The 107,768-nt window shown below is 41.0% G+C and overlaps 3 protein-coding genes across 3 annotated transcripts in view; 1 reads left to right on the top strand and 2 right to left on the bottom strand.

Moving 5' to 3' along the window:
• Positions 1-14,335: 14,335 nt before the first annotated feature.
• panx1 (pannexin 1) lies at positions 14,336-37,956 on the bottom strand. Its single transcript, XM_003219318.4, has 5 exons — positions 37,540-37,956; positions 25,611-25,750; positions 21,618-21,841; positions 18,569-19,239; positions 14,336-16,532 (listed from the first exon to the last, which is right to left on the bottom strand). Exons 1-5 carry the CDS (start codon positions 37,718-37,720, stop codon positions 16,441-16,443), a joined length of 1,308 nt encoding a protein of 435 aa, XP_003219366.2. The 5' UTR covers positions 37,721-37,956; the 3' UTR covers positions 14,336-16,440.
• Positions 37,957-40,813: 2,857 nt separating this feature from the next.
• hephl1 (hephaestin like 1) lies at positions 40,814-88,292 on the bottom strand. Its single transcript, XM_062974548.1, has 20 exons — positions 87,958-88,292; positions 84,390-84,634; positions 79,452-79,664; positions 76,709-76,888; positions 72,607-72,861; positions 70,141-70,309; positions 68,392-68,531; positions 66,827-66,958; positions 65,598-65,809; positions 64,745-64,895; positions 59,327-59,539; positions 57,618-57,819; positions 57,231-57,370; positions 55,694-55,831; positions 55,321-55,427; positions 47,158-47,380; positions 46,030-46,169; positions 44,618-44,777; positions 43,240-43,302; positions 40,814-42,440 (listed from the first exon to the last, which is right to left on the bottom strand). The coding sequence occupies exons 1-20, from the start codon at positions 88,125-88,127 to the stop codon at positions 42,235-42,237; spliced, it is 3,459 nt and encodes a 1,152-aa protein (XP_062830618.1). The 5' UTR covers positions 88,128-88,292; the 3' UTR covers positions 40,814-42,234.
• Positions 88,293-105,534: 17,242 nt separating this feature from the next.
• Positions 105,535-107,768, top strand: part of LOC100558732 (transmembrane 4 L6 family member 1) — a 12,117-nt gene continuing 9,883 nt past the window's right edge. Inside the window, exon 1 of the mRNA XM_016992684.2 lies at positions 105,535-105,902. Within this exon, the coding sequence (XP_016848173.2) occupies positions 105,714-105,902 (189 nt within the window). The 5' untranslated portion in view covers positions 105,535-105,713. The remainder of the gene's footprint in view (positions 105,903-107,768) is intronic.

The following is a 107,768-nucleotide window of genomic DNA, read 5'->3' as shown; positions in this document are numbered from 1 at the left end:
ATCCACATTGTAGAATTAATGTAGTTTAAAACCACTTTAACTTCCATAGTTGAAATGCTATGGAATCCTGTGATTTGGTGAAGTGCCAGCAGTCTTTCTCAGAGAAGGCTTTAGGCTTTGTGAAACAACAACTCCCATGATTCCATCAGATTGAACTGTGGAAATTAAAGTTTCAAACTACATTATTTCTACAATGTAGATCCACCCCTTATCTTATGTCAATTATTGTATTTTGCTTGTTTTTAGATGTTATTGTAATGGCTAAAGGAACAGAATATGTTCTGGAAAGTCTCACTTCAGAGTCACTTTGTTCTTCAGTCCATTCTGTATTCACTTAGTCACAAATAAGCCCCATTCAGTGGTACTTAAATCTAAGACAAATATATAAAAATGGCACTAGTCATTTCATCAAATTATTTTTAAATTTAAATCAAAAGCAAGCCCATCAGTCCGCCAGCTGGAGTAGAAGCATCGTAGGACACTTCCCTAGGTAAATGTGATGAGGTAGTAAGTGTTTGTGCAGTTTGAGCTGTTTCAAAGTGCTTCTAATAAGACACACCCCAGTCTCGGACAATACGGATTTGCAATGATGGAATCCGTTTTAGGAGCCTTGTGTGACAATGTCCTTGATCAAGCACCTCATATATTGCCTATTTGTTGTTCTGTCTTAGGAAGTGAAATGTTTTGGATTAGCCCTGACATTGTTGTATTAAGAACCAAAGCCTTTCTAGATTTTGCTGGTAGAGGACAACAAATAACAGTCTAATCTATTAGCACAGCAGCAAAATTAACCCTGGGTTACCTCCCATTGACTTACTTGAGAAGGAAATCTGTGAAACAGTGTGAATGCAAGAGATGAAAGTAATAAACTCTGCAGGCAGGGCCTAGACATATTTGCTCAGAATAAATTCCCATTATCTTTAAAGAGGCTTTCTTTCAAAAATGTGTGTACTATATAGAATTCTAATGATGTGTTGTCGAAGGCTTTCATGGCCGGGATCACAGGGTTGTATGTCTTTCGGGCTGTGTGGCCATGTTCCAGAAGTATTCTCTCCTGACGTTTCGCCCACATCTATGGCAGGCATCCTCAGAGGCCTCCCATGCAACACAGCCTCTGAGGATGCCTGCCATAGATGTGGGCGAAACGTCAGGAGAGAATACTTCTGGAACATGGCCACACAGCCTGAAAGACATACAACAACCCTGAATTCTAATGATGTTGTGAAGTCTGGATCCCATCTAGCAAACACTAATAGAGTTTGTATTTTGTTTACCTCAAAAAGAAACCCAGCCAAACCTCGTTTCTTGGCTGTGGAACTAGTTTTAATTTGCATGAAATTGATCCTAAGGTTTGCATTTCCAAGTGTGCTTCCGTGCTTGTTGAAGTGAAGGGTTATTGTGATTTTCATGCATGTCTGAGTCATTTGGCGTTAACCTAGTCAGGTGCTTTCAGTGGAGAACTGGTTGGGCTTTGGGTGCAAATACACTCTATAATTAATGCAGTTTGACACCACTTTACCTGTCATGGCTCAATGCTATGGAATTATGGGATTTGTAGTTTGGTGAAGCACCAACACCCATTGGTAGAGAAGTCTAAAGACCTTGTAACTACAGTTTCCATGATTCCATACCATGGATCCATGGCAGCTAAAGTAGCTAAAGTGGCACCTTTAGTGATGGCAATTACAAAATCGTTGCAAATGTCTCGAACCCGGTACATCAATATAGGTTCAACTTCAGACCAGCAGCCTCTCCTTTGCTACTCACCCTGGCCCCTCAGACTGTGACTAAATGATTGACCAAGAAGCAGCTTACTATAGTGAAGAAATCTTGAGGGATAAAATGGAGCATTATGATAGAGGGGTTGGCCAACTGACTAAAACTATGAACAGAATCAGTCTCCATTCTGAACTCCAAGTTAATATTTTCCCTAGGCTTTTGTGGAATCAGTGGGTGTATCTATACTGTAGAATTAATGCAGTTTGACACCACTTTATCTGTCATGGCTCAGTGCTATGGAATTTATTAATGACCTACTATTCTGTGATGGTCAGAAGTCTCCCCCGCCCCCAGCAGCATATTGGCCTTCTAACCAAATCTCCTTCAAGTTTTGAAATCATCATAGTTGTCCAAAAAAAGGTAAAGGTTTTTGTCTAGTTGTGTGCTACTCTGGGGATTGGTGTTCATCTCCATTACATTATTTTGTACAATACAAAATAAAACCACTTGTATATAAAACAATCACTAGTATATAAAACAACAATTTGAACTCAGAACAGCTTCTACTGCCTTTCTGGAAGATGTACCTGAATGATACCTTTCAGCAGCTAGCTACATAGTCGAATCCATTGACCTCTATCTCATACTATCACAAAGATTCTGATCTCTCGCTGCTAACTGTTTTGGGTTACTTTCTTGTGTGTCCTGATAGAGCTACTGAGTTTTTATACCTCATATGTTTCTGTGGAAACTGGTAAATAAAAAGATACTACTTCAGGTTTTGAATAAACTTCCACCTTTATTGAACTTTTGTATTATTTTATTTGTTAAAAAAACCTTTTAGTACTGAACAGCATGAATGAATCACTGGGTGGAGCTTGCTGTGTTCTGCTCTGCGGAGACCAGTTTGTTGTCTTTCATCTTCTCAGTCCTTTTGTCAGATATCCCTGCTTTCTGTAATGTTTTGTTCAAGCTTTGGCCTCCTGTGGGGAAGATAGATTAACCAATGTTTTTATATAGCAACTTGTTCATTCATGCATACAATCCAATGGTTGTCATTGATAGTCATTACTGGGCACCTGTTGTGCTTTCTGTCTAGGTTGCAAATTTGCAATTTGGTGCTCTATAAATGGATGATTCTTGTATTCTGGTGTCACGACTCCCTCTACCTGATTTTGGATTTTTGCTAGTCACTTAGTTGTGTGATTCACAGAGACCACGAAGAAGAAGGACAGGTTGCTTACCTGTAACTGTGTTTCTTTGAGTGATCATCTGTGAACTCACATAATCCCACCCATCCTTCCCAATGTGTCTTGCCAATCTTGGTCTTGGGGGCTGCAGTCCTGTCCTTGAAACTGAGACGTTGGCAGCAACAGGCTCCTTTATAACCTTGGGAGAGTGGACAGGGTTACCACCAAAATGTTTCTGCCTAGTGATTCTAGAACAGTGGTTCTCAGCCTGTGGGTCCTCAGATGTTTTGGCCTTCGACTCCCAGAAATCCTAACAGCTGGTAAACTGGCTGGGATGTCTGGGAGTTATAGGCCAAAACACATGGGGACCCACAGGTTAAGAACCATTGTTCTACAAGGTTCCCAAGAGGCTCTCTGCAGGTGAGATCAACCCAGTTGTGTGAATTCACAGATGACTACTCGAAGAAACACAGTTACAGGTAAGCAACCTTTCCTTTCGGCTATAACCATAAAGTGTACTAGTTTAAAATTAAAGTCATTCGTTTGTTTGCTTGGTCATCCCAATAAAAATAAAGATGGACCTAAGCCCACTTTAGTTTTGAAAATCTCTTACAGTGAATCCCAAATCAGATTCTAATCAGCTTCCAAAAAAACAGCAAGAGAGATATAAAGATGGACTTAAAGCTAAACTAAATTAATGTGGCATAAACACAGAACTGGGAATCTCTGGCCCTTGAGCCTTCTAGCTAGAGGTCAGCTGCTACCAACAGTGCTATGGATTTTGAAGAAGCATGAATAGAAGGAGAATGAGAGAAACGTGCCAAGAGAAAGGTATATCAAGCCAGCCCTTGTCGGGACTGCCTTCCATCTGGAAATGTATGTCCTCACTGCAAAAGACCATGTGGATCCAGAATAGGTCTCCACAGTCACCTAAGGACCCACGAGCAAGACTCTATGCTTGGAAAACAATCATATATGGCCATGAGGGATCACCTATGATTATTTTTTTTGGTGTAGGGAGTGACTTGAAAAACTGCAATTTCTCAAGTCACTGACACCAAAAAAAAAATAATCATAGGTGATCCCTCATGGTCAAATAGGATTGTTTTCCAAGGATAGAATTGGCTGTCTCCAAGGATATTGCCCAGGGGATGCCTGAATGTTGTTATGTTTTATCCTTGTGGGAGGCTTCTCTCATGTCCCCGCATAGAGCTGGAGCTGACAGAGGGAGCTCATCTGCACTCCAGGTTGGATTCAAATTGGTAACCTTCAGGTAAGCAACCCAACCTTCAGGTCAGCAGTCCTGCCAGCACAAGGCTTTAACCCATTGCATCACCAAGGGCTCCTCACCTATGATGATGATATTGTGTAACATTTCTTGATGCCCTTTATCTCTAACAGAAATCTTTTGAAGGGGATGGGAGTGCTGTGCACCTCTTCATGCTCCGCATAGAGCTTGGTTTCCAGACCTTTGATCCTTTCGGTCGCCCTTCTCTGGACACGTTCCATCTTGTCCATATCTTTCTTGGATTGTGGTGTCTGGAACTAGACAGTGTTATTCCAGGTGAGGTCTGACCAAATTGAGTGGGACTATGACTTCCCTCAATCTCAACACTATAGTTCAACAGGAGCTTAGAATCACATTGGCTTTTTTAGCTGCTACCTGACATTGTTGACTCATGTTCAATTTATGGTCTACTAAGACTCTGAATCACTTTCATATAAACTGCTGTCAAGCTCTTGGGAGAGACTGGTGACAATTCAGCTCTGTGTCCTTGGAAGCAGCATAATCTCTGGACTCGTTCAATTCAGTTTGAGGCTTGGGCCCTGAAAAGGCATCTGGTTGCCGGATTTATTGAGGCAGCGGGACTAAAACACTGTTGAATTGGCTAGATCTGTTAGAAGCATTAAGAAGTAAACAGTGCTGCTTTACTGGATAATCTCATCTGGTTGGATGTAAACAGCACTTAGCTGTCTGAAGCATCAAATAATGAAGGATACTATAAGCTTTTAAATTTAAAGCACAAAATTAGTCCATAGCTTTCAACTTAATTTTGTTTCATTTTTTGTTATAATGAAAAGATAATGTTGAAGCCTAGGAAATAAGGTGCATCCACAGTTCACATTTAAAAAATTAAAAACAAATGCTTTATCTTCAATATTCCTGACAGGAGGAATATGTGTACTGCTGATAGATTTTCCTCTGCTAATAATTTCCCACCCTGCCAAAGACCCACAAATAGAGCAGATACTGTCATCGCAAAAATATGTTTATTCACACAGATGTTATATATTGGCTGCCAAGTCAATTCAACAAACATTGCATATAATAAACTAGTAACAACTCTTTTTAATGTTGTCAGTCTCTGAAAATATGAGCCTAAAATAAAAGATGGGGAATTGTAGAATACATTATTTTCCAGTCGGCTACCTTTTTGATACAATTTCTATAAGCCTCATCTAGTGTTGCCAGATCGTCAATACAGTAATAAAGGATTGTTGAAAGGCAGGGTTGAAAAGTAGGAGGCAGCTATGAAGAAGGCAGTATTCTACCTAAATAGCTCATGAAACAGTGATTTAGCCACATTTCTCCAAAAAAAATTAACGTATTGTCCAGATTCTTAAATTACAACGTACACATCTGTCTTTACGAAGGGTCCACACATCCCAAATATAGGATTTTTGTGCCCTCTTCAATCTACATAAAAAGGAGAGCTTTCCAACCCTAAAATAAGGAATATTCCTTATAATAAGATAGATTAGCCAATGCTATAAGGAAGTTTTTTTCAGGTTATTAGATATAAGGACCGTGTTGGTCCAAGAACCACTGTTTTGAGTAATACTGCTTTAAGATAAGATTTAAGGTTTCCAACCCTTAAATAGAGTTCATTCTGTATAATAAAGACGACCTGGCAACTCTAGCATGTGAGAGTGTGGGAGTGACAGTCCAAAACATATTAAGAGCAGCTGGTATATTAACTCTTACTCCCCAGAATCTTGGCCGGAAAGTGGTTCAGGAACAGCTCTTTTGGTTCGCGGCATAATACTGTAAATAGTGTTCTGGGCAGTCCCAAGATTTAATGAAAAGCTTATTAGAGTTTCCTACATAACAGCTACACAACTTAGTCATGACAGGGGCACACTACTAAAAGACAAGACAATTTACTAACTCAGACTTTTCCTGCAAAGCACTGACAAAGTGGAGTGTTTCATACTTGGACCTGAGCTTAAGAAAATTACTTTCCTAAACTACAGCTCCAAGAATCCCCTAATGGCCATGCTGACAGGGAAACTATGGGAATTGTAGTCCAAATAGAAATGTTTTCAAGCTCTGGATTGGACTAACAAGAGATCTGACTGTATGTTGGGTGAACTGAGGCTGTGTCAAGTTCACAGATCTCTGTGGCAGTTATATAAGGGGCTGCTTAACAGAGAAATAGAAAACGTAGGGAACATAGAAAGTCACCTTTGTATTAGTTAGACCAGTGTTGTTCATTTTTATTGGAAGCAATGTTCTGAGTCTCCAGGACAGAGGGCTTTCCCATCACCTGCTCCTTGATTCTTTTGACCTGTGATGCCATAGAGTGAACCAGCCGCTGCTGCATGGAAAGCATGTGCTCTAAGACCTGCATTCTCCATAAAGTGTGCCATAACTGCATGGGTTTATTGAGGAACTGATTATCCAAGATCTACTGCCCTTAAAAGCAATAAGCCACACTCCCAGAGGTTAGATGAGCCAGTTCTCTCCAGATATTTCGGACTCTGATCTCTGGCCAGGCTTGCTGGAGCTGATAGTAGTTGTACATCTAAAGAAGACACCAGTTTAACAACTGTCGCACCCTTGACAAATGGAACAAGACTTTCTGCTTTGTTCTGACAAAACCCTCAATGTATTTTTCCAAGGTAAAAAAAATCTGAAAACAAGAATCACAAAACGAGTAAACCCGACAGGATTTATACCATAACATGTTCACAAGCTAATATCTACTATTGTCACATTGCACTATTGAGACAGTTTATTACAACATAATCACAGTAATACTTCAAGTGGTCAGCATCTTACACAATTTGCCTCTTCTCACTCCTGCAATGATACCATACATTTCTAAAATGCTACATGAATGTGTCTCTGAGTCAGACGAGCTTGGATCAACACTCAGTGTTTACAAGTATTGAGTCAGAGCATTGTTTCTTCCCATTCAGGCTTGCTGACTTGAATTGGCAGTTACTTTCTTCTATCTCATGTAACCATTGTTTTTCAGAACCTGAGATATTTTACAGAAGATACAGGTGGTTTGAACCTAGGACCTACACATATGCTCTACTGCTGAATTTCAGTCCTTCCTTATATCAAATAAAGGTAAAGGTTTTTCCTGAAATTAAGTCTAGTCGTGTCCGACTCTGGGGGTTGGTGCTCATCTCCATTTCTAAGCCAAAGAAGAGCCGGCATTGTCCGTAGACACTTCCAAGGTCATGTGGACTGCATGGAGCACCATTACCTTCCCGCTGGAGCAGTACCTATTGATCTACTCACATTTGCATGTTTTCGAACTGCTAGGTTGGCAGAAGCTGGAGCTAACAGTGGGCGCTGACCCTACTCCCCGGATTCCAATCTCCAACGTTTTGGTCACCAAATTTAATAGCTCAGCAGTTTAACCCACTGCGCCACCGGAGGTTCCCCCTTATATCATATAATAAGGAAAATATTCAAGGATCTTAAAAAATCCCTTCCAACAATAAATACTTACTTGCTGTTTATGTAAATTACCATCATCACAGAATACTGAATGCAACAACTGGTAGTGTTAAGGCTGATTTTAACCATACCATGGATGTTCTCCAAACCTCCAAAGCTCAAAGGAAGGGATATCAAGTGTTAGGGCACAGAATCTTTCCATCCAAAGAACCTTATAGGAATCAAGACATAGGAGAAGTGTAGCCAGTGCCAGTATGGCATTCTTTCTCATATTTGAGCCAAAACATTTGAATTGTATGACAAAGTTTGAAGGAGCTGATCTCTCCATGGCCCTGTAGTCTGCAACAGGAAAACAGGACCCATGGATTGTCCATCTCTGGTTTTGTTGAACCTCCTTTTGTTGCAGGCAAATCCCTACTGTGTCCCCGTGCTACAATATGCAGCCTGTTTCTGAAAGCTCTAATGGAGGTGGTAATTGTGTAGCCCTACAATCTGTTGTTGAACTGAAACCGCCACACCTGAAAGTATGGATGTTGGCAACTGCAGCTCCAACATCTGAAAGGCCAAATGGTTCCCGATCTGTTATAATAACAATGCCATCACACCCTGGGGAATTCTCCCTGATTGTTAAGCCAATTCCTCTTAATCAAAATCCCTTCTAATTTGAACCTACTGGTTTAAGTCTTACTGTATGAAATGAACTACTACAAAATTTGCTCCATCATCAATGTGTAAGTCTTTTATTAGACCATGAATATCATAATTCTTTTTTTGCAGTCTCCAATCTAATCCTACTCAGCTTTTATTTATTTATTTATTTATTTATTTTTCAAACTTATATGCCGCCACTCCCCTAGGGCTCGGAGCGGCTTACAAGAACCGGCTAAAATCAACAATTTAAAAAACATTTTAAAAACATCATTTAAAAAAAAATCTTTAAAACATCCTAAAAGCACCTTTTAAAACATCAGCAACAGAACTCAAAAGCCTGCCGAAACAGGTGTGTCTTACATGCCCTGCGGAAGGCCAACAAGTCCCGCAAGGCACGAACTTCAGGTGGCAAGGTGTTCCACAGAGATGGCGCCACTACTGAAAAGGCTCTGCATCTAGTTGCAGTTAGACGCAAGGTCTTAAAACTGGGGACTTCCAGCAGGTCTTGGTCCTCAGAACGGAGGGATCTCTGGGGTTTGTAAGGGGTGAGGCGGTCCCTCAGGTACATCGGCCCTGGACCATGTAAGGCCTTGAAGGTAAGCACCATCACTTTGAAAGTGATCCGGTGCTCAATTGGTAACCAGTGCAGCTGCCGTAAGATTGGTGTTATGTGGCATCTTATGGGGACTCCTGCAAGGAGCCGGGCAGCTGCATTTTGCACCAATTTGAGCTTCCGGATCACCGACACAGGAAGGCCAATGTAAAGGGCATTACAGTAATCCAGTCTCGAGATGACTGTAGCCTGGATCACTGTAGCCAGGTTGTCCCTAGATAGATAGGGGGCTAGCCGTCTAGCCTGCCGAAGATGAAAAAAGGCAGTTTTGGTAACGGTGGAGACCTGGGCCTGCATCGTCAGTGAAGGGTCCAAGAGGACTCCCAGACTCTTTACTAGTGAAGACGGGCGTAGCACTTCACCATCCAGGGTTGGCAACTGGATATCCCCACTGCCCGGTCGGCCCAGCCATAGGAACTCCGTCTTTGCTGGATTCACCCTCAAACTACTGGAACGCAACCATCCAATAATGGCCTCGAGGCACTGGTGAAAACTGTCGGGTACAGACTCCGGTTGGCCTTCCATCTTTAACACAAGCTGAGTGTCGTCAGCATATTGATAACACTCGAGCCCGAAATCTCGGACCAGCTGAGCAAGTGGTTGCATATAGATGTTAAACAACAGAGGGGAGAGAATGGCCCCCTGAGGAACCCCACAATGTAGAGGGGACCTCTCAGAGACCAGGCCCCCCCTCTCCACTCGCTGTCCACGGTTGTGAAGAAAGGAGGCCAGCCAATTTAAAGCTGTCCCCCTAACTCCAGCAACGGCAAGGCGGTGGGTCAGAAGATTGTGATCGACTGTGTCAAATGCTGCTGTGAGATCCAATAACACAAGCAACACCGACCCGCCCCGGTCAAGCTGGCATCGGAGATGATCTGTGATGGAAACCAATACAGTCTCTGTCCCATGCCCCGCACGGAAGCCAGACTGGAAAGGATCCAGTCCGGCTGTGTCGTCTAGGAACTGCTGCAGCTGCACCGCTACTGCCCTCTCAATCACCTTGCCCAGAAATGAAAGATTCGAAACTGGGCGGTAGCTGGAGGGAACCAAACGATCTAAATCTGGTTTTTTCAGCAGAGGAGAGACCACTGCCTCTTTTAATCCCTCTGGAAAGACTCCTTGCTCAAGGGAGCTGTTTATTATCTTCAGCAGCGGGTCACGTAATCCCTCCAAGCAGGATTTTACTAACCAAGAGGGACACGGGTCAAGGGAGCAAGTGGTCGGTCTAGCTGCAGCTATGAGCCTATCGAGACCCTCTGCGTCCAGTGGGATGAACTGGTCGAGGGTGGGCCCAGCAAGTGGCCACGGAGTCTCAAGTTCTCTCATTGTATCAGTTGTGGCGGGGAGGTCCCGGCGTAGTAGTGAGATCTTGTCAGCAAAATAGCTTTGAAAAGCCTCGGCTGAAGGGGTCTGATCATCACTTTTTGGGTTGGTAGGAACCGTCGTTAGAGATCTAATTATTTTGAACAATTTTGCCGGGCGTGAGCTGGCGGACTCTATCAAAGAGGCATAGTATACTCTCTTTGCTTCGATGGTAGCATGCTCATAGGACTCCATAAATGCCCTGTAAGCTGATCTCGAAGCTCTGTCATGAAGTTCTCGCCACACGCCCTCTAGCCGTCTCTTTTCCCGCTTCATTGATCGAAGTTCCTCGGTGAACCAAGGAGACCGATTTCGGCGGGGTTGGAGAGGGCGTCTAGGGGCGATCTCGTCGAGTGCATTGGACAGCCTGATGTTCCACATGTCCACCTGCACATCGATTGAGTCGCTGACAGGCTCCAGATCCTTCAGAGCATTCTGGAACCTACTAGGTTCCATAAGTCTTCTTGGGCGAGCCCAAATCGGCTCGGCGCCCTTGCCAGGTGGGTAGGCATGCTCCAGCCTGACTCTCAGGGCACAGTGATCCGACCATGGAACCTCTAAAATAGAGGCTTGGGTCACTTGAATTCCTGCGCTGAAGATCAAGTCTAGCGTATGTCCTGCTTGATGCGTGGGCCCAGTACTGCAGAGCAAGAGTCCTAGTGTCTCCATGGTAGACACTAGGTCCATAGCCGCTGCTGAGCAAGAGTCCGTATCAGCGTGGACATTGAAGTCCCCCAGGACAACAAGTCTGGGGAACCTCAAGGACCACTCCGACACAGTCTCGAGCAGCTGGGATAGGCTGTCTGCTGGTGCACTAGGCGCACGGTACACGAGCAGAAAGGCCATGCTCTCAGGGGAATCCCACACCAGACCAACACATTCAGTGCCAGAGATGTCCACAACAGGAACTGCCCTAAGAGAAAAGCTTTCTCGGGAGAGCATAGCCACCCCACCCCCCCGCCTCCCACTCCGCATCTGGTGGGTGATTACATAACCTGGAGATGTTATTTCCTGGAGTAGGATCTCGTCCCCCTCTTGGATCCAGGTTTCAGTGATACACACTAGGTCAGCTCCCTGGTCAGTAAGAAAATCTCTGATAGTAGCAGTTTTATTCCTTATGGACCTAGCATTCACCAACACCAGGGTAGGAGGGGAGGAAACTGGTCGCCTGTCATAGGTGCACTTGGGGATAGGCCGCAGGTCAGAGGGGGGCCGAGTCTTCCGTCGACTCAGCCTCCCTCTAATATTCGGCCTGAGCCTACCGTCATATCTCCCCCTCCCAGAGATCGTAGGAATTCCCATACACAGACCTACTTCTCTTGGGGGCTCTACAGCAGAAACTAGGTGCCCAATGTTCGACTGGCCCCCTGAAAAGGAGGTGGGGCATGGCCAATTGCCAAGTGGTCATAAATAGAGCCCTCAAAGTAATGAGGGGCAGGTGTAAAGGCCAGAACACCCGGCCAGCATTGTGGGTGGGGGGGTGATCTAGGGGACGTCAAGTCTAGGTTCCCTCGAGAGTGTTGGGATAAGTTCTTAACTCCACCACACCGGGAGGTCACTCTCTCTTTTATGTCCACAGTTCTGATACTCGAATCCCAGGTACTAGTGTTTTGGGGGCGTGCTCCCTTCTCCATATTAACAGATCTAGAACCACTTGGTGGAACATTGGCCAATTTGTGGGAGAAGGGAGTAGTTGCAGGTCTTGTCCGGTTACCGAATCCTACTCCCCAGAAGATTCTAGTCTTAAATTTCTTTTGATGACAGCCACGTCTCTGAGACCTACGATTTGGAGGCTTACCGGTTCCCATCATTGTATATTTGTCCATGTCTGGGTCTTCAGGTTCTCCAGAGTCTGTGGTCAGACCATCTTGGCCCGCTGCCAATCCAGCACTCTGCAAAGTGCCAGGAACTCCCTCTGCTAGAAAAATAATTTGTTCTGGCTTCTCACCAGAAGTCCGGCGCATATCATGGCAGCGTTTCTGTCTCCAGTCGGTGGGACCCGCACGCCTGTGCCGAAGCTTTTTGGGGTTTGGAGAAGAAGGCATGAGCTCACCGATGGCGTCCCCAAGGTCAGCCGCCATCTTTGGTGCTTGCCTCTTTGACAGGGAGAGGCAGCGACGTCGTTGGGGGCTTCCACAAAAGGGGGGCACTGAAGGAGAGACAGGCACCCGTCCAAGGATCTCTGTCACATCCAATGCGTCCATTTCAGGCAGAGAGGGCCAGTCCTTTTCCTGTCTGGTGGTCCCAGGGGGTCCCTGCCCAGACCAGGGACATGGGTTGGTCGGCCCAAGATCAAGAGGGCATAGACCACCAAACAAGCAGCCATGGGAAGCTGACTCTAAAATCTCCCCCTTCGGCATCGAGAGCGCATCCTGGCTCATCATGGGACTCTCAAATGGCTCTCCAGTTTCCAGCGAAGCTCTTCGCAGAATTGAAGAAGGCTCCATGGGGTGGTCCCGGTTTTGAGCCCAAGCTAGGTCTCTGGCATTCTGAGGGTCAGGATCCAATGAATTCCATATGGTTCTCCCTTGTGTGTAATCTAGGGATTGAGCTGATGGGTGGTTCAGTAGGCAAAGCAATCTCCCAAACCGATTAAGCTGATCGGCCAGTTGGTTGAATTCTGCAAACAGCCGACTCACCAATCTTGAATCTGATCTTCCACCATCTTGACCAGGTCTCTGATCATCCGAACAGTTTGAGCGGTCTGGCCCCTTCAGATTTTCTTCCAGGGGTTTCGGCTTTGACATTTCCACATCACATTTGTTCTTCGGGTCCTTGCCATATTTGCCTCTTTGCTCTTACGACAAAGTTTAAAACGCCAGGAGAAGAATACAAATGTACTCTACTTATATTCCTATGTTGCTTAGATTCTTGCATGTACTTATACATTTAAAGATTAATGACTATTTCTTCAAACTAGGTGCTCTCAAAAGCAGCCACTGTGTTGGCAGTATGTTTACAGATTGCTAACACTGTCCTCAAATTTTTAAAAATGGCTTTTTGAGTGATGGCTGCATCTTTTACAGAATGTACCTTGGCACCTGAATTCTGATTCAAGGACATAATCAATAAACCCAGACATACATAAATCTAAGTCTTAACTGTCACAGAACCTTCCACAAAAAAATAGCAAAAAAAATAATCATGACTTCATGGATCACTTACATCTACTAATATCGTGACCATAAAACCATTAACAAAAGCAGGTAGATTGCAAATATAACTGGAGGATAGTTAATAGTGAAATCAGAATCTCGTTCATGTTCACAGTACTTCAAACCTCTATGTCATCACTAAGGTACTAAGGATATATTGGAACATGCAGCAAGTATATCTTTAGTAGGTGCATATATGTTTCAACAAGGAATTATAGAAAGATAACACGTTTTCAAGTGGATTTTGCAATTATCATAATGTAGTGAAACAATTACAAAACAGCTTATCCATGTGTGAGTGGGTCTGTCCATCTCAACAATCCCACTCTAGCACTTTGTTCTGCATGCATTGATCTGAGCTATTGGAAAGATTATAATTTCAATCACATAAAGGCACTATATGCTGGCATAGCTACAGCTGTGTGGCAGGAAGGAACAAGACCACAAATGCAGTGGTCATGCAGGAAGTAAAGCACTAGAGAAACAGTCTGCTTGAATTTTACCTGCCTTCCCTTACCACTGCTGTCTGGTTTTGGAAAAAAGTTCAACCATCAGTTTAATGCACCAACAAGAATCCATGCAAAGTGTTCAAAGTGTTCTAAGTACCTTGCAATTAAATGCAAAAAAAGTCAAGCTGGACAGACACATGAGAACCATACCTCCGGCTGCACCGTTTCACCCCACAACTGTGGATTGCATAGGACCATCAGCCTTGAAGAACACTGGAACATGGGTGCTAAGAAGAGAGACACTGAGTAACATCAATCTCTTCTTGTGCATGTGCTGGACTTGAACAAAAAGTGATAAATTTAAGCTCCCTAAAAGCTATGGAGATCAACAGAGAAGACCTAGGCTTGAAGCAGAAAGAGGTTGCCACAAAGGTGGCTGATTACCAAGCAGTGCGGTTAATTGCGGAGAGCTTCATGTTGCTTTTATGAAATGAGGCATGTTAGGTAAAGTATTTTTATTCCCATGCCAGGCAGTATTGTTATTTCTGTTTAGTTTTAAACATTGATTCAATCGGTTTCCTTGCATGCTTTTACATGTAGCTGTATAGACCAATTGTTGCTCTACTTATGTTTTTGCCTATTCATGTTCTGGGTATTGGTAATCATTTATTTATAATTGGGTTTTAAAAATTGTTTTATTTCAAGATGCTCATTTTGATATATCATGAGCCATTTGGGACCACAATCTTTATGCAAATAAGAACACAAATAATTGGATAACCATTTTGATTATGGTGCTCCATGGCCAGTAGTCACAATGGAGATACATCATCGTTAATACTAGGTTCAGTAAGCAATAGGATTTTGTTGCTTCCAAGTCCTGACTGTGGTCCTTTCATAGATGTCAATGGAACTATCTGAAATAGTTTCCTGAAACACGTTGAACTAGTCTCCCCCCCCCCTTTTTTTTTATGATGAAGGAACCTGCACTTTCCATGCTATCTTTGACTTTGGTACCAAATTTTCCAAATGCCTAGGAACTCATTCACTTTGTGAAATGAGATGGCATGTGCCTTAATTACTGAAAAACTGAACAATGAAGGTGGCTGACAAAAGAGAACCAACTCCTTTGAAATGAAGTTCTGGAGGCAATACATTTCAACAGATACTATGGAAATCAAGCCCAAATTCTCTCCCTAGAAGTCAAGGTGATGATGCTGAAACTGCCATACCATGGACATATCACAAGATAGGACTCTTTAAAAAAAGAGAAAAATACTTAATGAGGCAGTAGGAAGAGAAGAAGTCTGCATGACCAGTGGGAGAGAGTCAATCAAGGAAGCCATGCCTGCCCCGAGTTTTAAAGAGCTAAGTCACACTGTTGGTAACAGGGTAACTTACAGGGTAGCTCTCATTCACAAGCTCACCATAAGTAAAAGCCAGCTTGATGACAATTAACAAAAAAGTTAGCTTTTTCTCCATAGTCCTCTCTCTGTAATAAATCACTTTCTTACTACAATGCCTTTAAAGCAGTGGTTCCCAATCATTTTTTGACCTGGGACCACTTTGACCAAAGATCACTTTGACCAGGGACCACTCTCCAACATTAGTACCAAAAGGGTTACAAATCAGTTTTCGGTCAACTTTAGATTCGGTTTGGTTATTTGGGGTGCTGATTCAGAAAATTGCATTGAAAAGACCACATCAGGTCTAGTTTCTGATACAGAACATCTGCTCGCCAACAGAAAACCATATTTAATAATCTAGAGCTGATTTTCCCCGCACATCTCGCAGACCTTATTTTAGGTCTTGCAGTCCACCAGTGTACCCATGAGTTGGGAATCCTCTTAGGCCCTCAAGAACATTTCTGAGGTCCTTGATTGCCCCTCATCCCCAAAATTAAGAAAGAAAATTTTGCTTTGCATTTGTAAAATCCCAAATTCACCCATATCTCTAGGGAGCATGAAGGCAATTATGGCACAGCACGTGCCGCCTTAGTAAACACAAGTAAATCTGGGTGTGAGCCAGAATGCTGTAGTGGTTTGAGTATTAGACTACAACTCTTGAGCGCCTGCTCAGCCATGGAAACCCACTGGTTGACCTTATTAGGCAGGTCACACTCTCCAAGCCTCAGAGAAAGATAAAGGTAGACCTCCTCTGAGCAACTCTTGACAAGAAAGCCCCATGATAGGTTCATCTGATGTTTGCCATAAGTCGGAAGCAACTTGAAGGCACACAACAAAATGACATGTAAAAAAGCCCAGGAATTGTGAAAGGTAGTGCTATGCCCCTTAGAGACTTCAAGGGGTGGGACAGTCTATTTTAAAAAAATACAAATAAAAATAAGGAGGTGGAGAGTGCATTAGGAGAGTAGTCCCCTGAGGTCCAGAGAGTAGCATTTTGTCCCCACATTTTGGGTACTTATTTGTACCTGCTTTAATGACGGGAGCGTGGACAGGTATGTAAACACAGGTCTATAAAAAGCTTGTAAACAATAATTAACTTATGTCTAGTTCTTGTTTATGCAAGATGAAAGCCATCAAAGTGATCACTATGGCTTATGTGGGAAGAACTCTCCTAATCAATACAACTCCAAAGGTGTCCATTAGCAAGAAGAATCTAGGAGCCTCTGACGAAGCTTGCCATCATCTTTACTTTTTTTCCCTCCGTCTGCTGGTGTTGTCGTCCCGCTCACATCTGAAGATGGAGAAACAATAGAACATCCTGTTATCCTTTTTTTACATATATACTAATGAGTATCCTTATTGCTCTGAAACATGAAACATCCAGTGGGATGAGCAATATCACTGATCTCTCTACTCCATGGAGAAGAATTCTCCACTGCTCAGTTTACAGGCCTAAAGCACAGTGTTCAAAGATCTTTTGTCTTTTTGGACTGGTGTTTCCAGCCACCTAAAATATAACCACAAGAATATACCCACAAGAATCCCAACCTAGTGGGACATAATACAAAGAATTGAGTAAATAAATAAATAAATTTGAGAAGAGAGGGGAAAAAGACACATGTGAATGGGACCAATATGGCACCCACCATGCTCCATACCAGAGTTAGTATTTAAAATGAAAAGGAGCTGGGTAGGATCCAACCTTAGGATCATCTACACCAGGCAGGTGAGCCCCGTGCAAAAGTGCACACAGCAACTCGCTATCTCCCCTCCTTCTTGCTGGTCACATTGGCAACTCTGCTAAGTCAAAATGGGTTATCCACATGACAAGCAAGAAGGAGGGGAGATTGCCTACTCCTTCATGATGGCTGTGCAAGTGCCCTGTTCCGATATTAGCAGAGGTGCCCATGATAGCCTAGGGCTTCATGTCTAGCTACCCTGTTTCCCCTAAAATAAGACATCCCCAGAAAATAAGACCTAGTAGAGGTTTTGCTAAATTGCTAAATATAAGGCCTCCCCTGAAAGTAAGACTTAGCAAAGTTTTTGTTTGGAAGCATGCCCGCCGAACAGAACACCAGAGCATGCAGGATCGGTAAATGTATGTACCATAAAGTGTTATACATGGAAATATTGGTAGCAACAAGAAATTCTTGATAGGATTCACAGTTTGTCTGGTTATGCTGGTTTATGATGACAACTACTGTACAGTATATAATAAATGTTCATTTTTTGTTCAACAATAAATGTGAATTCTTCTTCATGGAAAAATAAGACATCCCCTGAAAATAGGACCTAGAGCATCTTTGGGAGCAAAAATTAATATAAGACACTGTCTTATTTTTGGGGAAACATGGTAGGAGCAGCAGTGACATGGCCAAAATCCATTCTGTTATCTACAATGATGTGCACAGGGAGTGTGTTGGCACCAGTGTTTTGTCTGGACAGTGGATCAGGCCAAAACAGATCAGAACCAGCTGTCTAGATTGTCCTAAAGCTCTGGGATACTTCAGAGCTTCCAGCAAACTCTGGAGTATTCCCTGACTTTGTCCAAAAAGAAGCAAAGTTGGTTAAAACCTCCAAATTCATGGGAAGTAGCCGTACATCGTGAAGACTCCCAACCTTCTATTCAAGGCAAGTCTGGGTTTTTTTTAGCCAGTACAGGCAAGCCTTTAGTCCTAATTTGGAAAACTCACTGAACTCAATGGTATCTAATTCAGTCATTAACAAATTGCTTGGGCCTGAATCCTTTTATTACTCCCAACTCTAGGAAACGCATTAAATTCACATAATTCAATGGGTCTACTCTAGTTGGAATTAAACAAGTGGATTTAGACCCAAGTTGAATCCATTGCTTCAAGGTTGCAATTCTTTGAACATTTCCTTGAGGAGAACTCCATTGAACACAGTGGAAGCTACTTCCCAATGTTTCTACAAAATCATTCTGCTGATATTTGCACAGATTTGTGCAAATGATTTTGTTCACGTGAAGGACTTCAATTCCCAATACACTGTCTTAAGGAAGATGCAGAAGTTTGCATTGATTTTGTGTGTTGCTGCTGTAATGCTTTTTGTTACTGGTTTGTTTGCTTGAGTGGGTTTTTGTTGTTGTTGCTTTTGCTGTGATTAGTATAGTATTGTAAAACTTTGCAAACTGCTATCATCTGTTTTATAACAGTATGCAAATAACTGTGCAGTTAAGCAAACTAAAAACTTATTTACAGGTTTAACCTTTGTGGATTTGATTATTCATGGAATTGATTATTAGGGTCTTGTGTCCATGACTCCCACAGAAGTGGAAGGTCTACTGTAAAATAGATGCAACCTTACCCTGTAACTGTGTTACATTCTTTTCTTTTTCTTCTTCAACTTTCTTTCCATCAATGCTTTTGGTGGAAGGTGCCTTGCGATCTACGGTGTCTGTTTTAATTGAGCCAAGGTTCACCAGGAGTTGCATGGCATCAAACTTTTCTCCATTGCCTTTCAGGTTCTCCAGAACTTTGAGGCACTTGTAAGATTTCAGTTCACTGACATTCTCCTCCAGGAAGAGAAGGTAGAGGCTTAAGTCGTTGTAGCTCTTTGTTTTGAATTTGAGAACATCAAATGTTGGCAGAAGCTCATATACTTGGAGGATGTCTGTACTTTGCCTCAATGGCACCAACAGTGCATAGATCACCAGCGGCAAGAGGAGGATGTAGACAAAGAAGTTGATATAACTGAGCACCTGGAAGACGCCGACAGCAACCATTTTGCATTGAAACTTTTCTGGAACAGTTGTATCATTCTTTAAGATCCCACGTTTGATGTTGCAGATGAATTCATCAGTCACTGAGGAAAGACTGATATAGTAACCCAGATAGGCGCAAGCCAGGAGAATAATTGTCAGTGTAAGCAAACGACAAAATATATACTTGATGATTAAGGTCTTGGTGCCCCTCTTTGTCTTCAGGTATTGCTCCACAATGGGATACTTAAAGCAGCTGTCAGATATCTCCCAGAAGCTGGATTTGGAAAAAGCAAACATCCAAAGCTATTATATGAGGATTTAATTTATCTAAAAAAAATATAAAAACACACTTAGGAAATGGGTCTCACTCAAATTTCCAAAACAATGTCATACTTTTAGCTAAATTCTGGAAGAGCTTGTCTTTAGCAAAAACCAAGATCAGTGTGAAGAGATGGAGTAAAAGTTCAACCAGTTGGATCTCAGCTCCATTTCGTCTCCTGTAAGTCTCACATTCCACCTATATCTCTCCAATATAGTCATTCTCTGGGACTTCTGGAGAACCCAAAAAGATCCCAAAGAAAGTTTTTATCATTATGTATCCAGAGATAGGAATACAGTTGGGAGACTTCTTGGTCACTCCCTGGCTCCCTACCAGCACTTCCCAAACTGGGTTCCCTAACTGCAAGAGCATTGTAGGGGTCCACAAAAAAAGGCCAGAGTGTGAAGATCTTACTGAAATTAAATGTCTTCTTTAAAATGACATTTGAATCTGTGCCACTGAATGACTATTGGGTAAGACTGATAGCCATATAACTATCAGTAGCCGGAAAGGTTATCTGAACAATGCTCCCCTTCATGTCCACCTATCAATGAGAATCAGACTTTTCAGCTTTTGCTTTCACCAAAAACAAATTTAGGAGGAAGCTGGATGCTGTCTCAGATTTACATATTCAGCTGTCAGATATGAAGCTCAATTTCAAAACTATTTTTCATACAATAATGAAACAATTTCATTTATCACTTGACATGTGAATCCAGTATTTTCCTGTACCAAAGTAAATGTTTATTATATCCAATCTTTTATTGTGCCAAAATGAAGGTTTGTGGTTATGTTTGAAATATTTTCTATCAATTTCCAATCTTACTACATTATACAAAACAAACAAAACACTCAGACAAAAGGAATAAATAAAAGAAGGAAGAACTTCATGGATTCACAATGCTTAGGGGCAGAATTATTATTTATTATTATTTATTTACAGTATTTATATTCCGCCCTTCTCACCCCGAAGGGGACTCAGGGCGGATTACAATGAACACATATATAGCAAACATTCAATGCCAACAGACAAACAACATATATAGACAGACACAGAGGCATTTAACATTTTTTTCCAGCTTCACGATTCCGGCCACAGGGGGAGCTGTTGCTTCACTGTCCACTAGTGGCTGTACTTCCTCATTCCTTTCCTCGTGTTTTGCTGGCAGTTTTATGATGTTGTAAATTAGTTAAATTAGCCTCCTGCATAAAGCGTACCTAAATTTCCCTACTTGACAGATGCAACTGTCTTTCGGGGCTGCATAGGTCAACAGCAAGCCAGGCTATTTAATGGCTGGGGGCTTAACCTGACCCGGGCTTCGAACTCATGACCTCTCGGTCAGTAGTGATTTATTGCAGCTGGTTACTAGCCAGCTGCGCCACAGCCCGAATTAAGTTTCTGTGAGAAAATCAGGGCTCTGTGTTAGGGTTCTGCAATAGGAAAAGGGTCTTTTGAAGGGTTCCATGACTGAAAAGGTTTGTGAACCGTTGCTCTACATGAGTGTTTTGGAGGGTACTAAAAGAAGGTGAGCCTTAAAATGAGCGGAATTATCACACAATGACCATAAAAAGACATACACAAATATTAGGTATGAAGTCAATGTATATCAAGAACAAGGTGCCAGATAATAACCACACTTTTATAGTGCCACACATTTTGGCAGGGTTAGCTACTTCATTTAATAATTATAAATATACTGTCTAGTCACAATTGCAACTGCTAGTTCTAACTAGAGAAACTTCCATAAATCAATGGGATTTATATCACACTGAATTATTATTATACGTGACAAACTGGAATTATAATTCAAACAGTTTTTTTAAAACTGTGCTTGTGCATTTATTGCTTTGGGCCAGCAGAAACCTTCTAACACTGTTTAGATCAGCAAGGATCATTGGGGCTTTGGTGTCCAGATGTATAGCAATTAAGTGCTGAAAACTGAAATATGGACATGCATGTGAGAATGAGATCCCACTAATTAATTCAGTTTTGTTTTATCTCACTCCATCCTCCAATCTGATGGTACAACATGTGGATGAAAAGTCACATTTATATCTTTCCCTTGGAATAGTTATTTTTATACATAAGAAAACTATTCAAATCCTCAGAATTGCAATCCAACTCCCTCTCCTCTTCCAAACTCTGCTATTCATATTACAGGATTTTTTCTTAAACAAACACTGGGAAACAAAAAGTTTATGCTTCTTCTTAACTATCCCTCCATCATTTTGTAATCTGGAAATGGGCACTAGACATATTTCTCAGTGATGTGTATTAAAAACAAATCTATAAACTGGGATGGGGAGAGAACCAGCAAGGTGTGTGTTGTTACCTCTGGGGAACGTTCTCATTTGGGGTTGGCATGGAGCAAGAAGCATCCTTTGAATCACCATTAGAGCAGCTGTTTGCAGCTTTGATTGCTCTGTTATAGGCCTTGTCAAGCTCTTCCATAATAAATTTCAGGTCTGAGAAGAGGTGGGGTGCTGCCATGAAACGCCAGAAGAGATATGGCAGGTACAGCAAGATTGCGAGCAGCAGAAGGATGTAGGGGAAAAACTGAAAGAAAGAAAGAAAACCATCAAGATGTGGAGTTAGGTCACATCAGATCTATCTACGACACAACTGCTATGAAATTTAACAAAATGAAATGTATGCGGCAACTGACGTAGGGCTCACTTTTGGAAAGCAGACTGGAGAAATACAAAAATGGTAGGTTGCAACCCTGTGCACAGTTAGAATGGGATTACATTCTGATTGTGCTATTAAGGGTAAGTCTGAAATTTTAACACAGCAGGTTGAGGGAGCAACTGGTTCTTGGACTGCAACACTGATTGTTAGCTCCTACCAGGATTTAAAAAAAATCTCTAAAATCAGAACAGTAAATAAAGAACAACACTCTAAAAACAGAGGAATTACAGACATGACTCAATCGGGACAGCTAACACCTCAGAATAAAGGATTGAAGCTTGCAAGGCCATTAATGCTAATCAAGGTGATTAAATACAACACTTACACTGGCCTCCAACAAACAAGAGTTCTTTCTCCCACCCTGGACCTTCCACAAGTATATAAACCTCCCTTGCTTAGTTTTCCAAATATATCTCACAACCTCTGAGGATGCCTGCCATAGATGTGGGCGAAATGTCAGGAGAGAATGCTTCTGGAACACAGCCATACAGCCTGGAAAATGCACAACAACCCTGTAAGTGTCAAACCCTGTAAGGGTTTACATGACATTTCCACTGCTTTGGGATGTCAGAGATACTGCGATAAAGGACAAGGCTGTAAAACCAAGCACAAATGTGAAGTGCCAATTCAATAATCAGCTGTGATTTGATGATTGAAAGTTCCCTGCTATGCTTGAGAAGTGAAACATTAGACGGACAGCACTGCAGCAATATGGGAAAGCACCACAGAAGAGGAAAGGCCAGCTTAAAGTACTTTGGCAGGCTCATCCACAGATTCTGAATTCCTCCGATAAATGAGCCTGCATCTGGGAAATGAGCTGAGCAATCTGTGCAGGATCCAGGAAATGAAAGCAGTCTCAAATTGCACATACCATGTCTGAAAACTAAAACAGCAGACTGAGAAGGAGCCCTATATAAACTCAATCTTTTTCTAAGTCTAGAGGTGTTTTAGATTCTAAACCCCACTTGTGTAATTTTTATACCTATTTCCTTTAACAATATATGTATTTTTTTCTATATTAGAATTTTTTACTTCACTATTTTGAATCAATGCTGACATGGGCCAGTATTTTGTGTTGCCTTCTGTCCATGCTCCGACTGCCAGCAAAAAGTATCTCTTTCTCTCCAGGCAATTGATGCCTTATGAAATAGGCTGAAGAGGAATTATGATGGTGAAAACAATATTGCACTTTTGGAAAGGCACGACCTTTTAGAGATCATAACCTTTTGGAAAACCAGGAATTTCCATAGCCTTTTGGAAGCGTGACCCTTTTGGAGATTAATTGGCATTCACACTATTTGGAATCATCATAACCTGTTTGTAAAGTATGATCTTCCTGAGAAGAGTTAAAATACTTGTTTGAGTGAATCTTCTCCTTTAGTGGTAAATATCAACTAGTATTCATGCAAGGCAAATTAGGCTTCTCAGTTGTTAGACTGATATACCTGGTTTTCTCTCTGAACTGTTAGAAACAAAGATATGCCAATGCACAAAATATAAAGCAGATCTTCAGAAGTGTTATTTCAGTTGCCCAAAAAAATCTACTCTCCCATAAAATATACTTCTTTTAAATCATGCTCTCAAGACACCAATAGTAACATAGTTAATTTACTTACAAACTTCATGTATTCAGCATACAGGTACATTTCTTATTGGTCGAGAGTTTAAACAGTAAGTTCTCTAAAGCATTCTGTTTCAGTCTCTTTGTTGCATACAGACTCTCTTCAGTCTGATATATTACTGAATATTGACTCAATACAGACTGACTATTCACTACAGCATACTCACACTGACTTAACGCTAACACTGACAATTGCATACTGTAATGATTGACTTCTAAATTGTACTGTCTCTGATGTAAACTGGCTTTTAAAATGGAGTCTCAGTCCCAAATCTGGTCACATGGTCTGTAGTTCCTCCCACAACCTCAAACAACATAGAGTTAAGAGAAAACTGCATATCAATATATGCATACAATATAGTAAGCAATCACAATTATATATGTAACAAATGACTAGTATAGGAGGCTTGTAGAAGGTTGCTATTTCCAACATGTTCAACATCTTTATCCACAGGATACAGGATCTAATATCCCTCATAGATACCTAAAACCATGGATAATAGCAAACCCTGCATTTTGACCGTATTTGGCCTGGAGGCATAATAGAGAATACCACTGGAGGGCTTAGAGAAGCCCACAAACACTTCCAGAGGAAATATTTTTGGAGCATGTGTAAGTGAAACAGTGTCTATTGAACTGGCAGATAAGGAGGTCATTTATTTATTTATTTATTTACAGTATTTATATTCCACCCTTCTCACCCCAAAGGGGACTCAGGGTGGATCACATTACACATATAAGGCAAACATTCAATGCCTTAACATAGGACAAAGACAAGACAAAAGGAGGCTCCGAGCTAGCCTTGAACTCATGACCTCTAGGTCAGAGTGATTTGTTGCAGCTGGCTGCAGCTGGTTGCTCAACAGCCTGCGCCACAACCTGGCTAAATAGTAATCATTAATATAAAACAGTTAAGGATGAGTAAATCTAAACTACTCTTCTATATACATAATTGTTACTTAATTAAGTATGAGGATAAAAGGATTCATATTCACTGATTGGATCATGAGAAAACATATTTACTATCATGAGGAACCAGTTAACTTAGAATGTACAGTGTTCCCTCACTACTTCGCAGTTCACTTTTTGCAAATTCGCTGTTTTGCAGTTTTTCAATAAACTCTAAAATACTATTATAAATCACAAAAAATTACAATTTTCAGCCAAAGGAAGAGAGGAAGGAAAAGCCAAAAGGAGAGAAAAGGAGCCCAAGCGGCAACGGGAGGAGGAGGAGGCGATTTATCAACACACAATTGGTTGATAAAGACTTAAAATAGTGTATAACTACTAAAATAATGTATAAATATTAAAATAGTATCCCTACTTTACGGATTTTCACTTATTGCAGGTGGTCCTGGAACCTAACCCCCGCGATAAGTGAGGGAACACTGTATAGGAAGGCGGGAGAAAATCTTTGTAAGTAATTGACACTGTTGCAATCAGAGCTTGCAAAAGTTACATTTTGAGTCAAAACCTCTATAATACCCATGTTAGCTAGGGGATTCTGTCCATTGTAGTTCAAAAAAGCAATTTTTCTTAGTGCCACTTAAGTCTGCAAAAATGCCTACAATACAACTCATGTATTAAAACTTAATACGCATCCACACAGGAAATAACAAGTTAACGTCCAGTATTCTCTAGCAGCTATTCAGTATCCTTATTTAGGTAGCATCTCTGGGGGAGAAGAGCGGTATATAAATTAAATAAATAAAATAAAATAAATAAAATCTCCTAGCTCAAGCCTCCCAAATTTGACATAAATGTCATATTTTATGAGTCTTACTTTCCCACTTCCCTAAAGTGCTTCTGACAAGCAAATTCTGTATAAGGGTGAGGTTTAGCAATACAGGAACCTTCTTTGTCGACATTAGGACAGACTCCTTGTTTACCATGGCCAATATGCTTTACTGAAAGTTTCCATATTTTACACTTCTAGATGAATCAAACTACAACAATTAAGTGGAGAAAAGTAATTGTAAAAAGAAATAATAAGGACCATAAACTAATTATACAAACTTTGTGAAGCCAGAGTGGAAGATGTCCCGAGTCGCTCTGGGAAAGCTGTCTTTCCTGTACGGCTGCCCAGCAGAAAGAGTCCACGTAAGCAGCTTGGCGCCAAGAAAACGAGGTCGGAGAAAAACAGCTCATCTGTGTACCTAGGAGATAAGACAAGAATGTATTGCCAAAAAGAAAGAAGACCATCTATATCTATATATCTATCTATACACATAATAAATGTGAAAATCTGTATGTGTGTATGTGGCACGGGTGTCCATTCTCCCACAAACAGCTACAACTCCCAGTGCTAAGGAGCCACCAATGGCCTTCCCTTCAAGGAACATTGCAGGTTATAGTGAACACCATGAATATGTCCAAGAGCCCTGCCAATGTCCTCCACAAACACCATCCTGCCCACCACCCAAGTGAAGGCTTTCATTCAGGGACAATTTCATCCTAGATTTTCTGTTTTTACTCTACCAAAGACACTTTCCAATATTCCTTTCTCTCCCCATTGCTGTGGAATTTGCATGACCCTGCCGACTGCCTCTCCCTTAACCCATTTCTACCCTTTCCTATGGCACACAGCAAACAGAGTGGAATTGATCAGCAACTGAAGAACTAAACATACAGGAGGGGTTTGGGGCATTGACTCAACATGATGGAAGTTGTAGTTCACCCTGCATCAAGACACAGCACTGTGACCGCCACCAACAATGGACCTGGACCACATTTGGCATGCAGAACCCCATGATGAACAGAAAACAGTGGAGAGATTTGGGAGGAATTGGCCTTAACATTTGGAAATTGTAGGTACTGGGATTTATAGTTCACCTGCAATCAAAGAACACTCTGATCCCCACCAACGATGGAACTGGACCTACCTTGGCACACAGAACCCCCATGACCAACTGAACCTACTGGAGGGAATTGAGGGAGAGCATGGTGGGAGCTGTAGTTTACCCTACAGCCAAAAAGCACACTGAACTCCACCGAGAGCAAACTTGCCCAACATGACAAACTTTAACCACTGATGGAGTTTTAGGGGCTATACCTGGCATGATGCGAGTTGTAGTTCACCCACAACCTCATGCATTTTGGACAATAAAAAATGACTTTTTCAAATAACCCTGGCAATGTCAGGTACCCAAGGTAGTAATATTTATATATTTATTTATTTTACAGTATTTATATTCCGCCCTTCTCACCCCGAAGGGGACTCAAGGCGGATCACATTACACATATAAGGCAAACATTCAATGCCTTAACATAGAACAAAGACAGAGACAAATGCAGGCTCCGAGCTGGCCTCGAACTCATGACCTCTTGGTCAGAGTGATTTGTTGCAGCTGGCTGCAGCCGGCTGCTCACCAGCCTGCGCCACAGCCCAGGCCCTAATACATATAGGACACAATGCTGTGATGGGTGACTTAACAACCGGTGTTTATATGTATCAGTATGAGGTAGAAATGTTTTTCATGGGCTGCATTTTTCATGCTCCAGATCCACTGAAGTTGAACTCACATGTACATCTGCACTTTTTAATACTCCATGTTTGGCCCTTTCATATTACACAGTTACAGCCCTATGATTCCACTTTAACTGCCATTGTTTCGTCCTATGGCTTCCTGGGATTTGCAGTTCTGGAAGGAGCATTTAGAATTGCTGGCCAGAGGGCTCTAGTGCCTCCCGAAACTACAATTCCACAAGAAGCAAAGGTTAAAGTGGAATCATACCGCCATAACAGTGTAGTTTGAAATGGTCTCATAAGTATAACCTGCAGAAAGAAAACCAGGAAACTTTCCTGTCTTCCTAACATACTATTTTATTGGAGAGTTTAGTATTGTTAATCATTGTTAAGACTAATCCAGGTGTAAAACATGCTACAACCCATAATTCGCCCGAAGCTGTAGTTTCCTATATTTTCACTAGAATTTGCTGTTGTATCCTGCATGGTATTCCTCAGCTCTACAGCAACAAACATATCATTAGTTGTGCCAACACCAATCCAAACCTATCTATATACAAGAGACCTTTCGAAGGTGAACTGTAATATTAATTTGAACCCACTTTAGCTGCCATGGGGCAGTTTTACAAGGTCTTTCATCTGCAAAAAGTGCGGGTGCCTCACTAAACTACAACTTCCAGGACTTCAGAGTATTGAGCCATGGCAGTCAAATAGGGGTTCGCTCTTATCCAAGATTTCCTGTTTTTATGGCAAGCTCAGCAATGTATGACCCATGGATAAGAGGGCTGTACTATACACTGCAAAACACAATACCATCCAGCACCTTGTGAATAGTAACTTCCACATGTACATGCTGTCAGTCTGAAATAGTTTTGTTGACAACGTAGATAAAGAAATTGAGTGTGAGTCATGCCAGTCATTCATTAGAAAGGCAGTTGTCATACTATACCCAAACTGGTCACAGGACTCGCTTATGAAAACAGTGTCTCTTTCATTAGAGTTACAGTGGAATAAAAACTAGATCTAGATAAATTGGCGCGAACCCCAACAGTTCCTTTCTTTCCAAATGTCTGCAGAGAGATGGACAGAGAAAAGGGGCTTTCCAAAGATCTGATACAAAAGGTCTGCTGTTAACCAAGGCATCAGCACAAGAACTTAGTGCTCTTCATTGCCAAATGTCCAGATGTTCTCTTGGTATGTCAGTCAGTAGTATCCAAAATCAGAAGAATTTATATTGCAAACCCGCAATCTTTGGGCCAACATGAAAATAGGTTCCCTTCATTTTTTAGGTTGCAATCTTATACTCATTTGCTGGGAAATAAGATTCATTGAATTCAGTGGCACTTATTTCTTTTATCGATTGGCAAAGTGGATTCAGGGCTTAGAGAAGTTACTTTTTGGACTGCAGTCCACACTTTTCAAAGCTGATTGGGCTTTTATTATTATAGAGAGTTGACATTTTTAAAAAAAGATTTAAAAGTAATCTTTTAAAATGCTCTCTCATTCCTTGGCCTTTCTCCCTTAGATTAATGGATTTAGGTTTGAACCACTAATATTTCCCTTCTTCCTATTTAGGCTATTTAAATACCAAGAGATAGGTCTTTAAAAAACCATTTAAATACTTATTTCTTTCTGCCTACCCAGCCAGTTTTAATCATGAATTTTAAACTTGTGTCCATGTTTTAATTTCTGTTTTGTGTATTTTAATATGTATTTCATAAAAATATGTTTTAATATGTATATTTTCTAGAAATAGATTTTAATATGTGTATTTACAGAATCTTTACAATGTTTATGTGTTTTAATTATGCTTTAACCCATCTCAAGCCACGAGGAGGCAGGTAAGAAATAAATTATTATTATTATTATTATTATTATTACTACTATTATTATTATTATTATTGAATACTAACAAATGCAGCACAGAGAAAATACATACAATAAACATATTAGGAAGGAAATCTCCCTTTCATAACTAAAAATCCAGCCAACTGATTGGGCGAACAACAGCTCTTTTCTATTTTGTTTATCACTAAAATCAATACAACACAGATGCAAAAAAAGCAGATGTAGGAAGGACTTTTTTCAATAAGAGGAGTAAGAGTAGTTTTATCAATAAGAGTAGTACTTCTTTATAAAATAATGAGATGTCATTTGCAAATAATTGACTTCTATCCACAAAGAAAGATCATTGATCTTATTCCAATATTTTTTTCCAGTATCACAATACAGGCAGTCTCCAAACAATATAGGTTCTGTAGTTTTGCTATTAAGTTGAATTTTATGTAAGTTAGAACAGGTACATTTTTGAAATGCAACTCCAGCCATACAGATAGATAGATAGATAGATAGATAGATAGATAGATAGATAGATAGATAGATAGAGATATATATAGGTCCCTCTGTCTCTGTCTCTCTCTCTCTCTATATATATATACTGTATATGGTGTTTGTTTTGTTCTCTGTGCCCCTGTTTAGAAGATTTCAGCTCACTTTCTATCTTTGTGATAATTGGATTTTGAAACATTTGGCTTGCTGTGTACCTATTGATCTACTCACATTTGCATATCTTCGAACTGCTAGGTTTGCAGAAGCTGGGGCTAACAGCAGGAGCTCACCCTGCTCCCCAGATTTGAACCTGCGACCTTTTGGTCCACAAGTTCAGCAGCTCAGCGCTTTAATATAGATTGCCAGAAAAATCAGGTTGACTGGGCGACTGTCATACTACACTGTTATATATACATTCCACATTAATTGTTATGGCAACATCCTAAATGCTGTAACAGTGTAGCAAGGTATGGAAACAAGAAAGAAAAGCGGCTTTGATTGACTGGAGGATTGGAAAATGTGGCTGCTATCAAATGCTGCAGCACTTAAGTGCAATGAAGAGTTTTGTTTTGCAACTTTTTCCATCTGGAGGATCACCCTCCCCTTTAGAAACATAATCTCTGGCAGCTGTGGAGTCCCGTCATTCCACATCCATGGAAAGCCCCAATGCTTACAGTTACCAGTGTTTAAAATAACAGTTGCAACGAAGACCAAAAAAGGGATTTCAAAAATCAATTGGGCATTCCAGTGTCACAGATTTATATAAGCCCCAACGGACAAAACCATTTTTTGGAAGAGATAAGTGCATTTTCACTTTGACAGCTGGAAGAGCATGTTGTAAAACTTGTCTGAGCAAGTCTGCCTTGCACCCAGCAGACTCATCTAAAAATAAAATTATTCCAATTTGTTTATGCAATGAGGATCATAATACTGCATAGTTTGGTATTCAGGACAGTAGAGTCAAGCTTCCACATTTGTAGGTGTGCAGATGTGATTATTCACAGATTTTATAGGAATATCTAGGTCTTCCAGTGCAACTCTCTGGGCTGATAGATCTAGGATGCATAGACTCTGCCAAAAGATTTGACATGAAGCTATTTCCCAGATGTGCCAAGTTGACATGAAGTGGTTTCCCAGATGTGCCATTCAGATATATGCATCTACACATAGTTTCCATTATCTACAACCAAGATATATAGCAAAATAAACCTCCACGGAGCATTGTAAATATAGCAGCTCACAACCAGGTTTGCTTTCTTTTTTATTGTAAAAGCAACATAATTCACTTACTAAGGGTGACGCTGTGCTATGCTTTTGTGTTTTTAATGTGAACTTTGAAGCCAGTTATTAAGTAATTAATTTTTTTAAAAGAAAAACAGCACAGTTTCATTGAAAAAAACAAATAATGAGTTATAAAAGCAGCTGATGGAAGTGGCCCAGAATGAGATAAATATTTTCACTCTGCAAGTTTCGATATATTATTTATATTCAAGGAACACAACAAAATGTGGCATGAGATGTGTCTCATCTCCAAGATATCTAATTATGTACTTATGTGAAAATGCAGGTGTTGCAAAATCCAAAACACTTCTGGTTCCAAGAATTGTGGATAAGGGATACTCAATTTATACTTCATTCCTTGATTCCTTCACTCTTAATGTTCCATTATTGTTGATATGTTCTTGTTGTTCTGCTATTGTTTTCTACTTAAATTCAATACCTGGCAGGATGCATTTGTGATTTGCAGACGGCATGTAGATAAACCCACTTTTTGAGAAGTGATGATTGACATCCAGATGAGAAATTTATCTACAAATTAAACCAGAAGACTTCAGTCCCATCTACACAGCCATATAAAATCCAGATTGTCTGATTTGAACTGGATTATATTAATCTACAGTGCCATATAATCCTGATCAAAGCAGATAATCTGGATTGTATATGGGGCCTTTGATTTAATGATATTCACAGCAATCCTATGAGTGAATTTTGAATGCAAAAAGTGTGGGAAGTAGGATTGTTCTCTTGTTGGATAAACTCCCAGTTATCAAAACGTGTTAATTAAGAATAACATTCAGAAAACAGGGGAATTCCAGGCATGAAACAATCAAAGCCAGCTAACACCTCCTAACAAAGGATTCCCAAGACAGGAAGCAGCCAGGCTTTGAAACTGCAAGGGCATTCAGTGCTAATCAAGGTGGCCAATTGCAACATTCACACTTGTCTCAAGCAAAGAGTTATTTCTCCCACCCTCTGAAGCTAAGATGGTGTGGCCTGCTCAAAGTCACCTTATGGGTTTACATGACTGAGCAGGGATTCAACAAAACAACAATGTATGTGCATATACACTCCTGCAAAAATCCCATGAAGTGCAATACAAATCAGGTTTCCACAACTCTACATCAAAGTAATTCTCTTCAAACTATATTGCACATAATGCAATTTATTGAAATGCATCATGAATCTACACTGACCATATAATGCAGTTTGAAACTGCATTATATGGCAGTGTAGATGGGGCCATAGTTCAGTGCTCAAACTTTGACCCATGCAAGCTCTTGATTGAAATGTTGCAAAGAGGGTTGTAGCATATTACCGTTGTTTCAAACTACTACTTATCCTCCTCCTGTTCTTCAACGATTAGCTGTTCTGCTGCTAAGCAAGACAAATAATTAAAACAAATAATTAACAGTGGGCTGCTGTAAGTTTTCCTGGCTGTATGGCCATATCTCAAAAGCATTATCTCCTGACATTTCATCCACATCTATGGCAGGCATCCTCTGAGGTTGTGAGGTCTATTGGAAACTGGGCAAGTGGGCTTTATTGATCTGTGGAATTATATGGTCAGTGTAGATTCATATAATTGCATTATATGGGACTACACTAACCATATAATGTAGTTTCAAAATTCATTATATGGCAATGTAGGTAGGGTCTGGGAGACCTGGGTTTGAATCCCTGCTCAGTCTTGTAAACCCACCAGGTGACTTTGAGTAGGCCACGCCATCTTAGCCTCAGATGGTTAAAACTCTTGAACAAATCTTGCCAGAAAAACTGCGAGATATGTTCATCTTTGGGTCACCACAAGTCAGAAATGACTTGAAAGAATGTAACAACAATAACTGCTAAACATGTGGAAGGGAGGCAGAGAGGTAAAGCAAAAAATAGCAATTTATTCTCCAAAAGCTGGTAAGCTGGAGTCAGGATGGTTTCCTGTTTGTACAAAAACAGGTAAAAATAAGTTATGGAGGCACATTTACCAACTTGGTCTGTCATTAGAGGGCATGTTGAGGAGGAGGAGGTAGCACTGCATAGCCTATGGGAAGGTAAAAATTGCCTCCAATCATTTTAAAGTTGCCCATCCTTGTTTACCGACTCATGAATACAAGATATATACATTCATATACATGGCCCAAACTGGCCATGATATTCAATAAGTTTTTCCCCTCTATTCCTATCCCATGTCTTCCAAATTGAGTCTTCATTTCTCAAGTTAAACATAGTAGAGACCAAGCTGAATTAGTAGAAAGACTATGAGCATCCTGCCAGGGCTGGATTTGTTTGATACTTTACCATCCTTGTGGGAGGCTTCTCTCATGTCCCCACATTGGGAACTGGAGCTGACAGAGGGAGCTCACCTGCTCTCCCTAGATTCAAACCGCCCAACCTTAAAAGCATATTTAATCTATGTGTCTGACTGTTTAGTGAGGTCTTCGGTCTTCCACCCTGCACAATAATAGCATTATGGTTTCACTTTGACTGCCCTGACCACATCCTACGAAACCCAAACAGTATAAGACACTACAGATGCCTGGTTGAGAGTTCAAAGCACCCTTCACTAAACTTCAGAACTTCAGATTCCATACGATGAAACGATGGCTCCTTCTACACTGCCATATAAAATCCAGATTATCTGCTTTGAACTGGATTATGTGGCAGTATAGAAGGGGCCTATTGTAGTTAAAGTGGAACCACAGTGCTATACAACAGGCCAACATATACATGGATTCTGTATCCATAGATTTAACCATCCACGTCTTGAAAATATTCCAAAAAGCAAACCTTGATTTTTCCCATTTTACTGTGCCAAAGTATATGAGACTTGAGCACTCATGGGTTTCGTATCCAGGAGGGTGGGATATTGAAACAAAATCCCACCAGATATCAAGGGCCCACCATAATTTAATACTATGGAATGCCCTTTGCTACTTGGGAGCAACTTCAGGATTGCAGCTTGTTGCAGCTGCCAAACATAACTACGCCCTTTCCTTTTGAAACTGGATCAGAGACCTGGTCTTACTCAATACATTGATTAGCTGTCGCAAGCATTAGAAAAAGAGAAGAGGAGCACCAGAATCATTAATGCAGGTTGAGTATCCCTCCTCCAAAATGCTTGGTACCAGAAGTGTTCTGTATTTTGGATTATTTCCATAAAAATGGGATATCTTGGAGATGGGATCCAAGCCCAAACATGACTCATTTCTGTTTCATACACATCACCCAAAAGTAATTTTATACACAATGTTTTAACAATTTTGTGAAACAAGGTTCGTGTGCACCAAATGATAGGAAAGCAAGGTGTCTGTCTCTATCTCAACCACCTGTGTGGACAATTCTGGATTTCTGGAAAAGGGATATTCAACCTGTAATAGGTGCCATCACGGCACAGTGGTTTGAGTGTTGAGCTGGAACACTAGAAGAATGTGATTTGAATTCCTGCTTAGCTGTAGAAATCCACTTGGAGATCTTGGTCAAGTCACGCTTTCTCAGCCCCAGAGGAAGACAAATCTTGCTAAGGAAACCCTGTGGTTGTGGGTGCGCCTACACCTGGCATGGGCAAACTTTGGCCCTCCAGCTGTTTTGGACTTCAACCCCCACCATTTCTAACAGCCTACCATCAATCTTTGTTTGTCAAAGAGGGCTGATACATCACCAAGCTACAACTCCAAGGATTCCACAGCATTGAATCATGACCATTAAGGTGGTGCCAAACTGCATTAATAATACAGTGCATATGCAACTTTGGACACTGGTTATTGGAAATAACTGCACCCTCTAGGCACATATCTCTTTGGAAATAAATGGCAATAATAAATGGCAAACCTTTTCATTACTGAAAAGGAAAATGATGTCATATCCTTTTGGCAAATCTCCATGAATATGTGGAGACCACCTTTATAAAACCACTAATCCAGAAAAGCATGACCTTGTTTGAAGTCAACCCTTTGAACAAGTGATTTTCATAAGCATTCATGTAATGGCACACAGGTAACTCAGCAGTTAAACTGAAGAACTTAACAGCAACATGCATCCAACTCCACTGACGTCTGATGCAGACATGAGATCATGACTCGGCGTTTTAGATGGTTTTAATCTGTTTATATGTTCACTTATATGTTTAGATTGTTTATATTTTGATGAGCTGTGTTTTATTGCTTACCTGTGTGGCACTGAATTTTGGCTAGATTTGTAAGGCGCCTTGAGTCCTCTCTGGGATCGAGAAAGATAGGGTTGAAATGAAGTAAATAAATAATAAATAAATGCATCCACCTCCACGGAGGTTTAGAACAGAAATGAATACAAAATGGAGTCCTGAGTCTGTACAGGCTGAGAACAATCACATGTCTATAACCCCTCTCACACCAAAGAGGTACAGTCAAACTGGCAAATCAACATGCACATAGAATACAGGTTAGCAAACATACATCAACAGATAAATAGTGAAACACTTGGGGGGTTGCTATTTCAAACACTGGTAAACCAAAGGTCAGCTATGGGACCCACTAGATAAACTTGGCCAAACTGCTCTCTCTCTCTGCCTCAGAGGAAGACAGACCTTGCCTTGGGATAGGCTCACTATGGCTCTGAAACAACTTGAAGGCACTCAAGGATAGCAACTGTATCACTAGTGGGTTGCTGCGAGTCTTCTGGGCTGTATGGCCATGTTCCAGAAGCTTTCTTTCCTGACGTTTCGCCCACATCTGTGGCAGGCATCCTCAGAGGTTGTGAGGATGCCTGTCACAGATGTGGGCAAAACTTCAGGTGAGAAAGCTTCTGGAACATGGCCATACAGCCCAAAATACTCACAGCAACCCAGTGATTCTGGCCATGAAAGCCTTCAACAATGCATACATCACTAGCCTTTTTTCTGAAAAGCGGTAAAGTCCTCCCATGGCTGTAGAACAGTGGATTCCAACCTTTAGTCCTCCAGATGTTTTGGACTTCAGGTCCCATAATTCCTAACAGCTGTTTTTTTTCGTGTCAGGAACAACCGAAGTTGCTTCTGAAGTGATAGAATTGGCCGTCTGCAAGGACGCCCGGATGTTTTGATGTTTTACCATCCTTGTGGGAGTCTTCTCTCAGATCCCCGCATGGAGCTGGAGCTGATAGAGGAAGCTCATCCGCGCTCTCCCTGAGTGGGATTCGAACCTGGCAGCCTTCAGGTCAGCAACCCAACCTTCAAGTCACAAGGCTTTTATCCCCTAGGCCACCAGAGGGTCCTCTAACAGCTGGTAATATGGCTGGGCTTTCTGGGTGTTGAAGTCCAAAACACCAAGGACCCTTCTACACAGCCCTATATCCCAGAATATCAAGGCAGAAAATCCCACATTATCTGAGTGTGGACTCCTAAGTATACGTGAGTGTGGACTCCTAAGTACACCTTAGGCTGAAGCATAATAGTGTGTGGTGTTGTGGTTTGAGCATCGGACCACAACTCAAGGTACAGTACAGTCTCACTTATCCAAGCTAAACGGACCAGCAGAAGGTTGGATAAGCGAATATCTTGGATAATAAGGAGGGATTAAGGAAAAGCCTATTAAACATCAAATTAGGTTATGATTTTACAAATTAAGCACCAAAACATCATGCTTTACAACAAATTTGACAGAAAAAGCAGTTCAATACACAGTAATGTACGCCAGAACTCAATTGACAGACCCAGTCTTTTGAACTTAAACACGCCCATTTGCATTTTAGAATTTTTTTATGAATGTTGATGTAAGTTAATAATTTTTAATCTGATTTATAGTGTACTAGCTGTGCCCGGCCACGCATTGCTGTGGCTTGTCTGGTGGTGTTGGTGAGAACTTGTTGAGGTAGTGGTGGTACTGAATGTCTGTTGTATGGTTGTCTTTATGTTTAGTATGCATTTGGTTGTTTGTGTACTGTGAAAGTGGTGAGGGTAGAGGGGGTCTATGTCCCTGTGTATTGTATAGTATTTATACGTTGTCCATGTGTTGTGAATGCTTGGATTGTGTCCTGCTGCATAGTAGAAAGGGTTGGGTTGGATGGCCCTTAGGAGTCTCTCCAAACTCTTGTGCCTGAGTAGGTTGCTAGGAGACCAAGTGGACGGAACTTAGCCTTGTAACTGGCAGCAATTGGATAAAAACAATTATTCCTCTCCCTCTAATTAGGACTTTATTTTTCTTTTCTTTTTGTTGTATCAACCTAGAGCCGTGGATGATGGGTTGTATTGTCAATTTCGAGGTTGGGGGGCCTGTAGTTTTGTTGTTTTGTCCACTGCCCTGATGCCATCACTCTTTTATATATATAGATTGTATAGTTTTTATATGTGTGTTTATTGTAAGCTGCCCTGAGTCCCCTCTTGGGTGAGAAGGGCGGGATATAAATGTTGTAATAAATAAATAAATAATGTTATGTTGTAATTACTGTATTTACGAATTTAGCACCAAAATATCATACTATATTGAAAACATTGACTACAAAAATGGCTTGGATAAACGAGGCTTGGATAAGTGAGACTCTACTGTAATAGGATTCTAACCCCTGGTCAAAACAGTTCAAAGCAGATATTGTGGGATTTTCTGCCTTGATATCCTGGGATATAGGGCTGTGTGGAAGGCCAATAGAGGACCAATGGTTGGGGTCCACTGCTGTTGAATGAAGCTGGACACTACTGCCATGGCTCAATCCTAGGGGAGATGACCTCAGAGGAGACTCAAGACCTGACCAAGCATCAACCCCAGGGGAGATGGAGAGATGTCCTTTGAGGAACATCTCAAGACCTCATCAAGCAAGAACCCCAAGGCCTTCAAAGTGGGGCCAGGCTGCACTGAAGCTACAGGGCTTTGTGATGGCACATGGCAAGTGGTGCCCAAGTGGTGCCCAAGTGGAGGCTGAAGGGCTTACCTATGGAGATCTCCTGGGCGAAGGCCAGCGAGATGAGGAGGAGAGGCAGCCCGACGGAGATCCAGGTGACCAGCTTGTCCACGGCCAGCTCCAGCCGCAGCCCCTTGAACTTGGACTCCGCGGTGTCCTTCAGGAGGAAGTCCGAGAAGACGTACTCGGTGGCGATGTGGGCGATGGCCATGGCGGAGGAGGACGAGGAGGAGGCTCAGGCCAACAAAAGGTCTTCCTTCCTCAGGAGGGGGCTCTTCTTCCCTCCCGCCCGCCCTGGAGCTCCACCAGCCCCATCCCACCTGCAGCCAACCCCTTGGAAAAGGCCGAGAAAGGACCTTCTCCCCAAAGTAGAGGAGGAGGAGGAGGAGGAAAGAGACCCTCCTGGCGCCCGGCCTCCCTTTGTTTGGCTCCTTCTTCCAAGCCTGCCTCCTTCCCTCCCCTTTTAAGAGGCGGGGACATAAGCAAAGGGCGGGGAATTCCCTCTGAGGATGCCTGCTATAGATATGGGCGAAACATCAGGAGGGAATGCTTCTGGAACATAGCCATACAACTCGGAAAACTCACAGCAGCCTTAATTTGTTTATTAACTACTAGCTGTGCCCGGTCACGCTGTGGCGTTCTAATAAGTGGGTTTTTTGTTTGTGGAAACAAGTATGAATGTTGTAATTACTCACCTTGATTAGCACTGACTGAGCTTGCAGCTTCAAAGCGTGGTTGTTCTCTCTCTCTGGGGGAATCCTTTATTGGGAGGTGTTAGCTGGCTCTGGTTGCTTCCTGTCTGGAATACCCTTATTTTCAGAGTGTTGTTCTTTATTTACTGTCCCAATTGTACAGTTTTTTTTAAAGCTGGCTGTAAGGTTTTGCTCATTTTGATGGTTCCCAGGAACCCAATAATAATAACAATAATAACAACAACAACAATAATAATAATAATAATAATAATAATAATACCACCTCCCTGCAGTAAAGATCTGGTGGGATCACAAACCAGCAAAGAAAATGGAAAATGAGCATGCAAAGATACTATGGGATTTCCGAATCCAGACTGACAAAGTTCTGGAACACAACACACCAGACATCACAGTTGTGGAGAAGAAAAAGATTTGGATCATTGATGTTGCCATCCCAGGTGACAGTCGCATTGACGGAAAAACAACAGGAAAAACTCAGCTGCTATCAGGACCTCAAGACTGAACTTCAAAGACCCTGGCAGAAACCAGTGCAGGTGGTCCCGGTGGTGATGGGCACACTGGGTGCCGTGCCAAAAGATCATAGCCGGCATTTGGAAACAATAGACATTGACAAAATTACGATCTGCCAACTGCAAAAGGCCACCCTACTGGGATCTGCACGCATCATCCGAAAATACATCACACAGTCCTAGACACTTGGGAAGTGTTCGACTTGTGATTTTGTGATACAAAATCCAGCATATCTATCTTGTTTGCCGTGTCATACAATAATAATAATAATAATAATAATAATAATAATAATAATAATAATAATAATAATAATAATATTGGGGCCGGGCTGTGGTGCAGGTTGGTTAGCAGCCAGCTGCAATAAATCATTCTGACCAAGAGGTCATGAGTTCAAGGCCAGCCCATGTCAGGGTGAGCACCCGACAATTAAAAAATAAAATATAGCTCCTACTCTTACTGACCTATGCAACTCAACAGATAGTTGCATCTATCAAGTAGGAAATTTGGGTACCACTTATGTGTGGGGAGGTTAATTTACAACACCATAAAAATCATCCAGCCGCCGTTGGAATGAGGAAGTGCCGTCGCAGTGGATGATGAAGCAGCTGCTCCCCTTGTGGCCGGAATCAAGCATACCCGCTGGAAGCTGGAGAAGGTTTAAATTGCCTCTGCGTCTGTCTCTGTTCTATGGTATATAGCATTGAATGTTTGCCTTATATGTGTACAATGTGATCCGCCCTGAGTCCTCTTCGGAGTGAGAAGGGCGGAATATAAATACTGTAAATAAGTAAATAAATAATGATTCTGAGGGGGAATCCTTTGTTGGGAGGTGTTATCTGACTCTGGTTGTTTCCTATCTGGAATATGTCTAGCTGTGCTTGGTCACACATTGAAACCCCTCCCACCTGGCTAACATCACCAGGTTTCGGGGGGGGGGGGGGCTCTGCACATGCGTGATTTGTAATTTTTAGTTTGGGGGGGGTTTCTGTAATTTGGACCCAATTTTATAGGGTTCTTTGATGGAAAGATATATATTGGATGACTATGTCTTTTGTGGCCAAATGTGGTGTGATTTTGTCCAGTAGTTTTGTTGTTTACTCCATGGGAATTATGCACATTACATTTTATAGACAGATAGATGAAGCCAGAACATACAACAATTAGGAGTTTGGCTGTAGTTGGAAATGTGGTTAGTTCAAAAATTAAACCAAAAGCTTCCAGATTCCTCATTTGCATGAAGATTGACCAATCTGAAACTTGTTTAAACTCATTCCGGTAACAAATAACAAACCATGGCTTGCTGTTGTGTATTTATTTATACCCCATCCTTTTCACCCTGAAGGGGACTCAGAGTGGCTTACAGAACACACATACGGCAAACATTCAGTGTTAATTGTATAATTAAGAAGGACAAGCAACACCATCAGAGATAAAGGCAATTTTTCCATCTTAATTCTGGCATCTTGGAGGCTGTGCTCAACTCCGGCCATGGGGGGTGGGGGTGCTGTCACTCCATCTTCCATGCCGAGGAGCTTTCCTCAAATCAGTGTCCTTAAAGACGCCTTTATTACCTCCCCGCTAAAAGCAGTACCTATTTATCTACTCGCATTTCTGCTTTCGACCCGCTAGGTGGGCGGATGAGCTGGGGCTGATGGCGGATGCTCAACCCCAACCTGGGCTCGAACTGCTGACCTTTTGTTGTGTGTTTTCCGGGCTGTATGGCCATGTTCCAGAAGCATTCTCTCCTGACATTACACCCACATCTATGGCAGGCATCCCCAGAGGCTGTGAGGTATATTGAGGATGAGGACCTCTGAGGATGCCTGCCATAGATATGAGAGAAACATCAGGAGAGAATGCTTCTGGAACATGGCCATACAGCCTGGAAAACACACAACAACCCTGTGATTCCGGCCATGAAAGCCTTCAACAACACATGCTGACCTTTTGATTGGCAGAATTTTTTAATTTTTTTGCAGCGCAGTGGTTTAGCCTGCTTTGCTAAGCCCGGGCCCAGTGTATGAATTGACCCAGTGTTTCCGTGAATCAAATTAGACTAAAATAATTGACAGAGACAGATATTAAAACAAGAAATAATTATATTGATAAAAATTCATTTCCTTTGCTCCTTCAGTAATCTAACTAGCGCCGAATTCCTTTATTTGGCACATTTGTATTCTGCGCTTTGTCTGAGGAACTACAGACATTATGCGCACAAAGGCTGAGCAAATGCCAGAACGTTTTGTGCCAGAAGAAGACAACAACCTCCTTGGTCCAAGTCAAAGATGCTACCCGTAATCATCACTTAAAACGCTCATACTATGCAATAAATAAGCAAGACAAAACATCTGTCAATGCAGCCTTATGTAGTCCTAAATAAGTAGGCAATTCAGTGCAACCTGAGGAAGCTCATCATCATTCTATGTTGAAGTTTGAAACCTGTCCTAATATTGTAAGGTGCATTTTTGATACTTTCTCTGGGGAATTTAGGATGGGGTTAGTTGGTTTTAGACCAGGCATGGGCAAACTTTGGCCCTCCCTCCGGGTGTTTTGGACTTCAACTCCCACCATTCCTAACAGCCTCAGGTCTCAGAAGCATTCCCTCCTGACGTTTCACCCACATCTATGTCAGGCATCCTCAGAGGTTGTGAGGTCTGTTGGAAACTAGGCAACTAGGCAATCTGTGGAATGTCCAGGGTGGGAGAAAGTACTCTTGTCTGTTGGAGGCAAGTGTGAATATTGCAATTGAAAAGCCTTGCAGCTTCAAAGCCTGGCTGCTTCCTGCCTGGGAGAATCCTTTGTTAGGAGGTGCTAGCTGGCCCTGATTGTTTCTTGTCTGGAATTCCCCTGTCTTCTGAGTGTCTTGTCTGGAATTTCGCTGTTTTCCCCCATGTAGAAAGCAGTCAGTCTTTGAAGCTGCAAGGCTTTTCAATGCTAATCAAGGTGGCCAATTGCAACATTCACACTTGCCTCCAACAGACAAGAGTTCTTTCTCCCACCCTGGACATTATTCCACAGATATATAAACCCCACTTGCCAAGTTTCCAACAGTAGTCACAACCTCTGCCATAGATGTGGGTGAAATGTCAGGAGAGAATGCTTCTGGAACATGGCCATTCAGCCCGGAAAACTCACAGCCACCCAGTGAATGTGGCCATGAAAACCTTTAGCAACACATAAATGCATTTCATGTTTAGAGTTGGATCCCATTTCCACAGTATCTCATCATGTACATATATATACATATACAAATGTTCCAAAAAGCAATAATAATCAAAAACACTTCTAGTGCCAATAAATGAGGTAGATGCGCAATGTGTATATCAATGGGGAGATGTACATCAAATCAGCTGAATGAGCCTCTATGATTTATCCTGACAATAACAATTCTTTAAAATATTTCATATAGTCAATGATAGTATATCATTTTGCATAGACATATTTCATGGGAGGTATGCTGTCAGTCTCATGTCAAGGTGTTATCAACATCACTGAAGGCATATTAGAGGGACACCATTGGAAGATCACGCTTCGGACCAATGTAACTGTAACGGACTCTTTTCTTCTGGGAAATCAGAATAAGGATAAGGACCAAAACGGCCACCAAAAGCACAAGTCCAATGAGCAAAAGGGCTTTGAGGACTGAGCTTGCTTCTCCCAGTTGTAGCTTGTTGCCAAAGAAGTCTATTCCTTGTCTGTGATTATCTCCTGAAAGAGAAGGATATTTGATGAGAAATGCATTCAGTTCCATAGGACATGCTGTTTAAAAACAAACTGGAAACATTCCAAACAGTTTACAAATATTTCTTTTGGAAAATGTTTTATGGCTAACATGCTTTACATGTACATCTACAGATACATTTCAATCCAGCCCTGTATTAGGGAAATACATATACCTCACAACCTCTGAGGATGCCTGCCATAGATGTAGGAAAAACTTTAGGAGAGAATGCTTCTGGAACATGGACATACAGCCCGGAAAATTCACAACAACCCAGTGATTCCGGCCATGAAAGCCTTCGACAACACATCAAAATATATATTAATTTGTTGAATGTACTGTTTTGCAAACCGTGTGGAGGCCAAAAACATGTTAATGTGGGATTTGTGTATTGATAGTGTTTAAATGCAATTTGTGCCATGCTTGTATTGCAACTGATTGCATCATCCAGAATGTACCATAGTGTGGAAAGAGTTAATTGCCAAGAAGCTATGATGTCCTTGATGTGTGGCTGAAACTAGGGAGTATCCAGACACAAGTGTTTGTGCATACCGATTGCGTCAGTTCAGTTGAGTTCTGTCTGCCTAGAGTTCGAGTCAAGTTCTGTTGGAGAACAGAACAGTCCAGTGTTCGTCTATCGTCTGCAAGTCTGTTTGTGTTGATTACTACTGCATACAGTAAAACTTTGTAAATAGTTTTACCAACGTCTCTGAGTGTCTCTTCGTTCTGCGCTCCACTGCTTCCATCCAACTACTGCTGCGCTGCAAATACTCTGACAAAACATACCTTTTCCAGCAGCCTTGCTCTTAATAGTACTTGCATCGTAGACTCTGGTTGCAGCTACATTTCCTACATCATGTGAAAAAAAGAAAAGTGAGTATTAATAAACTATAGGCCTGTCCCTTTTGGGGATTGCGACTCCATTTGGAAAAAGTAAATATGCTAGTTCCTAAAGTCAGGAACCATTTTCTCGCAGGGTCTCCATCTTATCTCAATTCAGCCTGAGTTTAGTTCATGTTCAATAGTATGCTTCAAATCAACTACAGTTCATAAAGGTTCAGTGGGAAAAACCATCCGCATGTCATGGAGTAAAGTGATACAGAAAGAGACAAATGTATCCACTCCCCATTAGAGGATATTACATAATACTGGAGCCAGCATCTCACTTTTAGCAAAAACTTATCTCTCAGTAGCAATATATGGCTGGATCTACACTGCTCTATATCCCAGGATCTGATTCCCAATTATAAGCTTATCCCAGATTATCTGGTAATGTAGACTCATATAATCTAGTTCAAAGCAGATTTTCTTGTGTCAGGAGTGACTTGAGAAACTGCAAGTCGCTTCTGTTGTGAGAGAATTGGCCATCAGCAAGGATATTGTCCAGGGGACACCCAGATATTTTGATGCTTTACCATCCTTGTGGGAGGCTTCTCTCATGTTCCCGCATGGAGAGATGGAGCTGACAAAGGAAGCTCATCCATGCTCTCTCCATATTTGAACTGGCAACCTTCAGGTCAGCAACCCAACCTTCAGGTCAGCAGTCCTGCCAACAGAAGGGTTTAACTCATTGTGGCTCCTTCAAAGCAAATAATCTGGGATCAGGTCCTGGGATATAGGGCAGTGTAGATCCAGCCTAAGTCGTTTTCTGTGTCTTGCAGCATGAAGATGACTCAATCCTCCATCAATATCCCACATTTACTTGTGGCTTTTCAAGCATCTAACAATATGGGGAAAATATGAGTCAGTATGTGTCATTTTCATTATTCACTTTGGTTCCAAGTCTACTTCGCTAGACTATAGTAAGAAATAAATTGCATAGTGAATAATCCTAGTGAATGGATAAACAACCCTTCAAGCTAATTTTATAGTTGGGTTGTAAAACATTTCCTATCGATGGAGCCAAAAAACATTAGAAAAAGTATTCAGGAATGCTGTAGGTTCCTGCATCTACTGCTCATTTTTGTTGTTGTTTGTGTTATTTCTGATCTATGGCAACCCTAAGGAATGGGGCTTTCTGGCATGGAGATTGTGTGACTTATTTATTGCCAAATGAGGAATCGAACTCTGGTCTTCAAAGTTGTAGGAGAAAACTCAAGTCATTACACTTTACAGCTCATTTACTTCCCATCTGTTACAACTTGCATTTACCAAACTATATTACCTGACTTGAAGATGGTATAAGTTGTCTCCATCCCGGCATGAATGTGGTCATGGACATGGCAATGGAGCAACCATGTGCCAGGATTGAATGCTAGGAGCTCAACAGTCTGAAAAGTCCCAGGGAAAAGGTCATACACATCTCCTCTGTGATCACGATCCATCTGTGTATATGAGAACAGTGTTACGGTTTTGCACTGGGTCAAAAGGTCAAAGCTAGCAAGATGATTGCATTCTGCTTTTACGAAGATCTGGAATTCTGTGAAGTAGTAATTCCAGAGATCTGTAGCGTCTTCACACCCACAAAAGTGGGTGTGTAAATCAAACATGTGAAGAAGACTAGTTATGCAAAGCGCTCAGACTCACTTCTGCACACAATCTTTGGATCACGGAAAAGGCTAAAGATGAAAGCATATTGTCCAGAAACACAACAAGAGCAGTGTGAAAAATTGCATCATGATAAATAGTGCTTTTGAACTAGTTGCCGAATAGATCTAATAGGCAGGCACCCACCCTTGCATCCTTTAAAAAGGAGTTAAAAACTTGGTTTTTTTGTTGCGCATTTGAATAATTCAGTCCCCATGATTGTAATTTAAATTAATAAATTTTCCTTCGCACTGTTTTCTTCTCTTACAATTAATTTGAATTTTTGTCCCCCTCCCCAATGGTCGAGATATGTTTGCATTTTGCACTCTTGCCCCGAAGCACTTTATAACCATACTATTGCACTTTAGTTCAAATAGCCCCTCCATGCTATCCCCCTCCACCAAATTAGTCGTCCATTTTATTTTTTGTATTGTTACTCATTTTATGTTTTAAATGAGCTTTTATGGATGATGTACTGCTCTGCAAAATGTCATTTTTATTGTGTTTTTACTTTTTGTAATATGTTTTAATTGTTGTACTTTGGTTATTGTTTTCGGGCCTTTGTCCCATGTTAGCAGCCCCGAGTCCCAGCTGGGAGATGGTGGTGGTATAGAAAAATAAAGTTACTTATTTACTTACTAATAAGACTTCCTGAGAATACTTTGTTCCTCCCACCCCAGTGGCCCCAGCTCTATGGAGGAAAGGAGCAGTCTGACTGCCCAAACATATATTTTAGAATAGAAGGTATATTCTCTCAGGAGTCATCCTGATTGACTGAAAGCCTCTGGATTTGCTAAGGTTTGTATCTAAATTATTGGAATGTCTAGCAAGATCTATATGATGTGACTGAATCCCAATCAAGGTTGAGCTACTGAATGTATCTCCTGCCCCTTCACCATGGGGATTGGACGAACTCCCACCTGAAACATCAGTTGAGGACTTGTCAATGCCAGAGTTGGGGTTATGCCCCGTTCAGCCCATAGAGACTCCCAAGGTGGTAGATCTGCCTCAACACCCTAATGTGGTTCTCCACCCCTGATTCATACCGACCTTGAAGAGAAAGCTCTCTCCATGGAAATGGACAGTATGGAGGTCAACTTCATTTCCCATTCCTATTAGGTACCAGTTGGTTCTTTCCCCTTCATTCATGGTTAAGGCATGGAGATTCCCATAGATCTTCCCATTAATTGCTGAAAGAATTAAGGAGATGTTTGCAAGGAGTGAACAGCTTTATCTATGTGTTGCTATATACTGACAGCCAGTATGTTCAGATACAGAAATAACTTCCTAGAATGAAATAACTGCCTAGAAGTACATATTCAGTTAATGAAAGGTACAATGTTTCTCACATTTCCCACCATCTACAACCACAGTTCTCTGTACCACAAATTAGGCTATTTGAGACCTCTTAAGACAGTGGTTCTCAACCTGTGGGTTCCCAGATGTTTTGGCCTTTAATTCCCAGAAATCCTAATAGCTGGTAAACTGCCTGGGATTTCTGGGAGTTGTAGGCCAAAATACCTGGGGACCCACAGGTTGAGAACCACTGCCTTAAACTCAGACTTCAAGAACTGCAGCAGGAGGAAAGCAGCAATAATGTTTACATCAACATCCTAAATTCAATTGCTAGTCCCAAACAGAGTTGACCTGTTCAATGAATTGGTAGTGTAAATACGATTGAATTAAATGAGTCTGTTCTAGTTCAGACTTAGCAATTTGATTTGGGCCCAAACTTTGACTTCTAAGATCTGCTTCTACAAGGCTTTCTGTTTGTTTACCAATACATTTATGCACTAAAATATAAAAAGCGGAAGTTTATTCCATGTAGAAAACTCCATGCAAAAGCTCCTCTCCTTAGCTTCTCAAGAAGGATTTATTTTTAAATTTCTTCTCTATTCTGAAGTTGTACGGTACAGTCTGTACAAAGTTGTTATTCCAGGGTATTTTGAATGTCTAGATTTGTGAATTTTCAATGTTGGCAAACGTAATATAAACGTTTCACAAAGCAATGGCTGGGATGCATTGATTAGCCCCACCTAGAGCAGATCCATTCAATTAATTCTTGAATAACTAGTCAAAAGAAAGGTAAATCCAATTGATTCAACTGATCGACTCTGCTCAGGATTTGGTCTATATTTTTCAAAGTAAAATTCTTCCTTTATATGCAAAACAACATACCATGCATGTTGTTTCCTTCTGTGAAGTCATCAGTAGGACTGAATTCTTTAGGATCTTTATGTAGATATTTCTCAATGTTTTCATCCAGGTACCAGGATTCGTTTTCATTGAAGATCAGAAAAAGGAGAGCAAACTCACGATCAATATCTCTCCTTAGACCCTTTTCATTTAATATTCCCTTTCTGCAAATTATAAGTGGCCCAATCAAGCCGCTGTACATATCCTAGAAAAGAGAAGAGAAAAAAAATCAGGAAATAACATTTAAAATATAGGAAAGTATTCTATACTACTGCAGTTGTTTTTTTTATTTTTATTTTTCTAATTAAGAGTATTGAAAAATCATTAAATTATAACAAACTATGCTTTTAAAACATGGCAATCACTGAATTTGGATACATCATGGGATCATGGTAAAGTAGAAGACAGCAGGAAGGAGACCACACTTCAAGCATTTTTATTCAATCAAGGAAGCCATAGCCCTGGGTTTGCAAGACATGAGTATGGAACTTGGCAGTCTTTCATACATAGAGTTGCTATAAGATGAAGCTGACTTTAAGCAAACAACAACAACAACAACAACAACAACAACAACAACAGCAACAGCAGAATCAAATTGAGTCAACTCTGTGTTCTCCAGGTTAGATTTACCTAGCTCCCTAAGCTGCTCCTCATGGGACTTGGCTTCCAGACTTTGGCTGTTTTGGTTGTCCTTCTCTGGATACGTTGCAGCTTGTCAATATCTTTTCTGATCAATGCTTCCCAGAACTGGACATAGTATTCCAAGTGAAGTCTGATCAAAGTAGAACATAATGTTGCTTCCATTGATTTGGACACTGGATAGAACTGAATTGGCTTTTCTACACTGTTGATGTATGTATATTAAGATTCTTAGATCCCTTTAAATCTATACTTATTAAGATGAGAACTTTGAATCACTGAGCACTCCCAACCTCAAAAATGGTTTTCAATAGTTCTTCCGTGTGTTCCATTCTTACAAGTGTCAGTCTTCTGTGTTTGGAAATTGTCCTCTTCCCTAAAACACTCTCCTATCCTTTGACCTTCCAGAAGAATCTGTTCTACTGATTCCAAAAAAAGCATCCTCCTTTTGATTGTAGATGAATAAATCTCAAGCTGCTGGGTTTTCTCTTCCAACAGGGGATCTGGTTTGCATTTGCTGCAAGTATATATAGCCCATGCAGATCCACTGGTAAGAAGCATGGCATAGATGTTGCAGTGATCTCCAGCAACGTCATTACAATCCATGTTCCTCAATCTATACGGGCAGGAGCACAAATTTCCCTCAAAGGTCAGACTTGTTCTTTCTATTTGCTAAGTTCCAGAAATTGATCAGAGCTGCTCTAGAGAGCCAACATCTGCTAGTGCCATGTCCAAACAAGTCAGGAACACATCAGAAGCCCTACTCTCTCAGATATGTGTTCAGTGAGAGTACATGGCCCTAAAACAAAAGAAAATGCCCACCTCAAAACAGCACACCCAACAACTGAAAGATTAAACTCCACAGACTGAGGCAACAGCTCTGCCTTCAACCAAATAAATGAGCCAGCAGACATTCCACACATTTAGACCATGTGCTCAGCCCCTAACAAGTAAAAACCCTCACTGAAACTCTGATTTCCAAAACAGATTTTTACCTCTTGACTCCTTCCTTCAATAGGACAGGTTCAAAAAGGAAGATCTACTTGGCTAAAAACCCTGGAAAAGTTCTACAGTCCCTCACATTTCCCAACCTGGCTGAGTTTTGGAAGGAGTGGTTGACCTATTTCTTTGCTCCATTTTCTGCAAGTTCTGTAAGGCCATTTCCACACAGCTGAATCAAATCCCAATATATGGCAGTGTGGATTCAGATAACCCAGTTCAAAGCAGATATTGTGGGATTTTCTGCCTTGATATTCTGGGTGATATGGCTGTGTGGAAGGGCCCTAAGTCTCCAGTCTTATATGAACTTCTAAAGGAATAAATCCCACTAAGGCAGGAATGAAGGGGTAGGAGGAAATGGCCATATAAGGAGGTACGAGCAGGCCAGGAACACAGCCGATGAGTTAACACATGGTTTCCCTGAAATCATGTGTTTTGAGAGAAACGAAAGTAATGAAATGTAATACTGCACCACAAATATGCACCAATGGTTTGATATGTGGGCGGTCGTAAACTGAACCCACTGAATTGTATAAATAGACACTCGACCCTGTCTGCGGGGTTCTCCCTTTTCAGCATCTAGTTGTGCGTGGGATGAACCTCTGCAGCTGCAGGAAACTTTTAGTAAACTGCTTTCTTTGGAAAAAACCTCCAGTTGTCTGTCTCCTACTTCCACTGCGTCCGCACAGACACACAAGCCGAGAAGAGGGGAAGTCTGGTTTCCGCTACATTTTCTGGTGACCCCGACGTGATTCCACAATAAGACGGACCAGGAGATCGGAGACGGATCCCGTTGGCGGGACGGTCCCAACTCGGCGGTGGGGGCCAGAGGCAACTACCGTGAGACGAGAAGGGGCCCCTGAATATTGTAAGACCGGCTGCGGTACTTGCCTCTGATGCCAACGCCGGCCGACGGTGGGAGCCGCAACGACAGCGAGGTTCCAAAGAAACCAGGCAGGGAAAAGGATCCAGGGAAAAGTCCAGGGGCGAAGGTTGGTCCGACGTCTACAGCAATCTGGCAAGTATAGTGGTTAAAATGAGACACTAAGGGAACAGCGCCGGGAGGGACACAAAGGTTCCCAGGGAGGTATAAAGGGGTTCTGTCTTGTTATTCCTGACACACACCGTTGAGTGTCCAGGTGCCCAGTCCAAGGCAGTCCCCTCTATTAGGCAGGATGGGAGGCAGTGGGTTCAAATCCACCACCCCATTACAGTGTATGTTAGACAATTTCGGCTCAGTTGCAAGTAGAGCCGTAGAAGGAATTCCCCAGAGAACAAGACTTGTGAGGGTGCCCCAAGACCAAGTCGTGCAGGGCTCATGAGGAGTCGCAACTCCCGGGGAAAGGGAAAAAAAAACAAAAAAAAAACTGTTTGATTTCTTTGTCATGTGTGGGGAATAATGAGTTTCAAGTTCTGCATGTTTCGTGGTAATATTGAAGTGAAAATGAAAAATGAGTCTATAGATTTACACAAAAAATGTTGAGCACAAATATCTAGAAATGTTTTATTACGGTTGAAAAAATCTGATTCGAAGAGGGTCTGTCTGTGTTAGTTTGCTTTTTGCTGGCAAGCTGCAGAGAGGCGAGAAAAAGGGAGGGAGGCTGTTAAAAATTGAGTTTCAAAAGGAGTTTTTTCCTTGTTATTTCTGAGAAACAAAAGCTGTTTTCTTAAAAAGTTTTCTTTTGCACCTGGGCCTCATGCCAAAAAGATAGTGGGAAAATCTTGGCAACAGTTCAAGGTAAAAACTCCCTGTTATTCTTGTTAAAACTCAGGCGAAATGCCCAGAGAAAGATAATGGAATTCCAGTGGACAGCCAAGGTCAATGAAAGCCGCTGTAAAAATGTAATGTGAATTTAATATGAAAAAAAGAAAGAAAGAAAATGATGATGTAAATGTGTGTATATATATATATATATTGGGGTTCTGTCTTTCACCTGGATCTTAAATCCTTGCTTTTGGACTTATTTTGGGACAACTGGGTGAGAATGTTTCATGAGCTGAGATAGAGTGTGTGACTTTATCTAAACAACTAACCACTAATCAGAATTCCTGTGGACCTTGTGTGAATGAGATGTATGTGTTGAATTCAAAATGCATAAAGAGTTATAAACAATGTTAGTAGATTTGTTCAGAAGCAATTCGGAAGCTGTAGATATTTTTTTTTGGAAAAAAAAAATGGTCTTAGGCTTGAAAAAAAAAAAAATCCTTGTTTTGAAAGAACAATGCTTCAGTGTTTTTAGAGAACATGGTGCTACAGACTTTAAACCCCTTACAGGTTATAGGGAAATGTTGGAGGTTCTTTTTTTTTTTTTGCAGCACTTTGGAATACAAGGAGAGGAGTTATTGGTTGTAGAGACTTTGTATGGAAAACTGTCACAAGTTGGCAGTGCAAGAAAAAATATATATATATATTTGTTTTTGAAAAAAAATTGACCCCATATTCCTGACACAGAAGGATTAAGAACTGACATTGATTTTTAAATTTTTGATTGACATTTTATTCAAAAAGGGAGCTAGTGCCCAAGTGATAAAAAGTTATCCTTTTGAGAACCAAAGACATGATATAATTGGCTACGTCTCATGTTGCTTCATAATAATTTTGTGAGATTTGGATTCTGGACTTTGTGATTTTGGCCCAACTCTTTCTAAAGGTTACGGAAAGGAAGGACTAGGACTTTTGTAAACGGGACATTAGATCATGCAAATAGGGGCATTTTTTTCCATCGCCCCCAGCCTGGATTTTGCCAGATTTGAGAAGCGGCAGGAGGCTTTTCAACGTGTGTTACTAACAAATTTTGAGCTGTTCAACGAGTCGGTGTAAAAGGGGAATTGAGTAAGTTTAACACTGCAGCAGGACTGGAGTGGAAGATTGCATTGCAGCAAGTGGATACACGATTGTTAAATCGTTTGCGGAAAGGAAAAGAAAAAGATGCGGAGAAGAAAGATTTTGTTGGATTTCAAGACAGATGAGTGTGTTGTCAAAGGCACAGCCTCTGAGGAGGCCTGCCGTGGATGTGAGCGAAACGACTAGAGAGAGTGCTTCAAGAGCCATACAGCCTGGAAGGATGAGTATTTCCCTCCCCTTCTTTTCCCTCTCATTGTTTTTTGCTACAGGTCCTGAACTCCTGTATGGGATAAACCCAGAAGTCTATGAGACATGTTTATTGAGAGGCCTGGGAGGGCCTATAGGTGTTGCTGAGTGCTAAGGCTGTGATGGAGTGTGGCATAAGGCTGGAGGCTGTAAGGGCTGACCAACTCAACAACATACAATTTTCTATTTTGACCCAACTCTCCTGGATAGGACCTTTTGTAATGGGACATTGCAAATAATTCGGATTTTTGACGGATTTGAGAGACAATGAGGGACTTTTTCATATGCCATCTAACAACCTTGCTTTTTAAGCCAAAAGGAGGATATAGCACGGAGGCAATGTGACAAAGAATAAAATAAGTTAACCATTGCAGCAGGACCAGAGTAAAAAGGATTACTGCAGATCGCGAAAGAAGGCCCATGGAGGAATCATTTCTCAAGAGGCCATGGAGGGGTCGTTTGGGAGCTGAATAGTGGCCTACCTGCCCCACCCGTGGAGAGACAAGGGATTTCAACAAGATTGGCTGAGACAAAAGTGATGCCGAACAGGATGATCGACAGATGGGTAATCCGTTCCCCCTCCCCCATTCTCTCTCACTGTCTTCCTGCTTTCTTTTTCAGCTTTTTTTTTTTTTGGACTCCTGTTCCTAAATTGGAGATCCATAAGGCATTGTTACTGAGAGGCCTGTTTTCCAAAAATGGAGATCCATAAGGCATTATTACTGGAAGGCCTGTTTTGGAATCCAAAACAGTTTAAGTCTACCCCACCCACACGCTGGGTATACTAAGTATGACAGCTAAAGCCCTGTAAGAGATGGAGATTTTCTTTACAGACTTTTTCTTTACACAGAGACAATTCTTAGAGACTAGAGACTTGATTGGACAAAGAGACTTTCTTCAAATTAACTGAACATTATTCCTTTGATCAAGGAAGAGGAAACACATCCCCAGTTTGACTTTATGCCAAAGACTGAAAAGACCTGAAAGTTGGACATGTATGTGAATGGCCACCTCTGGCCATAGCAACAAATCCATCATCGGAAGAAGCCAAATGACTGGGCTAGATCAGAATTCTACTGTGGACTATGTCCTTTCTAAAACCTGATTAATATTTTTAATCCTCATGTGTTGTTTACCTCTGGTGATGAAACTATGTACAAATGCTATTCTGCGCTCATTTTCCACTGAAAAGATAGCTTGGCTGCAAGCTAGAAGGGATTGGAGGGACCCATAAGTCTGCTCATTTAGTTTGCTTCAGCTTTTGTATACACGCTTCGCAAAAAAAAAAAAATGGGGGAATAAGGCAGGAATGAAGGGGTAGGAGGAAATGGCCATATAAGGAGGTACGAGCAGGCCAGGAACACAGCCGATGAGTTAACACATGGTTTCCCTGAAATCATGTGTTTTGAGAGAAACGAAAGTAATGAAATGTAATACTGCACCACAAATATGCACCAATGGTTTGATATGTGGGCGGTCGTAAACTGAACCCACTGAATTGTATAAATAGACACTCGACCCTGTCTGCGGGGTTCTCCCTTTTCAGCATCTAGTTGTGCGTGGGATGAACCTCTGCAGCTGCAGGAAACTTTTAGTAAACTGCTTTCTTTGGAAAAAACCTCCAGTTGTCTGTCTCCTACTTCCACTGCGTCCGCACAGACACACAAGCCGAGAAGAGGGGAAGTCTGGTTTCCGCTACACCACCAAACATAATAGAACTTTATTCTATACAAATAGTCTAGTGTTCTGACATCTGTCAGAAAGTGGAATTGTATTCCCACTTGAAATCAGACACATTCATTTATCTCCTCCCTACCCCCCCCCCAAGGTTTTTGTATTGTAACATTTCTTTAAAGCAAGTCTTTTAAAAATGTAAGTACATATGAATCACAGTCTCAAGGCCTTTACTTAAGAAATGCAAAATGGAGTGACTGTTATAAAGGCATCATAAGGAATGCTCCTTTATCCTTTCGAGATGCAAATAACCCAAAAAGCTCTTTTTTACAATATAGCCTTGAGTGCTCATTGAACTACAATTCATTGCACTCATCAGTGGTTACCAACCTTTTTTTGCCCGGGGAACTCTTCAACCAGGGACTACTTTGACCAGAGACCACTCTCCAACATTAGTACCAAAAGGGTTATGAATCAGTTTTTGGTCAATATGCAGTTGCACCCAAGCTGCTGTTAAGGTAATTTTGGCATTAACGTGTCCAAACTTTCTTTCAACATGGGGGATGCTGGATGCCTTCTTTAAGAACAAGGAACCCCACAAAAATAATGTCCAGGCTGTTGCTTTTAGGAAAATTATAATGATTTATTAACAGGACTTGGGTTTAATTATAACAATTTATTAACAGGACCCAGGCACTAACTTAGTTTCCCCACAATAAAGTTATATTCAAAACTTGAAAGATAACTTAATGATTCTGGAGCTTTTAGATGTGGATGTTTCTGAGGATAAAAGACAGCTTTCCTTGTTCTCAGTCCCTGGTGTAGGGGCCTCTGAGACACCCTATACCCAAAGGCAATAACTAGTTGCTGTATAACTGTTGGTCGATGAAAGATACTGATTTGACAAGCTGATTGAAGTGCTGGTTAAAAGTAGTAACTGGTCAAAGCAAGCTGGTTAGAAGTATTGACTTGAGATGTCTTAAAGCCTGGAACTCTGAGACCAAATAAAGACACGTCCTGCCTCTAGAATTCCCTGGTGGTCTATGCTTTGTAGCAGCATAGAAAAAGGGGGAGGCCAACTAACTGATACAAAACTGCTCTCTTTTCCTCAAGCAAAAGGACAAAAAAATGGCTGACACAAACAAAAACGGTTTCCCTAAACTCCACTCTTGTAAATAAACCCAAAAGTAATTGTTCTAAAACTATGGGCAAGGAAGCCAAACAAAGGGAAACTGGAACTCATGCCATTCCAGCACAGTCAACTTTAGATTTGGGTATGTTATTTGGCGAACTGATTCAGAAAATTGCATTGGATAGACTACATCAGCTCTAGTTTTTGATACAGAAAATATGTTATCCAATAGTCACCATCTGCTCGCCCACAGAAAACCATAATTTAGAGCTGATGTGGTCTATCCAATGCAATTTTCTGAGTCAGCACCCCAAATAACCCCAGGAACAGGCTCTGGCATCAATTTTCCCTCCAAGTCTCGTGGCCCACCAGTGGACCACAACCCACAGGTTGGGAACCACTGCACTACATAAATTCATGCAACAAATTGAAACTATGTTTGAAGATTTGTTTCTGATGAAATCCATGTCATGCCACCCCTCCTCATTGCTGGTGGATAAGGCCAGTTTACATTCAGAAAGATTTTCAAGAGTAAACTGGAAAGAACACGATAGAAAACAAGAACTTCCCTGAAAACAACAAGACAAACATATTATTCTGTCTCACTTACCTTTACAAAATCCACTGTTGAGTAGTAAACCCAAGTGATACAATTAGGATCGGACACGCCTGGGCCTGATCTGAGTGGGACATTCCACCGGTATGTACTAATATCTCCTGGTAAATGTATATTTTGAAAGAACGAGAAAGCAAAAGAGAAAGAGAGGGGAGACTGTAACAAAATATCATCAAAATCTAGAATTTCATGACTGAAAGATGTGTTTCGAATCATTACAGAATGATACCATCTTAGAGCTGGAACATGGCACAAGGGTCATCTAATCCAACTCCAAAGAAGGGATTTTAAAGGAAATCTTTAAATAAGATTTGCAAAAAAAAAAAATTACTTGCAAAAATTGAGGGTTGGTGTCCCCGCACTATACCTGGCATCGTGACACGTGCTTTACTCCCAGTTCCTCCTCCTTCTTCTACACCATGTGCTGATACTGAGTAAGGCCGACTAGCTTTGTTCTTAAATATAATTAGTATTGAGTCACCAACTTCTGCATGGATCAGTGGTCCTGAGTAAAACAACAAGAGACAGTCACCAAGACTTATATAGTGTCAAAAAGCAAGGAAGATAAAACAAACCCATAATTTAATTTCTGGTCAATTAACTCACCCCTCAATTGTATGAGGTGTATGATTTTCAACTGCATGATTTTCCAATAATGTACTGATGTTGTGTTTGTTTATATGGAAACATAATCCATTGTGTTCAATGGAGCTTAATCCCAAATTGCTGGATAACTCTTGAAATCTATTTTGCAGTTTAAATTAGTATACCATATATGGATAAAACCAACTGTTCTGGAAGGAATTAATGCAGTTTCTAGGCGAGGCTACTTGGAAAACAAATGCAGTTGTTTTAAGTTGGGCTTGGTCTGAAAGAAATATGCCAGTTCACTCCTTTTTAACTTATCTCAGACAAAAGGGCCAGACTATCCTAAATGCACTAGATCTCATCCAATCTTGGAAGCTAAGCTGAATCAACCCTAGTTAGTACTTGGATGGGAGACCACCAATGAATGCCAGGTGTTGTAGGCTACATTTCAGAGGAAGGAATTGGAAAAAATACCTCTGAGTATTCGTTGGTTAAGAAAACCCTAACGGGGTTGCCAAACGTCAACAAGTGACCTGGATAAGTCATACACACCCATTCACACTCTGCTCAGAAGTGCTGACTTTCTCACTCTCAATGTTTCAAAAGGCTTTCTAAGAATGGAATACAAGGACATTTAATGGCGTGCTATTTATGGGGTGCTTTGCTGATTTTTTTAAATTTTTGGTCTTTTATTTTATCTTTTTCAAAGCTTTTTAATCATCTATTTCTAATTGCATTTTAATATTACTACTACTACTAATAATAATAATAATAATAATAATAATAATAATAATAATACTTGGGAAGTGTTCGACTTGTGATTTTGTGATATGAAATCCAGCATATTTATCTTGTTTGCTGTGTCATAATAAAATAAGAATAATACACTTTATATTCCATACTAGGGGACTCAGAGTAGATTGTAGCATTTATATACATAGGCAAACATTCAATGCCTTTGCAGTCATATACACACAAACACAAACAAAGGCAAATGCTTCTCCTTTCATTTCTGGCTTTGGAGGTGGTGCTCATTTCTGACTCTGGGAGGTGCTCTTTTCTCCATTTTCAAGCCAAGAAGCCTGCGATGTTACCTCCTGGTTGTGTGGCCAGCGAGATTGCTTGGATTTGCCTTTTTCCTCAGAGTGGTACCTATTTATCTACTCACATTTGCATGTTTTCAAATTGCTAGGTTGGCAAGGAACTAGGGTTGACGGATGGGAGCTCTGCATAAAACTGTGCTGCAAGTGTTTTTTTAACGTTTCAGAAAAACAGGCTTTTAAATCATTTGTTGTTCAAGAAACTAAGTTTCTCACCTAGAATTTGAAGATGTTGCTCCTTTACTGTCCTCGTTTTCTGCTCCGTGAACTCTCCGTTTTTGTATTCTCTGTAAACCACCTTCTTGTACTTTGACCCGATGAGATCTTCGCCATGATTCAGAAATACATGTCCGTAGCTTGAAAGATATTAGAAAATGAAGAGAATTAAAAATCTAGCAGAAGAAAGGTATGAGAATATGTTGATACATGGGCATGTAAATGGTGATTGAAATAGCTTGATATTTAATTGTATTAGTCATGTTAAACACAGAGGATGAAAGACACAAAAGACAATGGTCTTCTCAATGCAACCCTGCAATACTATGAATTTTACCTAGATGCAAATGCCTTTTGACCTGGAAGCACATTACTATTTGTCAGTACCTGTCCTCCGTGCTCATTCCCTCTGTCCAGTTCTTGTCGGGGGCATAGTCCCACTCCATCTCTTCAGCAGCAATATAATAAGTTCTCATTGTCCCGTAATACTCCCCATCGGGCAACATCTTCCCGCAGGGCCTGACTTCATACATCTGCTTCATTCCACCAGTAAAGTGATCAAACGTTGTGCAAACCACCTGGAAAGTTCCTGAAAAGACAGTCACAATGTTTTCCATAATGATAACATGAAGGTCATTGTCACTGTTTGGCATTTTTGGGGGTTTTCCATCCAAAAACTCTTCCTGCTTAGCTTTCAAGGAACTAATGCCCCATGGTATTGGGGTGATAAAATGTAACACAAATGTAAAAAATATTGAAGGTGAAGGTGAGAAATATTGTATCAACCATGTTTTATGGTTGTAAAAAGTAGTTTAAAAGGATGCAAGTGGGGGACAAGTCTTGCAACTGATTACTGGATATGTCAAAATATAGGCTGAAATTAGAGTTTAACATAACTATGTACTGCTCATGCATGTCTAAAAAGTGTGGGATAAAGAACTCTTGTTTGTTTAAAAATGAACAAAATCTGGCTAACAGTATTTTAAAAACTCTAAAATCAGGACCGGAAATAAAGAACAACACTCAGAAAACAGGGGAATTCCAGACAGGAAACAATCAGGACCAGCGAACACCTCCTAACAAAGGATTTCCCTGGCAAGAATCAGCCAGGCCTTGAAGCTGCAAGGCCATTCAATGCTAATCAAGGTGGCCAGTTACAACATTCACACTTGCCTCAAACAGACAAGAGTACTTTCTCCCACCCTGGACATTATTCTAAAGATATATAAACCCCACTTGCCTAGTTTCCAACAGACCTCACAACCTCTGAGGATGTCCACCATAGATGTGGGTGAAATGTCAGGAGAGAATGCTTCTGGAGCACGGCCATACAGCCCGGAAAACACACAGAAACCTAGTGATTCCGGTCATGAAAGCCTTTGACAACACACTTCATGTTGGTGTCACACTTTTTTAGACATGCATCATACACAGTAATTCAGTTTTAGCAGCAAACCAGAGCTTAAACCAACCGCTTATAAGAGATGTAGACACATACATAAATCGTAATAAGGAAAGTATGGGGACACAACATTTTGCATGAAAACCTTTCATTTCTTATAAAAATATATAGGATTGATTTCCTATTTCACATGGACTCAAACGCTGGGGTGACATACCTACACATTGTGGCCAACCCACTAAAGTGTCACAACACACAGTTTGGTAAACTTTTAGGGCCCTTCCACACAGCAATATAACCCAGAAGATTAAGGCAGGAAATCTCACAATATCTGCTTTGGACTGGAATATATGGCAGAGTGGACTCAGATAACCAAATTCAAAGCAGATATTTTGGGATTTCCTACCTTGATATTCTGTGTGTAAGGACCCCATGCAATCATGCTGGCCACATGACCTTGGAGGTGTCTACGGACAACGCCGGCTCTTCGGCTTAGAAATGGAGATGAGCACCAACCCCCAGAGTTGGACACGACTGGACTTAACGTCAGGGGAAACCTCTACCTTTACCTGAGGACCCCTACTCACAGTGTCTGAAAATGTTTTCACTTTTTCCAAGTATATTTAAACAAGAATTTTCAATGCACTTAATGCCAAGTGGAAAAATAGATATCCATTCTACTCCTACAACCTACCTACTTGGTCCGGCTGCATCAGGGCTGTTGTTGAGGTGTGAGGGAACAAAGTAAGAGTATCCCTCCTTGTGCCACCCAAACGAATGGTGTTTCCTTGGAAATGGACACCATGCATGTTGGTTTCAGTGCCTAACCCAATCATATGCCAAGAAACCTTGTCGTCCTTGCACATCTTGAGACCGGGCATGGTGCCATACAGGTAACCATTGACAGCTGAAAAGAAGAAGACAAAATACTTATATGAGAAGAGTTTTGGATGTACAGCTGTCCATTCACTTTTGTGGTTTTGACATTTGCATATTCATGCATTTTGTTTAAAATGTTCTCTTTCAGAATCTCTAAGGACTCCAGCGAGGAACTTCTTGCAGTCATGCTGACAGACCTAAAGATTTCTATAGAGATCACTTTCCTAGGAATGTGGCAGTCGTTCAATGAGACTGTATGCTCAGCTTCCAGCAGAAGTTGACCACAGAGTCATGCTGCAAGAGCCAGAAATTCCTAGGAAGCTGTGCTCTCAGATTTAAAAAAGTTATTTCTTTATTCACATTTTTTTCACTTTCATAGACAACTTGTGCTCCTAATACAAGTGAATGTGGAAGACTGTAATTCTGTACATTCACACCAGCAGAACATTGCAAAGAAACATGCAACAGCATTGGAAGGTATTTGCATCAGGTTCCATCTCTGTTTAGCTTCTATTTCATCTGCATTTTCCTCCCAACAGCCATCCTATGACCACTTGTCATTGGACTATTTTGGTATTTTTCCAAAACATATGGAATGGGTTGATGGTATGCACATGCTGCAAATTTGTCGTGAACATCAGTTTTTAAGTTTCAGTGAAGTTTTCTATGTAGCTTCCATTAGACAGTATGTGATTAATGCAACCTATTTAATGTATGCCTTGGCGCCTGCGTAAAGTGAGTTTTTGCATTCCTGTGAGCTGAAAGGGAAGCGTAATAACAATTTACAGGTATTATTCTAATTGTGCATTACTGTTAATTTACTGCCAAGTAATTAAGATTCATCATAGTAATTAAATGCAATTGTAGCAATTGTAACTCTGTTTTCAACATCTCAACAGTTATCCATGTGCCCTTACCTTATGATCACAGCCTTCACTGCTGTCCTTTCTGTCCTCTTTGGACAGAAACAGGGGAAAGGGCTGATCATCCTTTGGAGCAAGATAGGAATATTATGGCTCACCAGATGTTGAACTGCAGCTCTCAGTAGCCTTAGCTAATGGTCAGGAATTGAAGTTTACAATTCAGCAATATATGGAGGGCTGCATAACTCCCATTACTGTATTAAAATTGGCAACCTGTAACTCTTTTAACACCAACTCCCCTCAATCTCTGCCAGCACAGCCAGTAGTGAGATGATGGGAGTTGTAGTCAATCAACAAGAACAATGTAATATTGCCTAGGGAAGCATTAATAAGACCAATTTCATCCTTCTTTATTTACATGCCTGATTTTGTCCTTTTTTAGCATCGTGAAATCACCTCTCAATGGGTTTGTGACTATTTATTCAATAAAGACACAATGTGGGTGAAAACAAACAGCAATCAACTCATTTCAACACCTGGGAATATGATCTAATCTAGGTGTGTGTGTGCTTTCAAGTCATCTATCAGCTTATATGTCTCTCTCCCCTATGTAAACTTCTCAAACAAATTTGAAAGTTTCTAATGTAAAAGTCAAGCAAACTGGAAGCAGGTTTTGTTTGGTCATTAGCTAAAGTGAAAGCGAGGTCTTCTCATTATGGAAAAAGAAAAATATGAAATCATGACCATCTGCAGTTGCATCTCCACAAAAAAATACAAAAGAACAGGCATAAAATTCTGACACATAAAAGAATACAAAGAGAGAAACTACACTGGTGGCTCTATTGTCAGTGGCACAATGAATCCACTCCTGATGTTAGTCTGAACTTTAAGAACCTCTCCAAAGAGGGTCTGTGGGATTCAACAATTGGGACACTTACTTTTAAATTCTGATAAAACTCATAGTAGATGTTACTATTCCACTAACATCTGAGCCACCAGCCCTAACTGGAAACAGTTCTCAAAAATGTGAACAATGAGAATTTATTGTATTATAAACACATTTCTGGGTATATATGTGCCTTCAGGTGGCATGCTGACTTATGCCTACCCCATGAATTGCAAACCTGCCTAATTTCAGACTTCCATAGTAATAGTCATAGAATCATAGAATCATAGAATAGTAGAGTTGGAAGAGACCTCAAGGGCCATCTAGTCCAACCCCCCGCTAAGAAGCAGGAAATCGCATTCAAAGCACCCCCGACAGATGGCCATCCAGCCTCTGCTTAAAAGCCTCCAAAGAAGGAGCCTCCACCACGGCCCGGGGGAGAGAGTTCCACTGCCGAACAGCCCTCACAGTGAGGAAGTTCTTCCTGATGTTCAGGTGGAATCTCCTTTCCTGTAGTTTGAAGCCATTGTTCCGTGTCCTAGTCTGCAGGGCAGCAGAAAATAAGCTTGCTCCCTCCTCCCTATGACTTCCCCTCACATATTTGTACATGGCTATCATGTCTCCTCTCAGCCTTCTCTTCTGCAGGCTAAACATGCCCAGCTCTTTAAGCCTCTCCTCATAGGGCTTGTTCTCCAGACCCTTAATCATTTTAGTTGCCCTCCTCTGGACGCTTTCCAGCTTGTCAGCATCTCCCTTCATCTGCGGTGCCCAAAATTGGACGCAGTATTCCAGGTGTGGTCTGACCAAGGCAGAATAGAGGGGGAGCATGACTTCCCTGGATCTAGACGTTATTCCCCTATTGATGCAGGCCAAAATCCCATTGGCTTTTTTAGCTGCCGCATCACATTGTAGGCTCATGTTTAACTTGTTGTCCACGAGGACTCCAAGATCTTTTTCGCACACACTGCTGTCAAGCCAGGCGTCCCCCATTCTGTATCTTTGATTTCCATTTTTTCTGCCGAAGTGAAGTATCTTGCATTTGTCCCTGTTGAACTTCATTTTGTTAGTTTCGGCCCATCTCTCTAGTCTGTCAAGATCGTTTTGAATTCTGCTCCTGTCTTCTGGAGTGTTAGCTATCCCTCCGAGTTTGGTGTCATCTGCAAACTTGATGATCGTGCCTTCTAACCCTTCGTCTAAGTCGTTAATAAAGATGTTGAACAGAACCGGGCCCAGGACGGAGCCCTGCGGCACTCCACTTGTCACTTCTTTCCATGATGAAGACGACGCATTGGTGAGCACCCTTTGGGTTCGTTCGCTTAGCCAATTACAGATCCACCTAACCGTAGTTTTGTCTAGCCCACATTTTACTAGTTTGTTTGCCAGAAGGTCGTGGGGGACTTTGTCGAAGGCCTTACTGAAATCTAGATATGCTACATCCACGGCATTCCCTGTATCGACCCAACTCGTAACTCTATCGAAAAAAGAGATCAGATTAGTCTGGCATGACTTGTTTTTGGTAAATCCGTGTTGACTATTAGCAATGACCGCATTTGTTTCTAAGTGTTTGCAGACCACTTCCTTAATGATCTTTTCCAGAATCTTGCCTGGTATTGATGTGAGGCTGACCGGACGGTAATTGTTTGGGTCGTTCTTTTTTCCCTTCTTGAAGATAGGGACCACATTCGCCCTCCTCCAATCTGCTGGGACTTCTCCTGTTCTCCAAGAACTCTCGAAGATGATTGCCAGTGGTTCTGAAATAACTTCCGCTAGTTCCTTCAATACTCTTGGATGTAGCTGATCTGGCCCTGGGGACTTGAATTCGTTTAGAGTGGCCAGGTGTTCCTGGACAACTTGTTTCCCTATTTGGGGTTGGATTTCCCCCAATCCTTCGTCCATTCCATGTTGCTGAGGTTGAAGATGGCTTTCTTTTTGTGAGAAGACCGAGGCAAAGAAGGCATTAAGCAGTTCTGCCTTTTCCCTATCCCCTGTCACCATCACCCCATCTACTCCTTGCAGTGGCCCTATCGCCTCCTTTTTCTTCCTTTTTCTACCAACATAAGCAAAAAAACCTTTTTTGTTGTTTTTTATGTCCCTGGCAAGCCTGAGCTCATTTTGCGCTTTAGCCTTGCGAACCTTTTCCCTACAGGAGTTGGCTATACGTTTGAATTCTTCTTTGGTGATTTCTCCCCTTTTCCACTTCTTGTGCATGTCACTTTTGAGCTTTAGCTCAGTTAGAAGTTCTTTGGACATCCATTCTGGCTTCTTTGCACTTGTCTTATTTTTCTTCTTTGTTGGCACTGTTTGCATTTGCGCCTTGAGTATTTCACTTTTGAAAAACTCCCATCCATCCTTAACTCCCTTGTTTTTTAATATCGGCGTCCATGGAATGCCGCTCAGTAATTCCTTCATTTTTTGGAAGTCAGCTCTCTTAAAGTCCAGAATGCGTGTTTGACTTGTCTTAGTTTCAGCATTCCTTTGTATTGCAAACTGCAGGAGCACATGGTCACTTGCCCCTAAGGATCCAACCACTTCAACTGTATTGATCAGGTCTTCCACATTTGTTAAGATTAGATCAAGAGTTGCTGATCCCCTTGTTGCCTCTTCTACCTTCTGGACCATAAAATTATCTGCAAGGCAAGTGAGGAATTTGTTGGACTTTGTACTCTTGGCTGAGTTTGTTTTCCAGCAGATATCGGGATAATTGAAATCGCCCATGACTACTATATCTCTTCTTTGTGCCTGTTTGGTCAGCTGTTGACAGAAGGCTTCATCAAGTCCTTCATCCTGACTCGGAGGTCTGTAGTAGACACCCACAACAAGATCTTTTTGAGTCCCGGTTCCCTTGATTCTTATCCAGATGCTTTCAAGCTGGTTTCCCGGATTACAGTCTTGCATTTCTTCTGCAACGTAACTGTTTTTGACATATAAAGCTACTCCCCCTCCTCTCCCCTTTGTTCTATTTCTGTGAAAGAGGTTATAGCCCTCAATGGTTAAATTCCAGTGATGGGAGTCATCCCACCAGGTTTCAGTGATGCCTATGACATCTTATGTGTGGTGCTGTGCTAGGAGTTGGAGTTCGTCTTGCTTATTTCCCATGCTCTGAGCATTAGTGTAAAGACATGTAAGCCCCTGTGACCTCCCCTCGAACTGTTTATTTGGGATTATTGTGCTCTCTGTACTTGGTCCTTGCTGTGTTGCTGAGGTCTCTCATGACAATGGAAGAGTGAATATATTTCATATTTTTATTTGAATGTTAAAGGGATTGCTGAAGCCTGTCTGCAAAATGAATTCAGCACTTCGGACAGTTCCTTTAACATACAAATAAACCCTGAAGTGGACTCAGAGCCCCACTGGTATGGGAATGGAAAAGTCTCTTTCCACTCTTTAGTATCTCAATTTCTTTTCCAAGATGGGGACTTCTTCTTTGTAATATCCAAAAATACTTAGCATCTTACTCCCTAAAAAACCCCCACCCTATTCTTACCATGCATTGTGTTGGATTCTTGGAAATCCTCATCTTCTTTATTAACCTTCGAGGGATTGCCAGCAAATGCTTCAATGTTTTTATCAAGATAGAAACTCAGATTCTCATCAATGATTGCAAAGAGCAAGTAGAATTCTTTGTCTATTCCTTTCTGCAAGTGAAAAAAAGGAAACAAAATACATACTAAAAAAGGAAGCTGGAAACAGTAAAAAAAATAATATTGCAGTAGAGAATGTCAGAATGAAGCTATTTTTAAAAAACCACTATTACAACTTTTGCTTTGAAAATCAGTAAGCTGCAGGTATTTCTGAGTTATATGTGTGTGTGTGTGTGTGTGTGTGCGTGTGTGTGTGTGTATATATATATCCTGAGATATCCTTGATGAGAGATAGGGAGATATATATATATATATATATATATATATATATATATATATATATATCTTCCCTGGGCACCTGGAGGGCATTTTGAAGCATTTTTAAAAATCAATTTTCATTTTGATATTTCCAAAGTTTGGAGCCCAATGGGTTGCAAAAATGTGAAAATATATTATACAAAGGTAGATACCATTTTTTGGGATTTTAGAGCCAAAACATAGATAACTGAAAAACAAAACTGGGATGTGCACATCATCTCTTTTATGTTATTTGTGAGTTTCTGAAAGACATTTTCCTCTTTATTGGAGATACAAAGTGACACTACATTAGGTCTACCCTGAGCCAGTACAGTAGTTGTTAAATTCTTACATTTCCGGTGAGCCTAATCAATATATGCATAATACTCTGATAGCAAATTCAGCATGCACTTATTCATTTGTAATGTATTCAGGTGGAAAGCCATCCAAGAGTTGTACCTGTGATCCATCAGGTTCCAGAGAACCCTTTTTACATATTATTAGAGGTCCCATAAGACCAGCTTGGGTGTCCATCACTGGATCGGATGCCGAATAATATAGGTAAGTGAGACAAGGTGGGTCATTGTCTGTTGGGCCAACACTTTCAGGAACTCTCCATTTGTACTCAAAGATTGCACCAGGTTTCACATGGGCACCATGCTTTTCATATCCTGAAAAACAAAGAGATGGTCAAAAAATCAGTTTCCTGAACTGCTAGGACAATAGAACACATATTGATTGTTAGAATCAGCTATTTCTGACTGCAGTTCTTGGCCGTCAATTATTTGAATAGTATCCAAAAACCCAGAAATCAATGAACCATCACTGAATAATATGGCCATTTAATAATATCAGGCATGATAATCTGCAAAGCACAGATCTGGAGGGCCCACCATATTGCGTATGTAGCTCTCCAAAGTACAGTAGAGTCTCGCTTATCCAACATAAACGGGCCGGCAGAACGTTGGATAAGTGAATATGTTGGATAATAAGGAGAGATTAAGGAAAAGCCTATTAAACATTAAATTAGGTTATGATTTTGCAAATTAAGCACCAAAACATCATGTTCTACAACAAATTTGACAGAAAAAGTAGTTCAATATACAGTAATGCTACCATGTTTCCCAAAAAATAAGACAGTGTCTTATATTAATTTTTGCTCCCAAAGATGCTCTAGGTCTTATTTTCAGGAGGTGACTTATTTTTTCATGAAGAAGAATTCACATTTATTGTTGAACAAAAAAAAATGAACATTTAATATATACTGTACAGTAGTTGTCATCATAAACCAGCATAACCAGACAAACTGTGATTCCTATCAAGAATTTCTTGTTACTACCAATATTTCCATGTACAACGCTTTATGGTACGTACATTTACCAATCTTGAATGCTCTGGTGTTCTGTTTGGTAGGCGCTGGGCATGCTTCCAAACAAAAACTTTGCTAGGTCTTACTTTTGGGGGAGGCCTTATATTTAGCAATTCAGCAAAACCTCTACTAGGTCTTATTTTCTGGAGATGTCTTATTTTAGGGGAAACAGGGTATGTAGTAATTACTGTATTTACGAATTTAGCACCAAAATATCATGATGTATTGAAAACATTGACTACAAAAATGTGTTGGATAATCCAGAACGTTGGATAAGCGAGTGTTGGATAAGTGAGACTCTACTGTATTTCCAACTCACCATCCTCATAAGTGGCTCCTTCTGACGACTTGCTGAAAGCCACACCGTGGGGCATCATGCTGTGGTTTTTGTCCGCCTTATTAGCAAAAGTAACCAAAATTGTATCTCCAACCTCGGCTTTGATAACAGGGCCTTGAAAACAGGAGAAGACAGATGAAATGCTTTACTCACTGGATACTCACTTTGCTCACTCTTTTCCTCTCCTTGGCAATGTATCTCACAGGATGGTTGTGAGGATAAAAGTGTGGAGAAGGATTGCTGTGCACAAAGCTCATTGAAGGAATGAAGCATGTAAATGCAACAAGCAAACAAAAGATGCTGAGGTTGTAGAAAGCCTCCTGACTTTGCTCACCAGGGAGTCATTTATTTGTGTATTTAGTATATTTATCTCCTTTCCTCTTGCCTTTCTCAGTTTTTCTTATTTTACAACACCCAGAAAGGCTAACCTGAGGCTAGCAATGATCTTCCGTCTAGGAATTTTTCAGTACTTATCTTTCCAGCTCAGGCTGGAGACAGCTGCTCTTTAGAGACCAGAAACTGATTTGTATACACATCCAGACTCACCTCACACAAAAGCACATACAGACTCATTCACACTGCACCATCACATTACAATAAGGTTTACTAGGAGTCAGAACTTGTACAAAACATTGCTTTCTATGGTAGGCTAAAATGGAATGATTGTACAAACACCAAAAAGTACCTCTTGTTTGTCAAACCACACACAATATCCTGAAAAACAAAACATTGTTTGTGTTGTCGAAGGCTTTCATGGCCGGAATCACTGGGTTGCTGTGAGTTTTCCAGACTGCATGGCATGTTCCAGAAGCATTTGCTCCTGACGTTTCACCCACATCTATAGCAGGCATCCTCAGAGGTTGTGAAGTCTGTTGGAAACTAGGCAAATGGGGTTTATATATCTGTGGAATGCTCAAGGTGGGAGAATGTTGCATTGAATGGCCTTGCAGCTTCAAAGCCTGAGTGCTTCCTGCCTGGGGGAATTCTTTGTTGAGAGGTATTAGCTTTCCCTGACTGTTTCCTGTCTGGAATTCCCCTGTTTTATTTTAGTGTTGCTCTTTATTTACCTCATTTTAAGTTAAAGAGTCTCACCTAACTCCCACATGCACGCAATTCCAGAAGCATTCTCTCCTGACGTTTCACCCACTTCTATGGTAGGCATCCTCAGAGGTTGTGAGGTATAGCCTCTTAGGATGCCTGCCATAGAAGTGGGTGAAACGTCAGGAGAGAATGCTTCTGGAACATTGCCATACAGCCCGGAAAATACACAACAACCCTGTGATTCCAGCCATGAAAGCCTTCAACAACAAATCTTCAAATGTTTAACATATGAATATAGAGGGATGACTGTACATCATTTTCTAGACTGAAGCACATTGATTATGGTATGATTTTTTAAAATCTTTGCAAAATCTTTAAAATCTTTTTAAAAATCTTTGGGACATTTATCACATTATGCTACAAAGTCACATTAGGGTGAAGTGTTTAGTGATGTGAAGGAATCCAGAGACAAGACAAGACTCAATGTTTGAACTTATTAGCCTTACCAAGTATGCCAAGATGGGCATCACCTTCTGGTCTCTCCTTTTTTTGGGCAAATCTCCCATCAGTGTAGGCAACATAGTGAACTTTCCAGTACTGCCCTCCTATTCGATCCTCTCCTTGTGTGAAGAATGGTTCAGAGTCACTGTAAGATGACAAAAGCATTGTCTACTATTATCACACTGGCAACGATTTTATAACTCACAATGTACATCACAATGTCAAAACCCATCAATCCTGGAACCAACAAGACAGTTACACTACATAACACATTTTTTTGTTCCTGGGTTATACGTGTCATTTCCTAATTTGTTTCAGTGCACATCTCATCGCGTCTCAACCAATTCAACACAGTTTGTGGCACCCACAAAAACAACATTTCTGGAGTATAACAAATACTTTCAAAGTAAGCACTGCACAATTAAACAGGAATAACATTGGGTTGCTGTGAGTTTTCTGAGCTGTATGACCATGCTCCAGAAGCATTCTCTCCTGGCATATCACCCACATCTATGGCAGGCATCCTTCAAAGCCTGGCCGCTTTCTGTTGGGAGATGTTAGCTGGACCTGATAGATTCTTCTCTGGAATTCCCCTGTTTTTTTTAGTGTTGTTCTTTATTTACTGTCCTGATTTTGGAGTTTTTAAAATACTGGTAGCCGTATTTTGTTCATTTTCATAGTTTCCTCCTTTTTGTTAAAATTGTCCACATGCTTGTGGCCAGCTAACACCTCCCAACAAAGGATGCCTCCAGGCAGGAAGCAGCCAGGCTTTGAAGTTGCAAGGACATTCAGTGCTAATCAAGGTGGCCAACTGCAACATTCTCACTTGCCTCAAGCAGACAAGAGTTCTTTTTCCCACCCTGGACATTCCACAGATATATAAATCTCACTGGCCTAATTTCCAACAGACCTCACAACCTCTGCCATCAGGAGAGAATGCTTCTGGAACATGGCCATACAGCCCAGAAAACTCATAGCAACCCAGTGATTCCAGCCATGAATGTCTTCGACAACAGGAATAACACTTTTGAACCAGGAACAGAAATGTTTTTAAATTTTGTTACACTGCCAAAATAAACTCATCACATAAATTCATCTAGTAATCAAGTATAGTCGAAGCACCAGATTTAGGGAAGGATAGATGGGCAAGGTAAAATAATAGAAACCCAAAGGTGGGAAATGCAAGGTCAATTTTCATGGAGTGTGAATTGGGTAATCTCTTGACTGTCAGCACCAGCTTCTGCCAAGCTAGCCTTCCAAAAGCATGCAATGTGAGTAGATCAATAGGTACTGCCTTGGAGGGAAGGTAAAAGGTCACTCGTACAGATATGCAAAGTATGCCGGCAACAGATTAGAGATATCTATGGATAACAGGCTCCTAGGCATGGAAAAATGAAACAAGAGCACCACACAGTGGCTAGAAGTTGTGCATTGCCTCCAGATGCCGGAGATGAAAAAAGGGGAAAGACCTTTATCTCTGTTTGAGTATTGTATGTCGTATTACATTGTATTACCTGATATGTGTTCTGTAATTCGCTCTCAGTCCCTCCAGGGAAATAGAGCAGAATATAAATAAAGTGTATTATTATTATTATTATTATTATTATTATTATTATTATTACTATTACTATTATTATTATGGATAGCTTAACATTTCTAACTGTGCCTGTGGCGTGTATTAAAGGAAACAACAGGTTTCAGTTCAAAGGAAACAGGGGAAACAGGGCTAGAATGATATCTGCTTGGACACCTACCTTCCTGTTGCATTTAAAACTTGTCCGGTGAATTTGTCAATGCCTCCAGGTCCATAATCCCAAAGGGTTTTTTCAGCAGCAATAAAGTATCTTCTTTCTTGACCACTCTGGGAAGGCTTTGTAATATTTTGGTTGCAATCCTTGATCTTGAATAATCCCATCATACCAGCTGTGATGTAAAAAACACATAAAAGAAGGGTTTTGTTTTTTGAAAATCTTGTGACTCAAAATGGGATTTCATACTGGGTTGTTCTCAAGGTCAATATGCTAAAAATAAATCACATGAAATGAATGAGTGAATGAAATATTTAACCCTCTTCAAGGCAAATGGGACATTTTAATCTCCCGGGATTTGTTTTGGATTTTAAACAGTACTAGACCTAATAAGTAGGAATTTTGCGGAGACCTCTGGAGGACTTCAAAAGATCATGGCAGAAGGTGTCATCAGCTATAGCTGTGGTTCTCAACCTGTGGGTCCCCAGGTGTTTTGGCCTAAAACTCCCAAAAATCCCAGCCTGTTTACCAGCTGTTAGGATTTCTGGGAGTTGAAGGCCAAAACATCTGGGGACCCACAGACTGAGAACCACTGAGCTATAGGGACAATATCTCCAATCCCTTCATTGCTTTCCACCATCAACAGATTAGCCATGCAGCAGGGGAGAAATGGTTCCTTGCTGCTATCTTGACCATATAAGATCTTAGCCATTGTTTGTTTATCCTACGTTGCTTTCAGATTGAAAACTCAATCTGCCTTTTGATATTCAGATGTATTGAAGTCTCATGTCACTTTAATTATCTTGCCTTCAGCCTACATAATCGTGATGTTTATAGCCTGGTGAGAGCTAGTATTGTGTAATGGTCTGAGCACTTGATATGACTTTGGAGACCAGTGTTTGAATCCCTCTTGAAACCCATTGGATGACCTTGAATAAGTGACACTCTCTCAGGCCCCTTCTACACTGCCATGTAATCCAGATGATCAAATCAGATAATCTACATTATCTGCTTTGAACTGGATTATATGAGTCTTCACTGTCATATAATCCAGTTCAGAGCAGATAATCTGGATTTCAGATGGCAGTGCAAAAGGGGCCTTAGCCTCAGAGGACTGCACTGTGGCAACTCCCCTCTGAACAACTCTTGCCAAGAAAGACCTGTGATATATCCACTGCAGGGCTGCTATAAGTCATAAAGCACACAACAACAACAACAACAACAACAACAACAACAACAACAGCAACAACAACAACAACATAATTAGAATTATTTATTAAGGAGTTTTACAGCTATTGAGCAAAAGCAGTAGAACTCTTCAGCAAGGAATTCTACTGTAAAAGCTAAACAAAACAAAGCAGTGCTTCCAATAATAATAATTAATAATAATAATAATAATAATAATAATAATAATAATAATAATAGACATTGACAAAATTATGATCTGCCAACTGCAAAAGGCCACCCTACTGGGATCTGCGCGCATCATCCGAAAATACATCACACAGTCCTAGACACTTGGGAAGTGTTCGACTTGTGATTTTGTGAAACGAAATCCAGCATATCTACCTTGTTTGCTATGTCACACAATAATAATAATAATAATAATAATAATAATAATAATAATAATAATAATAACACTTTATTTATATTCTGCCCTATCTCCCCCAAGGGGACTCAGGACGGATCACAGTACATACACACGGCAAATATTCAATGCCATTTTCTTGTCTGGTCTTGTCCTTTATGGTGTAGTAAAATATCTCCCCCGCTAATTAGAGGTACCTAATTTCTCTACTTATAGCTCTACACTGTTTTCGTAAACAGTGAGTTGGGCTTGACGGTCGAGTACTCATCTCAACTGGGCTTCGAACTGGCCACCTTTCTGTGGTGATTTACCAGCTGTGCTAAAGCCCAGCCCAATAATATATATATATATATATATATATATATATATATATATATATATGAGATTGTCCTAACACAAACTTTTCTTGCCTCCATATTTTGCAAAGTAAACTGTTTTATCTGATGAGTGGTCATTAAAAGGTAAACCTAGTTTTCATTTGCAAATCTAACAGCTCAAGCATTAAACTGCTGGAAGGAAAGTATGCAATTACCTTCTAATTACAGTACAGAGATGAACATCTCATGCACTTTGGTTTCAAAGAGGAAAGGGAAGACCTCATAACAGATGGATGGACTCAATCAAGGAAACCACAATCCTGAGTCTGCAAGATCTGAGCAGGGCTCCAGTTCACAACCAACCTCCTCAGATTTTGCAGGATGGAATCATGACATTTTAAAGACATCCGAGTGCTATAACTGTGCACTCTGGATACATTCCCTGACAAGTAACATGCAAATTAAAAATGCACCATCAGCATAGTTGATGATCATGATATTGCTTATGACCTACATGCAATATGAAAACACAAGTTGTTGCTGCTTCTTGCATGATGCATACTGTACCATTTATATGATTGATGACTTGACAGGTCAAAAGCCACTTCCCAACATTATCTGCTAGCATTTCTGCTGTGATGAAGGTGGCTGGAAAGAGGCTGGTGACATCTGCCCTGTGTCCTCTCTTGACGAAAGTGTGGCCAAGGAATTGAACGGAGTGAATATCTGTCTCGGACCCCATTCCAAACAAATGCCAGGACACTCGTTCACCAGCACACATCTCCAAGCCAGGGAGGTTTCCAAACATATAGCCATTGATTGCTGTAAACACAAAATAACATTACAGATGACAAACCTTGAGTTATAGTGACAAAAATAACAGCAGACAAAACAAATCCTGAGAATATATGCAAGTCAAAATCTCAAACTTGCTGTTATAAAGAGTTCTCTGCAATATTAGGCTAAATGTTAAGAGAGTGTTCCTAATGGAAAAGGCTGTTTAACCGTGGAAGAAACAACCTTAGTAGCACACTTTCCTTTACAAGAGAAAGTGGTAGGTTGCTAGAAGAATTTAAGCAGAGTCTGGAAGTGAAATGCTGTGTGTGCACGCCATCTGATGGCAGATATTGTATTTACATTCCACATTGACACCTTCATCACTCCAGCCTGTCGTTTCATCACCATCACTTTACTTATGCAAATGGAAATATTCCATTTATTGGAACAATCACTTTCACACCTCACCACAGTTGTGCAATGCTGCTACTTTTGTGGTGTGAATTCTTGCAATCAGTCTTCCAAACTTGTTTGCTTTACACAGTGCATGCACTCCAGGTTTTTTTTAACTGGGTTGCTGTGTGTTTTCCAGGCTGTATGGCCATGTTCCAGAAGTATTCTCTCCTGATGTTTTGCCCACATCTATGGCAGGCACCCTCAGAGGTTGTGAGGTATATTGGAAAAACTAAGCAAGGGAGGTTTATATATCTGTGGAGGTCCAGGGTGGGAGAGGGAACTCTTGTCTGTTGGAGGCCAGTGTGAATGTTGCAATTAATCACCTTGATTACCATTAATGGCCTTGCAAGCTTCATGTCCTGGTTTCGTCCTACCTGGGGAAATCCTTTGTTTGGAGATGCTAGCTGCCCCTGATTGATACATGTCTGGAATTCCTCTGTTGTCAGAGTGTTGTTCCTTGTTTACTGTTCTGATTTTAGAGTTTTGTAACACTGGTAGCCAGATTTTGTTCATTTTCATGGTTTCCTCCTTTCTGTTGAAATTGTCCACATGTTTGTGGATTTCAATGGCTTCTCTGTGTAGTCTGACAAGATAGTTATTGGAGTGGTCCAGCATTTCTGTGTTCTCAAATAATATACTGTATCCAAGTTGGTTCATCAAGTGCTCTGCTATGGCTGACTAGTACTACTCTGGTTGAGCTAGTCTGCAGTGCTTTTCATTTTCCTTGATTTGTGTTTGGGCAATGCTGTCTTTGGTGGATCCTATGTAGACTTGTTCACAGCTGCATGGGATACGGTGGACTCCTGCAAAGGTGAGAGAATTCCTCTTGTCCTTCACTGAACATAGCATGAATGTCTGCAGGAGTCTACTGTATACCATGCAGCTGTGGACAAGTCTACATAGGGACCACCAAAGGCAACACTCATTCACCAGCACACATCTCTAAGCTAAGGAGGTTTCCAAACATATAGCCATTGATTGCCCAAAATGTTAGGAGAATTTTCCTAATGGAAAGGGCTGTTTAACAGTGGAAGATACAACCTTAGTAGCACACTTTCCTTTACAAGAGAAAGCGGTAGGCTGCTAGAGGAATTTAAGCAGAGTCTGGATGGCAAACATTGCGTAAGCATGCCATCTGATGGCAGATATTGTATTTACATTCCACATTGATACCTTCATTGCTCCAGCCTATTGTTTCATCACAATTGCATTACTTATGCAAATGGAAACATTCCATTACTTTGTTGGTGTGAATTCTCGCAATCAGTCATCCACATATGTTTGCCCTACACAGTGCATGCACTGTGGAGTTTTTAAAATTCTATTTTCTCTCTATCTCCTTCCATTTTGTTGCAACTGTATGATACTTCCCTCTGCTTCACAATATCAGGGTTGCAACAGAGGAGAGTTATTGCATTAGGAAGAAATGCAGAAGAACAGCAGCACAGGACTCATTTATGGGAGTTTTTTCCCACCAATGAAAGAGATGATCCAATCTTGATTCAACATGACTATAGAAGAGGCACAATGTCACATGATAAGCTAGCTCTCCTGGGCACACAGAAGACTGGGGGACTTGGAAGGCACTGAACAGACTGTGGTCTGGCACCACAAGATGCAGAGATAATCTTAAGAAATTGGGCTACAAAGTGGAGTCCACAACATGCGAATGTGGAGAAGATCAAATCACAGACCACCTACTAAAATCCAGTCTGAGCCCTGCCATATACACAATGGAGGACCTTCTTGTAGCAACACCAGAGGCACTCCAAGTGACCAGTTCCTGGTCAAAGGACATTTAGTACAATGCCAAGTTTTAAACTTTGTTTGTGTTTTTAAATACATTACAACTTTACCCTCAGTTCACTTCTGACACATAAATAAATAGTTTTGTTCAAAGGTGATTTTCCTCTGCTATAATAGCCCTTTATCAGCATTGTGTAATAAAGTCCTGAATAGCAAATAGGATTCGATAGCATCTCAGGTTCCATCCAATACTGATTCTGAGGCCCCTGGTTGGAAACATGCCTTAATGAATTAGACCACTGGCCTAATTCTAGTAGTTCTAGTAGTCCCAATTCTGATTGCATAAGTGATTCTCTAGGGTTTGAATTGAGCTCTGTCTGGAAATCCTTCCCTAGCCATGTAGTCTGTATGAAAAAACTTCAAGTACTAACCAGCTAAACCTGCTCAAATTCTATTATCAGATGAGATCAAGAGAGGCACATTCAAGATGGTAACAAGTTGTGGGATTCTTATCTTTTAGACTGAAATAAGAATCCTGCAGAAACTTTTGCGGTCACTTCTTGTTTGATGTTTCTAAGTGGGACCAAAGGAAGAGTAAGCTAAATGATGCATGATGCCTACATAAGGTTCAGCCTGACCGACCAGGAAGCTCTCCTTATTCTTCCTGTTCCAAAAGAAATCAAATAGGATTCTTTGTGGACAAGTTCAGTCCAGAACTCAAGAAAACTGAATTGCAGAAGCAGTTGCTGCACTATGCAGTTCAATGACTCACCAAGATGCCTACCTAAACTTGGTATCTAGTGACCTCCACCATCAAGGACAACATCTAAAATTGTCACCAGCCTTGTTAATGTAAAGAATGCTTAATTATTGTCTCTTTGCCATTGACAAAAGAATTTGTCAATGGCAAAGAGTCTCACACAGGATGGACACACTTCTGAGGGTTTTTTTCGTGTCAGGAGAAACTTGAGAAACTGCAAGTTGTTTCTGGTGTGAGAGAATTGGCCGTCTGCAAAGACATTGCCCAGGGAATGCCCAGATTTTTTAATGTTTTTACCATCCTTGTGGGAGACTTCTTTCATGTCTGCGCATGGGGAGCTGGAGCTGACAGAGGGAGCTCATCCGCAATCACCCCAGGTTGGATTTGAACCGCCAACCTTCAGGTCAGCAACCAAACCTTCAAGTCATCTGTCCTGCCAGCACAAGGGTTTAACCCACTGCGCCACCAGGGGCTCCTTACTTTTGAGTTAACAGTGATATACTGTATTATCAAAAATGGAAAATTAAACATTATTGGCTTTCTCCCTCTCCCAGCATATCTAAAGGCATTTCCAGTTGAAATCTATTACCATCACATTGTGCAATGAGCTTGTGAGTGGGACAGCATTTGAACAAGTGGGTTTAGATCCACAAAAGCTCATGCAAAAATAAAGACCTGTTAGTCTTAAAAGTGCTGCCAATTTTTTTGCTGTAGTTTCTTCCTTCTTTTTATGCTGGAAAGTGAGGGCCTTAAATCCTGCAAGGCCTGTGTTTCAAGCTGAAAATGGGCAAATGGGCCAAGCGGGTGGCTTTAATTGTGACTCAGTGAATTATTACATTTATGACATTCTTCACTCAGAACAAGTCAGAGCAGATAGACGTTACACCCCAAAATTGCAAAACAAGTGTGTCCTGTAGCATTGACTCTTACCATGCATCTTATTGCTGAACTGGAAATCTTCATCATCTTTATCAACTGAACTGGGATCTAAGCAGAAGGTGTTTATATTCTCATCCAGATACCAACTGAGGTTTTCATCCACAATGCTGAACATCAGAGCAAAGTTTCTGGGGTCATGGCTCATCGACCCTGAAGTATTGTTTAATGATCCTTAAGAAAGTAGACAAAATTATTGTAATTATTATAATTATGAAAATATTAATATATGCATCCTCACAACTGCACATATTACAGAAAGAACTTTCTCAGAGAAAAAAATTACTCAAAGGGAAGTGACTTTTGATAAGCATCTAATGCTGAAATCTAAAAAAGTTTTAAAGGTGTTGCTAAAGTTCTTTTCACCTTCTCCCTCTTTTCTTTTTATGTCGCAACAAACTAACATGGTTATTTCTTTGGGGTGAAGTTTTAAAAACCCTTCCAGTAAGTTTACTTGAAGCCTGTCAGTGTTGTGGATTACTCTTTTGCTTCTGAAGAGGAGGTAGAACAGGAGGCTGAAGAGGTAGCACTTGGGGATTTGGAGCCAAGTGTTGAGGAGGAAGGAGAAGGCATGGAAGACATACTACAAGTCCCTACATTTTTAGAACAGTGAAGGCCAAAAGAAGAAAGGAGTTCAGCTAGAATCACAGCAAAAATACTGAGCAATAAGACCTCACCCTAGGAACATCAGTGCAGGGAGCTCAGGGCTATAAATTAGCAACAAAGCCAGTAGTCAGTGCTGGCAGCAACTGACCTACTTGGTGTGTTTGTGTTCCAGTCTCCATGCTACAGCTACAGTGTTGGCTTTGGAAAAGACTTATTGCCACAGACTCTTGTTCCAGTATGCTGTTAGCCTTTTTTGCCAAATACTTTTGCTCCTGCCTGCGGTGAAGACTTGTTGCCAAAGACTTTTGTTTCACATCTGCTGTAAGACTTTGCATTGCTTTTGAACTTTACCTTCTTTTTCCTTCACTGCTGTTTGCATCATTATTATTATTTTGCTGAAGTAAAGCTTTTTATTTATTTGTTTGTTTATTTACAGCATTTATATTCCGCCCTTCTCACCCCAAAAGGGACTCAGGGCGGATCACATTACACATATAGGCAAACATTCAATGCCTTTTAACATAGAACAAAGACAAGACAAACATGGCTCCGAGCGGGCCTCGAACTCATGACCTCCTGGTCAGAGTGATTCATTGCAGTGATTCATTGCAGCTGCTCTCCAGCCTGCGCCACAGCCCGAGCTGTGTTTATGGAGCAAAACAGGACATTCAGATTGCATTCAAATATCTATCTTAAAAGCCATCCATAGTAGGAAATGTTGTGCAATCTGATTCGGAGGTTGAATCTACACTGCCTTATATCGCAGGATCTGATTGCAGATTACCTGTTTATCCCAGATTATCTGGCAGTGTAGGCTCATATAATCCAGGTCAAAGAAGATAATCTGGGATCAGATCCTGAGATATAGAGCAGTGTATCTGTCCCCTTCTGGGTTAAGCAAAAAACTCTTGTCCTTATCTTTAAATCTCTCTTTGGCCTTGACTGTCCTATCTCTCCACTCTCAAAACACTATCAAAACACTTCTGCTCAATCATCCTGGACTGTATAAATCTCTCTCTTGATCTCTCTGGATCTACACTGCAATACAATCCAGATAATCTAAGCAGATAATTCACATTATGGATTATGAGTCCACACTGCCATATAATCCAGTTCATATCAGATCATCTGGATTATATAAGGCAGTATAGAGGGGGCCTCAAAGAATAGTCCCTTTCTCTCTTGCTTCTTTATATTCTTGGAATCGTATCATAGGAAGAACTTGCTGATGGTAAGGTTTCAGCAGTATGAAATGACACAACATGAGAGAGACAATCTGCATCGAACCCTTGCTTTCTGGAGCAAGGAACAGTGGGTGAGGTGCAGCTATATAGCAGGACAATGCAGTTTAATGCTACTTAAACTACTATAGCCTAATACTGTGGAAGTCCAGGAGTTGTTTTACAAGTGCTTTAGCCTTCCTAAACAAAGAAAGTGCCTCACCTAACTAAAACACTTTTTTCAGTGTTGATGCACCCTAAGTGTCCTGGTCCTGTCATCATTGGTTCCCAATGAGCGCACAATGTATGTATATGTTGCACCAGGAGGCAGCTTTATGCCTTTTTTTAGAGAGGGAGAACATACTGTAGATAACACCCTGTTTGGGTCACATACCTCAAAGGACACTCTTTGGATCACACAATGTGTCTTCTCTAACAATGAGAAAGGGCAGGATGGGCAAAGTCCCAACTGAACTACATGACTCAGTTAGGAGAAGCCTTGCTTCCTGGTACACCTTTCCCAAACCTCAACGCACTTTCCTCCACACCCTTTTCAATATCTTGATTCTAGGTCATGTAATCCCTTAAACATAACAATCTAGCATTTCCACTTGTGTCCACAAATGCAGCAAGGCTACTCAACCGCCATACATACATTAACTACTGCTGAACTAAAGAATCTTCTCAACCAGAGAGGCTGTAGATAGGTTGAATGTCTACCTCCAGAATCCCTCACCATTGAATCAATTGGATGCTGATCTTGGAAGCTGAAATTGCCCACCCCATTGAAGACCATTGTTTTAAAGCAAAGTATCAGAACCCATGAGAATTTAGAGCAAACCTGCATGTTTTGAGATCCAACAAACCAAAATTCCCCACCACCAGGGCACATAATGGTCTAAATGACATACCTTTCTTACAAACCAGCAACGGTCCAATTAATCCAGTATTGATATCTTTTGGTGTGTCGATGTGCGAATGGTAAATCCAAGTCAGACACTGTGGATCTGTCATAGATGGTGCAAACTCATCCGTAACTTGCCAGGTATATGTGTAATTCGTCCCAGGGCGAACAAAATCATCTTCTTTGCTTTTTCCACTGGTTCCATCAGGGTAGAGGGCTCCTGATATAGAAATAATAAGTTACCAATCTAAAATTTACTATCCTTCTCTTTAGAAATAGGGATAAAAATCATTGGCAGATAGAGCATGGGGATTTTGTCTCTCAGTGACCTGCTTCTATCTCTACTTCCTTAAAAATGTGATGGTTTGCATCCCCCCCCCCCTCAAAAAAAAAATCCAAAAATGAGTCAAATTCAAGGTTTTGGGAAGACTCATATGTATATGAATACATGTCTACTAAGTGCCTTGTTCTAGAATAAAATGACTCTTCCAGAGTCAGAAAATCAAAATGGACAGAGAGTGTGCTATCTGAAAAGTCAAGGAACAACTTTGGGTGCAAAAATTAAGAGCATACAATGTAAAAGGCACAGATTCTCCATCCCTTTCTTAAAGTCATAACAACATTCCTTCTTCTTCCAAGGCCAGAGATAAATGTAGAGTATTTCATAGCCAAATGGCAAAAATAGCCTTGTACAAGAGAAAAGCATGAGTTGAGAACACCAGATTCCATATACAGTATAACCTCCCCATATCCACAGTATTGGTATCCATGGTTTCACTTATCTACACCTGAAAAAACATGCTCTTTTGAAGCCGCTCTGAGTATTTTTCAGGAGGGATAAAGCAGGTATAAACAAATAAACAAATAAATAACAATAAAGTGTCATTTAGGTTTTCCAGCAGAATTCTATTATATACTTTTGCCAGAAGTTGACCATAAAGTTGTGCTGGAGGACTTTAGGATTATTGAGGTGTTCTCTCCACACTGTTCTTATCACCACAGTATAGCAAAATCTGGGGGTGGGGGTCGGGGGAAACCACATTGTGGTGAACCCTTTATTAGGACAACCTAAAAGTGCAAAATAGATTGCATAATCTTTCACTGCTCATAGGTTTCTTTATCATAAATAAATATTACAAGTCATTTGGCAGGTAAATGCAATAATGGAGTGTCACAAAACTGGGTTGCAACTTCTGAGAATGCCTGCCATAGATGTGGGTGAAATGTCAGGAGAGAATGCTTCTGGAACATGGCCATACAGCCCGGAAAAGTCACAGCAACCTAGTGATTCTGACCATGAAAGCCTTCGACAACACATTGTCATAAAACTCTTTCTTGAGATGTCCAAGTGTTGGCATACAATAAGAATTAAGGCTATATGCTGATCGCTTTCAATGAGCTGATCACTTCCATCTTGACAATAGCTGACATCTCCCTACGGCCTATATCGTTTGCTGAGCTGTAGCATTTATGTTATGTTAGAAATGCTGTCACTGCAATATTGTATTCCCAGGGCCAATAACCAGAAAGTATGGCTATATACAGTGTTCAACACTGAGAACATTCTCATAAATAACAAACAAGCTCTGGCTACATTCTGAACTGATCAAACAGACCTCAGATAAGGATTACTCACTCAGTATGCATTAGATATTGCTCATGGACACTTGGTCTTTGGAGAATTTACTCACCACCATCACATAGCTTTGAAATCCTCTTATTTCCACACACTGCAAAGACAAAATTCCAGGATCAACCACCAGAAGCAACCAACCTCCTGTGTCATTTGATGGGCTCCATGGGAATCCGTCTTTGAAGTGTGTAGAAACAGAGGAAAACTTCCATATGATGAAATCCCTGGTGTAACTCTGAAGTTCTATAAAACACTAGCTGTGCCCGGCCACGCGTTGCTGTGGCGAAATATGGTGGTTTGGGAAATAAAGTATTGAGGAATTGGTGGTAGTTAAGGTAAAGGGTAAAGGTTTTCCCCTGACATTAAGTCCAGTCGTGTCTGACTCAGGGGGTTGGTGCTCATCTCCATTTCTAAGCCGAAGAGCCGGCGTTGTCCATAGACTCCTCCAAGGTCATGTGGGATGACTGCATGGAGCAGCGTTACCTTCCCGCCGGAGCAGTACCTATTGATGCACTCACATTTGCATGTTTCCGAACTTCTGGGTTGGCAGAAGCTGGGGCTAACAGTGGGGGCTCTCTCCGCTCCCCCAATTCAAACCTGTGGCCTTTCGGTCCAGAAGTTCAGCAGCTCAGCGCTTTAACACGCTGCGCCATCAGGGGATATTATTTCCTAAAGGTTGTGAATATACAATATTTCTGATTGGTTTTTTTTTGTTTGTTGGAGGCAAGTATGAATGCTGCAATTAGGAAAAATGATTAGGATGTAATGGCCTTGCAGCTTTAAAGCCTGGCTGTTTCCTCCCTAAGTGATTTTTTTCTTGGGAGGTGTTAGCTGGCCCTGATTGTTTCCTGTCTGGAATTCCCTTGTTTTCAGAGTGGTATTGTTTGCGATATTTTATGTGCTTCTACTGTCTGTGGCCCTGAGAAAATAGAGGATTTTCCAGACTTTGATGATGGGAATACTTTGTTGGGAGGTGTTAGCTGGCCCTGATTGTTTCCTGTGTGGAATTCCCCTGTTTATTTACTGTCCTCGTTTTAGAGATTATATTGTTCTGCATTATTCTATCCCAGTAATTATTTCATATTAAAGAAGAATCTCACTTATCCAACATTCGCTTATACAATGTTCTGGATTATCCAACGCAGTCTGCCTTTTCATAATCAATGTTTTTGTAGTCAGTGTTTTAAATTCATTGTGATATTTTAGTGGTAAATTTGTAAATACAGTACAGTAGAGTCTCACTTATCCAACATAAACGGGCCGGCAGAACGTTGGATAAGCGAATATGTTGGATAATGAGGAATTAAGGATAACCCTATTAAACATCAAATTAAGTTATGATTTTACAAATTAAGCACCAAAACATCATGTTAGACAACAAATTTGTCAGAAAAAGTAGTTCAGTACACAGTAATGCTATGTAGTAATTACTGTATTTATGAATTTAGCACCAAAATATCACGATATATTGAAAGCATTGACTACAAAAATGCGTTGATAATCCAGAACGTTGGATAAGTGAGACTCTACTGTAAATACTACATAGCATTACTGCGCATGGAACTACTTTTTCTGTCAAATTTGTTGTATAATATGATGTTTTGGTGCTTAATTTGTATAACGATTACCTAATTTGATGTTTAATTGGCTTTTCCTGAATCCCTTCTTATTATCCAACATATTCACTTATCCTGCCGGCCTGTTTACGTTGGATAAGTGAGACTCTACTGTATATTTCTAATCTTATATTATCTGCTCAGAACAGGATTATATGAGGCTCCTTCTTCACAGCTGTATAAAATGCACACTGAAGTGGATTATATGGCAGTGTGGAGTCAAGATAATCCAGTGCAAAGCAGATAATATAAGATTATAAATGGGTTATATTGCTGTGTTGAAGGGCCTTGAGTCTACACTGCCATATGATCCAGTTAAAATCTGATAATCTGTGGAAGAAGCCTAAGTAAGGCCTAAATCTGCCTGTCCCCGAACTGAAACCTGGCTGTCCCTTGGTTGCTAGGCAACCAAGTGGGCAGAGATTAGCCCTCTAAACTGGCAGCAATTGGATTAAAAAAATTATTGCTCTCCCTTTAATTAGGACTTTGTTTTTCTTTTCTTTTTGTTGTATCAACCTTGAGGCGTGGATGATGGGTTGTGTTGTCAAATTTTGAGGTTGGGGGGCCTGTACATTTGTTGTTTTGTGAATTGCCATGATGCCATCACTCTTTTATATATATAGACTGGTGCTTGAAAAAACCTCTTATTTTTCTAAATCACTACTGTGAAAGGACCACTAAGACTTGGTAGATCCTTTGGCCAAAGTTACTGTTTGTTGAATCTTTGCCTTCCTGCTAAGCCTCATCTTAGCTTTTTATTCCACCTGGAAGGTTACTGATGTTTCAGTCCTACCCAACAATAGCCATGTTTAAGATAGTGATGGAGAGAGGTTTGATATAGGGCAAGGCCACACTATTTGCCAACCATGAGATGTTTGGGGCACAAAAGCAAGGCAAGGCAGTAAACATTCTTCTCCGTTGATAGAGATAAAAGTAATTACTAATAAAGTATACCAAACTTGAATGTATACTGTAGTTGTTTTTCTTAATCTGTTTATCCTATTATGCTTATATTATTGATGTACTCTGATTGTTGTTTATGTGATTTTAATATGTTATAAGATGCTTTGGGTCCCGTGAGGGAGAAAAGTAGATATAAATAAAGATATTTATTATTGTTGTTGTTGTTATTGTTGTTGTTGTTGTTGTTATTGACACAACGACATAGTCTGACACAGCAAACAAGAAAGATATGCTTGATTTCGTATCGCAAAATCATAAGTCGAACACTTCCCAAGCGTTTAGGACTGTGTGATATATTTTCGGATGACGCGCGCAGATCCCAGTAGGGTGGCCTTTTGCAGTTAGCAGATCGTAATTTTGTCAATGTCTATTGTTTACAAATGCCGGCTGAGATCTTTTGGCACGGTACCCAGTGTGCCCATCACCACCGGGACCACCTGTACTGGTTTCTGCCAGAATCTTTGAAGTTCAATCTTGAGGTCCTGAGTTTTTCCTATTATTATTATCATCATCATCATCATCATCATCATCATCATCATCATCATCATTATTGATGCCTGTAAATTTCAAACACTTCCATGTTGCATTTAGCACCTTTTCATTGATCTAATACAGGCACGATTGCAATGTGTTTGGGGGATTTTGCTATATTTTGGTACATGGTCAATATGGATATATTTCCTATCACTACAAACTCACATAAGCTATCAGGGGAAAATTCTGTTTGTTTTACCTTCAGAGTCTTTTGTATAGAAGACTCCATGTGGATGTATAGAATAAGGCCGCGAAGCAAAGTTCTTCAAATGAATAACAAAAGTATCTCCTTCTTCAGCTTTCAGCACTGGACCAAGAAAGCCCAACCAAGGTGGTTTGGAGATCTCCTGAGAGTATGTTTCATCTGTGAATTGTCTGAAAATTGCCTTTTTATAAATATGGCCTATCCTCTTGGCATCTCTTTTGACATGCACTGCTGCTTTTCTGTAAAGAAAAAAGAGGGAAATTGTTACAGCTAATTGTAATCAGGCCATCCACATTTGTGAATTTAACTTTTGCATATCTGACTATTTGTAGATTTGATTAGTATGGTCTTTCTAGGAATCTCTAGGTCAACTTCTCTCGTCTTATTAATGAAACAAGAACAAGTAAGTACCATATTTACTTATACATAAGTAAATATGGTACTTACTTGTTCTTGTTTCATTATTAGGCTAGGCGGATGCACACGAGTGGTATACATGAATGAATATGTGTAATTTGAGAGTAATATAGGCAACATAAACAAATAATTATGTATGTGAAGGAGGAAGTGTAGAGAGAAGGGAAGGCCTATCATTGGAGGTATGAACGGCAGGAAAGGTGTGTGTGTTGATGTGAATGGGAAATGTGAGTTATCTGTGAACAGGCAATGAACAATAAAAATGTGTGAACTGTGTATCAATAAGGAGTGTGAATAAGGTGTCTAGCAATGGACAACTGAATGGCATTTATGAATGGGTCCAAGTAAAGTGCTGTCAACAGAACATGTTTAGCTTTTTGAAGATCTCCTGATGTATGTATTAGAACACCAAAGCATTCAAGTGTTTTATAGTGGTTTAATGTAAGACTGTGCCGTTTCTGCCCCCTTCCATATAAAACACAGATTAGCTGCTTGGAACTGGATAATATGGCAGTTCATATAATCCAGTTCAGAGATGGTAATATGGATCATCTGTTGTGGTAATCTAGATTATATGGCAGTGTAGAAGGGGCCTCAGTCTTCTGACCTACAGTAAGTCCAATTTTTAGTTCCAGCTACAACGGATTCATTGACTGACTTGTTGAATGCTAAATCAGCATTTCTGGAAAGCCTTTTGATTCTGTAGATCTACGGTACTTTCTCTGGGCCCCTCAATTTGATCTGCTGTACATGCCCAGTCCTTTCTAATATATATATATCTTCATTTGAAATCAGAGAAAAGCTTCTCATGAACCAATTAACTTTTCAAACATGCCAGTTATTCTTGTAAATCTTGCTGCCAAATAATGCTATTTTAGCTCTGTAGGTACCACCGGTCCACATTTCCACACTATTTGTTCTCCCTGTAACATCTAATTAGAGCAGACATATGGCTTAGGTAAAGGTACAGGTAAAGGTTTTCCCCTGACATAAAGTCTAGCCATGTCTGATTCTGGGGGTTGGTGCTCATCTCCATTTCTAAGCCAAAAAGCCGGTGTTGTCCATAGACACCTCCAATGTCCTGTGGCTGGCATGACTGCATGGAGCACCATTACCTTCCCGCTGGAGCAGTACCTATTGATCTACTCACATTTGCATGTTTTCAAACTGCTAGGTTGGCAGAAGCTGGGGCTAACAGCAGGAGCTCACACCGCTCCCCGGATTCAAACTGCTGACCTTTCAGTCAGCAAGTTCAGCAGCTCAGCAGTTTAACACGTTGCACCACCAGAGGTTTAGCATCACTAAAATATGTCTTCTATGCTGAACAGTGACATTTACATGCTTTAAACAATATTAATACAATCCAACATTTCCTAGGGTAAGAAATTATTTTGTAAGGAGACAGGAGAAGATGATATTGTGTCACATATCTGCACCAGATGATATCAAGTCACATATTTACTACAACTAAACTATGGGTAGGCTGTGTTTGACCCTCCTGAGGTTGTTAGTTTGAAACTCCCAGCATCCCTCATCACTGGTTTCGCTCATTATTGCTCCCAGGAGTTTCAGTCCAGTAAATGCCGGAAAATCACCTGTTGATTCCTTGCTTAAGAAACCCCTATAAAATTAACAAGGTCACCGTAAATCAACAGATGACTTTGAAGGTGCACATACATATACATGTTTAGATTTCAGTGCCTGAGAGAGAGAATTATATTATGATCCTAAATGTGTTTACAAGTCAGCCATCATAAATCCCATTGAGTTTGGTGGGTCATACATCATGCAATGCATACTGAGGAATCACATCTATCATCAGTGCATTCTTATAGATTTTTAATTAACTTTTCTTTAATGGACGATTTACAAAAGATCTGGACTGTCAGCCAAGTACCTAGAAATGCTTTAAATGGTAAGTGCAGAAATCTGAATCCCAGCATTACCAATACAGTAGAGTCTCACTTATCCAACATTTGCTTATCCAACGTTCTGGATTATCCAACACATTTTTGTAGTCAATGTTTTCAATACATCGTTATATTTTGGTGCTAAATTGGTAAATACAGTAATTACTACATAGCATTACTGCGTATTGAACTACTTTTTCTATCAAATTTATTGTATAACATGATGTTTTGATGCTTAATTTGTAAAATCATAACCTAATTTAATGTTTAATAAACTTTTCCTTGATCCCTCCTTATTATCCAACATATTCACTTATCCAATGTTCTGCCAGCCCGTTTATGTTGGATAAGTGAGACTCTACTGTAAATGAAAGCCAGAAGGATTATACAGGTAGAGCCGCCCTTATTCGGAAATCAGAAATTTAATATGTTTCATTTATCCACATCCTTTACTTTCCGATGTTTCAGTATGTACATAAACTTTGTTCCATGCAGAAAGTGATTTAAAAATTGTATATAAGATTACCTTCAGGCTATGAAACATAAATGAACTTTGTGGTTAGATTTGAGTCCCATTTCCAAGTTGTTTGTTTGTTTGGTTGGTTGTATACCAAGCCAAAACATCTCTGGGCCATGAAATAAAAACTTTACGTAATCTGAACAGGACTCAAAAAGTCTGGTTTTATGGGTTGATAAAGTAGAGGTTAAGTATCCCTTATCTGAAATGCCTGGAACCAGAAAGGTTTGGAATTTTGGATTCCAAAAAAACCTCAAAATCCAAATTCCAAACATTTCTGGTCCAGGCATTTCAGATAAAGGATAAAGGATAAAGGATACTTAACCGGTACTTCATGCAGGGACATGAGAGAAGCCTCTCACAAGGATGGTAAAACATCAAACATCTGGGCATCCTCTGGACAAGTCCTTCCAGACGGCTAATTCTCTCACACCAGAAGTGACTTGCAGTTTCTCAAGTCACTCCTGACACACAAAAAACCCTGTACTTTATCAACCCATAAAACCAAACTTTTTAAGAGTCCTGTTCAGATCACTTAAAGTTTTTCTTTCATGGCTTGGTAAACAAATAAACAACTTGGAAATCTCTGAGCCAGACATACATCTGGATAAGAAAACAGATACACCTAAGAACAAACAAAAGCACACAGATAGGTGTAGATTAAAAGCAACTTTCAAAACTAAGAGCAAAAGAGGAGCTTTGTTTTGCTTTGACTTACTCATCCTCAACCAGACTTCGTCCTGTGATCAAATTCTTCCCGGTTGGTGCATAATCCCAGTCCTCTTCCACAATTCCGATATAATAAATTCTGACAGATCCCTGAGCTAAAAGTAAATGCCAGAGGATCAGGCATGGCAGAATGCAGGCAGCTGGCTTTATTGGAGGCATTTATCCCTGTGTTTTGGTGAGACACAGCCAACACTGGGCTCACCTCTCTGCCCACAAACATCCCAACGAGTCAGACAGGAAGAATGGACAAAGCAACGCTCCTCCCATTCAGCAATTTGGGGCTGAAGAGGGGACTGGCCAGAAAACTTGAGAAACCAGAGAAAGGCTCGGTGGTGTGGGATTGCCATGCCAACCAGGCTTTTGGCCAGCCTTTGGCCAGCCCCCTGTGCAAAGCTGACTTTTGTCTTGCTTAATGAAGAGAGCAATGCATTTGTGTGCTTGGATGCTTTTCCATGCTTACTTGGAATGATTTCTCTCTTTGGGTCCTAATTTATTTTTTCTTTGCATGTTGTGACATGAGGTCCGTTCCAAGTCTGCTGCTTCAGCACAGCTATGTGTTATTTTGTGACAGGCCAAATATTTGCTGGGTGTACCACAAAACTCACCTTTGTCCTGCGTAGCACATAGTCGTTTCTACCTTTCTCCCTCATAAAGTGGATCTTAGGATTGCGAGATCCCCACTTCATCTTAATCAAAAGGTCGATTTCAGGATCTCAGGTCCTGGCCTTCCTGGTCTCCAGTTTTCACAAGTCATCTTCCTAAGTTGGTGCCTTCAAGTCTACTAATGATTGATAGCAGTGATTCCCAGTTCTGGTCTTTCCCAATGGAACCATGGTAATTAAAGTGGAATCAAACTGCTGTAATTCTGCAGTGGCTGGTCACGTTATCATAGCTTCCCAATGCACAATTTCAGGCACGGTTACCTATTTCTTTTCAATAAGTCAGTGATTCCCAAAATTTAGTCCTCCAGATGTTTTGGACTCCTGCTCCCAGAATCTCTGATGATTGGACAAGACAACAAAAGTTAATTGAATTATAGCAAGGAAGGATCTTGGATTGAAACACATATGATGTCAATGAGATTGCCCGCTGAAGAATTATAGCAGTTTGACACCACTTTAACTGGTGCCCCCAGTGGCGCAATGGGTTATACCCTTGTGCCGGCAGGACTACTGACCTGAAGATTGGGTTGCTGACCTGAAGGTTGTCAGTTCAAATCTGGGGAGAGCGGGTGAGCTTCCTCTGTCAGCTCCAGTTCCCCCTGCGTGGACATGAGAGAAGCCTCCCACAAGCATGGTAAAACATCAAATATCCGGGAGTCCCTGGGCAACGTCCTTGCAGATGGCCAATTCTCTCACACCAGAAGCGACTTGCAGTTTCTCAAGTCACTCCTGACACACACAAAAAACCACTTTGACTTCCATGGTGCAGTTAAATTAGTTTGAAACAGCTTTAACTGCCATTGCCCCATCCTATGAAAATGGGATTTGTAGTTTGCTGTGGCACTAGAGCTCTCTGACATAGAATGATGAATGATGAATACCTTTAAAAACCCTACAAATCTCAGAATTCTGTGCCATTGAGCTATGGGTGTCAGTGTGGTGTCAAACTGCCATAATTCTGCAGGGTGGATACAGCCTAAATCTCCCATTGCTACCCCCAAAGAAACTACCTTTTAAGCCATAAAGGGGGGGGGGGGGGGTTCCAAGGCATTGGAGAGCAGGGTGGTGAGGGATGATGTGACATAACATGCCCTGCTCTGGTAGCAGTGTATTTTTGTGTCGCATCATGCTCTATTACTGGAAGATGGCTTATTACTTCCCACTACACTCTCCAGAACTTTGGAAATTCCTCTGTTGAGGAGATGCATTACTGAAAAGGCAGGTTTCAGGGTGGGCACCTCTGGTTGTTATAATGGTAAAATGACTATGAAAGTGAAGTAATGTAACTGCCGATACTAATTTCTCTGGGAAATGACCAGAAGAGACACACTCCAATAGATGTGCTTCTGAAAGTGGTGAGATTAAGAGAACTGATGAGCGTGTATGAAAGCCAAAGCAAAACAGAAGTCAAAGCCCCATGTGCTGATAGATAATCACTTGCTTGATTTGTTTCAAAAATGTGTTTTGAATACTAACAGAGTTGGCCTACTTCAGGAGCTGTGGTGGCGCAATGGGTTAAACTCTTGTGCCGGCTGAACTGCTGACCTGAAGGTTGGGTTGCTGACCTGAAGGTTGCCGGTTCGAATCCATGAGATGAGGTGAGCTCCAGTCTGTCTGTTCTATCTTGTGGGGACATGAGAAAAGCCTCCCAGCAGGATGGTAACACATTCGGGCATCCCCTGGGCAACGTCTCTGTAGACGGCCAATTTTCTCACACCAGAAGCAACTTGCAGTATGTTCTCAATTCGCTCCTAATGTGATAAAAAAAGGGGGCTATACTAAAAATGACAGATATAAATCCATTCAATATCTTCACAAGGACAATACAAAATAAGTTATAATATCTAGAAACATATACATATATATATATATATATATATATATATATATATATATATATATATATATATACACACACGCATACCATTACACTGAAATCTCTGGAGTTGTATAATACAGAAAAAAGGAGGAACCAATGATTTCTCTGAACCATTAAGATGACATCAAGGTACATTAAGATCTCGATATAAAGTACAGTAAGTAAGGGATTTAATCATCCCTTATTAGCTCTTTCCTCCCATTTGTCATTTCCTCTACTGCCTAAACATAGCTTGTTAAGTGCCTTGAGGCAAGGATCTGTTTGGTTAGGTTTCAGCTTGTCTCTTCTTTTGATATTCTATTTGCCTGGATATACTGTGATGGTGAAATTACAGTACTTAATCATAATAATACCATGCACTGGTATCTCCAAAATACATTAATTCAGAATAACGATGCTAACACTTTTACAAATCTTTCCTGAGGGGCAAGTCCCAGATTGAGTAATTTTCCATTCCAAAAAATGCAGAAGTGACTTCCTTTTAGTCATTTTTGTTGGTTCCAGTATTTTGTTTGAACTCTTCGTACCAAATGACTACAACTTTTCCCACTCCTACCTTCTTTGGACTGCTAAATGAAATGAAATAAAAACATCCTGAAGCCATCATGTGCTGCTGGAATAGTAGCTCTTTCATAGCTGATGGCAGTAAACGGTTTTGGAGAGCTAATGAGGAGAATGGAGTGAGCAAATTGCAGTTATTCACCTATGAAGAACACAGATTATTAGTTCATGTTAGTTACTCCCTCTTTCCTTCCAAACATAACTAGCCATGCATTCATAAAAGAAAGGGTAGAATGTATTGTCAAACGATTTCATGGCTGGAATCACTGGGTTACTGTGAGTTTTCCAGGCTGTGTGGCCCTGTTCCAGAAGCATTTTCTCCTGATGTTTCACCCACATCTATGGCAGGCATCCTCAAAGGCTGTGAGGTCTGCTGGAAACTAGGCGAGTGGGGTTTATAGATCTGGAATGTCCAGATTGGGGGAAATATCTCTTGTCTGTTTGAGGCGTCAATGTTGCAATTAGCCACCTTGAATAGCATCGAATGGTCTTGCAGCTTCAAAGTCTGGTTGCTTCCTGCTTGGGGGGATCCTCTGTTGGCCCTGATTGAGGGTGGAATTATAATTCAGTTGCTTGATCATTAAGGCAGGTACTGCTCCATCATATTTAGATCCAGAAGAAGATCAAAGACTATCCTTCCATCCCAACTACCATTGCCTGGCCTTGGAGAGAGAGAAGAAGAGTCAGGCACAGCTCCATCATGTCAATGCCCAGAAGCAGATGAAAGTTTCTCCCTTCATTTCAACAGTCACTTTCCTGGCTTTAGAGAGTGAAAAGAAGAGGCAGGCACAGTTGCATCATGTCTAAGCCCAAAAGATAAAGGACCCTACCTCCGTCCCAACTGCCACTGCCCAAGCCTTAGAGCAATGGTTCTCAACCTGTGGGTCCCCAGGTGTTTTGGCCTACAATTCCCAGAAATCCCAGCCAATTTACCAGCTGTTAGGATTTCTGGGAGTTGAAGGTCAAAACATCTGAGTACCCACAGGTTGAGAACCACTGCCTTAGAGGAAGAGAGGAAAAGACAGGCATAGCTCCATCATGTCTGGATCCAGAAGTGCAACCCAACTGTCCCTGCCTTGACCTTGGATGGAAAGAAGAAAAAGCAGACACAGTCCCATCATGCCTTGGACAAGAAGAAAATGAAAGACCCTCCCACTGCCTGGCTTCAGTGGGATTGAAGAAGAGGCAGTCACAATTTTAAAGGATCGGTCTAAGTGCCGAACTCTCTCTCAGCAAAATTGAGTTATCACCTTGAAGAGCGCCTTTAAATTTCATACTCACACCCCAAATAGAGTCACCAGATGCCACTAAAGGGCAGAAGACTATAGGTCTGTTCAGTCAGTCTATTCTCAAAGTATCACATGCTGTGGGCAACTTCAGGTTATTTGCTATTGATGTCTTAGGATCCTTATCTTTAAACCAGACAGCCCTTCAAATGCAGAACTGCACTTGGTAAATTTAGGATTTTAATCACCCAAGGCTGCTAAAGTGCTATCATCGCAACATCAAAATGTCTGTTGATGGGGCATACTGCACAATGTTGTGGCTGTCCCATAATTCCATTATATGTAAAGCAGGATTGGATTGTCTCTTTTCATTGATGGGAAAATCTGTCAATGAATCCAATATTGCTGTTGTTCGGTTGTTCTCTGCTGTATGATAATCTCCTTCCATTTCAATTACAGTATTGAGAAACAGAAGGTCTTGCAAGAAACCACAGTGCATTTACTTTGGGTAGAAAAAACACAAGTAGGAAATGAGGTTGTACAGAGAGAAGACCGACTGCAGGAATTTGCATCAGCAAAGTGCCAGCATCATACAATCATGCAGAGGTATGAAGGAGATTGTTCTAATAATGCTATTTTTCCATTTGCTCAAATGACATGACTGCGGTGAGAAAATAGGCTGATTTGATAAAATCTGAAGTCATTACCCTCTTTCTGTAGGATTGTCCTATAGCTCAGTCTAGGCCCCTGTGAATTTAAATTTCACACAACAATACTATATTTTGGCACTGTGACAAATAAAACTACTGCCACTTGGTGAAGGACACCGAAGGCGTCCTTCAAAATCCTCAGTGGGTAGTTAGAGCACTATACTTAGTTGCTTTTCCAGAAAAATTCTCACAGCAGTTCAAGCCAAGGTGCTCAGGGAGAAATTACATTAGTGCAGTGATTCTCAAACTGTGCTCCTCCAGATGCTTTGGACTTCAGCTCCCACAATTTCCAACAGCAGGTAAACTGGCTGGGATTTCTGGGAGCTGAAGTCCAAAACACCTGGTGAAACACAGTTTGACAAACATGACATTAGTGAATAAAATGGTTTTTGAACTAGACAGCTTCGGACCCATTTTCTGAAAAAATACCATTTCTTATTTAATTATTGCAAAGCATGACTGCAATGATCAAACATTAGTTGACATAACTCCATCCCACAGTTGTATTTATTTTCTGTCCCAATTAAGTGTGTCATTTCTTTATGAGTAAATAAGGCACCAAAAAGTTACACTTGAAAGAAAAATGAGCTAGCCAGCGCTTACTATTAGCAAATTTTGGAATTACCGTTCAGTTGTAGCTCTTCTATACTTCAGGCTCCATCTTATGGTCAGAAATGGCTGCTGTTGCTGTAGGGTTTCAGGACTTTTAATTTTTGTATTTCAAGGGAATCTGACATTTCTTAGACAAGGAACCCTTTTTAGACATTCAGAAATGAAGTAAGCTAAATGCATATGGAGAAGGAGTAAGCTAAACCTCCCTTTCCATCCATTGTCTCTGGGCAACTGTCTATATGGGCCAAAAGTCATGATTTGCTCCAGATTCTGGGGAAGAATGTAAAAAAAATACAACTTTATTTTATGCAGTTCAAGGCCACATTACATAGCTTTGGCCCAGATCAGCTCCCTGTGTTGCTTAGCCACCATGGAATTGATTCACTGGCCCTTCATGCTAAGTGGTTGATGTAGATGTGCCCCTATTTCATAGAATCATAGGGTTGGAAGAGACCACATGGGCCATCTAGTCCAACCCCCAGCCATGCAGGAAAAGCACAAAGTACCCCTGACAGATGGCCATCCAGCCACTGTTCAAAAGCTTCCAAGGAAGGCGCTTCCACTATACTCCATATACTAGTTGTCTCTATTCTGTGTTCAATGAACATTCTCAGTCTTCATTCCTGGGGTGTCCTTCCCTTCCCTTTGTACATTGAACTTTTCAGATCATGGGCATGGATAGTGAGAATTTCACTACACGGATGGACTCATTTTCAGATAATAAATTCAAAGAATAAAAATGCAGTTGAGTAAGTCTTTGTTATGAGAAGATGGGAATTCCAAATTTTGTATTACTCCAAAATGGATACTTGAGATAGTGACACCTTTGCCCATTCTAAAAAAGCCATCACTTTACCACTCAGATGCGAACAACTTCAGGCCAGTGTCTAATCTTCCCTTCTTGGCAAGGTTCTGGATCAGGTGGTGGCCTCACAACAGGAGTTCCTGGATGAAATGGACTATCTAGATCAGTGGTTCTCAACCTGAGTTCCCCAGAAGTTTTTGGCCTTCAACTTCCAGAAATCCTAACAGCTGGTAAACTAGCTGGGATTTCTGGGAATTGTAGGCCAAAAACATCTGGGGACCCCAGGTTGAGAACCACTGATCTAGATTCATCTCAGTTTGAGTTCAGGCCTGGCTGTGGGACTGAGATGGCATTGGATGCCTTGGTGGATGATCTATGTAGAGAACTAGATAGGGGGAGTGTGTCCCTTCTGGTTCTCTTAGACCCCTCAGCGGCTTTTGATACCATCAACCATGGTATCCTTCTGGACCACCTTGTGGGAATGGGACTCAGAGGAACTGTGGTACAGTGGTTCCAATCCTTCCTAGAGGGTCATGTCAAGACGGTGGTGCTGGGGGACTCCTGCTCGACCCCTTGGTCTTTGTCCTGTGGGATCCCACAGGGTTCAATTTTGTCCACCATGTTGTTTAACATCATGCGGAGTTCTGGAGTTCAGTGCCATCTGTATGCAGATGACACCCAACTCTACTACTAATTTCCACCTGATTCCAAGGACTCTGTCCTGACCCTGAACAGGTGCCTGTCAGCTGTGATGGACTGGATGAGGATGAACAAACTGAAATTGAATCCAGACAAGACAGAAGTACTACTGGTCAGTCAACCTGTCAACCTACAACCTGTGCTGGATGGGGTAACACTCCCTCTGAAGGTATAGATTCATGGTTTGGGGGTCCTCCTGGACTCAGCACTGATCCTGGAGGCCTAGGTGTTGGCGGTGGCCAGGAGGGCCTTTGCACAGTTAAAACTTGTGCCCAATGCCCATACCTTGAAAATCTAGCCATGGTGGTACACATTTTAGTCACATTCAGATTAGATTACTGCAATGCGCTCTATGTGGGACTGCCCCAGAAGAGCATTCGGAAACTACAACTGGTCCAAAGGTCAGCTGCTGGACTGCTTACGGGAGCTGGATATAGAGGAAGAACAACTCTGCTCCTGAAGCAGCTACACTGGCTTCCAATTTATTTCAAATGCAATTCAAGGTGCTGGCTTTAGCCTATAAAGCCCTAAACTGTTTGTGCACAGCCTACTTGGGGGACCGTATCTCCTCCAACCAAACACGAGTCCTGAGATAATCAGGAGAGGCCCTTATGTTTGTGCTATTGATGTTTGTCTTCTTCTCATGACATGGTTGTACTACCATGCTTCCTGCATTTTCTTGCTGATCGCTCTTATTCCTACTCTTTGACAGATGTCATCATTTGGCACATGGTCAAGAAGTGTCAAACCAAGTGCCCATCTCAGCATTTTCATGTCCATTGTGTTAAGGGCTTGTTCATGTTTCTTTGTTGCTGGCCAGCACTCTGCCCCATAGCGAGAGGGTTACTGAACAGACAACTGTAGTGTAGATCTTAACCTTGAATTGTTCCGGCATTTCTGAGTCACACAGAAGGCCAGTAATTTGCCGCCATTTCAACCAGGCTGCATTTATTTGTGACCGTACGTCTAGCATTGTGTCACCATCTATGGAGACCAGTGACATTAGGTATTTAAATTGGGTGGCCTTCTTTGGTGCTTGTCCATTAATTTGATTTGTTTTTCCAGTTTGAAGGCCACATTCCAGATACTCTGTTTTGGGTATGTTGCACTGAAGTCCATTTTCACTGTAAACATTGTATATGCTACAAACCGATGAATTGTTGGGAAGGAATTTTGGATAATAGGATGCCACTTAGTGTTAACTGTTATTAAGAATTCCATCAAGCTGGGTTTTGCTGGAGTCCTCAATGATCTCAACAGTGTTGTTGTAAAATATAATCACCTCCTTCAGCTTTATCATTAAACCTATCATTAAACCACTGTGAAAATGTCTGCATCTAGCAATAACAAAGAAATGCTACAATCTAAATGATCTCTTGCTGAAGATGGGCAGGTACAGTTGTGGAGGACCTAGGGAGATGACTTCTCTTGGTATCTCTAGGTATCTTTAGCTACTTCAGTGCAATTCCAGCTTCCCGTTAACCATAGAAATGTGCTGGAGAAGTTAAATATTCCTATAGAAGTGTTATCTCAGGTTTAAAAAGAGCACCTTTAAAGGGTTGACCCATAACCTCTGAGGATGCCTGCCATAGATGTGGGTGAAACGTCAGGAGAGAATGCTTCTGGAACATGGCCATACAGGCCGGAAAACTCACAAGAACTCAATGATTCCGGCCATGAAAGCCTTCGACAACAGCATTTTTAAAATTGAAGTTTCTTCACTTTTGTGATAGTTTTGTGTCCCTAACCCCAGCAAATATGGAAGGCTGCCTTTCATTGATTATTATCCACATTTGCAATCAATTTTTGGGTTGGAATCGGGGTTGTATTGTCTATATCACTGTGGCTGATAAAACAATGCTGTTTGGCAGATATTCAGTGCAATTAGAGGGAAAATAACATTTCCAGTAAAACACAACAACAACAACGAAAGGTACAAATCAAGGCAGTGTTAATCAATATAGCTGGGAATTATTGATCAGTGGAACAAAGAGTAATGTTTGCAGTGCCTTCAGAATCAATAGTGCAGTGTGACACATGCAAACACACAAAATCATACACATCTCACTGTCACTTTCCCCTTCTTTTCTAAATGGTGTTATTGAAAGCACTGCTTGCTTCTTCCCTGCCTCATTTACTTGCCTGGAATAACAACTCAAGGTGTTGTGCAGGATCTTGCCAACTACACTTCATTTTGAACTTCACTCTGCAAAGCATGCAGTTCGTGGTGTTTGGGATTGCCACATAAAGGTAAGCACATCTTGGTTGGGCATGATGATTTTGGGGGTGCATTTGCTCCAACAGCTCCTGTAATTAATGATAAGCAATATAAGGAAAACCTACTAATATATGGTCCTGTAGTAAAATCTATGAAATACACAGGGATGAATGGGATTAGTGTAAGAGCATAGGATATTTTTGCGTTATTCCATTCTAAAAAGTTTTGTGCATTATACTTTCCTCTTTTGCTCCTTACTTCTGTCAATTTAAAACAGTGGTTCTCAACCTTTGTTCCTCCAGGTGTTTGGGATTTCAACTCCCAGTTTGGCCGTCTGTTAGGAAAATCTGGGAAATGAAACCCAAAACACCTGGAGGACCAAAGGTTGGAGTCCCTCAATTTAGGACACTCTCAATATTTATTTATTTATTTATTTAAAATCATTATTTTCTCGCAGTCTGAAGGCCCTTCTGCACAGTTATATAACCCAGAATATCAAGGCAGAAAACCCCACAATATCTGCTTTGAACCAGGTTATCTGAGTCCACGTTGCCATATATCTCAGTTCAAAGCATATAATGTGGTATTTTTTTCAGCTGCATGGAAGGGGCATGAATTTCACAAGGTTTTCTTAAGCAAGGAATACTCAGAGATGAGTTCCTTTCTCTGAAATGTAGCCAAAAGCACCTGATATTCCTTGGCAGCCTCCCACCCAAGATCAGACAGAATTTGGGTATTTAGACTCTACTTCTGTATGGTGTCAGGGGCTTTGCAATGAATGGGTGTTATGAGAGGTTTTTTTAATTCTTGGAACTTAAAAAAGTGGTACTTTTTGCATGCCTTTTATCCATTTACCCTAATCTGGGTATTTAGTCTCTACTTACGTATGGTGTCAGGTCAGTTTTTAAGCTTTGTCCTATCATCTAACTTCCTATCAAACAGAAGAAATAATAGATCCATGTTTTGTGATATAGTTATATACATTATTGGGCCAAAATTTAACCTGTGGTGATGATTATATGGCGGCATTAGATGCAGTATGACCCCGTCTCCATAAGACCAGTACCATTGGTTTCATTTATCCACATCCCACAAAATATGTCATCTCTAGACCTTTCCCAGGATCTCCAGTGCACCTCTAATGTATTCTTGGGTGAGAGGTCCTTCTTTTCATTGGGGTTTTTATTATTTTTATGTCTACATTTGTGTGTGTGTGTGTGTGTGTCAGGAGCAACTTAAGAAAGTGCACCGATGTGAGAGAATTGGCAGTCTGCAAGGACGGTGCCCAGGGGACACACAGATGTTTTACCATCCTGTGGGAGGCTTCTCTCATGCCCCCGCATGGGAAGCTGGAGCTGACAGATGGGAGCTTACCCCACTCCCTGGATTCGAACCACCAACCAATCAGCAGTCTTGCTGGCACAAGGGTTTAACCCATTGTACCATTGGGGGCTCTGGTGTCTAAGAGCCTTTCCACACAACCCTATATCCCAGAATACCAAGGCAGAAAATCTCACTTTATTTATTTATTTATTTATTTATTTATTTATTTACAGTATTTATATTCCGGCCTTCTTACCCTGAAGGGGACTCAGGGTGGATCACATTGCACACATATATGGCAAACATTCAATGCCATAACATAGAACAGAGACAGACGCAGGCACCGGGCTGGCCTTGAACTCATGACCTCTTGGTCAGAGTGATTTGTTGCAGCTGGCTGCTAACCAGCCTGCGCCACAGCCCGGCCTGCTTTGAACTGGGTTATCTGAGTCCACACTGCCATATATTACAGTTCAAAGCAGATAATGTCAGATTTTTTTCAGCGGCGTGCAAAGGTCCTAAGTGAAGTCTGAGAAAATACTCTGCATGAATATGGGGGACATAGTGTATCTTATATAAATAGTGAACATAAATAGTGAAAGCAGTGGCATTGAAGTTTATTACCAACCTGGAAAACAACTGAACCAGGACAGTCTTCCTTTACTTTGGGAGGTACTGCATTTCTATTGAAATCACTGCAATCATTTCTAAAGATGCATTTATGTTTGTTGCATATGCTCTTTGAATGGATATTGTCCTCTACTTTTTTGTCTTTGTTGCTGATAATGGACAGTTTATTGAATGTGCTCAAGAGAAGAATGACTACACGCTTGACGTTATCATGAAAAGGGATTTACGCACATATAGCTTGTCTCATTGGTAGACTCCATTGCCTCGGGGCTTCTCATCTTGTGGCTGAGCTCTGTGTGCACATCAGTACATACATATATATATATACCACTTCAGAGAGGATGTGGCCAGTAAGTCTCGCGCCAGTCATCCTCATCTTCCAAATTTTGCAGTATTTATTTATTGTATCAGAAGGAAACTGAGGGTACAGTTGCAATGTATTTAAAAACATAAAGTTTAAAACTTGGCATTATACTAAATTTCCTTTGACCAGAATCTGGCCACTTGGAGTGCCTCTGGTGTTGCTATAAGAAGGTTCTCCATTGTGCATGTGGCAGGGCTCAGACTGCATTGCAATAGGTGGTCTGTGGTTTGATCTTCTCCACACTCACATGTCGTGGACTCCACTTTGTGGCCCCATTTCTTAAGGTTGGCTCTGCATCTCATGGTGCTAGTGCGCAGTCAGTTCAGCACCTTCCAAGTCACCCAGTCTTCTGTGTGCTCAGCAGGGAGTCTCTCATTTGGTATCAGCCATGGCTTGAAGTTCCGGGTTTTAGCCTGCCCCTTTTGGACTCTCGCTTGCCGAGGTGTTCCTGCGAGTATCTCTGTAGGTTTTAGAAAACTATTTCTTGATTTAAGGCGTTGGCGTGCTGGCTGATATCCGAACAGGGGATGGGCCAGAGATATCAATGCCTTGGTCCTTTCATTATTGGCTGCTACTTCCCGATGGATGTCAGGTGGCAATGAAAGAGTATAATTTCTCAAATGGTGTAGGGCGTAATTATCCTGTGATAATGTGGCATGACTCATTAAGAGCCACACCCACTGCTTTAATATGGTGGGGTGTATTCCACACTGGGCATGTGTACTCGGCAGCACACTAGCAAAGCGCAAGGGCAAGCGTCTTCACTGTATCAGGTTGTGGGCAATGATAGCATGATCGTCAGCATAGATGAAATCCTCTGTCCCTTCTGGTAGCGGTTGAGGCAGGCCATTCTTTTGTTTTCACTATGGAATTCATCAAAAAAGTTGCTGTTTTGCAGTAGATTTCCTATGGAGCCGGGCTGTGGCGCAGGCTGGTTAGCAGCCAGCTGCAATAAATCACTCTGACCAAGAGGTCATGAGTTCGAGGCCAGCCCATGTCGGAGTGAGCACCTGACAATTAAAAATAAAATATAGCCCCTGCTCGTTGCTGACCTATGCAACCCGAAAGATAGTTGCATCTATCAAGTAGGAAATTTAGGTACCACTTAAATGTGGGGAGGCTAATTTACAACACCATAAAAATCATCCAGCCATTGGAATGAGGAAGTGCCATCACAGTGGATGATGAAGCAGCTGCTCCCCCTGTGGCCGGAATCAAGCATACCCTCAGGAAGCTGGAGAAGGTTTAAATTGCCTCTGCGTCTGTCTCTGTCTCTGTTCTATGTTATATGGCATTGAATGTTTGCCTTATATGTATACAATGTGATCCGCCCTGAGTCCCCTTTAGGGTGAGAAGGGCGGAATATAAATACTGTAAATAAATAAAAAATAAATAAAGGAAGTGGGTGAGTATGTAGTAGGCATCTAGCAGGGGTGACAATCTATGGACACCTAATGAACGTCTTTCATAGAATGAAAGAATGGATCATGCAGCAGTCAGAGCTTGAAAGCAATTTTTAGGAAGGGCTGGAAACACAATGCTATTTCTGCTGTCCCCCATTTCATCCTCTGCCAGTGCCATCTTAACATATGGTCACATTGGACAGTTGTCCAGCATGTTCGAATCTGTGCGCAGACCAGCATTTTATCATTTTATCATTTGTATTGCTTGCAGTGTTATTGAAGCAGAATATTATAACGGATCTGCAGGAGGCAATTAGTGGCTGGACAACAATTGCTGACAGTGTGGATTTCCATTATTGTAAGCAGCACCTCCGCTGGTTGTATTCCAAGAATTCTATTTATGTGACGAAGGGTTAGAAGAGGTGGAAGAAAGTGAAGAGAGGAAAAAGAAACTGTAGCCTTATTATGTGTTAGTGAAATTTGTAAATAACCATTTGAGCAGAAATGAAACATAATGTTTTGAGTGGAGCTGAGAAGATGAAACGAGCTGCAGAGGAAAAAGAGAAAATGTACACTGATTTTGTTGGAGGTACCAATAAATATAAGTTTATGTTACCGATAATTTACATTTTATTTATGCTGATGGTTATGGCTCGGGGCCCTATAATGCTGTTACGACAGCCCTGCCTTCTGCCACAGCTTTTGTAGGAAATTCAGCAATTCTGGGATGTACCAGTTATTTCTCCCTGCAATACTGGACTTCTCAAACAACAGTTTTTTAAACAAATTTGTTGGCCAAAGATGAGGAGTGAAGTCTGTGTATGTCTGTGACATAAGGAATAATTCAAGGAGCAATCATAAATTACATATATAACGTAAGTTAAAAGAGCATATAAAAATCAATATGTTCTTACTTTGGAACCTGACATTACTGCCTCTTAGTTTGTTTTCAAAACTTCTGGACTCTGACAAATAGTATTTCTGACTGCTGGACTCTGACCTTGGCTTTGCTGTTTCCATTGTCTTAAATCCTGACTGCTGCTGCTACGACTGCTGACATTTCTGATTATGGGCTGTGACCTTGGCTATCCTCATTACTTCTTGACTTGATATTTGACTCTGCTACTTTTCGGACTACTGGCATTTCTGACCTTGGCTTTCAATTCCTCCTGACCTAACTCTGTTGTTTCACCAGCTTGACTTTGGCTACTTGGACTATGGCACTCAGCACTGGCTCACCTGTATCTGTTTGTGGCTTATACTGCTTGTTATTCTGACTTGCCTTTTAAGAACTCCTGAATTTGGGCTTTTCTGATATTGGACTCTTCACTTTGGCTGATTCTCCTATTTGTTGCTGAAACCTATACTCCTATACTATGACATACCAGTTGACAGCCTACTTAGCACTGCTTTTTAGTGTGAATGCTTAAAAAAGCTATAGAGGATGCTGAATCCCTTTTGAAAATAGAATTCAGCACCTACAATTGCTCTTTGAATTTTCAAACTAAATCCAGGGATGATTGCCTGCCCAATTAAGAAATGGTTGCCATTGGTTGGATTCAGATTTAGATGTTTGCAACTAGGCTGGTACAAATGTATTTATGTATATCTCTCTCCATGGCTGTTGCTGCAGTAAAAATAATGTATGTGTATATACACTCTTGTAAAACTCTTCACTGTATATACATTTTGGAACTGTGTACCAGTTCTTGGCGTTGCAAATCAAATGAAGAATTCCTTTGAATATAGAAACTGTTATTTTGGAGACTGAATATCTTTACTACAATTGACATTGGCCCAAGATTCCACGCAACTCCCGGAATAATATGGACTTGGTTGTCTCTTTATGTCTGTTATTTACTCCTTAAATAGCATACTTTGTTAGATTATGACATGGAAATTGTACCTTTGTTTACGATATCCTGAAAGCAATTTTGTTATATGCAATATAGTTTGAAGAGAATTACTCTAATATAGAGTTGTTGAAACCTGATTTGTATTACATTTCTTGGGAGTTTTACAAGAGTGTATATACACATACATTATTGTTCTGTGTTCTTATAGATATTTGTGCATTATCCGCGTGTTGCTGCAGTAAAGCTCAGTTAAGTGAAATGGTGCATGGGGTAAAGTATGAAAAGTGATCTTTCCAAAAATTGGATAGAGACACTTCCATGAGCAAAACTTTCCAACATATGGTTCCCATCCCATTTAGTCAGGACCTCCTACCTTCCTTCTCTTTGTGTGTTTGGCTTTCTTATTTCTTTGAGCTGTGATGTTGCAAAGCATTTAACAAACTAATGGTGGTGATGGACAGAGGCCTGTGCTGAGCAACAGAAAGTCAATGTGACCTCAAGGTGGCCATTGACCAGTGGAACAGTCCCTGAAAAAGAAAATCAATTAATGCAGAGTGACACATGGCCTTGGTGCCTGCTAAATGGGACTTTTTGTTTGGGTATTTCCTTTTTCTTTGGTGATGATTTCACATATGTATTTAATTGCAATCCCACTTCCAGCAGGTTTCTGTGCCTCTCTAAGAGTGGTACAAAGAAAAAGAAGAAATATAAAAAACACATTACTAAGAGAAGATCCATCCTATTCCTTGTTGGAGACCTTAGAGCTTGGGATAGATTTATTGATCTGCAAAATAAATAAGGTAAACTGAGATACTATCTTTAGAATTACATATTGGGAACTTGTGTTATTATATGGAAGTAGAGCATTGTCTAATGTTAATGTTAATGCTCATATGTGGATAACTATTTAGGTTGCCTCCTTCCCGGTGAAAACTGCTTGTAATATAATTTATGTACAGTATTCCCTCACTTATCGCTGGGGTTAGGTTCCAGGACCACCCGCAATAAGTGAAAATCCGCGAAGTAGGGACACTGTATTTATTTTAATATTTATACATTATTTTAGTAGTTACACACTATTTTAAGTCTTTATTAACCAATCGTGTGTTGATAAATCGCCTCCTTCTCCTCCTGTTGCCACTTGGGCTCCTTTTCTCTCCCTTTGGCTTCTCCTTTCTCCCTTCCTTAGGCTGTAAATTGTAATTTTTTATGATTTATAATAGTCTTTTAGAGTTTATTGAAAAACCGCAAAACAGCGAATCTGCAAAATGTGAACCTCAAAGCAGTGAGGGAACACTGTATTGTCAATTTGGTATTAAGCTGATATACTGTATTTATTAATTCAGAAGGCTACGAAGATGGACAAATTGGCTATTGCTGTTTGGATTGCCTGTTTATCTTTGTATTTCAACCTGAAATGCTTTAACATACTGCATTTCTCACTGAATGCGCTAAAGTGTCTTTGATGTTTATAGAAAACACCTAACATATCGAACATTATTAGTGACTTCGATATATCAAAAATATGCAGCACTATCAACTTCATGGATCATGAAGGAAAGGGTGATAAGGCTATCAATGGTTAGTACTCTGAATTAAAGGCATAACAGTGGACCTTAAGTATCCATGGAGTTTGGATCCAGGACACCCTGTGCATACATGAGCACTCACAGAAATCCCATCATATATAATGGGGCATCTCTTATATAAAATGGTGAACTCAAACAGATTCAATCTCATCAAGAAATCATTCATTCTCTCTCAGCTCTGGCCTAATTGTGAGACAAAGTTATTCCAAGACAAGTTTTTATGAGATGTTGGGTAGAGAAAAAATGCATGGTAGGTTGCCATTCATATCTGGCAGGAAGGTTTTTCCATTGCTAGCCATGTCGGAGCATGTGTGCTCATGTTTTTAAGTTGTTTCAACAGCATATAGCAGTAGTCATGCATACTGCATGAAATGCAACTGCTTTGTCTAAGTTGACACCCTCCAAGTATGATAGACTCTGACTCCCATCATCCCTTGTTGTCTATGGATGATGGGAGTTGCAGCCAACCTCCCATTGAAGGCACCATGTTGGAAATAATGAAGTTCAATAATGGTTCACTGTAGCTCGGCCCCATTCAACTTCAATGCCCATTTGGTCTTCTGCTTGTCTTAGCCTTTTTCTTCTAAAATTTTGGAACCAACTGCACCATTACAGAATGTGTGTGTTTTCCTCCCTGACATGGGAGTTTACACTACATGTGGGAGAAATGTCATTAATTTCCATCTATTCTCTTGGTTCTCACTGATGGCATATTAATTTTGCCATTTTATGTAAAGGACACAATTTTACTGTGCCATTAAATACAATGGGACTTAAGCATCCATGGACTTTGGTAGACATGGGATGTCCTGGAACCAAACATCAGCAGAAACCAAGGGCCCACTGTTGTGTTAAAAAACGGCTACAACCAGCAACAAATCAAAGCTGAAATGCCAATAGATGATCAGCTGAAACAAGTATGACGGGGCATTACAAGGGATAAGATTGCCAAACTGAATACCCCAACATTTACTGAATCTATTGAGCAGTTTAGAGGAGACCCAAGTTGGAAGCCACCATTATATTTTGGGAACAGTGAATTTTGCAGTTTAACCCTTTGGCTTCATAATTTGTTTGTGATCTAAGCTCAGAAATCAGCTCAGATTTTTGTAACAAAGTCCAGTGTTTGTTTTTATGCCATATTTTTTCCTCAGGATTGTCTTCCTTTGTGTATTTTTTCTGTTCCAGGGAAAGAAAAAGAAAGCTACATGATGTGTACTGGAAAGTGCTCCAAATGTACTTGCACCAAATGCATTGGGATAGCTTTGCTTCCACTTGCTGTCTGTGCAATTATCTCCAACCTTCTCCTCTACTTCCCCAATGGAGAAGTATTAGACGCCAGCAGGATCACCGATCTGGTCTGGTTTTTCCATGGGATTCTGGGAGCTGGGATACTGGTAAGAAAAAGTATTCATCATTTTAATAAATCTGGTATTTCAGAATATTAGAGAATATGGGAAGATCTAAAGAACAAACTGGTACCATCAGTGCCATTTGTTATTCTACAATAGTTTTTTACAATAGAACTACATTTTCAAGGATTCTTTGGGAAAGGGTTCATGGAAGTAATATGCAATAGAGATAGACACATGTGTCCAGGCTTATTCATCTTGTTGTTTGCTATTGCATCTTTGTCTAAATTGTTATTTAGATGACTTAATTTTGTTTTGGGGAAACCTATATTCTGCTGGCCCTTCACATTGACTTGTGATTATTCACAGATTTGATTAAAATCTTCTCTCCAGGAATCTCTAGGTTCTCCAGAGCCATTATGTGGTCAACATCTGGTGAAAGTTGACTATTGAGTTGTGCTGGAGGACCAAGAGATTCTCTCACGTAAAAATAATAACAGATTTTATTCTTGATCTTTCATTTTTGTGGGAGCCTATGTACAAAAAAAGGAGCCCTCAGTGGCATAGTGGGTTAAACTGCTGAACTTGCTGACCGAAAGGTCAGCTGTTCGAATCCGGGGAGTGGGGTGAGCTCCCACTGTTAGCCCCAGCTTCTGGTAACCTAACAGTTTGAAAACATGCAAGTGTGAGTAGATCAATAGGTACCACTCCAGTGGGAAGGTAACGGCACTCCATGTAGTCATGCTGGCCACATGACCTAGGAGGTGTCTATGGACAACGCTGGCTCTTCAGCTTAGAAATGGAGATGAGCACCAACCCCCAGAGTCGGACATAACTACACTTAATGTCAAGGGAAAACATTTACCTATGCCAATAGGTCCATCAAATGTCAAGGATTGAGTGCACCGATAGTGAAAACAAATTGGTAACCAGATACCTTTTAATGAGTTCGCGGTCAGGCCCTCAATTCGTTCAACTCATTTCTGTGAAACCGGAGCCAATGCGTGGAGTATATGGGTCAAGTCTCTGACAGATCTCCCCTCCTATGTGGGGTACCTCAAGGTGCCATTCTCTCCCCTCTTCTCTTCAACATCTACATTAGACCCCTTGCTAGTTTGGCTCGAGTTTCGGCCTAGACTGCTATCAATATGCGGATGACACCCAACTCCTTCTGCGCTTGGAGCCTGGAGCAACGTCAATACCAGACAATTTCACCTTATGTCTGGAGGCTCTGTCGAACTGGCTACGTGCTAGTAGATTGAAGGTGAACCCGGCGAAGACTGAGATTCTCTGGCATGGCCGCTCAACTGGTCTGACCCACTTGCTACCAACCTTCGATGGTGCTGCCCTATCTCCTTCGCCTACCGTTAAGAGCCTGGGTGTCGTTTTAGATTCGCAGCTGACAATGGAAGCTCAGGTCGCTGCTGCCAGCAAACAGGCCTTTTTCCACCTACAAGTGAGGCAATTGGCACCCTATCTATCTGATGAGGCTCTGGCAACAGTCATCCATGCCACGGTCACGTCTAGGCTGGGCTATTGCAACGCCCTGTATGTTGGCCTTCCGATGTCCACGACCCGAAAGCTCGGTATTGTTCAGAATGCGGCAGCCAGGCTACTCACAAGAACACCCATGAAATGCCACATAACACCAGTGCTGCAGCATCTGCATTGACTTCCAACTAATTACTGTGGTCTATATAAAATGCTAGTCCTGACTTTTAAAACTCTTTACGGCCAGGGCCCATTGTATCTTAGGGACCGTCTCTCCTTCTCCCATCATCGGAGGTCACAACGACCATCCCAACGAGACTTACTTTACGTACCGGGTCCTAGAGAAGTGCACTTGGAGAGGACCAGGTGCAGAGCTTTTTCTGTTTCTTCCCCTGCCTTATGGAATGCCTTGCCGCCCTA

The sequence above is a fragment of the Anolis carolinensis genome, chromosome 3, assembly GCF_035594765.1.
Source record: "Anolis carolinensis isolate JA03-04 chromosome 3, rAnoCar3.1.pri, whole genome shotgun sequence".
NCBI lineage: Eukaryota > Metazoa > Chordata > Lepidosauria > Squamata > Dactyloidae > Anolis > Anolis carolinensis.
Note: the sequence above shows the minus strand (reverse complement) of the source record. Positions and strands in the feature narration are given on the sequence as shown.

Bases quoted from the DNA above. Each gene is read 5' to 3' on its own strand.
- panx1 (XM_003219318.4), bottom strand. From the start codon at position 37,720: ATGGCCATCGCCCACATCGCCACCGAGTACGTCTTCTCGGACTTCCTC. The intron at 25,751-37,539 runs GTAAGCCCTTCA...CTTATCTCCTAG, and splicing joins CGCCCAGGAGATCTCCATAG to GTACACAGATGAGCTGTTTT. The intron at 16,533-18,568 runs GTAAGGTTGCAT...CTCCATCTTCAG, and splicing joins GAATGTAACACAGTTACAGG to ATGTGAGCGGGACGACAACA.
- hephl1 (XM_062974548.1), bottom strand. From the start codon at position 88,127: ATGCCTCCAATAAAGCCAGCTGCCTGCATTCTGCCATGCCTGATCCTC. The intron at 44,778-46,029 runs GTCGGTATGAAT...TCATATACACAG, and splicing joins GAGAGAGCTTTCTCTTCAAG to ATGGATCGTGATCACAGAGG. The intron at 42,441-43,239 runs GTATGTTTTGTC...CTTCTCTTTCAG, and splicing joins GAGCAAGGCTGCTGGAAAAG to GAGATAATCACAGACAAGGA.